Source organism: Manis pentadactyla, chromosome 5 (assembly GCF_030020395.1).
Source record: "Manis pentadactyla isolate mManPen7 chromosome 5, mManPen7.hap1, whole genome shotgun sequence".
In the NCBI taxonomy this organism is placed as follows: domain Eukaryota; kingdom Metazoa; phylum Chordata; class Mammalia; order Pholidota; family Manidae; genus Manis; species Manis pentadactyla.
The window spans coordinates 61,137,440-61,281,618 of record NC_080023.1 but is presented as its reverse complement, the minus strand read 5'-3'; the positions used below and the strand labels follow the sequence as shown (position 1 = coordinate 61,281,618).

Below are 144,179 nucleotides of genomic sequence, written 5' to 3'. Positions count from 1 at the left end.
CCAAAAAACTCAGAACAAAGCTAACGAGAACTGACAGACTTAAGCAACAATGAATTAAATTTATTTCTCTAAAGTCTTCCCCGTCTCCCCTGGTTGCCTTCCTATGTAGGGCATGCCTTGTCTAATGAGAGAAAAACACTCTCTGTCCTGAAAAAGACTATGCAGACTTACCCTAGATCCCTCACAAAATGACAATTGGGAAGATTTCTAGGCTTAACTGGATATTGTACAGAATGGGTGCCGACTTCCCCTGAACTTTGATACCCTTTATGAATTGACTTAGTCCTCAGTAAGAGACTCTCTCCTGTGGGAGCCCAAACATGAGCAGGTCTTCTAGAACCTGAAGAACGTTCTTCAGTAACCTCCTTCCCTTGGGATCTGTGTTAGCTTCCTGGTGCTGCCAGCATGTACCACAGATGAGGTGGCTTAAAACAACAGAAATTTATTGTCTGACAGTTCTGAAGGCTAGAAATCTGAAATCAAGGTGGTAGCAGGGTCATGTTCCCTCTGAAACCTGTAGGGAAGACTCCTTCTTGGCCTCTTCTCAGCGTCTGGCATTTGCCAGCAATCCTTGGCATTCTTTGGCTTGTTGATGCCATGCTTCATCTGCCTCCATCATCACAGAGCTGTCTTTTCATCAGTCATATTGGATTAAGGACCCACTCTACCCCAGTATGATCTCATCTTAACTAACTTTATCTGTAATAATCCTTTTTCAAAATAAGGTCACATTCTGAGGTACAGGGGTTAAAATTTCAAAATATCTTTTGGGGGTGGGATATACCATCTCACCCATAACAATATTCTTAACTACAGACAGATCTTTTTTCTATTTGTGTATAAACAATATCAACACACTCTTGCAGTTTTAACTCAACTTCATGGGAGCCATAAAAATTTTTACTAATTATAAACTCAATTTTGACCTGGTTGTAAAGGCCCTCTTGTCTTAGGGCAATAGCTGCCACTGCAAAATTTGTTGATGCTTCTGCTGAACAAAATTTGTTGAGTCCTAGGTTCCCTGTTTGGTTCCTCATACAATATAAACATTACCAGTGATTGAGAATACACAGTACTTTTCAGCCAGCCAGTTAAACTCTTGTGATTTTGTCATTTTCACCCTCTCACATCACTATTCACTATTGCAACACCCTGACCCCTGCCACTTTGCTGCCTCTATCAGAAGGGGAATCTCAACACTGTTTGACCTGTTAAGGAACTTACCATACCCCCCTCAGATTTATTAGAGACTCCCATTGAGAACCCTGACCTAATGTTGTTTATTGATGGATTCTACCTTAAAATTGAAAATGGAGATTATCAAACAGGAGAGGCTATCATTAATTTAAGCTCTTTTTTAGAATATAGTCTTCTCTTTGAATTAAGATCAGATCAGATGGCAGAACTTACTGTCATTTCTGGAGCTTGTCAACTATCCAGACTAGAGAGTAAACACATATACAAATAGCGGATGAGTTTTTGGAGTAGTTCATGACTTTGGGGTGCTTGGGGAAAAGAAGGGAATTTCCCACTTCTGCCGGAAACATAATAAAAAATAAATGGTGATTAAGGAACTTTAAATGCCCTCTTACTTCCAAGAGAGGTGGCTATTGAGCTCATATTAAAAGAGATAATAGAGAAGCTGAAGGAAATGCTCTAACAGATTATTATGTCACACAAGCAGTCTTAACTAAGGTTGGAATCTTAACTAAACTTCCAAAGGATAAATATTTGGAAGAATTCAAAGAAGCCATTGTAAAATATCAACATTTAGCTCCTGATTCAGAAAAGGAAGAATAGAAAATATACGGCCGTACCTTTCACTCAAATCTTCTCTGGCACTCTCAGATTAGCTACTTGGTAACAGATAATTTTTCAAATGAAGATAAGTTAAATTTCTTCATGAAACTAATTATCATGATACAGACAAATTGGTTACTATTCTTAGATCAACACTGATGTGGGAACTTTAAAAAGATAGCCAAAGGTCATGTGTTACCTATCAATAATGTAATCCTGGGAAAATGTCAAGGTGGGACAGGCCAGAAACTGACCTTTCATGGCCCTTTGAACACTTTGACATGGATGTTATCTAGGTTCTATTCTGTTTAGGATTTGAATGTGTTACAGTTTTTATATGTCTATTTTCAGGATAAGTTGAATCATTGCCTTGCTGAAAAGGTACACCCACTATTGTTGCTAAGCAACTGCTAGATTTTGTGTTTTCAATCTGGGGTATAACAACTTTTTTATCAAGTGACCAATATACACACTTCATAGGAATTATTATAAAATAACTCAGTGAGGCATTACTCCTTACTCGGAAACTACATTGCTTGTATTATCCATAATCTCTGGAAAGATTTAAAGAACAAATGTTGTTTGTAAATTAAAATTAGCAAAGCTTTTGAACTCCCATGGCCAAAGGTACTACTAGCATCCTTTATGTCCGTATGTTCCACTACCTTGGGGACACTCTGGTGATCCCTCTGTGACCTGGTAAACTGAACTGGAAAGCCTATTTAGAAATTTCACCTCTGATCCTACATTCCATCCTGCTGTAAACAGACATGATAAAATGTTATAAGGGACTCAGATATAACACTCTGTCCCCTCACCAACAGGTCAAGGCCACCTCCCACAACTTCTTCCCAAAGAGCCACTTCATGATTTTCAAACAGGAGATGTTTTCTATTGGAACAGACATTAGAGAAAAGCACTCTTGAACCTCACTGGACAGAACTTTCTCAGATATCGTTAACAACAAATGTAGCAGTGAAACCACAGCAAGTCAATCCTTGGGTTCCACATTTCACAACTAAAGAAAGCAGTCAGAATTCCACCATTTAAAAAGACTACTCCAGTAGGACACTTCAATCTGAGGATTCTGAGACCTTCCAGAAGCTGCTAATCTTGAGAAGTAGACTGCTGACTGAAGACCTTTGAAAGCTGATGATCTCCAAGAATGGATAGATTCACCTGAGTGTTGGATCAGAACCCCTAAATAATTCCTGTTTTGCTTTCCACTGCTTCCTTATAATCATTCTCATTTGCTATAGATCCCTGGTTGTCATCCACCCATAATGGCCCCTTTTCTCATTTCTTTCTTTATAATTGTTAGATGAGAACAGAATCATCCTTATGCCATTATTGGATGATCTCAAAAAGTAGCCACTGCCTCCAATCTTACTGACTGATGGACATTCCATCCACTGCTGCATCCCCATGATGAAACCTCTGGTAAATTCTGGTTTCATCCAATGTGATCACAGGGAATTATTATCAATGACATTTCCACTTCCATCTTATATGTGAATGCATGACCTTAAACAGATCATCCTGTGACTTTGCTGTGTCCCTGTCCTCTTGGAAAAGCATGAATTATTATAATCCACTGATAAAAAAACAAAGTTACTCTACATTTGAACTCAGTTATCTTCACTGGGTGGTGGATCAAATATTTGCCACCTGTAAGAGACTAAAATTGAGATCCAAATTACTTGTAATATAACTAATGTAAGATCTTTGTTCTGACCTTCTGCCATGAACCACTCCTTTTATCTGGCACTTCATGTGCTCCTATTAGATACCATTTCTTTGGGTCCAGAATGTCTGGTCCTGTTTGCCTCAGACTAGGAATAGTGGTCTGGGACTTGTCTGTACATAGACAAGATGATTCTATAAATCATCAAGGCTGGAAATTTTGATTCAGACATAAGGTCCAAAACAATGCCACCCTTGATTATTCAGGTATTCTACCTGGGGAATCACTGACTCATAGTTTATGCAGACAATCAGATCAGTGTTCCATCTCTGGGAATCATAAAAATGGAAAAGGCTGCAAGAAACATCACTAATTTTGGCAGAAGTTATCAGTGATACCACCTCTTCTTTAAATGGACTGCAGATCAGGCTCAACTCACTGATGCAAATAGTAATGGACAACTACATAGCCCTAGATTTCTTATTGCTTGTCATGGTAGATCTGTGCCATTGCTAACTCTTGCTGTACTTATATCAGTGGTAGAGCACTGCAGAACATCGTAATGAAAAAGCTGCTTGTCTCTCCAAAGTTGATCCTCCTAGTCTATGAGATTTGTTCCTTCGCCTGGGTTGGGTGATTGGAATTCCTGGTTCCATGGATTTTACAGGAACTATTAATAGTTCTTTTTTTGTCATAATGGTCATTATATTGGTCCATTGCATTCTGTCCAGAATGGCTGCTGTCTCATTAGATGATCACCATGATGATACAACAAAAAGGTCAAGACAATCTTGTTATGCTGCTGATTATGATGGTGGCTGAATAATCCCTGAGCAATGAGTGTTGGATCTCTAGCCTTCCATGAATTGGTTAACCTCTCCAAGTAGGATGGAAGTAAAAGTAAAAAGGGATATGAAGCACTGAATATGCAAACAGACAGTGGTCAGACCATATCATACATGACAATAGACCCACAATCTGCAGCAAATGGCCTGGGAAGCCAAACCATAACCTTTGCCACCACCATTCTTGGAAGGCAAACTACAGTTCTGCCAGCAGTTGTCCCACAGTGGGCAGGGCATGACCAGGTGCTGCCTGCTTCCCTGTTTTATGTCTCTGCTTCTAACTCAGGACCAACAGAGAAAGCCAGGTGTGCTCCCCACACCAATTACATTTACTGCCCTGTTCTTAGTTTTCTCTCCTCCAGCTTCCCAGTCCCAACATCCTTCAATGAAATCTTACCTGAAGCCTTCCTTTTTTTCCCCCACTATCAAGCTTTCTCACTTTCCTGTCGGTCTTTGAGTCTCTGATAAATGGAAGTGATGGTGGCTGACTTCCTCGATACAGTAAACTCTGAATAAATGATCTGTTGTTTGAATTTCAACAGTCTTCATTTATTTCTAGTTTGTTTTACGATATCTCTAACAATAAAGGTAGTAAAATTAGTCAGTCTCAAACATAAAAGGTAATTGCAAACTGAAGGAACAAAACAGCAGCAGACTCACAGACTCCAAGAAGGGACTAGTGGTTACCAAAGGGGAGGGGTCAGGGAGGGCGGGTGGGGAGGAAGGGAGAAGGGGATTGAGGGGTATTATGATTGGCACACATAGTGTTGGTGGGGGGGATCATGGGGAAGACAGTGTAGCACAGAGAAGGCAAATAGTGACTCTTTGCCATCTCACTACACTGATGGGCAGTGACTGTAATGGGGCATGGGGGGATACGATAATATGGGTGAGTGTAATAACCACAATGTTTATTCATGTGAAATCTTCATAAGAGTGTATATCAATAATACCTTAATAAAAAAAAGGTAATTGCGAGGATAGTGAGGGAAAGTTCTTTGTTAAAATGAAGGAAAAATTTCCTAGAGATTGTCTGGACAATACGAAGGGGAAGAAAGTAAGTGATTTATTTGGCTTTGTAAAATGACTTGATGGGTTATATCGAGTCCTTATTTTTTGCAATAAGAAAAGAACAGGAAAACGTGTTCTGTGCTTTGTATCTGAGAGTAATCTTTTTACCCAGGTTCTAACAGCATTTTGCAAAAATCATCTGGTGTCAAGTTTTATACATCCTTTTTCAAAAATGAGAAGTGGGAGCACTGTCGATTTTTTCCAGGAGAACAGAAAAAATATTTTATATGGTCTCATTAAATATTCTAATAATTATTCCAGTACCATATTATTCCATAAACTAGTCTGTATGGCAGGCTTTTATATATTATGTATGTTATGTCAGCAAACTCCTAACAGCAAAAAGTATAAACAGTTTGACTTTTAAATTTGGTGTGTTCCTTCTTATTGTGTTCAGCAAGCTGGCACTGAAGTTACACATTTATATGGAGTGATGTTAGGGCTTAACATAATCCTCACACCTCACATCTGCTCTGGACCACACTTTCTATCATCTTGAATTTACTCTTCTTGCTTTCATTCTATAAAAGAGGCAAGAAAAACCCTGCCTTAATCTTCATTTTTCTGCTTTAGTCTGGAAGAGTACTTTACTATCATAAATGTGTCTTGTAAATCTAATTATTTGAAGTAAAGTTTATTGCTTTAGATTCCGTCAGAATGGTGTGTAAACAGTGATTTAGGGTATGACATGCAAGTTGTTATATATTATTTTTAAACTGCATTTTACTACTAATATAATGATCCTTGATTTTTGAGAATGCCTGCAGTGTTATCTGAAAGTTTCTAGAAGGTTAATGTTAAAAACAATAGCAAGGGTATGCCAGGTGTGTTTCTTTCAGCAGAGAGATGGGTACTGAAATAAAAGACCAACAAGGCTTTATGATTCTAGAAATGTTGGTAGAGAATCTTCTGATTTTTCAAAGTGGTCTTTCCTTTGCAGTCTTGATCTCCTCACTGACAGTGTTAGAATGGGACACTGGGTTTTGGGCACTGCTCCTGGCCTGCTGAATATTATAGATAGGTTTAAGCTGATTTTTTTTTTTTTTTTGCCTCTAGTTTCCTGTCTGTCCCAGGTGTTGCTGTTGTGTGTCTTACCGAGATGATGCAGCATGAATTACTACCTAAGTAACACTGTACCGAAGAGGCTAAGTTTGTCAACCCCATCATTATTTCTTTTCATACTCCTATGTTCTTCTGTAAGGATTTCATTTCCCCTTATTGCAGTGTTACCCTTCCAGTTTTGTTATTCATACTTTTCACGAGTAGACATGGCATGTGAATATATATGAGACTGTTTTCTATTCTAGGTCTTTGAACATGAAATTTAAGATTTGATCTGCTTTTTTGATACTTTTCTCACACCAGTGAAAAACTAACTGATCTTCGTGTCCTAATAAAATAAAACTTTTTCATCCATGTATTTTTATCCATATATTTAACAAATACTTATTGACCATTTACTATATGTCATACACTGTATGTACATAGTCATTTATATACCCCAGATGGCAGCTGAGATCCCCTTTCTTTGGATATTTAAGAAAAACGTTTCAAACACATATTGCACATCCAGGTCACCTTTGCAATATTTTGTTGTGTTAGAGTCTATGGACTTCCATTCTCACAGTCTCCTTACTCCAATTTCCTGATGACTCCAATGACTTGATTTTCCTTGTGTCTAACCTTCCATGGCTGTTCAATTTTCTCTGCCCTGAATAGATCCAGATGTGGAGTTCTGTCCCTTTTCCTTGATACCCTCCAAAACATAGGCATTTGTGTATGTAGTACCATTTATTAAAGATTTGGGTAACACAGTGACAAAGGGCTACAGAGAAAGTAAATGTGAATGTCACCCTGCTCTCTTTTTAGAGTCTCTTAGGTCACCTTCATCCCAGGAGCTGGCCAGTTTCGCCCCACTGGCCCCTGGGTGTGGGGATTGCTTGGCCCTTTGCTCTCTCAATAGTCTCCTTATATTTATCCCATGGTCTGCTTCTAATCCCCCGATTCCTCCTCATTTTAAATGCAAAGCAATTTTATTCCTTCTTAGTTTCACTGGACCTTTCCAAATCACACTCTAGAGGTCAAACTGCGGTAGACTGTGAACCTATCTTGCTAAACAAAAGATTCTGTATGCTTGAGAGAAATTTTGCCACTTCCTTAGAGGCAGAAATGCCTGCAGTCAGTTTTGGGTTTAAAAAGCAATGTAGTTTTCTCTTCTCTTACATGTGTAAACAATTGCAGTGATAGGAATCACTATGGAGATCTAGACCAAGGGTGGTGTAATTGTTCAGAGGACTTACTAGGACAGTCAGGAAAGCTCCATAAAGATAAGATTTGAACTGGTTTTACAGCATGAAAATGAATTTAGCAGTCAGAAAACTGGAAAAGTACAAGATAATCATTTATTCCAGGTTACTCTATAAATATTGGTATAATTAGGGGAACCTATTACTTATACTTAGTGAAAGTATCAGAAATCATTTTTTCTTTCCTCATATTTAAACATACATTGTTATCCTTTCTCAGTTCACCCTTCTACCTTTTCAAACCCTTAGTCTCACTGAATCTAATGTTTGTTATTTCAGCCTCTGCCCCTTTCCTTCTCCTACTCTTGGATCTGTACCTGTCTTGACCTGTCTTCCTGCCCTATGCTCTGCTATTTCAACTGTGTTCTCTTTAAGGGGCTTGGCAATGTCACAATCTTCCCCAGCATCTTGCACAACTTGTCAGTTCCTAACTCTGGATAGTACTGCATTTTTCTCTTACTTGTACTCCTTTCTTGCTATTCCAAGAGAAAAGTATAAATGAGAACTGAAACAAACAATTCCTCTTCCTATGCTAAACAGTACTGGTATTGTTTCCTGTACTGGGTATATTTTCCTGTCTGTACAGCAAATAATTCTGAGAACAAGCATAAAATAACTTTAGCCTTTTGTTCCAGGAAATATTTGCTCCTGAACAGCAAGTCTGACAGGTTGATCATCAAGATTTACGTCAAGATCCTTGCCTCACTGTGCACATCTCCAAAGCTATTATGTCATAAATGCATAATCTCAACCCTTCTAAAAATCACCAGCCCATGTTTTAAGTCCTATAAATATCCTCTTCTGACTCCCCTCTTCTAAGATGCTACTAAGACTCTATCAAGGTGCTCTTCTCTCTTACTACAGTGTAATAAACTAAGCTTTGCTTCATAAAGACATTTTCCTACCTTTAGGGGAGCCAACAAGAATGATTTCCATTTGATGTCCTATAGTTTAATGTTATAATTTCAATGGCATCCTTTTCATTGCCCAGCAGTCCTTTCATTCATCTATTATTCTTTTTATAACTTTTTCCCCTAGATGTCAACAGAAAGACTATATCCCTCAATTTAGGCAAATGACCTGATTTCATCTTTGCTGACCCTGAGAAGATAGGAATGAACAATTAGAACAGTTTCCATATGGTCTTCTTCCTGAAACTATCTTCTCCACTGGTTCCTATGCTTCTATCTTTAACTCACCCCGGCTGCTCTTTATTCTCTTTCTTACTCATCTTTTGCCATTTGTCACTTAATTAAAATGTCCTACAAGTTTATCCTTTCTTTTCATCCTCTCTTTGAGGCCAATCTCATTCAATTTCATAGCTTCAACAATGATCTTTATGCAGAGAGTTTAACTAATCTGCTTTTCTAGCTCTAACTATTTATATGATCTTCAAAAATAAAACTGTCACAAGAATGAACCTCAGTTTCTACACAGCTCATTATCTTTTCCTCACCCACATCTACTTTTTCTCCTGTATTTCCCACCTCAGTAATGACCATCATTGTGACCATTTTCTGAAAAGGAAAACAAATAAGAAACACATTTAAAAAAAGAATATCTAGTTGTGGCCAGATTTTTGGTTAAGTGAAGGTCAATTTATTTTTCCTGACAAACATAAAATGGAGTTACAAATTTTCTTGCTCTTCTATTCAGGTGTGCAAAGAAAATAAAGTTTATTTTCTATTTTGGATCAGATGGAATGACAGCTGACACCTGGATGTATGTGCCTAAACCTCTTTATGAGCCTTAAAAGCTGACTTGCTCCTTTTCACAAAATCATAGATGTCCACGTGTCTTCTTCCTACACATTCCCTTCCTCAGACTTCCCACTGATGAGGTACAGGAAGAGACATGATAGACTAATGTCATGATAACCCTGCCCGGGAAGACTGACTGCCCTATCTTCTGGTGGAGGGATTAAACAAGCAATTGGTTTTACATGGCTTATTAGCCTTCTACTACAAATGGAACTTTGGTGGATAGATAATTTAGGCTGAAGGGATGCCAGGTTAGAAGGCTATTGTGACTGGGTTTTTGGATGAGGAGGTAGGAGGCGGGGAGGAGCTATTCCTCAATTCAACAATGGTTTGAAGGCTGTACTGGCATGATGATGAGTTTTAACTTAGTGCGCTTTGCTGTGTGAGAACCGGACACTGGTGCACCATCCTAGACCCTTTCTGCATGTCTGTAAGTGCTCTGTGCTATCATTTTTACTCTGCTGGGTTGGTATCATGTTAATGTCACTATGGGGCCACATTCCACTTTGGTCTCCTCTGGAATGCTGAGTAGAATATGGTATAAGAATTCTTTAGCCTGCACCGTTCCTAGTCAATGATATACTTCAACTACCAGGGTTTCTGCCTGGGGTGTTGTGGGGCTACCACAAAACATGCAAGGCTGACCCCTGCTTACTTTCTGTACATTCTCCATCCCATACTCGTGCTATGGGGCTGGTTGGGCTTTCTCTTACCTCCCTCCCCATCCCTACACTTAATCTATTCGCTTTCAAAGTGAAATGCTCTTCCCCACCCTTCTCCAAAGATATAATGATACAGTAATTACTAGAAAACAGGCTTTGTGGGGGAAACAAAATCTACATCAGTCTCATACATTCAGAATATTATTCCTGCTACTGTGAAAGTTATTGGTATGGTTAAATTAAAAAAATTCAATGACACTTATTTAAGGTGGTAAGGCAACCTTTATTTAGGACCATTGCAGTAGGTATAGAGACCACTGCAGTGAGATTTTACAGTGGAAGGGAGAGATTGGGCTCAGTTCCAAGTACCACAGGGAAAGTGGGGATTTATAGCCAATGAATAGAGTAGTGGGGAATCAGTGGGTGGAAAATTACTAAGAGGACACATCAGGAGTCAGGGGGCTTCTAGCTAACCTGACTTAGCAGGATCTTGCTGCAAACAAGCTAGAGTGAGCAGACATCACCTGGGGGGTGGTGGAGAATGAAGAAGCTGATCAGATATCAAGGTTGGGGGGTCCTGGTTAAACTGAATTAGCAAAGTTCCTGCTCAAACTAGACTTTACAAGGGAGTGCACAGATGGGCGTAGGAGAAGGTGCAGGAGTCCAATGAAAATTTAGTCAAGCAAAGAATCTTTGTCAATATAGAGAAGTTTTCTGGACAAGGGACTGAAAAATTTGCAAAAGGATCCCAGGGATATTGTGGTAGAAAAAAGGACTGAGACGTAATCCTTCCAGCCTGAATTCAAATTTACAGATATTTGTAAGGATGGAAGGGAAGTTTTTCCCAAGACTTAGTGGCAGAGAAGGGTATTCAGGCCAGCAGTGGGGCAGATGGAGAGAGCAAGAAGCTGGATCTTTAAATGGTATGTGACTGAAGAGAAATATTTCTGGGACTGAGAGGCAGAAGACACTGAAACATCTCATCCCAGGATTCCTAGGGCATACAGGTGCTCATGGAAGTGGTAATGCCTGAAACTGGGGCCCGCTTTGTACAGTGGGAGAAAGGATGACACCATCCTCCCTCACCCCTGGAAGCTTCAGTCAGTCTGAAGGCAAAGGATTTCTTGACTTCCTGGCTACCATCTGGACGCTCCAAGACTGGATTTCCTGGTTCAGAGCCTGAGTAGTCCAATTAAAAATAACTGTGTCTTGGAGTTGTTTGTGATATTTTCCAACTTTGAGGGGACATTTCTGATTTCTGGTTCTGATAGCACCTTGGGAGTAAACAGGATTGGTCCCTGGAAGAAGAGTAAGCCCCTGGGAATTTCTGAGGTTTACCACAAAAAGGATGACCCACAGAAGAAAAGATGGGCCCCTAAAGTGTGAGATGGTGTTTGGGACATTTAATTGCAACATGAATGATGTGTTCCAAGCTGGTAAAATGGGTCGCGTCAGCTGCCCCCTCACTCACTGAGGCCTCTTGCTTTCCCTGATTCAAGGACATTCAAACTTCCTCTTTACTGTTCTTACTGCCCTAGTTTAGGACCGCGCCATTCTCCACCTCTGTTTAGCCATAGCCACTCAACTGGTCTCTGCCTCTGAAGTTTTACCTTTGTGGTCCAATACCCACAGTATCAAAGGCATTATCTTCCCTAGATGTGAGAAGGAGCTTGTGTTCTTTATCCCCGACTATTAACGTACTGAAGTGTAAATTTCTTAGTATTATTCAAAACCTTCCATGATCAGACCCCAGCTTTCTTTGCAGACTCAGCAAACACATTGTATCTCTGCTTGGGTCTCATCTATGTACTATTTCCTTCAAATCTTTGCCTTTCCTCAAATATGCTCCCAAAGGAAGAGCTCTGTCTTTCTCATGCCTCATCAGATTTAATTATTTTTCCTAGTTTTCCCTTATGCCAATAATGCATGAACTGTGTGCTTTTATGACATTCTGCACTTGTCATAGAACATTTTTTGAATTTCACTGTATACTTATTTACATCAGTGACTGCCTCCCCTGAGACCCTAAGTTCTTTGAGGATAGGTTCTGTCGGAGTAATCTTTAGATATCCAGAGTGATCTACATTGTGTCTACTGCACTTAGGTGCTCACACATTTTTAAATGACGTGAATTGAATGGCTAGACATGGTGCATGACTGGCGTAGAGGTAGAGATTTGGAAGGGGAGACAGGCCGGGACAGGCAAAAGTGTCAGGACTCCAGGCAGCCTCTGGAGAGGGTGAGCATTCATGCATTTCACCTGGTGGAGCAGAGCAAGGCAGAGATTGTCAATAAGAAGCTTCCTTCATCCCAGCTACCCAGATTTTCCTCCACTGGCTTCTTTCTCCTGATATTCAAAGAAGTAACTGCACAACTTTGGTCTATGGCTCATCAGTTACTCACAGATGCTTGGTCCAGGAGGGAAGAGGTATTGTGCTCACTCGAAGATGGGAACAGACCCAGGATAAAGGACATAAAAACATTGCTTTGCTATCATTGTTTACCTCACCAGGAAAGAGAGTTTCTTCAGGAGTGTAAATAGCTACAAAATAAAATCTAATCATTTGTTGCTGTCAACATGTAACAAAACTGATTTATTTTGTTTAGGAGACTTTCCAGCCATCAGTCACTGTCACTCCATTCTCTGGCATGAAGAAATCTCTGTAGCCCAGGCAATCTCTGCTGTCCTGCCCTGCCCTGTTCCCTGAGTCTGGTGACACTAGGTTGGTGCTGACATTTGATTTTCCTGAGATGGATACTGCCAAAACTAGTGATGGTGCTTAGGGAATCTGCCAGGCTCGAAAGCCCATTCTGTTGGACAGTGTGGCTATTCACAAGTTTGTCATCTCGTCTGACAACTGGGTGACTGCTACCTGGGATTTTAGAAATGTTGTTGCCCAAATAAGAGCTAAAAGGCTCTGCTACTTCGTCAGGCTGTCAGATTTCATTATAAAAACTGGGTCTATGCAGTCTCTGATGTGGTGGTGGGCATGGAGTGCTAATGAACTGCACAGTTTTTGCTGTATCACTGTATTTCTCCTATGTTAAAGCTCAGTATCAACCAAATAACATATTTTTAGATAGAAAAAAAGAGATTACACTGTTCTCATAGTGTTAAATGTACATATTGATTGCAACGTGTTTCCTAATTTCAAAGCATTTAACTGACAGGAAAAAGCTTCATTTAATAATTGAAGCAATATAAAGACTGCATAGATAAGTAATGGTTATGTTAGTGAAACAGGGCATATGGAATGTGAGGAGAAAATAACTTAATTTACCTTCTGTGCTACATATTCAAGCCTGCTTTAAAGTTTTTTGGGGTAGATCTTTCCCATCCACTTAAATGAAACTTAAACCAAGGAACATGCATCTTCTGCTTACCCTTTGTCCCCAAATGCAGTCTCAGTTCAGGATTTGCTTTATAAAAACCAAGTGAGGACACTGGAGAATTAGGTGGCCTCATTAGCTAGAATTTCATTCCTGAAGTCCATTTGGTCTAAGGGAAGGTGTCTATTTCATTTCATTGCTCTGACTCTTCCCTTTACTGCTAACAACCCCATGGGACCCTTCTAAATTCTTTCTTCTGAGGCCCCTTGGACCTTCACACAGTCCTCTTAGACAAGACCTAAGAAAACTTCACACCAGCTTTCTTATGCAGGATTCGCGTCTAATCTACAGTAAGAATTCATGTTTTTTCACCCTAACAAACTCTGGGAACACAGGCCAGTCCCAATGTGGCCACTACACCTTCACTTTTCTATGAGAGCAGTAACCAGGGGTAGTCTCCTGTCCTTTATATTTCTCAGCTGTGATTCAAAATCTGTCCACAGACCTTGCCCTTTGAGGTTCTTCCTAACTTGAGGTCTGGAGAAGGCAGTCCTTGCATATCTGCTGTGAGATGGGAGTGCACAGAACAGTTACAATATCCCATGTAGCAGTGTTTTCTAATATCTCATACTTTTCTCAGTCTCTTCCACCACTTTTTATGAGCTGGAACTAAAGATCAGCTAAGCATCACAAAACTGGTTTTCAGAATTGTGTTCCTAGCTTTAATGGTGGTGCACTATTGTAGTGGTACATAGTATTTATTGTCTGGGGAACCACAGCTGATATTAAGACTAAACAATTCTTTTTTAAAATGTAAGCCTATATTTCTCAGATCTCACCAGGGTATAAATTGGTATCAAACTACATTTTCCTGGCTAGAGAGGTCAGAGCTCACCAGTTTTTATCACCAGTGTTAGGGATACTATGACATTGTGACTTTTTGGGGGGGGGGTTGTAAACAAAGCATTTATTCAGCATATATTTTGGGTCTGGTACATTTTTGCATTGGTAATTAAAAAAATTTTTTTTATTAAGGTATATGATTGATATACACTCTTCTGAAGGTTTCACATGAAAATCAATGTGGTTACTACATTTACCCATATTATCAAGTCCCCACCTATACCCCAATGCACTCACTGTCCATCAGTGCAGCAAGATGCCACAGATTCACTATTTGCCTTCTCTGTGCTACACTGTTCTCCCTGTGGTCCCCCACACCATGTGTACTAAACATAATACCCCTCAATCTCCTTCTCCCTCCCTCCTCACCCGCCCTCCCACACCCCTCCCCTTTGGTAACCGCTAGTTCATTCTTGGAGTCTCTGAGTCTGCTGCTATTTTGTCCCTTCAGTTTTGCTTCATTGTTACACTCCACAAATGAGGGAAATCGTTTGGCATTTGTCTTTCTCCGCCTGGCTTATTTCATTGAACATAATGTCCTCCAGCTCCATCCATGTTGTTGCAAATGGTAGGATTTGTTTCGTTCTATGGCCGAATAGTATTCCATTGTGTATATGTACCACATCTTCTTTATCCATTCATCTAATGATGGACACTAGGTTGCTTCCATACCTTGGCTATTGTAAAAAGTGCTGCAATAAACATAGGGGTGCATATGTCTTTTTCAATCTGAGAAGTTGTATTCTTTGGGTAAATTCCGGGAAGTGGGATTCCTGGGTCAAATGGTATTTCTATTTTTAGTTTTTTGAGGAACCTCCATATTGCTTTCCACAATGGTCGAACTAGCTTACATTCCCACCAGCAGTGTAAGAGGGTCCCCCTTTCTCCACATCCTTGCCAGCATGTGTTGTTCTTAGTCTTTTCGATGCTGGCCATCCTTACTGGTGTGAGGTGGTATCTCACTGTGGTTTTAATTTGCATTTCCCTGATGATTATTGATGTGGAGCATCTTTTCATGTGTCTGTTGGCTATCTGAATTTCTTCTTTGGAAAACTGTCTCTTCATATCCTCTGCCCATTTGTTAATCGGGTTATTTGCTTTTTGGGTGTTGAGGTGTATAAGTTCTTTGTGTATTTTGGATGTTAACCCCTTGTTGGATATGTCACTTACAAATATATTCTCCCATACTGTAGGATGCCTTTTTGTTCTGTTGATGGTGTCCTTTCCCATACAGAAACTTTTTAGTTTGATGTAGTCCCATGAGTTCATTTTTGCTTTTGTTTCCCTAGTTCGAGGAGAAGGCTTCAGAAAGAAGTTGCTCATGCTTATATTCAGGAAATGTTTGCCTATGTTGTCTTCTAAGAGTTTTATGATTTCATGACTTACATTCATTTCTTTAATCCATTTCAAGATTACTTTTGTGTATGGGGTTAAACAATAATCCAATTTCATTCTCTTGCATGTAGCTGTCCAGTTTTGCCAACACCAGCTGTTGAAGAGGCTGTCATTTACCCACTGTATATCCATGGCTACTTTATCATATATTAATTGACCATATATGGTTGGATTTATATCAGGGCTCTCTAGTCTATTCCATTGGTCTGTGGGTCTGCTCTTGTGCCAGTACCAAACTGTCTTGATTACTGTGGCTTTGTAGTAGAGCTTGAAGTTGGAGAGCATAATGCCCCCAGCTTTATTCTTCCTTCTCAGAATTGCTTTGGCTATTCAAGGTCTTTTGTGGTTCCATATGAATTTTAGAACGATTTTCTCTAGTTTGTTGAAGAACGCTGTTGGTATTTTGATAGGAATTGCATTGAATCTGTATATTGCTTTGGGCAGGATGGCCATTTTGACAATATTAATTCTTCCTATCCATGAGCATGGGATGAGTTTCCATTTATTGGTATCTTTTTAAATTTATCTTAAGAGTGTCTTATAGTTTTCAGGGTATAGGTCTTTCACTTCCTTGGTTAGGTATTCCTAGGTACTTTATTCTTTTTGATGCAACTGTAAATGGAATTGTTTTCCTGATTTCTCTCTCTGCTAGTTCATTGTTAGTGTATAGGAATGCCACAGAGTTTTGTGTATTAATTTTGTATCCTGCAACTTTGCTGAATTCAGATATTAATTCTAGTAGTTTTGGAGTGGATTCTGTAGGGTTTTTTATGTACAATATCATGTCGTCTGCAAACAGGGACAGTTTAACTTCTTCCTTGCCAATCTGCATTCCTTTTATTTCTTCATGTTGTCTGATTGCCAGTACTATGTTGAATAGAAGTGGGGATAGTGGGCATCCTTGTCTTGTTCCTAATCTTAAAGGAAAAGCTCTCAGCTTCTCGTTGTTAAGTATGATGTTGGCTGTGGGTTTGTCATATATGGCCTTTATTCTGTTGAGGTACTTGCCCTCTATACCCATTTTGTTGAGAGTTTTTATCATGAATGGATGTTGAATTTTGTCAAATGCTTTTTTAGCATCTATGGAGATGATCATGTGTTTTTTGTCCTTCTTTTTGTTGACATGGTGGATGATGTTGATGGATTTTCAAATGCTGTACCATCCTTGCATCCCTGGAATAAATCCTAGTTGATCATGATGGATGATCTTTTTGATGTATTTTTGAATTCAATTTGCTAATATTTTGTTGAGTATTTTTGCATGTATGTTCATCAGGGATATTGGTCTGTAGTTCTCTTTTTTTGTAGTGTCTTTGCCTGGTTTTGGTATTAGAGTGATGCTGGCTGGCCTCATAGAATGAGTTTGGAAGTATTCCCTCTTCTTCTACTCTTTGGAAAACTTTAAGGAGGACAGGTATTAGGTCTTCACTAAATGTTTGATAAAATTCAGTGGTGATGCCATCTGGTCCAGGGATTTTGTTCTTTGGTAATTTTTTGATTACCAGTTCAATTTCGTTGCTGGTAATTGGTCTGTTCAGATGTTCTGTTTCTTACTGGGTCAGCCTTGAAAGGTTGTATTTTCCTAGAAAGTTGTCCATCTCTTCTAGGTTATCCAGTTTGTTGGCATATAATTTTTCATAGTATTCTCTCATAATTCTTTATATTTCTGTGGTGTCTTTAGTGATTTTTCCTTTCTCATTTCTGATTCTGTTTATGTGTGTAGACTCTTTTTTTCTTGATAAGTCTGGCTAGGGGTTTATGTATTTTGTTTATTTTCTGGACGAACCAGCTCTTGCTTTGATTCTTTCTATTGTTTATTCTTCTCAATTTTATTTATTTCTGCTCTTATCTTTATTATGTCACTCCTTCTACTGACTTTGGGCCTCATTTGTTCTTCTTTATCTAGTTTCGTTAATTGTGAATTTAGAGTGCTTATATGGGATTGTTCTTCTTTCCTGATGTAGGCCTATATTGCAATATATTTTCCTCTTAGCACAGCCTTGGCTGTGTCCCACAGATTTTGTGGTGTCGAATTATTGTTGTCATTTGTCTCCAAATATTGCTTGATCTCTGTTTTTATTTGGTCATTGATCCATTGGTTATTTAGGAGCATGTTGTGATGCCTCCATGTGTTTGTGGGGTTTTTCATTTTCTTTGTGTAATTTATTTCTAATTTCATACCTTTGTGGTCTGAGAAACTGGTTGGTACAATTTCAGACTTTTTGAATTTACTGAGGCTCTTTTTGTGGCCTTGTATATGATCTATTCTTGAAAATGTTCCATGTGCACTTGAGAAGAATGTGTATTCTGCTGCTTTTGGGTGTAGAGTTCTGTAGATGTCTGTTAGGTCCATCTGTTCTAATGTGTTGTTCAGTGTCTCTGTGTCCTTACTTATTTTCTGTCTGATTGATCTGTCCTTTGGAGTGAGTGGTGTGTTGATGTCTCCTAGAATGAATGAATTGCATTCTATTTCCCCTTTTAATTCAGTTAGTATTTGTTTCACATATGTAGGTGCTCCTGTGTTGAGAGCATAGATATTTCTAATGGTTATATCTTCTTGTTGGATTGACCCCTTTATCTTTATGTAATGTCCTTCTTTGTCTCTTGTGACTTTCTTTGTTTTGAAGTCTATTTTGTCTGATACAAGTACTGCAACACCTGCTTTTTTCTCCCTGTTAGTTGCATGAAATATCTTTTTCCATCCCTTCACTTTTAGTCTGTGTATGTCTTTGGGTTTAAATTGAGTCTCCTGTAGGAAACATATAGATGGGCCTTGTTTTTTATTCATTCAGTGACTCTATGTCTTTTGATTGGTGCATTCAGTCCATTTATGTTTAGGGTGATTATTGGTAGGTATGTACTTATTGCCATTGCAGACTTTAGATTCGTGGTTACCAAAGGTTCAAGGTTACCTTCCTTACTATCTAAGAGTCTAACTTAACTCACTTAATATGCTATTACAAACACATTCTAAGGGTTCTTTTCTTTTTTTCCTCCTTTTTCTTCCCCCTCCATTCTTTATGTATTAGGTATCATATTCTGTACTCTTTGTCTGTCCCTTGATTGACTTTGGGGATAGTTAATTTTGCATTTGCTTAATAATTAGCTGTTCTACTTTTTTATTGTGATTTTATTACCTCTGGTGACAGCTCTTACACCTTAGGAACACTTCCATCTATAGCAGTCCCTCCAAAATAGACTGTAGGGATAGTTTTTGGGAGGTAAATTCTCTCAAATTTTGCTTATCTGGAAATTTTTAAATCCCTTCTTGAAATTTAAATGATAATATTGCCAGATAACATAATCTTGGTTCCAGGCCCTTCTGCTTCATTGCATTAAATACATCATGCCACTCCCTTCTGGCCTGTGAGGTTTCTGCTGAGAAGTCTGATGTTAGCCTGATGGGCTTTCCTTTGTATGTGATCTTATTTCTCTCTCTGGCTGCTTTTAACAGTCTGTCCTCATCCTTGATCTTTGCCATATTAATTACTATATGTCTTGGTGTTGTCTTCCTTGGGTCCCTTGTGTTGGGAGATCTGTGGATCTCCATGGCCTGAGAGACTATCTCCTTCCCCAGATTGGGGAAGTTTTCAGCAACTACCTCCTCAAAGACACTTTCTATCCCTTTCTCTCTCTTCTTCTTCTTCTTCTGGTACCCCTATAATGCGAATATTTTTACATTTAGATTGGTCACACAGTTTTCTCAATATTCTTTCATTCCTAGAGATCCTTTTTTCTCTCTGTACCTCAACTTCTTTGTATTCCTCTTCTCTAGTTTCTATTTCATTGATCGCCTCCTCCACCATATCCAATCTGCTTTTAATACCCTCCATCGTGCTCTTCAATGATTGGATCTCTGACCGGAATTCATTCCTGAGTTCTTGAATGTCTTTCCATACCTCTGTTAGCATGTTAATGATTTTTATTTTGAACTCCCTTTCAGGAAGAGTCATGAGGTCTGTGTCATCTTTCTCAGGGGTTATATTAATTTTACCTGAATTTTAAACTCACTGGCTATACAAAAATTCTTATTTTGCTTTTTTGTAAACATTTCAGTGCCTTTTTTCCCTCATGTTTCTATTCCTCTTTCTGTACCTTTGGCTATTTTACACTTTAAAGTTGTTTTGTCCTATTATCTGGTAAAAGCTTTTGTCCCAGAGCAGCTGGATATGAATCCCTGCTTTCCACAAGTGGCTGAAATCTCAGTCTCTCCCAGAATTCTGCCTGTATTAGTTTTCCAACCCCATAATCACGTGAGCATCATGAAATCACCATGAAATGTAGGTTTGTGATCCCAGAGCAGATCTCCGGAGCTAGGTATTCAGCAGTCCCAGGCTTCCACTCCCTCCCCTCTCACTCTCTCCTCCTCCTTCTGGTGAGCTGGGGTGGGGGAAGGGCTTGGGTCCCGCTGGGCCATAGCTTTGGTACGTTACCTTGTTCTGTGAGGTCTGCTCTTTTCTCTGGGTGTATGCAGTCTGGTGCAGTCCTCTTTCCTATTGCTCTCTCAGGATTAGTTGTATTAATTATATTTTCATATTATCTGCAGTTTTAGGAGGAAGCCTCTGTCTCACCTCTCATGCCACCATCTTTAATCCTCCTATGACATTGTGATTTATGACAAGAAATACATGTTTGGTCTTCCATGTTCCCTAGTGAAGGGAGCCATAAAGGTATCTTTGCTATGTTAATGAGGTGATGCTGGGAGTGCACCTGAGGATGGGGGCTGGTTTCCAGGAGAACTAGCCCTGTGATGAGAGGTTTAGAACTTTCAGTCCCATTGCCCACCACCATCAGAAATGGGAGAGGGGCTGGAGGTTGGCTCAATCACTGGTGGCCAATAAGTTTTATTGGTTGTACCTACATATTGAAGCTTCCGTAGAAACCCTGAAAGAATGGGGTTGGGAGAGCTTACGGGTTGGTAAACATGCAGAGATTTGGGGAGAGTATCCTACTTGGAGAAGGCATGTAAGCTCTGTTCCCTTCTCCCATACCTTGCTCTATGCTTCTCTTCCATCTAGCTGTGCCTGAGTTGTATCCTTTTATAATAAACTGGTCATCTAGTAAGTAAAATGCTTCTCTGAGTTCTGTGAGCATATCTAGCAAATTAATCCAAACTGAAGAGGGTAGTTGGAATCTCCAGTCTATAGCTGGTCCATCAGAGGCCCAGGAACAAACTGGACTTGGGACTGGCATCTGAAGTGGAGGACAATCTAGTGGGACTGAATCCTTAACCGGTGGAATCTGATGTTATCTCCAGGTAGAAAGTGTAAGAATTGAGCTGAATTTTAGGATAACCATCTGGTATCAGAGAACTGCTTGATGGTGTCAGGAAAAACCCCCACATGTTGGAATTGAGTGTTAGAATCTTAGATACAAAAGAGAGAAACTCAACTCACATTGGCTTGCCAAAATATGGAATATATTAACTCCAAGTATGGTATAGTTCAGAAGTAGGAGTTGCAGAATCCAGGTACTGAAATGAAGTAGTCAGGACTTGTTCTCTATTTCCTATTTTTTTTAAAAATTTCATCTCTTGTGTTAAGGTATAATTTTTTTAAAAGTAAAATAATGAGTCTTAGGCAAATACAAGATGAACTCATGTCAAATATTTTATTTAACTCATTAGTTAATGAGAGAAGCATAAAGATATTAAAACTGGTCCAAAGATCATTTGAGATACTAGGCATTTATAGGCAACTTAATAAAGATATGCTAAAATAATATTGCTGGATGGACACCTAAACTGGTTAATATCCAACAGGGTAAGCTGAATGTTTAGGATAATCTGCTGCATTGGACAGCCATTATTTGCATGTCTACCAGACAAACACCCACAAGTTAACATGAGACTTCACTTCTTCTGGATCTTTAGTCAATAGCAAAGAGTGAGACAAACTATGTTCATTTTCTTAGGTTATCCTTGGGAGGATTTCATCCCTGAAAGGACATGTTACCCATCTTTTTGCCTTAGCTCCAAGTTTTTGCATAATTTTTCACAACACTTGGCTCTACTTCTATATTCATTTTTTTCTTGGGCAGATTTTTGCTTTGTATCATCTCTGGCAGCTCTAGTATTCCATTTTCCTTATTATTTGCAATCGCAGTGGAAAAAGAATGTTTCTTTTCAAAAAATTCCATAAAAGTCCCATACTTTCATTTCATGGCCTGCTTTTGGTTATATGCCAGTCCATAATACAAGACAATAGTCAAAAGGATGGAATAGATCAATTAGCCTTTCCTGGGACTCATACCTATCCCTTGGAGATGGGAAATAGATGAATTGCATCCAAGCTACAAAGATTGAGAGTGAAGTAGGGTGGTTTCCTGAAGAAAAATTAGGATTCTGTTACTCGATGAAGGGAAATGCATGTTGTGCAGGCACTCAAAAACAATATTTTGCATGAGGTTTGTGTTTACTCAGGCCCTCCAGTCTCTGTCAGTGTCTTTCAGAGGTTAACAGGACTCCTTAGAAGTATCTCACAATAGCTCATGCCCTGCTCATGCTAGCAACCACCAAGTGTCTGGAGCCCTTTACTGGGTATGGCCTCATTGGGCATCCACTCTCTTGGTGTGCAACTGTGCTTCCACCAAGCACCAGTGCAAAAGTGTTGGAGACCTCTAGGTGCCAGGATTCTGCTTTGGCTATGGCAAATTGAAAATGCTCACTTTCCTTCTGTGAGAAGTTTATTTTAAGGATCCCAAAACACTGTGTTTTGGCCCTATACTTTTTAGGGTTTTTTTTTTTTTTTTAGTGAATCTAGTCTTTCACTTTTTACTAATTAATTAGTTAATTATTTAGTTCTTCATTGAACCTGGACATGGAATTAGTAGACAAATATGAATGATAAACACTGTTATATCTTCAAAATAACCACTTTCCTGCCAACTAAAGCTGAGTTATCTGTCAGGCTTCTGTAGGCTGACTTCTGCCTCCCTAGGGATGAGTTCTCTCAAGAAGCATCTGGGTCTTCCTGCAAAGGCCAGTCAGTGGCTAGTTGCCACAATAGTCTGCTGTTCGTGCACACACATATCCACATATCCTTTGACCTCAAGCTGGGAGCCCAGCTTCCAGTAATAGAGTCATCAGTACCATAACAAAAAAGAAGCTGACATAGTCAGATCTCTATCATTTGGCAGATGCAGCAACCAAAGGTGAGAGAGGTAAAACAATTTGGCCAGGATCATCCAGCTTAATAGTGACAGACCGAAATCAGTCACACCCCAGGCCTTCTGAAATCTTAACAAGCACTCTTTCCACTTCAGAATTCTGCTTGTCCTTACCAGACAGTGACAAACTGAATTATATAGAGAATATTATGTTCAGAAAATTACTTCCTGGTTTAAAATCAAGTAACACTATATACCCCATACATTAAAAAAACTGACAGCAGAATTTTATTCAGAACTATCCTTTGTGTGTGGAATGTCTGCCAGTCCTAGATGGTAATATTGCCAATTGAAAAAATACCATAAGAGAAAAAAGAATTTGCTCTCTTTTTCCCCTTTCTTCTCTCAATTTCAGTTACATTATGGGCTTTCCCAGTAATTCTCCTCAGATCTGAGGTAAAGCTTGGCAGGTTTGAAGCAGTCCTTTCATTGAGTCCATGGGAGTGGAGCCCTTGGTAAATTCTGGGGGATTTTTGAATAAAAGGGACAATTTCTAGCTTTTCAAAAAGTAGCAAAAGAGAATGAATGGTATTCTTAAAGATAAGCTCCCCAAACTCCAATGTGTTAGAGTAGCAATAGCTGAGGGATACGTCCAAGTGGATGATAATGAAGGCGTCCCTCTAGGGTCTTGAGCACCCAAATACGATGTAGGAATGCAGGTTAGAGTCCCTGAGCTCCTAGGGAGGTGCAGAGGTGGCTGACCAGGGAAGATCTCAGTGGTGGAATTAGGAAGACAAAATGAGTGGACCGAGAAGTGGAGGGGATGGTGGGCTGAGGGCCTCATATGCCAAGAGAACAGTGACTGATGCCCAAGACCAGTCAGGATGAACTATGCCTCAGTGCAGGTTGACAAGGCCTGACAAAGGCTATCCTTGACCAGACCTGACCTTGACCTTGGTCCTGACCTGTCTTTGGCCTGCCCAGCCCAGTTTTCATTAAGAATCCTGCTAAGTTATTCCCCACAACTCATGATACCTGACCAAGTTCCTCATCCCCTCACCACCTTTGACATATAAGTCCTTGTTCTACCTTCACCAAGAGACCTGTCAGGACAGTTTAGCAAACATTGCCTTACCCTTGCTACCTCCTCAGTGATTTTTCTATCTACTGACCCCTTACCCTGCTCCTTGGGTATAAATCTCCACTTGTCCTTGCTCTATTTGTAATTGGGCCCCATCCCTCTCCCCTATTGCAAACCCTTATTTCATTTGTCTTGAATAAAGTCTTAGCATTTCAATGAGTGTCAGAATAGATTATTTTCCCCCCCATAGGACAGAGGGGAGGACACACACCCAGTACATCCCACCTACCTACCAGCTGGTGCTGGGATATGCTGTGCCAGCCAGATTCCACTGGGATTTAGGGATGGAGTAAACCCTAAACTGAAGAGAAATGTAAACTACAAGAATTAAACTAGTAAACCACAAGAATTAAGTAACTTGAAATGGTACCATTAAGTATTTCTGTTTGCAAAGAAAGTTGGAGCTGATAAGTCAAATTTAGGTATAGAAAAGTAAAGACAGTTGCATGACTTTGTATATCTTAGCTGCTTTATTTCATTTGAGAGCCACGTATTTCTCAAAAATATCATCTCTAGCATAACTTAATTTTTTTGACCCTAGACAAATAAAATGTACCTTTACAGAGACTAATTACTATTATCAGAGCTCTTTGCATTATGCCACTAACCATCTATACTTTAAGGCAAGTCAAGGGAGCTACTCAAACTTAGTTGTTTCTGGGAGTCCTTCATGGTGAGCGATCCTTGTTTAATAAAAAATGAGGCATTTATAGACTGAGGTGTGCTTTCCTACCACATAATTTGCATGTACTTAATTAGTACCTTATTTTTCATTCCTCAAAAAATACAATCCAGTGAATACTGGTGTTTATGAGCTCTCCAACTAAGAGTCAGAGAGGTCTGTCACACTCGGTATAGCTCTCTGCAAAATTTAGTGAGCTAGTGTTCATCAGGCAGTAAATGTCAGGGTGACAAATTGCCAAATCCTGAGAGACTTTTCCTCCCAGCAATGAGTACTTTTTAGATCATTTTGCTTTTAAGTTTTTTTCCCCTTATTTATAATAGAAGAGGGAGACAGGGGAGAGATAGTCAAATACTTTGTTAACTCAGATTCAGTTATAAGTTGGTAGCTTTCCCCAGTGCAAAGAGAATGTTAGGAATTATGCTTCATCTTGGAAGTGTAGTTTTTTTTCTTTCTTTTTCTCCTGAAAGACAATAGGAGTGTTTCAAAAAATTAAGGAGTGAAATGATGTGTGGTAAACATATATATTCATTGTTATCCTTTGCAAATTGTGGAATGCTAGCTCTCTGATATTCTAATCTATTTTTTGAGACATTTTGATGCAATTTGTCAGTGTATGCAGTTACAAGAGTTCTTTCTCTGGAAAGAGGCCCCTTTGCACTGGAATTTAAAGGGAAAAATGAGAGTTTAAATTGCATGCATTTAAAAATAATCTGCGGAATCAACGTATTTGGAACAATGTGGCATCAGCTGTTAGAGTCAGGATCATCGGACATATAACCAAGGGAAACCCTGAGGCCAGGGATATACCTTCAATTTGGATGAAAACTCAAGGACAAGTACATACCTTTCATGGCTGTAAGATTGAACTACATGCCTATAAATTAAATCTCTTCCAAATTTGAGACTCACTAAGAAAGGTTAAGCTCTTAAATTTTATTTTGCATTAGTTATTTGAATAAATTACCTGGATAATTCATGTGATAACATTGTAAGTTTTATGTATCATCTAAGTCCAAAGTCACTGTTTTACTTGTAGCTTTCTTGAGCCAAATGGACTCTTTCTCATTTTTGTCTACTGTGGAGCCTGGAGGTGGTGTTGGAATTCCAGAAATTATCAAACTATCTTAAGTCCTTCTACACCATTACTTTTCATTCTCCCAGCCAAATCTTTCCCTCTCTTGAGGCTCCTACCTTCAGGTTTTATCACATTCCTTGGTGTCATTCAAGTCTGCTTACTCCTTGTCTTTCTTCGTGGCCTTGGGCTTTTCATGTTATCTCCTCAAATCATCATCATGTGTGACTTCAGGGTCCATGGCTTTTAATAGTCTACCAACCTGGCTACAAAGTTGCCTGATATCTTTAACTTCAATAATTATTATCTAGACTGCAGAAATCTATATCCATGGGCTTCCCCATAATCTTATCTTTTTGTATAACTGTTCTACTTCTGGAATGCTAAACTCTATTTTACTCTAGTCTTGAAATTCATACCATATCTTTGATACTCCTGAGAGTAATCCCAATCCTCCATTTTATTTCACACCAGAAAAATATAAGAAGATAGAGGCAATTGTAAAAAAACTTACCCAGAAAGGCATAAAGCAGCATCTGTGTTTCTAGTCCTGAATTCAGCTCAAAGGAAAAACAGATGGCTGCCTATCTCTGTTGTGAGGAAGGGTGAAGTTTACAAGCACCTCCAAAAAGAGTATATGAACTAGCAACTTTTTATACAATGCATAATGGAAAGCCAGTTGTTTTGAAAGTATTTTTAAATATAGGAGTATCAAATTCAGGTCTGCACTACTGCACCTATATGCTTCAAAACTCTGACAGCCTACTAGAGGCCATTCAGGAAAATCTTGGGAGAGAGGTTGGGGAGATGACACCTGACAAACGTTTTATTCTTATAAAGGTCAAATGTTTAGGAGCCTGTATAAACACACTGGTGGTTCAAATAAATGACAACTAACATGAACATCTAACACCTAAGGATGTTGAAGAAATTACTGAGCTCACTGCTGGCAAATTCCAAAACCTGGGCCAAGGAGAGCACGCTTCTCTTGTGAGCCAGCTGTGGATCCTAGCTCTTTGAGTGAACCACTCAAAGGAGCTGGATTTGGAGTATAAGCAGCCCTTTAATTTATATTCAACTGTAAATATGTCACTGGGGAATAAAATATGAATCTCCCATAAAAAAAAAGTCTTTGACCTCATTGAAAGTCTTGATCCAATCATTTCATCCCAGTAGTTATCTAATGACTTAATTTCCTTCCTTTTTCTAGATCTCTTAGTTAAGGCTGCATTCCACTACAGGAAATAGAAAATTTAACCAGTGTTTTAGTTTAAATAAGTAAATGCTTATTTCTTTTCATTTTACAGCAGGGTTAGAGGCAGGAAGTTAATACAGGGATGGAAGATGCTCTATATGAGTTTTCTAGGAACGCTGTAATAAAGTACCAGAAACTGAGTGATGTAACAGAGATTTATTGTCTCAGTTTTGGAGGCTAGAAGTCCAAGATCAGGGTGTCAGCAGGGATAGTTTCTTCTGAGTTTGAGAGGGAGGTTCTGTTTCACTTCTCTCCCCTAGCTTTTGATGGTTTGCTGGCAATATTTGGTGTTCTTTGGCATGTAGAAGCATGTCCTGGTCTCTGCCTTTGTCTTCATATGGCAATTCTCTTTTTATAAGGGCACCAGTCATATTGGATTAGAGATCATCCTACTGACCTCATTTTAACTTGATTACCTCTGCAAAGCCCCCTATGTCCAAATAAGGTCACTTTGTGAGGTGCTGGAAGTTAGAATTTCCACCTATGAATTCTGAGGCATGCAATTTAACCCAGAGCATGCTCCATAATGCCATCGTGGGCCCTTCCGCCTTCCCTCCCCACCACTTTGAGTTTGTGGGCTTGGATGCTCATGCTCTTGTTCCATGCTTAACAGATGGGACTGCACCTGTAGGACTGTTCCACACTCTAGGCAAGAAGTAGGAGGATGTGGGAACGGGCCACACTGTGCATGACTACCCTCGATTGGGAAAGCAAAACCTGACTTTGTTATTTCTTCTTGCTTATCCTGGGACTCTGCTATATGGATTACTCCCTCTGCCATCCAAGTTTCATACTTTCCCTCTCTACCATCCTCTTCTTTAGTTATAAACATGTCCAAGTCTCTTCCACCAAAAAATAAACAAATATATCAATCCTTTACTCAACACATATACCCTTGGCTACATACCATTCTTCTCTTTCTTTATCTTCACAATAAACTTTTTGGGAGAATAGCTGTTACTTGTCTTCATGTCTCACCTTTTATTCACTTTTAAGCTTACTGTAGTCAGCACCTTGGTAATCTGCTGAAGTAGCTGCAGCAATTTCCAGTGACCTCCAAAGTGCCAAGTCCAACCAGTTCCTTCAGCCACCATCTTATTTTCCTTATTTGAGGCATTTGACATTGAAATTTTCTGATCCCATGGCTTCTGAGATGTATCTTCTTGACTGTCTTCCCTCTCTCTCTGTTTTCTCTTTCATTCACCAGTTTCTTTTCCTTAACATGTACCTCGAATGCTGTACCCCTCTCAGAGCTTCGTTCTTGGCCTTCTTCTCTGTTGGTTCTCTACTTTCTCTGGGCAATATCATCTACTCCCATGTTTTCAAAGTGACTCAAATCTCTACCCACCCCTTGCCTAAATTCTGATTATTATATGGACTACCTACTGGGTACTGATTCCTACTTCTCCACAAGTATCTTAATTTTAACTTGTTCAAAACTGAATTTATCATCTGCGTTTCCTTCATTCTTTTCTATCTTCATGGAAATGAGTTCTGCATCATCCTACTTACTGTTCTTTCTATTCCCACCACTGAATGATCACTGAGTTTTGAGGAGTTCCTATAACTGAATTTCTTTCATTTTATCCACTGTTCCTTTTGTTTGGATTATTATCTTTTGCCTGGTCTGGAGAAGTAAGAGTAACTGATGTACCTCTTCCCTTCTTACACCCCTACAATCCATCCCCCAACCACCCACACCAACATCACAGTGCCTATCAATTCAAATTATACCCATGCTTGAAATAACTCCTGTCAACAGGATGTAGTTTGCAATTTCTGGTTAGCTGTCAAAGCCCTACATAGGCAAGCCCTTGCTTCCTTTTCAAGCCTCAACTCCTGCCCCTCCCTTCTGCACATACACTATACTCTAGCGGTATTAAATTATTTGCCATGTTCAATGAAAAGAACATTCAGTGTTTTCACATATGTGCCTTTGGTAATATATCCTCCTGAGTACCCCCTGGTACCTCAGAATGAGACTGTATTTGGAAATATTTAAAAATATGATTGAGTTAAAATTAAGCTATTAGGGTGAGTCCTGATCTAATCCTCTTGGCCAGAAATATATCCTGCCCTCCTTTGATAATTTTCTGCTCACCTGAAGCACTTCTTTCATGAAGGTGTTCCTCACCCTTCACCATTCTTCAGGTAGAAATGTCAACTCTCTTTTGTGTTCTTTCCATATACTTATGTCATAGATTCTTGACACTTGATTATACTTTTATTTATATGTCTGGGTTTCCCACCTAGACACTAATAAGATTGAGAGCAGGGACTGAACTATTGTGCATCTGTGTGTCCACAGCATTTGCAAAGCCTGGCATGCAGTTGTAGGAGTGTATGAATGAACTCCTATTTAGGGGAATGGAAAAACATGCTGAATTTAAATTTAAAAGATGAGGCTCAAGTGTTGGCTTCACCATTTATCACCTATGTGGCTTTGGGCGAGTCTTAACCTTTCTGACTTGCAGTTTCATATGAATATTTTTGAGCTCTTGTGCTGACATTTAAGCCATAAGAGTTTCCTGTCATGCCCATTTATTGTGAGCCCCCAGAGACGTAATGTATGTGAAAGCACTTTTTAAGCTGTTAAGATTTATTCTCTCAGTTAGTATTATTGCTGTGATCAGTGTTTAGATATGAGCAAACTGGTGAAAATAGAAGCACTAATGAGTAACTTTGGGGCAATAATATGCATTTGCTAGTATTTAGAATAGCCACATGCCTTTATTTTCATTAGCTGAGTAATATTTGTAACTCAAGATTAATAAATAAAAGGACTTGCTTTTTTGTTTATGCCTACGCAAGCAGACATATTTGATTGGTTTTCTTCCCAGAGCACCAATAGTTCAAAGGTGAAAAATAGCCCTGAAACACTAAATTATTTTATTTTAAGTCTACATCCAATTGCATTTAGATTCTTTTTGGAAGTGTGAAAAATTCTTCCTTGTAACTTCTTAACTCATTTAAGCAGACATACTTCATCAAAACCACTTTGATAGCCAAAAGTATGTATTTTTATATTTTATATGAAATTTTGTGTCTTATTTCTCAGATTTATGGTGAAATACCCAAAATTCTGACCTCTGTGAGATAATCCTGTCTTGGTAGGAGAAGGTGCTTCTATATGCATTGTATATGTCCTAATGTGTCATTTGCCCATGAGATTGTAACATTCTTCCTTCAAATCCTTCTCTGCAATTAAAAGCAGAAACAATCCTTCTTGAATAAATTCTTCTTAGCAAACTTGGGAAGAAGTAGGCAAGTATTTACCTGAGGCCTATCAATCTCCATTTCTCCTCCTGTTGGTATTTCTTCTCCTATCTCGCCCCACCCCGTCTTTCTCCTCACCTTGTACTCTGTCTGCACCCTTATTCTCTGCGCTCTAGAGTAAAGCCATTTCCAGCAGAGGAGGCACTACGAGTGAAGGCCCTTGTATGGCCTGAACTGTGTGTCCCTCCCCCTGCCCTGCCAGCTGCCCACCCCTGAATGTTGAAGCCCTGACCTCCAATACCTCAGAATGGGACTGCATTTTGAGATATTTAAAGAGGTGATTGAGTTAAAGTGAGGCCATTAGGGTGGATGCTAATCCAAACTGACTGGGTTCTTTTATAAGAAGAGGAAATGTGGACGTACAGAGACACCAGGGGTGCAAACACACAAAGAAAGGGCCGTGTGAGGACACAGTGAGCAGACAGCCATCTAAAAGCCATGGAGAGAGGCCTCAAGAGAAACCAGTCTTCCTGACACCTTAATCTTCTAGCCTCCAGAACTGTGAGAAAATAAAGTCCTGTTGTTTAAGTCATCCTGTTTGTGGTATTTTGTTATAGCAGCCCTAGCATGCTAATATAGTCGTGAACTATATTAGGAACACCTGGCATCTTGTGTGGCTGGAGTGATAGCTGAGGAGTCTGGAGAAGAATTTAAGAGCTATGTCATGCAAACCTTTGTTAAACATTTCAAATTGTGTACTAAGACAAATGAGGAGCCTCTTGCAGTATAAATAGGGAATGCGCTAGATCATATTTATGCTTTAGTATAGTCACTTACGCTATAGTGGATTGGATATTGGGGGCAAAATTGAATATGGGGAGATCATTTGGGGGCTGGCCATTGCCTCAGTGGTGACTGTGGTTTGATCAGGGGGTTTGTCTATGGAAATAGAGAGAAGTGGATGAATTTGAAATGTGTTAAGCAGGTAGATCATGTATTAGTTGCCTATTGCTTTGTAGCAGATTACCCCCAGAACTCAGTGACTCAAAACAACGTTTATGATTTGATAGTTTTTGCAGGTCAGAAATTCATGAGCAGCTTAGTTGTGTGGGTCTGGTTCAGGATCTCCCATGAGACTGCAGTCAAGATGTTGCCTGGGGCCAGTCACCAGAAACCTTGCCTAGGGCTAGAGGACCCACTTCCAAGTAGACAGTGTGGCCTCTGTCAGGAGGCCTCAGGCCCTTGACAACTATTGGCCAGGGGCTTCAAAACCAGTTCTCTTGGACCAATCCGTAGGATCAGCTTGAGGGTTTCCCGGCGTGGCGACTGACTGCCTCTAGAGCCTGGGATCTAAGAGACATCATTACTAAAGAGTAATGACACTTTAATGACCTGGTCACACACTGTTAATCCCACTGTTTTCTATTCATTAGAAATGAGTCACTAAGTCCAGTCTACATTTGAAGGCAGTGGAGTTAGGATCTGTTTTTTGAAGGGAGAAATGTGAAGAATTTGTGAACACGTTTATAACGTCACAGACAGCAAGCTGTTGCTGTCATCCAAGCGAGTAGCAGTTGGGGGGACCAGATAAGAAACTAGTATTACTGGCACTGGGTGATTATGGATATTGTAAATGAGAAAGATGGAGGTAAATTATGATATATTTGGGTTTTTGGCTTGTTGAGCAGTCAGTTACATTGCTGTGCCCTTTATGGAAACGGTGACTACAAAAAGAAGAGCAGGTCTGACAGTGGAGTGTGAGGAAGGACACCATGCCTTCCTGAAGGGGTGGGTTGAATTTTGTAGAGCTGTGCGACCTCACAGGGTGGGTGTCTGGTAGGCATTTGTTTATACCAGTCTGGCATGGAGATTTGCATTTGGTAAGTAACTGCCAGTCAAAAAGCAGTAACACTTGAGAGCATTTTTGTTTACCCAGGGATTGCCTGGGGAAGAAGCAGAGCCATAGGCGGAAGATGAAACCTAGTGTGACACCAAGTGTTAGGGAATGACCAGCAGAGCAGGAGCCTAGGAAAGAGATCAAGAACAGTTGTCAGAGAACCAGGCAAATGCAAATACCCTGAAAAAGCAAGCTTCAGTGTGGAGAGAGTGGTCCTCTTTTCAGTTACTGAAAGTCAGGCAACTGTTCAGAGGTTAATATCCAACAGTTGTTAAACGCCCAACAGCTATTTAAAGAGGTGCTTTTTGTACACAGGACTTCTACCAGTGTTCCCAGGCAAATTGTGGAGATGGCTTGGTGTCCTCTTTCATTCTTGGCTCTTAAAAAAGGATTCTACTTGACTTGAGCGTGATCCTCCCTTCCGCTGAGAGATGGGTCAATGCTCTTCAGCAGAGCTGTTGGGTCCCCATCCTTGTCCTCACCCTTGAAACTCCATGGATTTAGGCTTTAGTCCTGAGTTAGGAATTCAAGATCTGGTATCTTAACCTAAGCCAGTGAGAGAATAATACTCTCACAAAAGTTTTTGCTTTAAAATTTCACTTAAAAACTTTTCTCTGGGATATGATAGCTTATATGTGCAATTTTTTGGTTGCTTTCTGTGTTTTAAGAATTGTAGAATCTTCTAGTTGAAGGACCTTCAGGGATCAGCTTCCCTGAGGATCTGGTTTTGAAAGTCCTTTTATAATATTCTTGCCAAAATGAGCATTCAGGCTGTTCAAGACTTGCATGAGTTCATTGCATTTCAGGCAGCCCTTCCACTGATGGTCAGATCTCATGGTAATGTTTGAATATGGCCTTGCCTTCGTGGGAATTACAAACAGATGCTCCCAGCAGGAATGTACAAGGCTTGGCAAGCTGGAGGCACCCATTTGAGGAACTGTTATGATGCCCCTTCTGGGCTGTTCATACTGTGGGTGCAGGACTTACTGTACTGTTGGCATCTCTCTGCAAATATAAAAGTGAGTTGAGTGAGACTGTATGGCCCCACTTCATTCATTCAATCAATACCATTTGTTAACGCACAGACTGTAGGCTGTGATTTTGTCTTCAAACCTATCTCCCTGTAACTTTCATGAATTGATTCTGCTTCTGTGAACTTGAGAGGATGGGATAAATTCTGCTGACTTTTTTGTATGACAATCATGCAATATTTGAAGAGAGCTATCACATTGTTACCTAAATCTTCTCCTCAGGGACACTTTAATTCCTTGCTAAAAGGATAAGGTCTGGAGACTCTGATTCTCTTTTCTCTGTAGATAGAGTCTAGTTTGTCATCTCCCTTTTGAACTGAGCAAAACACTCCTCAGGTGTTCTGGCTAGTGAGGTACAAGTTTGTTTAATAGGACACCCATTGTATTTCTATGAATGTAGGCTAAGAGAAGATCCATTAATTTTTTTTTGCCAGCTGCATTACCCAATTATTATCTAAAATTCTCAAACTGAATGCACATCTCATTTCTACAGTTTAATTATTTGAATATAAATTTAGGACTTTTCCTTTATCCCTGTTTTTTTTTTTTTATAACACCTCTTTTGCTTGTATGAAGGGTTTATGTCTCAACAGATGTTAGTATCCTTATCCTCAAATAGTGGGACACTTATTATTTGTGCATATTTTTTGTTTTTTATGATAAAAGTACCAATATTGGTAATAAATCCTTTTAATGTTCTCAGCATGTTTTCAACTAAAACTTCAGTTCATTTTCAAAATGTTGGCACAGTGTGAGGCACCCTAGTGTTTTTTCCTTTTTATGTATCTTTTGCTCAGGTAGCTGCACTAGTACATTGACTAGAATCTCCATCAGGGCATCATTGTGTTAGCCATAGTGAAGGCTTCTGTGTGTACCACACATCTTGAGAACAACTCTACCTCATCTTTGGAAACTCCAAATACCTTAGAGTGTGGAGCATCCTTTCCTCAGACGCAGGAAAAGGAAGCAAGCAAGCATTACTCAAGTCAAGAAATAATGATGACTGTCCAGAGACAGTGTGGAGGAGTATCTTGTAGTGGCCACTCCTCCTTGCTTGGTAACACTGTTACTGCTAATAGAAAAACTAAAGACATCTAATTAAAGCATTTCATTTTATCTCAAGAGACTGTGTCTTCTTGTGAGCTAGTGAACAAGCACATGCATTGGCATGAAATGTTTGGCTGCTTCCAAGGAAACCAATACCTGCTTCTGAAAAGTTCCAGCTGTTAGACCAGTGTGTGAAGAGGATTTTAGGGAAATACCAAGCAAACCAGATTAATGGCCCTTAACCTGAGATCGATTGCAAGACATCTGGTCCTCCAGTGTCCTTGTGCTTGATCTAACTGATGATATTCTTTTTGTTTTTTTGGTAAGTCCCCATCTACCTAATAAACTAAGGAAAACACAGGGTAGCCAGGAGCGGATTCTCCTGCCTGTCGAGGTCTTGTTCAGTTTGCTCTGTTTTAGACTGACATCTGGTGGTCATGAGAAATCAACCAATTAATTGCCCTTGAAGAGAATTCTACCAAATGCAAAGGTGTGGCCATTTGTGTTCAGCTGTAGCCAGTAAATGCTCCACAGGATTATTTATTTTCATTTTCTTTGTACATTAATCAAGTGGTTGTCTGAATTTGACCTCATTTACCAAAGTCTTTAAAAATTCTTAAAGTATTTTGTCCTAGCACTACTATTAAAAAAAATGTATCTCAGGAAAATGAATGCAGACAGATTTATGTATAAGCATTTTCCTCAAAGTGTAAGTTATAATGATAAATCTGGAACTAGCCCAAATGTTCAAAAATAAGGATTATTAAAATTAGTGTATTCCATTACGTTGTGCACTCATTGTTAGAAGAGTATTTCATGACACGGGAAAATGTTTATGATATATTATCAAGTGAACAAACCCAGTTAAAAACAAGTAAAATTTCATGATTCTGGTTTTGGTTTTCCATATATTTCCTTCATTCAAAGACATGAATGAGTAATATTTTTGGAGGGAGAAAGAAAAACACAGAAAAACACAGCAATATAAATATTTTATATTTGGTTACCTACACAGTAGAGTATCAATACCAGCTTTTTTCAGAGTAACAAGTCTTTTGAGTACGTCTCCTACACCTTTATCAAGTAAACATGCTCCTGCAGAATATTGGTGCAAAAGGTTGTGAAGAATTACTTCACTGTTTTGGGGACCAGGACTAATTCAGGAAGCTCAAGCATGCAGCTACCACTTCAAGTTTGCTAATGGATCTTGTGGCTGAGACAAAAAGCATGTTATTTCTTGCATGACCCTAAAGACTCATTAATTTGTTCTAGGGCTTATATTTTATTTCCAAGAGGGTTGTTGCAGGGGGATGTGGAAGAAAATGCAATTCAAATCACTATGTGGTATGTGCAATAATGAGAGCTCTATTTTGTAATTGGACACAGTCCATTTCTTAAAGCATTTTTCAGATGTAGCTTTGAGACTTTTCTTTGCACCATGAACAGGTGTAAACAGATTGCTTTGCTTGCTTCACTGGGTGGTTAGCCCAGAAAGAGAAGATTGAAAAGGATCTCATAGTTTTTCTTAAACGGAGGTCTTAGGAGCAGCTGTGCGGCCCACCACACCTAACTAGGTGTTCCTCCCATGGGGTTTCACATAACACATTTGTTCACTTAATAAATTTGTACATGATTTCCACCTGTATGGTTAACATGTCACTTTTGTCTACTCTAAGAGCACCAGGTGGTAACTCCAAGAAGAGGAAAATCATTTTCAGAGCTCTTTCAGTTCTCCTAATGAGACAGTTAACCTCTCTTTTCATTTGCATTTGGACAACAGAACTTTGATGGCTATTACAGGAGTAGTTTTTGATTTTCACACTCACAGGTATTAACACCATTGCTGTTAGATTGACAAACAGGAATGCAGTTAGTCCTCTAGCTCTTGCAGGAAATATATCTCATTATGGATCTTTCACTGCATTAATTCTGCTAAATTTCTGGCTGGGGCACAGCCAATGTTGCTGTTTAGTCGTTTTCAAAGAAATAGAAATGAAACCTGACCAGTGTACATTAACCTGTGTGTTCTTAAATAAATGTGCAAAGATAAATTGACTTACTCATTAATCTGACTGTTACTTTACCAGACTTTTAAAATGCATGTGCACAGCAGACTATGGTTAAGTGAATATTAAACATTTTTACTTATTGAGTGGTTCCTATTCTAGTGCTGGTCATGTTTTAGGAATTTAATAAATACTCATTGGCTATTTTATATATTGGTGCTATTTTATTTTACCTAAGTAAAACATTCTCAAAATAACTTTCAGTGGGAGATATGATTCAATGCACAGATACTCACTTTACACATAGCCTTTTGAGAATATAACACAAGGTCATGTTCTGTTGTTGTAAAGATCTGTAAGTTGAGGGTGGTAAAGTACATCAGTGCCAGAGTTACAGAAAAACCAAGGATTTGCTTTTCAAAGTCAGGCCTTTCTTAAGTATCATGTGTTCTGACTTCAAATAAAATTTTAATCGCTAAGAAACTGGTCCCATTATCCTGCCTGCTTAATGCACTTGGCTACTTTCCGAGGTTTATCATTCATCAACATTTTAGGGAAAAACTTCCCTTCTTTTTCTGATCAAGGAAAATATGCAGAAAAAAAATGATCTTTTACTTAAGTGCGTTGAGCCTAAATTGTTGGCCTAGAATTTCAGGTACTAGATGTCTATGATTTAGAAGTAAAAAACAAAATAAATGGAAATATGTCTATTCCGAGCTTTATGAATTGAGGAATAAAATGAGAAAAAAAGAATAGACTCCTAAGATATGTTAATATGATAATAGCTCCAATTTGTTGAGTCTCTACTATAGTTTTGTTTTCTCATTGCATTTATTTATACATTTTCATACCATCTTAAGTAGGCCCTTGCTCCAGCTTCTCCTTATTACTCTAGTGAGCAGTGCTATCCAACAGAACCTCCTGTGATGATGGAGAAGTTCTGTATCTGAGTAGCCACTGGCCACCTACTGCTAGGGAGGACTTGAAATGTGACCACAACAACTGAGGAGCTGAATGTTTAGTTTTATTTAATTTTAATCAATTTCGACTCAGTGGTGCTTATATCCGGTAGCACAGTTCTAGGCCATTAACAGGTTTTATTATTCTCCTTGTACTTCACACAAACTGCAATTATACTTTTTCATTTATTTGTTTCCTTGTTAAATTATCTGTCTTCCCTTCCCTAGATAGTTGTGTAAGCTCCCTGAGAATCCTGGTTGATCTTTTTCTCAGGTATATCTTTATTTCCTAGAACAAAGCTTGGTGTATAGTAGTTACTCAAATTATTTATTAAAAATATACAAGGGTGTAATTATTGTGCATGCTCTACAGATGATCAGGAACAAAGAGGGAACATATCATGTGGGAGGTGGCCTAGATTTGACCCTGGACTCTTGACTTAAGCTCAGAATCCTTTCTCTCCACCAACTGACCATACATGCATTATGGCTTTGTGTCAGACTCATGATAGCCCTAAGGATGGAAACTGTTCTGACTGGGTTAACATCAAAGCTGAGGAGTTCCTGATTTTCTGTGGTTGTTGGCATTCTGACCAGGAACCTTTTAGGCCTTTGGGTTCAGGCACTGTCCCAGAAGTTTGAATGCACATATATTAAAGGATACTATTTTAACCTGGAGTTTCCCAGATTATTTATATCACTAAGAATTCTGGTGTTATTTGAGATGTTACGAATTACTTTACTGGGGAGTGGGGAGGAGGATGGTCTGGAAATGGGTTTTTCCTAAAAGGTACTCATATTCATAAGATCTAAATACATATTTTTGACTATTATTTTTTGAGAAAATTTGCTTAAGAAAAAAGTGAGGCAAGAGTCCTAAGAAGCTGCCTGTAGGAACCCGTGAGGTTGGCCGGCTTATTGGAGAACACTGAAGACTTACAAAGGAGTGTTCATAGTAACCGTGATGTAATGGGTTCTAAGAAAATACATATTTGGTCATCCAGGTGGCCAAACACATTTCCCAGATATATCTGGTCTTCATCCACAGTCCCTGAAAACACTGCAGAGTCTTAAAAGTGAAATGGGTGTCTTGTCATGTTAATGAGAGACTTTTGGACCCTGCCCAATGAAGCTCTCCAAAAACCCCTGAGAAGAGCGTATCGTTCCCCTGCATCCAGTGTCCTATCAGAGAGCTTCCATGCCTGGGGGACCAGAACGTATCCGTGTTCCATGGAGCCAGGCCCCAAGTTCCACGAGGATAGAAGCTCTAGTATTTGGGACCTTGCCCTACGAATTTCTTCATCCAGCTGTTAACTTGTATCCTTCATGGTATCCATTATTAAACTGATAAATGTGAAGTGTTTTCCTGAGTTCTGTGAGCTGCTCTGGCAAACTAATCGAACCTAAGCGGGAGGTCTGAGGAACCTCCAATGTGTAGCCAGTTGGTCAGAGGCACAGGTATTTGCCTGGGACTTGAGACTGGCGTCTGGAGTTGGGGGTGGAGGGCAGTCTTGTAGGATGAAGCCCTTAACCTGGGGAATCCCGTGCTGTCTCTGGTCAGGTAGCATCAGAATTGGGTGCTTGAACACCCTGATCTTGTGCAAGAATTGCTTGGTGTTAAGTTTTTTGGAAGACACCCCCTGGCCCCCCATGCCCACATACACACTGGAATTGGGTCAGGGAACCCGAAAGGAGTTGTACTATTAGTTTTGTACACTATTGTGTGAGATAAAAGCACAGTAGACCACTGATTTACAATTGTTTGTGCTGTCTAATGTGGTAAACTTATAACAACACGTTTGTGATATTATCTTATTAATTTTTTGTAAAACACCATACTACATAAATGTATTTCTTAGGTATTTTGTGGCTGAAAGACAAAAGCTTTAAATAAACAGCATTCAAACTGATTTAAATAAACAAGTCAAACCTTTCACAGAGAAAGGAAACAGTGGTAGCCTCTGCTTTATTAAAAATTGAGAAGTGTGCTTTACAGATGAAATAAAGACTTCTTCAGTGGCTGAAAGGAAGCCTACCTGAGCGTGGGGAAGCCTCATTTTCATGCTGTTATCCTGGCTACAACACACCTGTGCAAAACAAGATCTTCATAGGATGTTGCAATGGAAACAAAACGGAGGAATAGAGTTAAGGCTAGGTCTGATTCATGCTCAGACAAGGCAATAGCATTTCCAATATTAAGCAATATGTAACTGACACAAAACACTATTTGCATTAAAAAAAAGAAAGTATAAAATTAAGGATGTTTTAACTTGATATAGATTGTCTTTTTTGTTAAAAGTATCAATATCCCTTAACATATTTTGTGTACTTAATGTAAATTAATAGAAATTTAAGTTAAATAACTTATTTAACTTAATATATTTAATAGCTGTTTTTTTTTGTTCTGTTACAAAGTATAAAGAAAGGTACATGAACTAATTCTACTCATTTCTTGGGGTTTCAAATAATGAATGTCTTACCATTTTTCCATCCTTTTAAATCTTAGCATGCATTTATGTATATCTCACAAGCTCCTTTTCATGTTTCGGCAGTACACTAACACTTTTAAGGTGTTTTATAGGAAATTTTGCATTAGCCTGGTAATGCCCAGTAATTCAGCAACCCACATTAGTATTTTGGCTAGCTTTCTCTTGTTAGGGAGCATGACTCTGCAAACCAGAATGAGTCTGTTTGGATGGAGAGCCAGAGGAAATTAACTAGCAACTACTGATTAGAGGGGACAGGCCTTGGTGAAACTTTCTAATGGAGGCCTAGGATGCTAAGGGAGCAGCATGTGGACACCTGTGGGAGAGTGACAGAGAGAAGTTTGGCCTGGCCTGTGTCCTCATACCCCTTATGAAGGACCAGATTCAGGTGGGGTCCTTGGGTGTTCAAGTGGAGTGTATTACACAGGGTCATCAGGAGTATCTTTACTGCTGGAGGCTGTCAAAGTTCACAGACTGTGCGATGGGACAAGTGAGAAAAAACAGCTTTGATAAGGTCAAAGATAAGAACTTCAGTTGGAGATAGCTGCAACCCAATGAGAGTAAGAATAGAAATAAAGAAGCTTGAAGGTATCTGGGTAAGTGCATGGACTTGGGGTGTTTTATTTTAACTTGGAATAAAGATGTAAAAGGTGGCAGGATTGGGATTTGGACCAACCCCAGGATCTAAATTCTTTCTTCTTCTCTCACTATAGGGTTGAAATCCTTTCTCTTTTTTTCACTAAAGGAACCTTGTTGAGGCTTACTTTCCTTTCATATGTAGGGTTGATATTAGTACTCTCTCATGGGACACCTGTGAGGACTAAATGGTTATAAAGCCATAAATCATTTAGACCACATTTCTTACAGGCCTGCTGCTCTGTAACTATGGGCTGTTATTATTAAGGCAAAGGAGGTCCTGGGCTGTGGTCATGAACAGAGCTCGGGGAAGGTAGTGGCGACGCAGTGTTTTGCAATCAGGCTGGTTTGGGAAAAGTTAGTCAACCCGTCTCTCCATTACTCAAACAGAGATAATAACTCATTGGTTTGCTGTGAAAGTGAAGTGAAGTCATGTTTGCAAAGTGCTTAGCACCTTGCTGCCTATTGGGAGGTTAAGGCTCCATAAACGGAAGGCCTGTGGCCTGCTTTCATTAACTATCAGCCATGGGGTGGATGGGCTTAAATGTAAAGGATTTAGATCAACAGTTCGTACTTTGGCAAAGGCCAATACTTGTGTTGATCTGTGACTTAGAAACATGATTTTCAGCGTGCCTCATGCCAGTGTGCCTGTGCCATACAAATGTATCAGCTACTTATGACTAAGGATACAATAACCTCTCATTACTAGACCGGTATTTCCTACTGCCCCACCTTAATGCATTCCTCGTATTAATTTGGGAGGCCTAAAAACAGCAGCAATACTATATTATCAGGGTCACAACTTAGGGGGGCCTTCCAGAAGTGCCAATTTTTAAGTTTCACAAAAAGGCTGACTTTTATACAAAATGGTTGGTGGAGACATATGGTCCCTCCTTTTGATGAGTGCCATTTTTCATTTCCATTTATTTTAGGAAGTTCAGGCATGAAAGAGCAGAATTAGTTGGAAAGGAATCATATAAAAATGTGATGAGCAGTTTACTAGAGACAAAAGTCTTCATGGTGAATTAAAGGAAAAGAGATGTTACATCAGATATTAAACTCAGAATTCTGCCTCTGTGGAAAATGCACAGAACTCTACATTTGAGCATGTAAAAACATAGAAAATAATAAAGGGCATGCCATTAGTATACCAACCGCTTGGCTGAGGAAATTCACTTGATCTTTCAGATGGTTTCAAATATCCAGCTTGGACATGCCTTCTGTCTTTTTATTGTTTTATCTAAATCATTAGCTTGCCTATCATCAGTGTCATTACAGTCTTAAACATAAATTTTTTATTTCTTTTTCACATGAAAGTTTAAAGGTCTAGAATTGATTTCTTTTAAAAACTTAAAAAAATAGATTTTAATAAAATACCTTCTTCCAAAAGAAACCCTTAAATAAAATAAATTAAAGTCTTTCTGGTGCTTAGTAATGTGTCAACTTAACTAGGCTGAACTTTGTTTCCCAGCATTTGTTTTCCTTTATGTTTCTGTTTAGGGTTCTGTGTGGAGAGATTCCTCTGTGGGATGAGGAAGGCACAGGAAAGCACCAGCCATCTTCAGCTCACGTGGTGTTGCTGATCTACGGTGTCACATCCTTGATGGGGGCAATAGCTGGGCGTGTAACTGCTCCAACATCCCCCACAAACTTTGATGACTTCTCAGACTTCTGAGCTAAGTATCTGTCTACATTTGTGACAAAGGGCTCTGGTTTCTGTAGAACACCTTTGCACAAAGGTCAGAAGCAAAGGCTTTCAGTGTGTCCAGCTTGTGTATGTGGATTCCAACCTGTTCTTGCTCTTCCCCACCTTACATCGATCTTCTGATGGCCAGGTTAAATTCCTGTAACAAATCCATATGTGTGGTGTATATATATATATATATATATATCATTTTTATATATGCAAAATATATATACCTATATGTGTATGTATAAAACTATGTATATAGAGAATATATATATATGTGTATTTTTTTTCTAGTAGTCTGCTTCTCTGCCTGATTCAGTCCTTCTTGATCCACTCTAAGTCTTTCTCCAGAGATATGCACTGTTAATAATGTGTCATGATCTAGATTTTTTTTGTGTGCATATGCCTAAACATCACAGAGCATACCCAACATGTTTCTCACTGTGCCAAGTGCTTACATGTGATTTAGAAAAAGAAAGGAGGCTTAGAGTGCTTATGCCATCTCTTTAGAAGTGTCCTTTCATTGATGTCAGGCTCCTCTACTTATATTTCTCAGTTTTCTTTGCTGAGCTGACAGTGATGTTTCCCTTTTTGTTAGCAGTTAGTCTAATGAAGGTTTTCTGTTAGTAACTTAAAGTTTCTCCTTCATTGCTTGAGGATTGTTTGTTTAGTTACTTTTGCAACTACCGAATACCGTAGGTCATCTGGATTCAGAACAAGCATCCAAAAAACTCATGCATCTCTCTGTAAGCTTCTCTTTTTGCTTAGTGATTTATAATACTCCTGTTCACCTTCAAGTTTTGCATTCCCCATTTCACTTTTCAGGCCAAGGGTGAACATTCCTAATTTTAGACCGGGGGAAAACATTCATTCATCTGTTTCTTGCTTTCTTTGATTTATATTGTTTCCAGTTTTTTCAGCCTCCTGGAAGTCCATGGTTTGAGTGCAAAGTAAATTAAATTATTGAAAATCTAAATGATGTAAGGCATAGTAAGTATTGCAAGAAAATGTAAGAAATTATAAGAAGTATTCTTGCTTTTATAACCTAGTTAGGAAGATAGGCATAAATATGTAAAAACCCTAAGTCATAATAAAAGACTTAAATTACAGCTCAAAAAATATCAGTGAAATGTCACAAAATAGTGTGTAATACTTGCCACATCATAGCAGAGGCTGTAGGGAAGTTGTCTTCAGCTGGGGTTTGGAAGGGGGCTGGAAAAGGGTGGGTGAGAAAGGGTTATCTGAGAAGCATCTTTCAAACTCAGCTTCCAGACCTCTGCCCACACCTAACTGAGAAGCACTGGTCCATAGAAAAGCACATCAGATCTTTTTTTTTTGTCTTTCAGCAAACCAAATTTCTCCTTTTGAATTATGTTTCATCACTGCTCCCTCTCTCCAGAGCCTCCTCCTGACTTCTGGGTCTTCCCCAATTATCCAAAACCCAAAGAGAACAAGTTTCAAAACCACTTTTACTTACATTTAGCAGTAGAATATCAATCTTCTTGTTTTATTCAAATGGCATTTTCTTCTTCATGATTATTTTTAAACTTGCTATTCATGCTTAAAATATGTGTATGGCCCCAGTTTGGATTTAATTTTTTCTGGAGTGTGGCCATGACAATACTTTTACAGGTTCCTGGGTGATTTTTATGTGCAGCCAGGGTTGAGAAGCTCTATACTAAGCCGGCTTTGAAAAAAGTTGATCTGACTATAATTGGTGCTTGCGTACCTTTTATCCTTATTCCTCGAATTAGATTGTAAGCTTGTCAAGGGTGGGATCCAAGTCTTGCTCATCTTTGTGATTCATGTATGTACTTCAAGTAAGGGAGCTACTTGATTAATCTAGGTCTGTAATCAATCACCCACGATCCCCAAATCTCAAAGCTCAGAAAATGGAAAATTTTTTCTTAACTCATTTGATAACAAAATCTGACCACATTAAGATAAGGCTATTTAGGGTCTATTTATCCCACTTAGTGTGGATGTTTGTTTCTCTGACTAAAAACTGTTAATGTGTTTGATTATGAGGTGCTGCCCCAGACTCTTCTGGGAGTGTTACATATTTTACACACACACACACACACACACACACACACACACACACACACACACACACACACACTATAAAAAAAAATCTGAATTCTGAAACTCATCTGACCCCAGGGCTCCAGAGATGGTATTGTAGAGAAGTATTTATTTCATCTGGGGATTTAGAAAACTGAAGTCTTAGTGGATAGGGTAAAATTTTAAATTTAGGACAGTCATTCTCAAAACTGATAGAATCAACTGTGGAAATTGAAAACCTAGCAGTGCTCTGGTACCACCTCCAGAGATTCGAATTCAGTTGATCTGGGGTTGGGCCTGGACATTAGATTTTTTTGTAAACTTTCCAGGTTACCTTATTGTGTAGCCAGAGTTGAGAACTAATGACAGACTAAGGATTCTCAGTTGGGAGCTTGTGTACCCCTTCCCTTAATCTAAAGGAACTTTTCCAGGTGGCATACAGTTCTTTGGAGACATGCCTCTTATCTCTTCACACTGCTGACATGAGCCATCATCATCCCCGAGGAGCACGCTGATGCCCTTGGTTGTATCAGCATGGAAAAAGATTGAGACCCTCTGAGCTATCAGGACAGAGGAAGGGAGTTCTAGGTACTGAGGCTATCTGGAGTAAAGGGATAAAGGCTCGAAATCACAAGGGACATTAGGAGAAGAGAAAGTAGTTAGGGCTGACTAAAGGGTAAGGCTGGAGCTGCATTTAGGCCTCCATCATTAGGAACTTTTATGCTTATTTTATTGTCATTAGAATACTTTTGTTTGTTTCTTTAGACACTTTAAACTGACCTTTTCTATAGTCATTGTTTAAAACAAATCTTTTCATTTGTCTGCTTTCTGGCAGTAAACAAACTCCAATTTTCAAAATTCATTTAGCAATGCTTTCTGTTTCCATGATGGTCTCCCTGTCAGCATCTCTGGTACCAGGTGCGCAATCTTGATGAAATACTATGAAAATTCACAACAGATGAGAGTGAATTACCCACTGGAGAGGGCGGGGGAGATGCTGTAAAATAAATTTGCCACAGGCCAAGAAACACAAGAGGTTATCGTACATAAGGTTTTACATGTCACACTGGCCGCCGTCCACCTTTGAGGGTTTGTGCTTTATGGGTGGAACGTCATTCCTGTGAGCTACAGTGGACACCCACCCTGTTTTAATTTATTGTGGCATTTCAGAGCCATAAATTCTAAGCTTTAAAAACCAGCCTCAGTAATGACAAATGAATTGGGTCATGTAATGTGCATTATTAACATGTTTAGGCTGTATATGTCTCCTGATGGTGTGCAAAAAAAAAAAACCTACAGAGAAGATTTTACCTCCCTTTCTAGAATCTTGAAACAATAAACAAAGGCTTATAAAAGCTCACAAAAGCATTTAGCTCAGAGAAATTGTTCAAAATGCTAACTGTGGTTACTGCTCCTGGTATGGCTGTTGCCGTTTACCAAGGTTGGGGAGACTAGTGGCCTGGGCTCTAGCCCTTCATTCCTTGGAAACAACAAAGTGCACTTCTCATATGGGACAACTCCTCCCCACAGCTGTCACATTTCTTTGCTCCAGTTTGCTGTGTCATCCCCAGTAATCTTTTAATTGGGACCAGCTATATGACCAGGACTTGCTTAGGCCAGGATGCTTGAGTATTTAGACTCAAGTAGTTTAGTGTTGGTTGTTTAGGAAAAATGAATCTGCAAGAGGCATTTTGGTATGAGGAAAAGGTGCAGGATCAGGAGTTAAGAGAACCGGGTTCTTGTTTGGGTTCTGCTACAGTCTAGAGCTAAGGCACATGCAGGCTGCTTCACACCCTGGAGTCATTTCCTGCAGATGGATCGAAAAGCAAACTAGATGGCTGTGGTTATCCTGCCATCTCTCAAGGTATTTGATTATGAGTTTAAAGCAGATTGCAATTAAACTTAAAGGGTAGACTTTGAAGGTTTGCTGTCTGAAAGTCTGCACCAGGGGTTGGCCAGCTGTGACCTAAAGAGCAAAACCAGATTGTCAGCTAAGAAAGGTTTTTTTATTTCATTTTGTTTTCTTAAATGGCTTTGAATGATTGTATTTTAAGAGGTTATATAAGTATCTATGGAATATCTTCGATTTTGTCTCTTGGTTGCACAGCCTAAAATATTAACTATCTCTCCCATTCCAGCAAAAGTTTGTCAACCCCTGTATTATTCACATCCTGCTCTGGAAATGAAAATAGAAACCCTTGTGATGATCTTTAGTTACTTAAGGGAGGTTCTGCTCCACTCTTCTCTTCAAGATGGATGGTAACCTTATATTTTTCCAAAAATTAAATTAATTGTTCCCTTTGCCTTTTCATTAGTGCTTTAGGAAGCATTACTTGTTATTTTAGCAGAAGAATGACAGTCATTTTTACAGATAGTTACCAAAAATTCTAAGTCATACAATTTCTGTTGGATTCTTTAGATTGGGAATGGTATCAGTCTTTTCTATTCCTTTTTGGCCATCTAAGGACAATATGTTTATTTCCTTTTTTCATGATTTATACAGCACAGCTTTTTTTTTTTTAATCTGGGAAAAGCCCACCACAGTCAGGTCTGCCCTGGGATTTTCTGTGTTGGAGATGGGCAACATGCCTCTTTCTTTTCTGACTATGAAGATACGAGAATGTAAATGCTGGTGCTCTCAGTGGCCCTGTCCACAGCCCTGTGGGGAGGCCATTCTACAGGTGTAGAAAATAAAGCTGACATAGAGATAAATCAGGATGAATGAGTAACAAAGCCAGAAAAACAAGCTGGCAGTACTGGTCCCCCCACTCACACGACTGCCCTTTCTGCTTTTGTCTTCCTTTTTTGTCCAGGTTAGCTTGAGTTGAGTTTCTGTCATTTGCTGCCAAAATTATCCTTGACTAGAAGACCATTCATTTTCTTCAGAATATGAACCCTAGGGCCTGAGAATGGTTTATTTGGAAATAGGTTCTTTGCAAATGTGATTAGCTAAGGATCTGGAGGTGGGCCCTAAATGCAATGACTGCTGTCCTTATAAGATGTCTTCTCCTTAGAGGACACAGAGTGACACACATAGAGAAGAAGGCCCTGTGAACTGGAGGCAGAGACTGACAGCATGCTGCCACAAACCAAGGGGCTCTGGTGGCTATTCGAAGCTGGAAGAAGCAAGGAAGGATCTGTAGTTAGAGCCTTGGGAAGCTCTGCAGGCACCTTGATTTCAGAATTCTGGCCTCAACTGTGAGAGAATAAACTTCTAAGTCACCCACATTTGTAGTGATGTTATATAGTAATTTCCTTAGAAATGAATGCATTCTTCTAGTACCTGGTCAAAGAGAAGAAAAGCCTCCCATGGTTTTCTGAGTCCCTAGTGAAGCTCACGACACTCCCTCTGTACTTCAGCAGCCATCACACTGAGTGGAAATGACAAGCTTATATCTTCCTCTTTCATACTAGAGTGTGTCTCCCAAAGGGTAAAGAGCCTGGGTAGTCCTTCAGATCCACCTCCTCTACTAGCACAGTGCCCGGTCCCTTGTTGGTGTCCCTTAAACCTGTATTGCATGAGTGTATGAGTGAATGAATGAATGAAGGTGTCCAATACTGTGTGAAGCCCTGAGGGAGCATCATAAGAATATGAGAGTTCTCTGGGAGTTTCAAAGCCAGGATAGAGGAAAGACAAATCCAAAACAAATACCTGCAGCAGCGCTAATGAACACCAGTCTAAGCTCAACTGAAAGAGAGGCTGAGATTGTATGTAATTCATAAAGCTCTGTGCACCTGCTCCCTCCCTCTGGCCTGTAGAGCACAGGATCTGCTCTGGAGTCAGGTTGGTGGCTCCATCAGTCTGACTCTGCACTTGGGAAGCTATGTGACTCTCCCAGCCAGAGTTTCCTCACTGGGACCTGGTTCTTAGGGGTTATAGGTTGGTCAAATAACATAATACATGTCAAGTGCTTGGATAGTGGTGAGCAACTAGCAAGTGCTCAGGAAATGTTAGCTGGTGATTATTATTCCAGTCCTTTCTCTACAGGCACTGCTGCTCATTTCTGAAGAATACTCTGCTGTCACCTTGAACATGACACTTCTAAAACTGAGCCTAACCTCTCCCTCTCTTCCCCCCAGAGTGTATCTTTCCCCAGCCATCCTGAAAAACTTAAAGCCATGCTTAACTTCTTGCTCAGAGGAACGCATCAGCAAATTCCATGCTAAGTCTTTTCCACTTGTCCTTTCCTTTTAATTCCCGCTACTGACATCCTAATTTAAATGAGCAAGTCATCAGCAACTCTTGTTGCTGGACTCAATGTGTCTATACTCCTTAAGATAGCTATAAATCATGGTTAAAATCACATTTGTGTGTGTGTGTGCATATACAAAATACATAAATCTATATATACTGTATATATGAACAATGCTATTTCCTATGTAACATGTTCCTTGAAATCTTCAATATTTAAGATTTCAATTTTCTTTTGTCCTAAAAGCAAAACTATTTTCATTTAAAATCTTTATGTTGTTTCATAAGGTTTCAAGATATGAGAACCATGTCTTATGGTTCTCTTGTCTCCCATACAACAAGTGGCATGCTGGGAATATTCTAGGGAGTCAGTTATTCTAGGGCCCAAACTCTAGGGAATCAACCTCCATGTCTTCTGACCTATAACCCACCTCCAACACATCACAAATCTCAGCAACTCAACCTTCAAACATGCTTCAGGTGGAATCACTTCGCACCCTCTTCATGGCTACTCTCTGGGTCCGATCACCATCTCTTGCTTAGACTACTCAAAACATCCCTTAGTGGTAGCTCTCCCCACTCTTGTCTCCTTTAGTTTTGTTCTTCTCTCAGCACAAACAGGATCTTTTAAAAGCACAAACTTTAAGGTCCTCCCTGTTCCACTTAGAAGGCATCTCAAACCTGAGCTCCTTGAGTGACCCATGAGGCCACATCGTCCCATAGTCCTTCTTCTCTGACCTGGTGCTCAAGTGTTCCTCCTGCCATGCATTTTGCTCTAGCCACTCCAGCCTTTCTGATTCCACATTCAGGCTGTTTCCATTTTATTAGTCAAGTTTCTGCTGCAGTAGTTCTGTATAGTCTTCCCACCTCCCCAGATCTTAGTGGCTAAAATGAAAACTCTGTCCTTGCTCATGGCCCTGTGGCTGGTTGGGCAGCTCTGCTATAGGCTGTGACTCAGGTCCGAATGTGTCTTTGTGTCCTTTGTCCTGAGAGCAGCAGCCACCAGGGCACGTTCTTCTGATAACAGGAGGCAGGAACACCAGAGACCAAGGCTGAACCACACAAGGACACTCACAGCTTCTGGGCAGACATGATTTCATCACATCCACTCCCACACCCATGGACCAAAAGTAAAACTCACACCCTACCCTACAGTCGGTGAAGGGAGTAACTACCCAGCGTGAAGCCGCAGGTGAGAGCAAAGAAGAATTGTAACCAACAATCCTCTCTACCTGCTGGCCGCAATAACTTTCCTCTGCTATGAGTACTGTTTGGGCTGCTTTTCCACCAGATTTAATTTCTTCGTTTCATCCAGGTCTTTGTTCACATGTTACCTCATCAGAGTGAATGTTACCTTAACCTCCTCTGAGATGGACTCCCAGAAAACTAGTTATTCTCTAATACTTACCCTGCTCTATTTTCCTTCCTCACACTTATCTCCCTGAAACAATACACTGCATTTGGCATCTACTCTTTCTTTGTTGTACCTGCCATTCTCTGAGGGAAGGGACCTTGTCAGTCTCCATCTCTCTATCTCCTGCATGTGGAATAGTGCAAGACCCCACTTCAGTGCTTAATAAATATTGGCTAGATTAAGCAAATTAAACTATATTAACAGTTGCTTTTCTTTTCTTGGAAGGGAGATTGATTGAATGGGTACAATTACAATCAGAACTTATCAGGCCAGGAAGATTATGTGATTTTTTTCTTTACATTCAAAGCTGTGTGTGTGTGTGTTCTACGTTTATGGAAAGGTTACTTCAGTGCATTCCAAAGCCCCATACAAACTTAGAGGCCTTAGTTTTGGATTTGCCTAATTAACTCTGTAATCTACAACACTGTAAGTTCTAAAGGTATTTTACAATCTTTTGTCCTCAAATTCAGCCTTTTCTCCTGATTTCCCCATTTTCCTTGAGTGAGACTTATGTTCTTCTAGACTAAGAACTCTAGAATTACATTTGACATTTAATTTTCTCTTTCCCTCCTCATTTAATTTATGTCTGAACATGTAGACTTGCTGTCCCCACATGTCTCACACACTGTATGTTTCTATCTCTGAATTTCAGGCCTCTCCCTCACGGAACAAGAAGATACCAGTGGTTTGCTGATCTTAATCTGTTGTATACATTGTGTGCTATCACTCACATATTACAGTGAACTTCTGATTATACAACTATATTCAAAAACATCCAGTTCCTCCTAGATGCAGGCTATATTAAGAAAAAAAATCTATATAGAAAATGTAGGCTTGCTGCAGCCTTAAAACATTTCATTCCTCTTTCCCCAAAACAACTGGAGAGAATTATTGACTTTGGACTGAAACAAAATTCAGTGATCAAGCCTTTAAAGAAGCCAAAATTTTTTTATTGCTTAACTGAAATTCAAATGCAACTGTGTGTCCTGTATTTTATTTGTCACATCTGACAACTCCACCTTCAAGGCAAGGGCAGGAAACCCTTCAAGAAGTCTTGAAAACAAAAGAAAAAGCAAACACACAAGAACTTGCACAAATTTATCACAAAATTCTAACCCGAAGGGCTCATGATTATTTGATTTCCGAATTATCCATAGTGGCCTCAATATGCATCCCACTGAATGACACGCACAGCAGGTTTTCATGAAGGTACATCAGCGTGGCACACCGGAGAAATGGTGGTGTTTGCCTTGTCTGTGAGGCCTTCTGAATTATACCATCAGTTCAGATTTAGTAATGTGTTCTGGGAATTCAAAGTTGTTCCTAGGGTAGGTAAAATACAATAAGTAAAATAAGTACAAGTGTCCCTGTGTCATCTCAGTGCCTTTCATATCAAATCCTTCCAGAACCTTCTGAATGGAACATTCACATAAATTATTCCTATTTTATCCGTGGCAGAGGGCCCAAGAGTCAGAAGGGAGCATTGATGTCTTCCTTAATCCCCTGTCAGAGGCTTCCAAGCACATTGCTCCACAGGCTGTCTGAGCAAAGGGTGCTCGTGTAAGTGCAGAGCATGTGCTCCAAAGGGAGAAGGCAAAGTGACTGTTTGTCAAGTCATGGCAAAGCCTCACACTTGCATGTTGCTGACAAACATGATCTCATTTGATCCTCATAAAATGCTTATGAGGTAGGTATTACTTACAGAAGAGGGAATTGAATTCATAATGGTAAAAATATAGTTAAAAAGTCACTGGAATAAAGGCCTGTCTTATTTTGTAAGGCAAAGCAATTAAATGACGAACACTAATTTCCTTGAAGCTGATGTAACCTTTCCCCTGTATAAGGCTAGTGACACAGCTTCCGGGCCTAGATGGAAGATGTCCAGCCTTTTGATTTGCCAATAAGGAATAACTAAGAAAATCATACTGACCTAATTTTTAGGAGTATGCACATTCAAATACAACTAACTTTCGGGGATACTCTTATTACTTGTCTAATAATAGTACTAGTATCCATTCCTCAGCACTTCTGTGTGCCGACAGTGCCAGGTGCATTCTAAAAAAATATCAAAGTCTCAAAGGTAGCTAGTATTCATCACTAGTCCATTAAATACTTACTTCTTTGGCCGGTATGGTCTGTGTCATCACCTTCATAGAAATGGGCCAAAATCTTTTATTCTCCAAATTAATCACTGTAACACCCGGGTATCAGGAAGCTCACTTTTGGTCCTTTGACACTCCTCCATGATCCTGTTCCCCATTCCCACCATCCTTTATTTGGTTTAAAGAAGGCCAGTCCAATTCTCATAAGCCAAACAGAGATTATTGTCAAGACTTGTCAGCCCCTAAACACTACCATTTCTGTTCTAATTCCATTGTGCCGGGGTTGTTGAGCATGGATCCCAAATGGCACCATGTGCAGGGAGCATCCATTCTGTGGCCAAGCTCTTGTTCACCCAGGTGTATTGAGGTCTTGCCCATGCCTGGTTTACATGGCTCTGCTCATTTTCACATAATTGGCCAGTGTTCCTTATGTTATAGTACCATGTCTGGATGGCTAGATGGCTGATTTGGAGAGGTTTCCAGACCCAGCCAGACACTGTGCTGGAATCGGCTCTCGCACAAAGCCTTAGGGCCTTATGTTGATCTTGAATCACTAGCCTGGACTCACCTATTCCTCCTGGGGTGTTCTCCTTACCTCTCACCAAGGTCTTCACCTGCCAGTAGACCTTGGTCAAGGCCACCCTGTGCTAACAGGTTTTCCTAACTTGAATTCTTGGGCAGTGGGGTTCATTCATTCATGCATTCATTCATCTATGCAACAATGTTTATTGTGCCCTTACTATGTGCCAGGCACTGTTCTTATCAGTGAACAAAATGGAGTCTCTGTATCAACTTATATTTTGAGGAAAGGTGAAAAATAAAAAATTGATTACAAAGAATGTCAGATTACCATGCATGCTATGGAGAATAATAAAGCAGGTATTGGAGGAAGAGATGGGGGTGCTGGTGGTAGTTGCTATTTTAAATAGAGTGGTCAATACAGGCCTCATTGAGAAGGAGATATTTTATGAAATACTTGAATGGGTGAAGGAAGTTAGTAATTAATACAACTACTTGGGGGAAGGGCATTCCAGGCAGAGGAAACAGAGAACAAACAAGTCCCAATGGTGTCTATGTGCTTTGTGTGCTCTGGGAAGAGCAAGGAGGCCAGATGTCTGGAGTGGAGTGAGAGGTAGGTGAGATGTAGGAGATAAAATTAAATAGGTAGAGGGGGGTAGTAGAGAGCCAGATTGCAGGAGTGTGTAAGTGTTATAAGGATTTCAGATTTTATTCAGAGTGAATTGGGAAGCCAATGGAGGAATCTGAGCACAAAAAGGATATAGTTTGACTTAAGTTTCAACGTGGTCACACTGGATTCTGGTAGAAAATAGACTGTAAGAGGATATAAACAGTAAATTTAAAAAAAGGGTGGATTTCTCATTAACCCAGTAGATTAAATATGTGCTTTTATCTCATATCTCTCCTGCAATTCCACTTAAATGACAGCATATAAGTAAAACAATTATAAACTCATAAGGAGAGAGAGACAAACACAGAGGAACAGAAGGAGAAAGAGAGATAGACTATTTCAGCAGATATATATATATATATACATACATACATATAAATATATCTCAGAAAGAGCACTGCTACCAGGCACCATTCTTTGCAGTGAAAAAGACAGCATTTCTGCCTTCATCAGCTTATATTTTGAGGGAAGGGGAAGATACAATTTTTAAAGAAGTAAATACATATCAGATCTTGCAACTTAGCATCTTGCTGAGGAGAATAAAGACCAGGAAGTGAGTTCATTCCAGAGAACCCCAGGTGGGCTGATGAGTTGGAGGTACCAACTACCTCAGGCTATGGGGAGGGAGAAGGCTGAAAAGAGGAGGCATTGACTGAAAGACTATTGGAGCAGATGGGTGGATTTCTGGCAAAGGAAAATATGGATTCAAATTATACCTGAGCGATGGGGGACACAGGCCCATGAGAAATCAGGAGCAAAAACTGGAAATGAAACGAGTATCAGCATGCTGCAGGGTGAGTTCCACAACCTTCTTTCCCCTTTTCCCAAAAGCTGCAGCCAGAGGTATACACCCAGCTAGAAATGTGAAGGATCATGTGTCTGGAAGAATCTTCCCTGTTGGAGGAAAAGGCCGATGGGTGTTGGCATTCGGGGACTCCGGCAATCGAGCTGGCTCACCATCCGTCCTGGAGGGGAGTTGAGCAGTCACGAAGCCCTGCCCATGTACGACCAGCTTCCTCCACTGGGTGTGTATTTAGTGGCCTTGCTGTACAGGAAAGAACAAAGAGGACCAGCCGTCAGGGATGGCTTCATGCAGAGGTTCATCCTTGCACTGGATGAGGGAGGAGAAGTAGGTTCTCGACAGACAATAACAGGGTTGTGCTTCAGGGGAAGGGAGCTATAGAAATGAAAGGTGTGCATTTAGGACAGAGAGGAAACCGTAACTAGTCAAGCGATGAAGGCTGCATCCCACAGGAAGATTTCGGGGAGGATAACTTTGGATGGATTTAGGTGCACAAATAATAGACAGCCCAATAGATGACCTGAGGAATTTATACTGATATAATTTAGAGTCCAGAAAAACACTCATTGAGCAGCTAGAGTTCTTGTATAGATGTTGGGAAGAAAAAAAACATGTGTCAGTCATGTTCCCTGCCCTCAGCTCAAAATCTAGTGAGGGAGAAAGGCACCTAAAAGCTGAGGAAGGTTCCCTATAGTGGAAGCTTGGTGAGAGGTGCGAGGTATCACGGGGACTTGGAGCGGGGCCTCACTGAGGCTGGGGAGTCAGAGAAGGTATCCCAGGGATGGGAGGCAGAGCTTGTGCTAAGGCGTGAAGGCTGTCACTGTGGGAGGTGGGGGACAGAATATTGCTGGCAGAGATGAACAAAGGTGGGCAAACACAAAGGGGTTTGAAAACCTTTTGCAATATTCAGTGTCCATGTTTTGCCTAGTATGTGGGCAGTGAGGTCCGAGATGAGGCTCCAGGGGCTGGGGGAGTCACATCGCGGAGAGGCAGGCATGCCATTGCAGGAGTGAGCAGAAAGCCCTGGCAGGGTTTTCAGAAGAATGACATGGTCAGATTTTAGGAAGATGGTTCTAGTTTAGGCAATTCCTGGGAAATGGGTTTCAACAGACCAAGAGAAGGAACAGAGGTGGATTGGAAGAAGTTGCAATTCTCTAGATGAGAACCCGATCAAGAGCAGAGGTCACAGCCCCAGGAGAACTTGCTGAGTGGCCATGAACAGCAGTGTTACAGGCAGTGTAGTGTGGACCTGCATTCAACCTGGCTCTGTCCCTTACTTAACTACCTGTGTTATGTGAACTTAGGCAAGTAACTAAAACTCTGTACCCCTAAGTGGCTGCTCTCTTCCTTGTTCACTTTCTTGATCCTTTCCCACCTCAGCCTGCCTTCCAGACACAGCTAATTCAAGTTCTCACTGCTGTTCCATTTTCGCCCTAGATCCTGAGCACCTCTCACACCTCTTCTCTCTGTAATTCCAGGCTCACTGAAATGCAGTTAGGATCACACTGGTCTCTTATCAAGCCTTCTTCCCCTTCTTTCTTCAAAAGGACACTTCAAAAGGATAGTTAAATCCTTGAAACTCCATTTTTTAGCATTTCCTTTTCGATGCTACACTTCAGAATATCTACTCTCTGTTCTTAAGTGTTTTTGACCTCATCAGTATATGCTTTTTAAAGCCCCAGCAGCCTACAGTCCTGGCAGCATGCACACACACCCACTGTCTGGATGACTCACAGATCCCTGGACACTTGGGTGACACACACTGGACACTAGCAGCTTGCACACTTCCTCTTCACCACAAGTGAGATGACTGGAGCAGGTTGGATGGTGTGAGTAGGGAATGGACTCTGAGAGCAGTGGGCAAGAGGAGTAAGAGATGTGACTTGGGGAACACCCAGCATGGGCTCATGATGGGACACAGCTGTGAACATATGTGTGTACTAATGTACATGTATGTTATCCCAAGTATGTGCATGACCTTATATGCCACTGTGGGTTTATGTAGAGGGGAGTCTTGCCTGCTATTCTAGGACTTGGCTGAAAGGCTGAATCTCTACACTGGTTCCTGTGCTCTCAAATGTTGGTATGTGTGCATGATGTGAATGGTGCCCTGTTAGACATCGCACACTTGCACAGTGTACAACCTGAACATATGTGCTGGAAGTGGTGGCTGGTTTTTCAACACATCCAAATAAGGGTCTTAACAAGTAAGACTTTGGGTATACTAGGTTTCACTCTTAGAAGATCATACCTTAGAAATGAAAACTTACCTAATATCTGCATCTTCAGTGATGGCTGATTAGATCTGGCAGCCCGTGAAAAGAATATGTGTGGATCTTTTTCTCCTACTTGAATATCTTTGTAATGTGTTTTCCCAATTGTGTTTAGACATTTTTGAAATTGGACAATTTTATAGGCATTTGCCCAGATACCCGAGGAATAGCCTACATGTCTTAATTTTAAGTTGCAGCAATCAGGAAAGGCCTATCACCCCTGACAAAAGTGTGGTTAGTGACCTGGCACCATGAAGCTTTGCCCAGCTTCCTTGGCTGAGGTAGCTCAGCCTTGGACATCCTTGCTGAGTGCCTTTTCCTCTGGGCCTCTTGGAGGGGCCACACCTCTCAGGTGCAGTTGACTGCCTTCTGAAATGACTGTCAGCCTAGAACCATTAAGTAGTTAATGACATACTGCTATCCTGTATGCTACTCAACTCAGCGTGACATTATTTCTCCTGGGATCAGAGATTCTCAGAAATATTGGAATAAGACTGTGACGTAATATGCAGCCAGACAGGGTGTGATGGATCCCCAGTAGGGCTTAGCAGCTGTGGCCCATCCACATTGAAGCAGTGATGTACACAGATGTTGCTATGGTGACCTCCATAACTCAGAGGGTGTGGGAATTTAGGGATTCCCAGGGGAACACTCAGTTCCTTTCACCAGGCCCCTGTAACCTGGCATTTACAGGCTTTCAAGTATAAGTTGTACCAATTAAGATACCTAAAAATCTGGTTCCCTGGTATTCCTATGCAACAATTACATGAACTTTAATGGAGTAACTTTTGTGCATGAGCACACACATGTGTATGTGTGTGTAACATGGAAATGTGATGGGAATTTTATAGTATTTATATTAGTGTATCACAACACATAACATGACCCATGTATCCCATCTCATCTATGTTTCCTTGAATCACAACAGTTTCCTTGGTATCCAATTAATTACCAGTTCAACATTTTTTTTCTCTTGACAATCTGCTGTTACTTTCTTGCAATAATCTGACTTTAGTGTCTACATTTTAATAGTAATTTAATTATTTATTTAACAGAAGTTATTGAATACCTACTGTGTGTATAGAATTATGCTTTATGGTTAGACATCATTTATGAAAAATGGTATGGAAGGAGAAGAATTAATTTTAACCAAGGCTGATACCTAGTGTTGCCTTATGCAGTTTCATCATTTGAAATCTCTACCTTGAAAACCCAAGGGGGTCTGCTTCATTAATGTGGATATTCAGAAACAATGTAAGTCCATTTATGAATTCTGAAAATGAAGAAAATTATTTACTTGGTTGACAGTACATTACCCTCATACTTGGATAATCAATTAATTAAAAAAACTCAGTCACACATTCAATACATATTTTTGAATACTCTGGGCAGGGTACAGTTCACTTCGCACAATTAGAGTCACCATCTTCATGAGCTTCCAGTCTAGTGGAGGAGGGAGACAGCAAATGCATAAACTAGCATGAATATATATTTGCAACTTGCAAAATGTATGCAAGAATTAAACAAAACAATATGGCAAAGGAGAGATGGAAAGTTACTTAAATGTACATGAAAAATTGAATACAATTGCATCTATGATTAAGAATATAACACACACAAGGACTTTGTTCTGGGGTGGAGGAGAGTTTTGTGCTTATATACTAGTGACACACTCCTGGCTGAGATCATGTTCAGCTGTATTCAGGGTCTGAGGACTTAGTATTTGAATGAAACAGGAAGATAAAGAAGGGAAAATATCAGTCTCTGGCTTCTTCTAAGACCAAAAGGCATTTTATTTTCTTGTCTCAAGAGTGAGAGAAGACTGGGGTAGGGGTGGGGATATTAAGATGAGCACAGCTTTATCAAAATGCAGGAGAATGGCAAAGTTAGTGTTTTTCTGGGACTGATTCCCAGGAGAAAACTTAAGGAAAGAGAAAGGAAGCTGACATTTATCAAACACCTACCATGTGCCAGGCATTTTTCACATTTCATTTTTGCAAAGGTATTCTTTCTATTCAGGAGATTAGGAAAGCGAGGCACAGACAATAAGTAATCTGCTCAAATTCCTACAGCCAGTGAGTAAAGAATCTGGAATTCTACTCCTGGTCTGCCTGACTCCATAACTTCCCAGTTTACACTGTTTTTCACAACTTCTATGCTCTCTAAGCCACAAAGAGGCACAATCCCATCCCATTTATAATATACAAAGGGCAATTTATGTTTGTATCTTTCCCATGAAGCATTTTATTTACACTTGCATATTTCTCTGAGATATGACAATGGGTACTATAACCATTTAACATAACCATTTAAAAATTTCCTCAGAAAACTTAGGAAATAAAATGTAGAGAAAGACCATGTTCATGGATTAGGCAATCTCTATTATAAATATATCAATCTGCCCAAAATTTATCTATAAATTCAATGTCATTCCAACTATAATATTAGTAGGATCTATTTTGGAGAACATTGACTAGTTCTAAAACTTATGTAGGTGAATAAAGGTCTACAAATAACCAAGAAAATTTAAAGAGCAGAGACTTACCTTTTAGTTCTATTTTGTAACTAATGTGGTGCTAGTGCAGGAACAGAGTCCAGAAACAGTTTTATGCTTACACGGATATGTATTATGTATCCGCAATGGTATCACAAATCAGGTCAAATTGGCTAACTATATGGAAAGAAATAAAGTTGGATTCCTCACACAGCATTAAAAAAGTGGATTTAAGATTTAATTATGAGACATAAAGCTGCAACTCTCATGGTAATTTAACTGTCCTTAACTAAGACCTCAGAAGTTCAAAAACTAAAGGCAAAAGAAAAAAACCCCAAAAACAAAACCAAAAAAAAGCCAGCCGGTTTGACTAAATAAAAGCAAAACTAAATATTTTTGTACAATGAGGACCCCCATAGACAATTAACATCTGGGTAACAGATTGGAAGGGAATATTTCCAATACTAAAGAGAGATTAGTATTTAGCATATGTAAGAAACTTATGCAAATTGACAAAAAGGAAGAAAATTTAAAAGAAAAATGGCAGAGAATATGAAGAAGCAATTCATAAGGTAGGAATAAATTAAAGGTAAATAAATAAGTACAGTAAGATAGAATAAATTCTGATATAGTCATATAATGGAATATTGTACAGCAGTAAGGTAAATAAACAACAGCTCCAGGCGATGGTAAGGATCGATCTCACAAACATTGTGTTGAGGAAAAAAAGCAAGAATCATAAGAGTATCTATGATGTGATTTTGACTTATAAAGAGCTAAAAGCAGGCAAAATGAAAGTGTTAAAACCCAGGATATCTTGCTTGGAGATAGTGGTGTCTAGAAGGAAGCACAGGCAGGGCTCCTAAGAGGTGTTCGCAATGTTCTGTTTCTTGGTCTGGATGACAGACGTGGGTGTGCTCATTTTGGAAAATTTTTGAAATCACACCTATGGCTTGAATTTTTTAGTATGTATAGTGAACAAAACAACATTATGTAATTTTCAATTATATTTACCAGTCTAGGTAACCAGTGCATAGTTAGAGCATTAGTTAGAAAATACTGGTAATTTCCAGTGATGTCAAGTGGCATTTCATATACAAAATACACTAATGTTGATGTAGGTGGTGAGAGAAATGTGAGTGGGAGTAAAAAAAATGTGGGTGGGAAAGACGAGTGGATAAACTAGAGAAAGACCTGGCATAGGCCAGTATTGATTGTATACCATGAACTGAGGATACAAAGATGGGCCAATTTTGTGCATCTGAGTCTAAAAGAAGAAAACTGTATTTACCAAAACCCCAGTAGTGTCAGGTCCTGGAATATGGCAGAAAACAAGGAAAATACAGCCCTTAGAGATTCAATAATCTTGCAGAGAGATAGACATTTAATAAATAAGTGCCCAACTAATAATGAATTAAAATTCTGGTAAACACTACAGCAAAAAGAAACAGGGTGCAAATGAATAATCATGAGGAGAGAAACTGTAAAATGAGGTCCCCTTCTTTGGTAGACCTGGAAGAGATAGGTGTGCAGGACGGAAAAGTAACGTGACTGGGAAATGTTGGGATGAGCCAAGGAGTTAGTAGTAGACAAAGCAGAGGAAGTTAAATGATCACAGGATATCAAAACTTGAGACATCCTTGGCCAAATGGGATTTCTGTGCACCTTATTTCATACAATATTTAGGTGTCTGCATGTTGGTTTAGCCAGTATGAAAAATTATCTGATTTTTTATTTGAGACTGGGAGTGAGAGTAGAAATACCATCTCATTTTAATGAAGATTATTTCTCCCTTATTTGGCCACTGAGTCTGATAAACATAGTGAGTTGTTTACAAATTGTTAAGAGGTCAGTCATCATAAATTATCAGTATTTTCTAACATTCATAAAACTATGAAATATGATAAATATAGGATGATAGCCATCTGATAAAAGCAACTCTGAAACTTAGAATTTTCTAGGAAATATTAAACATAAGGAACAATTCAAAAATTAATTATTTTCTCTTCTGTATATGCCTTAGACTTTGGCTGTAAAATATGCATGATCCCTGGCTAAGATCTCAAAGTAGAGTCACCATACAAGACACCAACATTTTACCTAAGAGTACAGAATTTTCTACTAAGTTTTCAAAATAGAAGCCTGTGAAAGCTAGGAAACCCTTAAGAGAGGAACCTTGGAAGAAATTTATCTTGGCATCTATGGATCTGTTTCAGCTACAACAACATTAATGGACTGAAAATTTGAAGCCATTAAAAATGCCTGGTTTAAAGCAAGTGTGATATGTGTGAGCCATACTTAAAGGCTGTTTCTGGAAAGATCTCATGGGTTGTTAAGCATTGATAATGATGAACAGCATCCAAATCAGGTACTCAGCATTTCATGTTTAGGAACAGATTTTCTACCTAGTTATGCAGGGGTGATTGGTCTAATGTGTACTGATGCTCCTTAACAAGAGTGAGTGGGTAGCATGGACCTGGGTTCTATTTAGTTCCACCGTTCTGTGATTGCAGGCGAGTGAGTTCACCTTGCCGTGGACTGGCCCCACTTGTAAAATCAGGAGGTGGACCAATAGCAATGCTGCTCTAATGGTCTGTTTCTTTACTTTGACAGGTAACCTTTCCTAGTTGGCTGTTATACTTTGGGTTGGCTTCCTTGATCCTCTCTTTTCCAGCATTGGGGTATCTACTAAACCAAATGACCCATCTGAATGCTGCTTAATGGACATGAACGCAGGACTAAGGAAGGGAATGTACTTGGAGGCAGTTCACCTTGGTGGCCACAGACCTAAGGAAGACTCCCACTCCTTACTAGCACGCACCTTCTGAGCGAGCCATGAAGACAGACCCCTTGGATCTCTCTTTAGGAAAGAATTTGCCTTCCAGATGCAGGGAGGGCAGTTGGCTGACAGCCTCCAACTTCAGCTCCTTCAGGATCTGCCAAGCCTTGGAGCTGAAGCCACACTCTTTCTGGGCAACTCCCAGCCAATGAGTGACCAGGGTGGGTTCCTCGGAAATTGCCATTTCTGCTCAGTGGGTTCAGAATGACCCATTGGGTTGGTAGAGATCTGTCAGAGCTTTCCCTGTCCAATCCTGTTTCCTCCTTTCTTTCCTTTTACAGGTGGCAGGTCAATCTTGAGGTTGAAAGATTTTCTGCCCAACCCTGCTTCTTTTTCCCTCTTTGTCTTTTGTGGTGGTTAATTGGAAAGGTAGGGGAAGGGGAGCCCTTGCTTTCACCCTGGCTCCGTCTCTGTGAGAAATAAATGTCTGTTGTTTCTTAGCCAGCCAGTTTGTGATATTTTTGTTAATGCAGCCTGAATAGACTAAGACATCTTTCAAGGGCATTCTCGCCAACACCCCGCTCCTCCCAAATTTTCCAATAAACCTCTTGCATTTCTAAATCTGTCTCAGTTCCTGTTGCCTAGAGACCTAAAGCTGGCATTGCCTTTTGGTGACTAAACAGTATGTCTACTGGATTTCACATCTTTCTCCATGGGACAGTGTTGCATCAGCACCACCATGAAAAATGAAACAAAACAAAACATACAAAACAAATAAAAAACAAACTCAAATGCATTTCTTATTAGGTTCCATTTTATCACCTTAGTTTTGTGATTGTCTTGACAACATTATCCATCTTCACTTTAAAATAACCTCAGAACAAATGACAGTTATCAAAATTGTAAGTTTCTTACTTATGATCTCAGACTGGTTGGTTCTGGTTGACCTCACTCTAATGCTAGCATCCATGACTTGTTGGCAGTCACCCTGGGAAGGAGTGGAGTGAGTGATGCTGTGGGGGGTGGTCTGCCGTCTTGAGGTCTGATATCAGCTCTGTCCCCTACCACTGGCAGTCTTGGAAGAGTTACTTTATGTCGTTGAGCCTCAGTTATCATTTCCTGTGCAATGATATAATACAGTTTATAATATTGGGAGGATTAAAAAGCAATGTATGTGTGTATAAAATATATGTATATACTGGATGAAAGCAATAAATAGGCATGTAAAAATAGATTTATGTGTGTTGAGACAGAAAGGAAGGGGTTTTCAGACAGATCAACCTACTCCTATTTCTATTTCTGTATAATGCTGATATCATCTGATGAACTGCTTTTGGTGACATTCACTATAGCCTTTGCTTGAGTCTAACTTGTACTGGAATTTTTGGGATTTTACCTATTTCATTTCTTGCTCTAAACCCTATTTTATTTTTGGACCTGTAACCAAATAGCTTCATATAATGCAAGAAAATGAAAAAGCCTTGATTTGGTTCTTTGTGCTATGTTGTTATGCTCATTTATTTTTCCAACCTGAACCTGCACAGGAAGAGTCACTAAGTGGAGATTTTCTTGGTAAATATTAAACACTCAGCTGCCCAAATGTAAGGATTTAGCTAAAAGTCAGTGAAAAATAAATAAATGTCCCATAGAGGGATAGACACCAGCCCTTAGACACATATTTTCAATAATTAAATCCTATTATGCAAGAGCTGTTCCAGAGTGAGGAGAAGAAACACTTCCCTGACATGAGGAGCAGACTCATAGTTACAGCTGGGTTTTGGTGTTTTCCTGTTGAGTAATTACACATAATTTCGCAGAACACTAGCATCTGAGAAGGCTATTCTGTGCCACTGATGGATCGAAACAAGACCATTGCACTTGAACACTGACAACATCATGAACCACACAATGACCCCAACCCCCTATCCTGCCTCAAACAAGTAGCTGCTGTCTATTTACCAAGTAGAGCATTAACCTCACTCTAGTTTTTTCTCTCTCTAGATAAGATTAAGAGGCTCATCATAGATTTCCACCCGCTTACTGACAGCACCCAAACTAGAGCAAAACCCCATTTCCTTAAGCCCTCCCGGAAAGCCTTTTCACATAAAGCGTAAACCCTGTAAGTTCTTGATGCTCCACTGAGATGCCTCCCTGTTTCCCATGATGCACATTCTTCTTGGCTGTGGGGATCATAAACCCAACTTATTTAAGTACAGGTGTGTTCTAGGTGGGCTTTAAGCTAGAAGACATTGATAATAGTATTGCAGCAGATTACTGATTAATTCAACGAGATGACTGTGTTCCTTGTACCCATTCATTGTTCATTCATTCATTTATTCATTCTACAAACAATTTTTGAGCATCTTATGCTGGAGCCTCTGATGGATACAGGGATTTGAAATGGACTGTATACTGCTGGGCACGAAAGCATGCTCAGCAAGGTGAGCACCACCATGCACTGTGTACCAGCTGTATGCCAGACACTGTAACAGTGACTTTACATGGGTTATCTCTGGTTCTTACCTTGCCCTCCAAGGTAGCAATTATTTCAGTCCTACATGCAAGAGAAAACTCAGGCTCAGAGAGGTTAAATAAACATTGTTAGAAAGTAGCAAGAAGCAGGATTTGAATAGCTCCAGGGCCCATGTGCTGTTTCTTTTTGGAAGGCTGCAGAGCAGAGTAAACCTGGTGCGATAGGAATAAAGTTGCCACTTGGGTCCGTTAGTTTGAGAGAGGAATTCCCAGAAGAAAATATTTTGAACAGTACTTTATTGTATTTTTAAATGATAAAATCAGTATAATGATCTTCTCAAAAGGTCACCTATATATCCTAACACAAATCACCTAATTTACTTTCGTAAATTAACTTCTAGCATACTTTAAATGCATAATTATTATGTATAGCTCTGATCAGATACATAGGCTTGTGTCTTCTCAACCAAACTTTGAAGAAAGAATAGTCGCCAAGCCAGTTGTGTGGGTGACTGTGGTAGTGGTGGAGGGACAGAAAGGAAGGGGTTTTCAGACAGAGGGAACACATACAGAGACATGCACGTATTACAAAAATAAGAAAATAATCACCTTGAGCCTAATCAATGACAATGTATATTCCTCAAATACAATATATTATGAAAATCTGTTGACTTTAAAGAGCTGTTATAAGTGCACAGAGAAGGGACTTGGACAGTATTAGAGATCAGAACCAGAAATGAAGGTGTTGGTATTAATTCTGCATCGCACAGGCAGGAACACTTTCCCTGGGTGAGCTGCATACCAGGATGGAAGTGGGTAACTCCTTGCATCATGCTTCTCTCACGGCTTGGATCAAAGATCCCTCGGGATCGCTCCATCCCCTTGCACTGGTCCCAGCTCAGTAAGTAACTGCCTACTCTATTCCTCTGATCCTAAGGAAGCTGAGGGACGGTTATGCATTTCTAGGATATTGGATCTGCCACCCTGTGTAGGTTAAAGGAAGCCTCTCATCCATCCTCTGTGATACCAGTTTGTCCAACAAGAATACTAGTGTCCACCTTGCCTACCTCATGAGCCCTGTGGGAATCAGGTGAGAAACCTGAAACAATTTTTTCACTGTCCAGGTTATCCCTCTGAATACATTACAAGTTTTTTTCATTCCTTTAGATTGACTCCATTGAAGAATGTATTTTCCAGAAGTCCTTTAAAGAGTGACTCTAAGGGAGGGAATCTTAGCCACCATGGCAGAGCCAAAGGGAAGCTGGACCTCCCAGGAGACACCCCAGGCACGTGACTCCAAAGGTGGCTCACCACACATGGAATGTAACAGAATAATGCCCCAAATTTTTCATAAAAAACTGTGTTTTTTATTGAGAGATTTATGTGTGTTCAGGACTAAGAAGTCTTGCTGCATATCCCCTTTCTGTTTAGTTAACCATAGTGACTTCATAATGTATTAGTCATTTTGGGCTGCCATATATAACAAAATACCACAGACTGGGTGGTTTAAACCACAGACATTTATTTTCTCACAGTTCTAGAGGCTGAAAAGTCCAAGATCAGGCTCCAGCTCATTTGATCCTGGTAAGTGCCCTCTTCCTGGTTATGTCCTTACATGGCAGAGAGAGATAAGAGAGAGAGAGGAAGAGAGAGCAGGTGCTCTTATGTCTCTTCTTATGAAGGCATTCATCCCATTAGGAGGCCCCACCCTTGATCTCATTAACCAGAATTATCTCCCAAAGGCCCCATCTCTAAAAAAACATCATGTGGGGCTCAGGACTTCAACATATGAATTTTGGGGAGTCACAAACATTCAGTCCATAACACACAGTCTCATCGCTGATGAAGCATCTGAGATTGTAGATGTGTTTGCACATGGCTCTCCAAGTTCACAGGGACATTAAGGAGAAGCCTGCCAAAGAGAATATACTCTGGTCTTTCTTGTTTCTTCTTAAATCCAAAACAACTGGACAGATGCACAATGGCACAACCTTGGAGCTGCACCCAGCTTAGTGGGGCCTCTCATAAATATTCCATGAGTGGTAGGTAGTGCTGCCATGGCTGCTAAGACTGCTGGGCAGGAGGTGTTGGAATCACCCTCTAACTCATTCCAGTTGTGCTCATGGACTCAGGGCAGGCCTAGCAGATCAACAGAAGGCAAAAGGTGAAGGAAAGGCAGAGAGCCGGGTCTCTCAAATATGTCCTATAAATAATTACTATTATGGCCAAACAACATTCTCTTTAAACTCTGTAGCTCCTAGTTACCAAAGTTTCAAATTAAACTAAGGTTAGATTTTCTTTTATTTTACCTTTAAAATTAAATGTTATCCATAAGAATATTTATGCAATTGTCAATGGAATTGTTTTCCTGATTTCTCTTTCTGCTAGTTCATCATTAGTGTACAGGAAAGCAACAGATTTCTGTGTATTAATTTTGTATCCTGCAACTTTGCTGAATTCAGATATTAGTTCTAGTAGTTTTGGAGTGAAGTCTTTAGGGTTTTTTATGTACAATATCATGTCATCTGCAAATAGTGACAGTTTGACTTCTTCTTTACCAATCTGGATGCCTTGTATTTCTTTGTTTTGTCTAATTGCCGTGGCTAGGATCTCCAGTACTATGTTGAATAACAGTGGGGAGAGTGGGCATCCCTGTCTTGTTCCTGATTGCAGAGGAAAAGCTTTCAGCTTCTTGCTGTTAAGTATGATGTTGTCTGTGGGTTTGTCATATATGGCCTTTATTATGTTGAGGTACTTGCCCTTTATACCCATTTTGTTGAGAATTTTTATCATGAATGGATGTTGAATTTTGTCGAATGCTTTTTCAGCGTCTGTGGAGATGATCACGTGGTTTTTGTCCTTCTTTTTGTTGATGTGGTGGATGATGTTGATGGATTTTCAAATGTTGTACCATCCTTGCATCCCTGAGATGAATCCCACTTGATCATGGTGTATGATCTTCTTGATGTATTTTTGAATTTGGTTTGCTAATATTTTGTTGAGTATTTTTGCATCTATGTTCATCAGGGATATTGTTCTGCAATTTTCTTTTTATGTGGGGTCTTTGCCTGGTTTTGGCATTAGAGTGATGCTGGCTTCATAGAATCAGTTTGGAAGTATTCCCTCCTCTTCTATTTTTTTGAAAACTTTAAGGAGAATGGGTATGATGTTTTCTCTATATGTCTGATAAAATTCAGCGGTGAATCCATCTGGTCCAGGGGTTTGTTCTTGGGTAGTTTTTGATTACCAATTCAATTTCTTTGCTGGTAATTGGTCTGTTTAGATTTTCTGTTTCTTCCTTGGTCAGCCTTGGAAGATTGTATTTTTTCTAGGAAGTTGCCCATTTCTTCTAGGTTTTCCAGCTTGTTAGCATATAGATTTTCATAGTAATCTCTAATAATTTTTTGTATTTCTTTGGGGTCCATTGTGATTTTTCCTTTTTCATTTCTGATTCTGTTGATGTGTGTACTTTCTCTTTTTCTCTTAATAAGTCTGGCTAGGGGCTTATCTATTTTGTTTATTTTCTCAAAGAACCAGCTCTTGGTTTCATTGATTTTTTCTATTGTTTTATTCATAATACAATATTTATAACATGCATGAGAAATAAGAAGTAATAATAAAATGGACACCCTTGTACCTGGCTCCACTTTGAGAAATGGAATATTAATAGCATTTTGATGCCACATTTGAGCCTTTTCTGATCCTATCCTGTCCGTTCTTTCCCTGGTAACCACTGGCTGAATTGTGTGAGTATGTGTTTGTGTTTTATCCCCTCTTTTCTTTATAGATTTTATCACTTATGGATATATCCTAAAGTCATATATTTTTAGTTGTGCACATTTTTGAACTATATATAAATGCAAAGCAAGAGTTTCTTTAGCAATTTAATAAGAGTACATGTCTCATTTCAAAATGTTGCCACAAGTATAATTTTAAAAAATACTTCAATTACATCTCATTCAGAGAGATGGCAGTGGGAGGGTGAGGTGTAAATGAAGGAAAGACCTTCTCATTGGCTTTGTGATTGTTGAGCTGAAAAAGAACTGGCCAGTCAGAACATTCCATCCCCTGGGGCCACAGTGATACATTCATGGTAAACATGTGACAAAGTCAGCTCAGTAAGAGTCAAACCCTGGACTTTTTACAATTTTGCTCTACTTTTCAAACCTTTAGGTCATCACTGTCAGTAGAATCCATATTATGTGGCTTTTTTAATTGAAATGTATTTGGCATATAACATTGTGTAATAAATTTAAAGTGTACAATGTATTAATTTGGTACATTTATATTTTGTAAAATGATTGGCATTGTAGCAATAATTAGTACCTTTATCATATTACATAATTATATTTTCTTTCAAGTGGTTGAAATAATTAAAGTTAAATTAAAGTCCAACTTTGATGATTATAATACAACATTGTTGTCTTTATTCACTATACTTTGCATATTAGGTCTCTAGAGCTTAGTTCCTACTCATTCTAAGTTTGTACTCTTAAACAACATCTGTCCTGTCTCCCCATCCCCTATTTCCTGGCAGCCCAATTTTTCTCTATGTTTTTATGAGTTTGGCTTTTTTAGATTCCACATAAAAGTGATATCATACAGTACTTGTCTTTTTGTGTCTGACTTTTCTCACTTAGCAAAATGTTTTCAAGTTTCGTCCATGTTGTTGCAAATGGCAGGATGCTATCCTTTCTCATGGCTGAGAAATATTCCATAGCCACTACTGATGGACATTTAGGTCACTGTTTCTGTATCTTGGCTATTGTGAATAATGCTGCAGTAAGCATGAGAGTGCATATATCTCCTCAAAATCCTATTTTCAGTTCCTTTGGGAATCCCAGAAATGAAATTGCTGGATCATATGGTAGATTTACTTTAAATTTTTTGAGGAACCTCCACATTGTTTTGCATTAAATCATGTGGATAATTTTGATTAAACAATGTAATTAATGATTTTGCTGAAATGAAGGCAAACAAGGAAAAAAATCTTATAGAGCATTAGCCATTTATAAATTATGTCTGTCTTTATTACTCATCCACATATCACTAGGCCACTATATTGGGCCACTATCACAGAACACCCAGACTTGTGTGATAACAATTAAGTTCAGTTATCTTTGGTCAGATACAAAGCATGACTTCAAACAAATTTTTATTTTGTTGTTATGAATTTATATTTATTAAGATGGGAAGATAGAACAATTTTATTGAACAGTTTGTGTTGTATTTTCACAACATTTAGTCATATGATATGTGGACCTCTATTTTCACTTTTGCCCTGGGCCTGGCAATTATTTGGAGCAGCCTACCTAGACCCTAGAGGACTTATAGAACCCCTAGGTCCAATCCTTAATTTTTCTCCAAATATGCATCAGTCTTCCCTTTCCACTTCCTTCTATTCCTATTAGCTCCTCCGGAGTTTTCCACCAGCAGGAAGCCATTCGAGCAAGTCACGCACTGGGCCTACTCCAGCCGCCCCCACACTCTTCTGACAGGTGATGCTGGCTCTCGGCCCACCGCTCCTGCTGCAGAGTTGCAAGGCTTCATCTTGGAAGGCGAGGCAGAAGGAGATTGTGTTGGGGCTACTTTGTGTGTGTGTATGGGGATGGGCATGGGAAAAAGGTGGGAATAAGATGTACAAGTATACAAAATGATAACGGATATTTGTCTTAAAAGTTCAAAAAGGAAAAAAGTTTGCTGAAATAGTCCCAGTATCGCAGTCTTCTGTATAAGCAGAAATAGGGAGAAATGACATGAAATAAGATGAAAATGCTGATAGGGTTCTGAGGGTACTGAAAAATGTGGCTGTGAAAACCATTTCCATCAAAAGTCATGGGAAGCTCACTTTGAGAACTGCAGATATTCAGAGTCAGAATTTCTGTAACTTATGTAAACCAATTAACTTGAATGAACAAACCAGAATTTTACTTAACTGTTAGCCCATGTCTAGACAGATTCATGAAGAGGGTATGACACTACTCTGTGAAACTCTGGTCCTACTTGGCTCTCTCCCTTGTCTTCAGGCTAAGCTTCCCAGTGAGTGAAACCCTCTCAGTCAATTGGCCAAGCTACCTATGACCTTATGAGTCCCATTGTCCTTCAATAATAAAAACAGGGAGTTCTGGGCAATGGCTCAGGTCTTCAGAAATGTATCAACAGGAATTCAAGGTGGTTAGAGATGAAAGGAAGTCCATACACTCTCTCCTACTTGGTGTAGTCCCAGTATCAGCAGTCTTCTGTTTAAGAAGAAATAGGGAGACATGACATGAAATAAGATGAAAAAAAAAAAAAATAAGGCCAGGGGAACAAGAGAATCAAGAGACAAGATACAAAGCTTCATTATGTTGTTGTCTTAGTGGCTATGAATACAGTGAGGGGCCAGTGAGAATGCCAGGGGACACCACTTTGGGAACTGGAGAAAATGCAATAGGATGATTTTGCTGAAAACCATAATCAAATCATAATTTTCAGTTCCTGCCTAAGAAGGGAGAAGATATGAGCGTATATTGAGATCTTCTCTCGTAGTGTGATCTGAGACTCAGATCCAACTCAGAATCACCTGGGTGCTTGTCATATGGTTGATTCCTGGGCCTCACCTGAGACTCACTGAAGCAGAAGTTCTGAGATCAGGGCCTGGAAGTTTGCATTTAAACAAACTCCACAGAAAGTTCATATGCACAATAAAGTTTGAGCATTTCTGGCAGAGAAGATGACTAAGGACATAGATTTCTTTTGTCTACTGTCCTAACTTGTGTTGTGACTGGTGAGAAACGAAGTAACTCTGAAGGATTCCAGAGTAAACTCAGAAAATCTCTGTAAACAGAATCTTGCTTTCTTAGGGTGTCCCTGAATAAGCCAACTGCCAGTGTAGAGAGCTGGTTGAACATTCTCATCAACATGCCCTTGCCTACTTTGGAATTCAAAGAATTACAAGTTACACAAATTTATTAAGCTCATGAGTATAGAAGAGTAATGAATGTAATTAGGATATGATGAAGTATTAGTTAAAATGACAATATGAGCTCTGAATCTGTAATGTTTGGATAAGCTTACTACAGTCATTCTTATCTATCCATGAAGCTGGACTGCGCTAAGCAATGGTTGCATAAGAGGATATTAAAATCAGTTATGAGAGTGAACACTGGTTTGAATTTGAAAAATGAAGGTGGCCAAAAATTGGTTGTCTTACAGCAAGAGAAAAGAGGACTTGGGGAAGAAGAGGACCATTTGGTGAGAGCTGTTTATGTGCTGTGAATCCTGCCTTTCTCTAAAGGGGAAGGCTGGATGGGGCTTCCCCTTCTTCCCAACTCAAAAGGCAGGTGCTTTAAAATCATTGAGAGTGTACTCACAAGATAATTGTGAGTTGCCAGAAGTCTGAGAAGTTCACAGTGACTGTGCGGGAATCCTGCATAAAGATAAAAGGCCAACGTGTAGCTGCTGATGGATGAGCTGATGGATCAGTGTTCTGGGATTGGCCTGCACCCCCAATTTTGCTGTAAAAAGATGCCTGCATGTTTCCTTTTCACCAGATGTAGACTGTACATTGTGTTTTCTGCACACAGGGACTGGAGTTTCTTAGTTACAGAAGACTCTGTGCATTGACAAACAGCTCTCAACAAAGAAAAGTTGAGATACAGTCACATTCCTAGGACCTAGGCAACAAGGTGGAATAGAGAAGCACTCAAAAGAATCGAGGGAATTTAGAGAGACCACCTTAGTGATAGAAGGTTCCTGAACAATCAGTGAAAAACCACAAAAGAAAAACCAGCTCTAATAATCTCCAGGCTCTGAAAATTCTATGCCAGTTTATGACTGTGCCAGTCAAATAAGAACTTTCCTGCTTCCCTTCCTTTTCCTCCCTCTCATTCCCCAGAAGCATCAGAGACAGCAGCTGACTGACTATGGAAAGGAAGGTCTGAGAAGCCAACTACGCTCCTCTTCCCAGCTGCAGTCTTGCTCCTGACAGCAGGACCTGGCTGGAGAGGAGGGGAGAAGTCTTACCTTTGAATGAGAATAAGATGCCCCGATTTTGAGTTGAGACTGTGCAGCTTTAAGTATTCAGATTTCAAGATATTTAAAGCCATTGAAAGGTATAAAAAAACAAGTTTCTGAGTTTTCATCTAGGCACAAGGAATGAACAACAAAATAAGGAATGTAGGAGACAAAACTAAAGTTGCTTTGTAATTGCATCCTATGAGATGTTCTTGATTAATGTCCCAGTTATTTTCGGTCAGTGTTGCTTCCAGAAGTTGTGTGCCTTGGGGATAAGTTGAGCAACTTTTTCAGTTTGTCAATGTTATCCTTTTTGCTTGACCAAAAACCTGAAACTAAGGGGGATTTAGGCTTTTGGAGGTCCTCTTTAAGAAAAGGATTACACAAGTATGACATTTGTAGGGCCTCTCCCAAATTCTTGAAAAGTGTCCTCTTAGGTGAGTGGCCTTGCAACTTGAGCTTTCTTAGCTTCATGGTGTATCTACCTCTCTCTAGATGTCAGCCTTTCTCTCTCCCACTACATCGTCCAGATTGTTAGCAAGTCCTGTCCACTCTGCTTTCAAAATCTATCCCAAATCCAGTACATCACAATGTTTTACTAATCCTAGGCCATCCCACCAGCATTTCTCACTGGACTCTGCTGTTTCTTTTAACTTGTCTCTGGGAGCCCACCTTTGCTCCTTTTGCACATTCAATAGTCAAAGTGATCTTCGATGATTAGATTCTCGTATCATTTCCCTTCTTCCTTGGATTTCTGTCAAAGTTTAAAGGAGACCCAAAGTTCTTACCATGTCTTAAGAGACACTGTGTGATCTAGTCCACAGCTATTTTCTGGCCTCATCTGCTGTCCTTCTTGGGCTTTAGTATTTGCTATTTCCTCTGCCTAAAATATCATTCTCTTAGATTGTTTCATAGTTTGCATTCCAAGTTTTACCTCCTCAAGAGGCCTCCTCTGAGCCCTTTACCTTAAAATGGCCCAAACACACACACACACATACTCACACTACAACATGATTTCAGTCTTTATTCCCTAAAGCTGCTTTATTCCTTCACAGCACTTAACATGGTGCAAGACTGTATTAGGTGCTTCAAGTTCATTGTAGATTTTCCTTATGCCTTGTGCGTGAAGGACTCATCTCTCTTAATTCTGTATCCACACTTGACTAAAATGATGTTTGGCACATAGAGAATGCTCAGACATCTATGGGAAATTAATGAATTCTTAAATATATTCTGAGATGGAAACTTTACGTTACTGCAGAAAACTTCTTTACCAGCAATCTATACTAGGGAGAGATTTCACTAAACAAAACTCTCCTCTAATTCTTTCTTCTTCAATTAGAGGCATCCAAGGTTTAGTGTGGAGAGAGCATGGAACTTGGGTGTTCCATCAACAAGGATTCAAAAATGAGTGAACCTCATCCTCTTTCCTCAGAGTTTATATTCTGTTTGGGCATAGATTCTTCTTGCTAAAGAATCTGAGCCCTTTTTGGCCATCTCAGGCCCATGAAAGCATCCAAATCTTCTAGTGGGCTAGAATTTGTTTGGGCCTCTGGCTACAGTATGATTCAGTGGGCCTTCCGAGCTGGAGAGACCACCCTAGACAGAAGACAGCCTACATCTACCTGAACCTGCCTTACAACCCCTGGCAGTCTCTGATGCTGCCGGAGAGGCACACAACTGAAGAAGAAGGGTGGGCCTCCTGCCTGCAGCTGCCAGGTGTGGGTGTGGCAAAGGGGAAGAATATTAGTTATGTGATTTCTTCCTGTGGGAATTCACCATGCTCACGTGGAGACATGCTCATATCCTAGCATCAAAATTCTTGATGTATTGCTGAGGTCATACACATGCCAGGGGAATAAAGGAGAAAGGTCATCAGAAAAAGATTGTGCTGGGTTCTCCAAAGGGACAGAACCAACAACATTTAGCATAGGAAACTGGTTCATATAATTCCAAGAAGTCCCACTGTCTGATGTTTGCAAGCCAGGGACAGGAGAACCTGTGGTATAGTTCCACCCAAATGTGGAAGACTGATGCCCCAGGTCAGAAACAGTCAGTCAGAGAGAAAAAATTCTCCCTTACTCCGCCTTTTATTTTTGTCAGGCCTCTGAAGGGTAGGATGAGGCCCACACCAGGGAGGGCAATCTGCTTTTCTCAGTCTACTGATTCAAATGTTAGTTTTATCCAGAAACACTCATAGATGTATGTATACCCTAAAAAATGTTTAACCAGATATCTGGTACCCTGTAGTCCAGTCAAATTATCACATGAAATTAACCATCACAAAAATTAAGGAGACTTCCTGAAGAAAATTTTGGGGGTGTTTTGAAAGAGAGACTTGTCTAGAGAAAAGTGATTGGGATTGCCTCTGCCCTGAATGTCTTTCAAGAAGCCTTTCCCACTTCTGCGTGTGCAGTCTCCTCCCATGAGAAGTCTTCCTTAATCCTTGCTGTGGATAACATACCCACCTCCTGCCTTCTTCTTCATTTTATTTATACCTTCTCTTTATATTGCTAAGTGCACCATTTTAGTGCAGTATGTTTACATGGCTCTGTGCTCCACTGAAACAGTTAATGTTTTGGCAGGCTCTTTGTATATCCAGCACAGTGTATGGCCCATAGCAGGTACTCAGTATATGCCACAGAAGTGGTTGCCAACAAGTTAGGACAGAGGTTACTGGTATGTATGTGTATCTAGGGTGGGGTTAAGGGTGGAGTTCTGGGCTACTCAGTCTACTAGAAGTATCTCAGGGTACGTGTCTGGGTTCAGATGAGGGTTTGACCCTTAATCTTTCTGGGCTTCACTTTTTTTTTACCTGCAAAATAGAGAATAATAGTAGTGTCTGCCTATATAGGCACATACTGTTGTTTGATTTAATACATGATTGAGTTAAATACATGAGTTAAGACATGAAAAGTAATGTGTGGCTGGCACATGGTACAAATTTAATATATTTCAGCAACTATTATTATTCTTATTGCTGCAATTGTTCTATTTATTGTACTTTACAAAACTTTTGATTTATTTTTCTGTTCTTTAATTATGCTATATGTTCTGAGAACAGTCTTATTTGATATGACATGCCCAGACCCTGTCAATGTACCTGGCACATAGTGAGTGATTTTTCCCTGACTCTTGAATGAATTAATCGACTGGATATGGATGTGAAGGAAGCCCCAGGGAAAGGGAACAGAGGATTCTCCTCGTCTATTTATGCTGCAAATGTGTATTTTGCTGGAAAGGTTGGGGTGGGGGAAACAGCTGTGCCCAGTGTGGGTTATAATAAGCTCAGCAAGATAAACTGAGGGTTCAGACCACATTTTGGAGAGAAGTTTCAGCAGTGACACTGTGGGCTTTTCTTCTTCCTTGTCTCTTGGCCTACAATTTGAAGTTTAACTGACCTTCACACATAAAAATCTTAGTAATGAATTCAACTCATCTTTGAACAGAAGGTGATAAAAGTAACACTGCGCATCGGGAAAGTAGAGGAATTAATGAAGTAATTAACCTTAGTCAGCATGATGTGTGACCCTGGCCCAAGGAACAGATAACAAAACAAGGAAAAATGCCTGAACCGGGAAGAGGGTTCATGATCAATGGGCTAAGGGGAGGGTATTTGAAAGTGCTGTTAAAAGGGCAGCAATAGAAAATCGTTTATAGGACTCATACTCAGGGAGTGTCCCCTTAGAAAGGATACGGATTGAAATCTGGCTAATGACATCCAGGGCAGTGATTGGGCAGTTTAGGTGGAAAATAAAAGCAGCAGTTCTTTTCTTCTTTTTCTCTTACTTTTTTTTTTCTGTCTGGCGTCTCTCCCTGTTCCTACCTAAACATTTTCTTTAGCTTCCATTACTAGAAACTCCTTGAAGTAATTCTCTCATATGTGACTGTCCTGTGCTTGGCCCCCACCCCTCAAGAGAGCGTCCCTGGAGTTAACGTAATTCAGGAGAGACCCAGAGGTCCCTGTGGTCCAGAGGGACCCTCCCTGGACTTCCGTGCCTCCATCCACAGGCGTGAAGACAGCACCCCATGCCTCTGTGTGCCCCTGGTTGGCCTCTGGCCCTCATCCAAGTTCAGTATTCTGCCTCACCTCTGTTGTGTCCCTTGAAAGATCAGCAGTAGTCTCCAGTTCCTTTGAAGCACATAAGCAGAATTGTTGGCCTGGGGGCACTTTATTTTCTAATTTGTCCTCTGCTATTAGACGGTATTGGAACTAGCAGAATTCAATGGATATCTTTCACTGATTCCTATGAATGTACAAGAATATATACTGAGTATATTGACCCATATGACCTGATTTGCACTGTGCAAGATTTTGGGTCTGTAAGCAGGTTCTCTGCCCTCATGCTGCCTATAATGCGGTCAGGGAAGACAGTCACAGAAACCAGGGAAACCATTAGAGTGACTTTGCTGCTGAGCCAGAACTCTTTGGGCTAAGCAGTCTACACTGACCTCTGGCAGCAGGGGAATATAAAAGGGTATTCAGCAGGGTAGCAACACGCTTATTCATTTATTTTCTCAGTGTTTCTTAGGATATGTTATATGGCAGACACTCTTCAGGTATTAGGGTCACATCAACAAATGAACAATTAAAAATCTCTGCCCTTGTGGTTTATTTTCTACTGGTAGGAAAAAATATATATATATCAACGATAAGTAAGTTCTATAGCATGGCACAAAACCGTGCTATGGAAAAATACAGAGCAGGTTCAGGGGACCAGAAGTGCTAGGGAGGAGGAACAGCTGCAGTTCAAAATACAGAGCAGGGTGGTCCCAGGTTTGGACGAACCAAAAGAGTACATGGTGGAGACTGTAGTGGAGAAGGGAGACAGTGTCACAGGCAGAAGGGGCTCTGAGGTGGGAGCAGGCCTGCTGCTGTGATGAATCCTGAAGAGGCCTGAGGGGCTGCAGTTTAAGTCAAGTAGGACGAGTGTAGGTGGAGAGGAGGTCAGGGTAGGGTAGTAACAAAGGGGGTCGTGGACTGTGCAGGGCCTTTTAACTGTTTTAAGGATTTGGGTTTATATTTGTGGTGAGATGAGCAGACATTAGGGAGAGAGAGACAGAAAGAGAGAGTGCAAGAGTGAGCAGAGAAGTGACATGATCCTGTTTAAAATTCAAAGGGATTATTCAGTTGCTGAGTGAAGCACAGACCACCATAGGGTCCAGAGCAGAAGTAGAAGAGCCAGGAAAGAAGCTGTTACAATCAGGTAGGCAAGTAGTGGATCAGAATGGTAGCAACGGAGGAGATGGGAAGTGGTAGATTCTGGATATATCCAGATTTTCACCGTAGATAAAATTTTGCAGTGGGGATAAAATTTAACACAGGGTTAACATTTACTAAGTGTTTTTTATGTGCCAGATACCAGTCAAAATACTTTCTATATGTGCACTCATTTATTTCCCACAAGAATCCAGTGAAAGAGGAGTCATTATTATTCTCTGCTTTACATATGAGAGAACTGAAGCAGAGAAATAATATTGGAGTTGGGAGAATCAGAAGACTATTCCAGGCATGAGGTGATAAGGGCCCAAGTTAATGCAATAGCATTGGAAATGAAGCGGGAAATCAAGTTGTGAAGTGATGGGGGAGAGAAGGTAATATTTGCCATCTCTAGTTATTTTATTTCCTTCTTTCTGAGCAAGGCATTGCATAAGTGGCCATTAAGATGGTGCAGATAGCTTAAGTCTCTTCTCTGGACAAAAGGGCTTTTGGAAACATTTTCTCTGTAAAGCCATGAGATACATTTATTGTTTGAAGAGCTATCATTTTGATTCATGGGGAAAAGTACTTCAGATAATAATAAAGGAAAGAGTTGAAAATAACTGCAGTGTAAATACATACTTAAACTGAGAGAGATGGTGGAAATACAAAAATTGAGAGGGTTGAGGGAAGGTTTTTATAATAAATATTTTAATTTCTTTACCATACTATCATCTTCTGCTCAGTAAATTTCTAAAAGAGGGGCATAATTTCTTTCTTATCCCTCAGATGACAAGCAAGGACAGTTTGCAAGTCTGTATTGACTCAAAATGGATTGTATTAATGGATTGTCAGCACTGAGGTGGCAGAAGGATATAGTGTGCTAGGCTGTGTATTGACTTCAGTAGTAAAAGGACTTGATTCTGGTTCTAATGTCAAGACTTATGTTATAAAACTTCTTTATGACTTATTTATAAAACAAAGACCAAAAGAGATAGTAATGGGAATGGACGCTCCCAAGGCTTTTTGGAAGAGGATGCTAAATAAATGAAAGGTACGTACCATAATGAACAACTAAGACCTCGAATTATGAACATTTGAAGGGAGAGTGTTACAGTTATTTATGCACTCTGGGGACTTTTCTATTTAATTTACCATTTTGACAGTTTTCCTCAAGAAAGGGATATGGGCAGTTAGAAGTTATTAAGATCTACAAATGCCATTTGTTGTCATGGCTGGAAGTCTTATAACAGCTTTTCAGTCTAGACTGTATTTCAAGTCTTACCCTTTATCTTCTAGGGTACTGACCATAGTTAAAAAGAATCCTTCCTTTAACTTTCTTTGTTCATGGGAATGTTTACCCAGTTTAAATGTCTGTTATGTTCATACCACTATGTTCAATCTCCATTTTGTGCCCTTAGGCATACAGTTAAAAATATATTCCAGATAGCTTAAAGACAGTGATTTGGGACTGTATCAAAATTTAGCCTATGTGACTCACATTTAAATGATTTGATAATTGCATAAGCTTGTAGTTGCTGATAGGGTAAGAACACAGAAATTGTTAAATTGTGTCACTTATGAGGCCAATAGACCATGATTTGTAATACATACATTTTTTAGTATTAATTTTTTATTTCAATGGGAGCAGGTGAGCATATCAATACTATGGACCGTAAACCAAAAGTGCTAGTTTTAAATTAAATTTTAAATTAAGTTGCAATTTGAAGATTGTCTAAAATATGGGAAATTCTTGGCCATTTGTATGTTAATTTGCTTCTTAAATCATTTTTAAATGTCTAGTTTCATGGCAGATTTAAGCAGAAATGGTTTCTTAGAAACCATCTTGTCATTTAAAAACTGTTGAAGGAAGAAATTTTGACATGTCATATTCGCATTTTATGGCTGAAAAGGTCATCTAATCTTGGATCTCAGAGTCTCCAGGTTAGGAGTGAGACAAAATTATTTGAATTTCTGTTACAATATACAACATGAGCATTTCCAGGCCACGGAACTCATTACTTCTTAAGAGAACCTATTCTCTCATTAGCATTTTAGACAGATCTTTATATTGAGTGCAGATTTATCTGCCTGTAACCCTTAGGTCCTTGCTGCAACCACAAGGACTGAGCAATATGGTTATAATATACTTTCTATGTGACAACTCTTCAAATATTTGAAGAAATCTATTGTGCAAGCTATTTTTCCCACCTCCCTCTGTGTCTCTGTCCTCTCTGCTTAAGACTAACCACACAGAACTGTTATTTATGAAACAGAGGCAAGAACCCTCACCAGTCTGGCTAAGTTTGGCAACCTTTCATTTAGGGGATATATACACTCTTCTCTTTTGGGATCGCTATAAATATTTGTCCTTATCTTCAGTATTTTGGAACTGGTTTTGCATAGATTACTTAGTTCCTCTGCTGCCTTAAACCCTATTTACAGTACCTTGGAATATAATTCATATGAATCAAAATACTTAAATTCATCAAAGGATTTGGGAACACTCTCCAAATATCTATAGCCATCTTGGTATTTTTTTTTTGAATTTTATTTTATTGTGGTAAGAACATATGAGATCTACCCCCTCTTAAAAAAATTTCAATGTATTATTGAACAATATATTATTGTCTTGCCAATGCGTTTCAGCTCCGGGCAAGTTCGCTATGGATTCAGTGTGACCAAAGAAAATGAAAGCAAAACGTTCTTGGGGTGAAAGGGTTACACCCAACTTTATTTCCAGGTGGTAGGTCAGTCACTAAAATCCCTTTCACTCAGAGTGAGTCTGCATGTAGCAAGCCCGTCTCTGCCTCTGGGCCCCTCTGTCCACACAGCCATCCTCTGGGCCCCTTTGTTCGCATAGCCGTCCTGCACAGCCATTCTCCAGGTCTCTCTGCCTACACAGACATCCCACACAGCCATCCTCCCGGCCTCTCTGCACAGTCATCCTGCACAGGCGTTCTCTGGGCCTCTGTCCTCAGCGCTGCCACCACTCCAGCCTCTGCTCTGCTCTCCTGAAGCCTTGCAGCCTGGCCACAGTGTTGCACCCAGAGCACTGGGCGGAGCTCTTTATACAGAGTCAACAGCCATGTATTGCCCACAGGTGTGCAGTGAGCTAGTCAACAAGGGCCAGGTGAGAATCCTGGCCACAGGGACTCTCATTTTATCCACAATTATGTACAATATATTATTTTTGACTCTAAGTACAATGTTGTGCAGCAGACCTCTAGAGCTCATTCATTTTGTTTAACTGAAACTTTTGATTAGTAACTCATTTCTCCCTCTTCCAAGCCCCTGACAATGACCACTCCACTCTTTGAGTCTATAAACTCGATTATTTTAGATCCCTCCCATACATGGAACCATGCAGTATTTGTCTTTCTGGGACTGGCTTATTTCCCTTAGCATCATGCCCTTAGGTTCATCCATGTGGTTGCATACTGCAGAAACTCACACCTGTCAGGATGCCTGTTCCCAAAAGGACACAACACAACCATTGTTAGTGAGGATGTCGAGAAATTGGAACCTTTGTGCACTGTTGGTGGGACTCTACTATGGAAAACAGTACAGAAGTTCCTCAAAAAAATTAAAATTAGAACTACCCTATGATCCAGCAATCCCACTTCTAGATATTTATCCAAAAAAATCGAAACCAGGATTTTGAAGAGCTATTAGCACTGCTGTGTTCACAGCAGTGCTTTTCACAAAAGCCAAGAATTGGAAACAACCTGCATGACCACTGACAGATGAAGGAGAAAGAAAATGTGGTACATACTTACAATGGAATATTATTCAGCCTTGAAAAAGAAGGGCATTCTGCACTCACCTTGGATTTTGATACCTTTTGGATACTCTTTCACCCCCTTTTGTTCTCCATGGCAGAAAAAATTAAATCACATTAAAAATAAAAACTAACAATGTGTGTATGTGTGAAACTCATGTTTGTTGCACCATTGGCACAAGTGATTGGTCATGCCTCTGTTAGATATTTTCCTTACAAACTCATTTAGGGCAACCCTTCCATGGTCCCAAGTCATTTTCATACACCTCAGCCTCTTCAGATGCCGCTCTCACGAGTCTGACAGTCACTCTTATCTACATTTGACTGTGTGACTCCCCCCCACCCAGTGTTCATGTAATCCATGTAATCCTTAACTGAAACTGTTAGTAAGTACATAATTGGAATCACTTGAGAGCTTTTAACTCTCTTGAAACATTCACCTTTTTAGTTTCTCAAGCCCTCTCAACATGCTTGTTTCTCTCTGATAGGTCATTCAAAGCCGGTCTTTCAGTTGAGGCTACATGGCTCACTCTAATCTTACCTTATGTAGCTATAACTAATAACTATGGGCTAGGGTCACATAGTCATTTTTCTCTTATGTTTTATTTTGCTTTTAACTTTACAACCAATTTCACCTTATGAGTTAGAATTACATCTAAAGCAGCAATTCCCCCATCTCTTCCTCTATATTTTGAAGAGACAATTTTTCAGGAAGTCAACTGAAGAACTCATTAGGTACTGTTGTTCACAAGTGAGACTTCCAGCAGCTGGCTAGAATATTGACCTCACCTGCCACTATTTGGTTCTGCTTAAATTCATAGTCAATGATTTACTACTAGGTCATAGGATTTGACAAGTGTGCTCCTGATTTAGAACTTGAGCATATAATAGCACAGTCCTGCCACAGATCAGCTATGTGGCTTTGGGCAATTTACTTAACTTCTGTTTTAATTGTGTTATCTGTGAAATAAGCATAACAATAATACTTAATTCACAATATATTTGGTGAGCATTTAAAAAGTTAGTGTATAAAAACTGCTTATTAGAATAGTGCCTTGTACACAATAAGTCAAAAGTGTTCTTTGTTACTGTTTTAACAGAGAAATAAAGCACTCATGATACCTGTAACTGAAAAAATTCCTCCCTAATCTGTGAAGGGGATCTATGGAGTAGACAGCATTGGCCAGAACATTCACCTTGTCCAGAATAAGTGTCCACATTGGGTTAAAAGATACTACAGGCAGAGCACTCTCATATCTGATGTGTTCATTTAAATAATCCCAGCACTTCCTAACATAAAGTCTGGTACAGGTTAAGCATTTAGTATCTATTTGATGAACTGGAATATGGGGACAAGAGCAGAAAAAAATTATTTGGGCAAGTTTGCCAATATGCGGGTTAGGAAAATATTCTTTATCTGGCCAATTATTTGCAAGATATTCCCATAATAATGTTACTTCTATTTCTTTGTCTCCCCTTTTTTTCTACCCCTAATACTTTCTACCATGTTTCATAGGATCTGATTGCAGGACCTGAGATTCCAACAGGGGTGTACATCTCTACCTCCTCTTCTAACAAATCTGCTTCTTTCTATTACCTTGTTCCAATGATTGCTACAATATTTGGATAACTTTGAAGCTACCTTGTCATCATAATAGTTAATATTTAGTACTTACACCAGCCACTATGCTACATGCCTTATATGAAATCTTCTACTTAAACCTACTAAGAACTCTATGAGTAGGTTCTGCTATAATTTTTCAATTTAGAAATGTGAAAAGTTGGGCTTAGGAAAGTTAAGTTACTAGCCCAAAGTCACATAGCTGAAAAAGTACAGTACTAAGATTTGAATTAAGGTTGAATCCTTCCTTAATATTTAAATTTCAAGACTGCAGTATACAGTCCCCCTCACTTTTTTTTGACTTACTTTTCATATTTATAACATTAGCACATATAAGACAGTGTTTTCTAAAAACTCTTCCAAGTTATTTTTCTCATGGAATTTGTTATAATTCTCATGAATGGATTGTTGGTCACTTATATTAATCTCTGGGGGATGCTCTATACATTCCTCTGTATTTCATTCCAAAGGAGGAGTGTTAATGTGAGTCAGGGACAAAATGCAGTCCTCAGAGCTTCACAACTGGGCCACTGCAATAAGAGGTGAAACTGTAGATGGAGGAGCAAGGAGTCAGTGGAGCTGTTCTCCTCATGGTACTGTGTACCTGTGTGGAGAGGGCTTTAAGGCATTGCATGACCAGGATATGGTACAGGTAAAGGAGGTAGACAGGCCAGGCCCTGTATCAAGGGAAAACGATTCTCTTAACCCTGGGCTTGTTCTCCTTGCTGCTTCTTGAAATCCATCTGATAAAATTCAAAGGACAAGGTCAGGATGTGACCTAGGGGAAAGGTACTAAGGAGGTGGGTGTATCATCCTTTAGTTTCATTATGCTTGGCTCATTGTAAGTTCTTCAGGAAAATTTGCTAATAGAGTAATGGTTACTAATAACTGTAACTAATTACTGCAACAGTTCAGTTGACCAGGAATTTGTCTAGAAACTGGAAGGTGTACCAAGCCTCCTAGACTTTTCTTACAGGTTTTTTGGAAATTTTGCTTTTTAATGGAGGAAGAATTAATCATTGTGATTATTCTTGAAAGGTCCTCTGGATTTTTGTTATCCAGATTTAGAACATCTCAAACCCATAATCATCCAGCTTTGCAGAGTCTTACCCTTTTGCTGTAGTCCATAAAGTTGGTGTAAGATTTCTAAGGAGGTTTAATACCTTATTTTTGTGGTTGCAATGGCAGGATGTCATAACACCAATGTAGACCTCCCACATTCAGGCTCAGGTGAGGAAGGAAAATGTATCAAGGGCCTGGAGGATTCCATTGTCAGGATATATAGCACTACCCTCTAGAATGCATGTATGTAATTACCGGTATTATGTTTCCTGCAATCTTATTTTACCCACACAGCATGACAACCCAGAAGAGAGGCCTGATATTATGCTAGAAAAGTCTAGAGTTCTAAATCATAGGCTCTAAGAGTAACATCTAGTTTTACCAGGTACTCTCTATGTATCCTTAAGCAAATGATTTAACTTAACTTTAGCCTTAGTTTTTTCATCTTTATGTTAAGGGAAATAATACCTCACAGGGTTATGATGAATATTAAATGAAAAGTTATGCAAATAGATTCTTTGTATATTATTTCCATAGAGGGGGCTTTATAAAATTAATAGCAGATATTAGCACCATCACAAGGCTTGTTTTAATCAGATTTTACCTGTGTGAATATGAGGCAGAGAAGAAAGGCTGGCTCGCCGCAGGTTCAGCTCTACCCCAGATAGAGTGTTGCATCACCTAGGTTTGCATTCCAATGAAATTCTACAGATCTTTCTGGAAGAGTGGAGAACAGGAAGGAAGTTGATCCTGAAGGTCAAAGTGGGCCATAAACACAATGGAGGTAAATGAAGATTGCCTTGGCTCTTCCCATCTTGTCTTTTCCTGGGATCCTTCTCCCTTCTCTTATTCTTTTGTCATAACAAGCCAACCTAGCTTAGAGCTTGACATCTCAGCCAGTCGTCTTTAACGACGCTTTATGTAGCAATCAGAAATTACTTACCAGATCTTACCAAGGGACTGCCTAGCTTTTACACTAAGTTAGTTTATCTACATTAAGATGGTAAAGGGTACTAATGTCTTAATGCATTAGCTCTTTCAGGTAACAACTTCAAATTTTTTGTAAGCATCCCTGTGATCTTTAGTCACAGGAAAAAAATAGTTTTAGTGAATGAGAATTTCAGCAAACCATAGAAAGGCATTTGAGCATTTTGTTGGGGGCCTCTGAAATTACACAACTGAGTCACCAGCCTGCTTTGCTGAAACAATGCTGACCCCAGACTAGGGGTTATTGAGGAGTTTATAATTTTGAATCCAAAGTGCCATGTTTTATCCAATATAGAGTGCCATTTATATATGTTTACAAGATATTTTGTAAGTAAGGATAAATTCTTTTTGATTAAAAAAGATTAAACTATGACCAACTTAATTAGAATTTAAATTTTATACTAGTTGAATGAGATATTTTAGACTTATTAGGCATAGATCCTTATTCTATATAAATAACAGTATTATGTTTGCATAAAAAAAGAATAAATAATAAGTGAAATAAATTGGCTAGTATATTTCAAAGACTTTCCATTCCAAGTTCTACTTTTCCTAACCACTTTCAACTTTGAATCATTGGTATTTTTGTTTCTTACACAATATTTTCCTTTATGCCTTTACAAGTGTTGGTGACAGCATTGCTTAAAAGGGTGTTCTACTTTGGTCTACAGGACTTTCTTCTAAGCTTTTGAAACTGTTCACAAGCAATGACAACTTCATTATAAGTGCTTCTAATACCAGCAAAGGTGCATCCTGATGTCAAAGATGTTAAAGTATCAAAAATATATATGTCTTAGAATTGATATATTATGAAGTAATTATGATTATTAGAGATAAATATTGTATTTTCAATATGTGAAGCTAAAATGAGAAATGATTGTAACATTTCACACTTGTGTATAACTTTATAGTCGCCAAAACACATTTTCATGCACATTATTTGATTAAAACTTCATCCTTGAACCAAGATTAGAAAGAGCGTCATTTTCTCTGGTGGAAGATAATTTTTTAAAAATCAGTAGATCAGTGTTATTATCCTGAAAAAGAATATATTCACACATATATTCTTTTTCATTTCATTTGCTAGCTGTGGCAGAGACTCTATGTCCCCCAAAATTCATTCTCCTCATCTCCTAGGCACAGAGTCTAAACACAACAAATTTAAAGAGATATTGGCTTTGTTTTCTATGGTTTGGACTTCTTTGCATTTATGGATTACAATTCTTTGAATATCAAAAATAACTATTTATATGAGCCATTATTAGTGGTAATGCTGAAGACAAATTGTTAAAGACCTCTCAAAGTCATTAGTAGGGACAACAAAAACTTGGAGTATACTGGGAAAACATAAGAAAAGAATAGCAGAATACTCTGCAGGCATTATATCATATTTTCTGCTAAGTCATTTGTGAGCATTTCATATCAGTTTTGGTGCTTTTAAGATACTGTATCTATAGACAGGTGGCAGGTATATGTTACTGGACTATAGAAAGTTTTCAGAAAAAAATAACAGTGAGAAATACGAAAGTAATTTGAAGGTATCATTAAAGGAACACACATGGTTATCTCTAAAAAAGCTTAAATTCTATGGATTGTTAGGTTAAGATATAACTGAATTGCCTGGGGGAATCATAAGAGTCACTATTATATTGAGAGTACTAACGAATGTGTTGATATTTTCAATGTCTTGATATATTCCCTTAAAACAAGGGGAGGGTGAGAAATGATAATGGTCCAGAGATAGGTATCACCTTCTTTACCACTCCTCTCATTTAAAATACCGTTCTGCTTCCATGGAAGATCTTTAAAAGAATGATCTCAAGCTCAAGACTCCTGTCCTTCCCTAGTTGGCTGCTCCCTGCTTCTTACTCCTTTCACCATTTCTCTTTCCTGAGAAAATGGAGGAAAATGGAATGCATGTAAAGCCTGGGGGGTTATATGTTACTTACTTTGCTGTAAGCTCATTGAACATTAATTTCTTTGACTTAAAAGATTGTTTTATTTCTTTGGACTTTGGAAAGCTGTATAGCTCATCTATTTAGGCCTTCAAAGCATGGTACTTTCTGTGTACTGTTTAATAAATTATTATATCCTGGGTTATATGCTGCCTTGGTCTCTAAAGAGATGTGCGGAGGGAGGAGGAATGAAAGGAGGGAAAATAAGGTCAGGGGGATCTAGGGGAATATGAAGAGGACCGATAGTGCCTGAATCTGTGGAATTCTAGGCTCAGAGCTTTGCTGGATGCTGTTTCCTTCCCTCCAGCGTGACTGTTAGTAAGAGAGGGTTAGTAAAGGCAGCCTAGAAATAGACTTTAATAATAATAATATAATAACTATAATATGCCAGATAATTTCTAATATAGAAGATTTTTGCCTTAGAAATATATATCATTGTGAATCATAAAAGCTGTGCACACCTATTACCGTCACATTATTATAGATGAGGACAGACACAGAGAGGTGAGTAATTTGTGATCAGTAGTTTCAAATAGAATATTTGGAAATCTCTACATATATTATACTGCTAGTTTTTAATAATCTACAATGCATAATGTTTATCATTACCATAAAAACATAATTTCTTAACAAAGTCTTTCCCCGTTCATATTTCTTTTCAATTCAATCACCCACTCCTATTGAATTAAATAATGTTAATGACTACTACAGAATCTTCTGATACTCCTAAACACCTTTAAGTGATAAGCTGGAGAATACAGGCTGTCCTAGAATGAATACATTCCAGAATTATCTTTTCTACCATCACACGTGTGTCTGTCTGCCTGTTGTACTGCACAAATATTCAGCTTATCCTGTGTGACGGGAGGAGGCAGAGTGTCCCTGCAGAGGCTGCTGTGTGGGGAGAGAAAGGACCGGTGTGGTAAGGCCCTCTAAAGGCATCCATCCGCTTAAGCCTCTGACCAAATTTGGTAAGCTGGTTTTACCTGCTTACCGCAGGCACATGAAAGACACCATTTAAACAATCCCTGGGTGGGTACAGTGGATACAAGTCCTACATTGTGACTCCCATGTAGCTTTGAGCTATTCTCTTAGTAACAGCTCAGCTTACCCTCTGAAGTATTGAGACACACCCCAGTTACAAGAATGAGGCCCCAGAAAGGTCAATTCTTACGCTCCACTCTTCCAAAGTCTGCAGATGGATCCCAGATTTACCTTCCCCCGTGAGTGAATGACTTGAAGAAAGGGGGAGAAGGAGGAGGAAGAGAAGGATGAAGAGGTAGGGAGGAGGAGGAGGAAGGGAGGAAGGAAGAAAGGAGGAGGAAATCCACTTGACCTTGAAGAGACTGGACCTCCAGTGCCAGGATATTGGGAAGACATATATTCCGGAGTGCTTATTTTATTTCTGGTAGTAAATAAAGCTCTTAAGAAAGGTTATTAATTTATCTGGCCTATTTACTATATTAAATTACACTATTTCATACTCTAGTGGCCTGAAAAAGTTAATTTGCCATTTGAATGGCATGAATGATGAACACTTACTGAAGAAGGAAAGTCCTGGCACTTTACAATACTTGACAGATATTGAGCATTTTTAGCTTTGGTGTGCTTTAGTTTTTATTAATATCTATGGAAAAGGAAAATATGAAAAGCAACATTCTGCTGGGGACAGCAGGTAACTGCTGACTACTTCATTTCAGAGTGAAATTTCAGAGTGCCATTTCAGAGTGAAAGATACCTTAACAGAGGGTCTGATCCTGAGGCAAGGAGAGAATATTGGAAAAGAAAAGGGAGGGAGGAAAATGATGCCACTCCCTTAGCTTCCTGGGTTCTTGTCCTTTTAATGGGGGTGCAGTAACTTTTTATCCCACAATCTTGGACTTCTTAAATTCCCATCCCTGATTTCTCTCAGTGCTTTATGAGCTGTTATATGGAGGCTTGAATGGGATTCTGAAAATTAACATCTGATTCTGATTCCTCTGGATATATTGATTGCCTGGGGCACTAAAATAATGCGAACTGGTTTTGAAATGAAAAGTCATTTGTGGCAGAAAAGCGCATAATAATTTGTTTAGTTTAAACAATGGGGAGGAAGGGACATGCATCTGAACTTCATTTCTGTGTAAATGAATGCTTATTGGACTATTGGAAGCTGTAGAAATACAACTTCTGTACTTGAGGGGGCATGATTACACACATTGATCTTGCAGGAGGAATATAGATCAGCATGGAAACAGCTGTACCTTTAGTTATTTGGGAGGCAAACGGTATTAATCACGTAAGATAACATGGGATGCTGCTTTCTTTCTTTGGAAGCTGAGGATGCCTTTGTGTTCCAGAAAATGCTTGGTGCAGAACCATCATATTCCACCTCTCCATAAAGGGGAGGTATGATAAAGGAGAGAGAGAGTTTGGCAAGCCAAGGCAAAAAGCATTCTTGTTATTTCTACAGATCCAATAGAGTCAATGAATTAAATTAAATAAATAAATGTAAGTATAATGAACAACTGAGTAAATAGATAAATAAAATACAAACGAAATTTCTAGCATAGCTCTTGGTGAGCCAAAACTCCCAGATATTCGAAAAATTATGTAAAACAAAGGCTGTAAATTGTCAAACGCCTGAAGTTAACCGCAGAGAATGCTGGCTCTGGACCCTCCAAGACACTAGTCCTTGACTGAAAGGAGGGAAGTTAGGATTCCAGAGCACGCCTTGGGTCTCCGCTTGCTCCTCAGTGGGTTCCAGGAGTTTAGCGCAGGCTGCGGCCCCAAGACAGGCGTGACCCCTGCACGTGCATTCTCTCTGCTCCCTGCCTACCTTGTTTACTCTCCAATGGGGAGGCAAAGGAAGAGTCAGGTGAGACCCAGCAGGGGGAGTGGGTGAGCTGACCCGAGGGCAGCCAGAATGTGTCCTTGAGTGTGGGTGTGCGTGTAGGGTAATTTGGGTGGGAACAACGTGGAAGCTACCACCACGAAGTCCTGCGCCTTGCTGGTGGGGTGTGTGCAGAAATTCCTGGGATAAATAGGAGGCTCCCTCCTCCCAGCGACACTCACGGAGCCGGCTACCCGCCCTGGGTGTTTGTCTGCCCCTGGCCAGGGTGCCAGCTTGAGGAGTAGTTTCGTTTCCTGCTGGCTCGGGGATTGGTTTCCAGGCACTCCCTGGGGCGCCAGTGGCCCGGGCAGGGGGCGCAGGAGTTGGCGGGAGACTCGTCGGGGGTCTGCCCGGCCCCGCGGCGCGGGGTTCATGGACCGGGCCGCCCCGGGCAGCGGTGCCAGCTCCCTGCCACTGCTCCTGGCCCTCGCCCTGGGTAAGTGGCCGCGCCGGTCCCGGAGACCCAGGAGGAAAGTCTCGCGGAGGGAGTCGCCGGGAGGGAGAACCCTGATCCGCTCTGACATCTGGACCCGAGGGCGCACTGGGGCTGTTAGGGGCGGGTCTCAGAACTTGAACGACAAGGAGCCGGCAAGGTTAAGAATCTGGCAGTGGGCACTGGGGCTGCACCTGTTGGGGCTGTCCCTGGGCGCGTCGGGCAGCCCGCGGGCGGAAGGGATCCCGCGAGCCCCGCTGGGGGTGCTGCCAACGTGGGCACGGAGAGGGGCCCTAGACTGGGGCACAGGGCGCGCGTGCCCGTGGGGCGGTGGGGGCGTCGTGTCCGCGCGTGGGGCGGGGGGTGAGAGGGAAATCCTCCAAACGGGGAGCCTGGGAGGCGGATGAGAAAGAGAACTCCTTGGCTTAAGATGCAGGCCGGGCCTGAAGTGTACAGCAAGGTGGAGGGCAATTTGCCAGGTGTGCGTATGTCCTGGGCGTGTGCGAGAGGTAGGAGGGGGCGACCCCTGGAGAGACGAGATGGCTATGTCTGGGAATGAATTATGCTTGCTTCTTGCTGGGCCATCTGGGAGGAGATGCCGATGCAAAGAAGCACTTCTGAGACCTGAATCTCTTTTTGCTGATAGGGAAGTGAAGGAAAGGGAAAGGACATCTTTTACAGAGGGCTAGTAGAGAAGTACATAGATGCTTTTCTTGGAATACAGTTTTTCCTGTTTTAAGGGGAAATTGCTGAAGGGAAAACTTCCTTTCACTTAGAAAGGTTAAAGTTGGGTTACAAGCTTAAGGACCAGTGGGTGTGGTCACCGGAGGGAAAGAAGAGTGACCAGTGAGAGGAGGAGCAGGATGCCTGGACTGCTAGAGGCTCTCCTCACCTCTCTGGGAGTCAGTGCTGGCAGAGGGGGTACTGGCACTGCAGGTGCTCAGAAATTTTGTGCAGCTGGAAGCAAGGCACCCTTTCCCCACCAGGGTGGGAAGGTAGCAGGAAGGCTTTAGGTGGGAAAATCCAACTACACCAAGGCATCCTCTCAGTGTCAGGTCATTTTGAGGTGGGTGAAGGGTAGGAGTAGCAATATTTTGTGGTCTTAGTCTGGGGTGAGGGGTAGAACTCCTCCTGGGCTTTGGGCATTAGTGTGTCTTAAGTGTCTACATGCCATCGCTCCTGCCTCCAAGCTCAGGAAGTGCTGGGATTTCTTTTATGAAAGGAATAGAGGTGGAATCTAAATGGAAACGTTCATTTGGCTGTGTCTTCAGAGTAAGTGGTTTGGCTAAAAAGGTGTTGGAATCTTGGTCGGAAGTGGATCAGACTTAGGACCATAGTTGGAAAGAAAGGAGTGGGTTAACAAAACCAGCAGAGGAAGCGGTCAGTAACAACTTAGCAGTGCACTGATGTGGGGCCCGAAGAGGAGCAATGGGCCTGAGAGTTAGACCCAGAAACAATTCTTTCATCGCTTTTGCCTGCATCACTTGGATGAAGCAGGCATTCTCTTCCTCCACCTTGTCTGGATTGCCCAACAAGGTATTTACTCAGAATCTGCTACAGTCAGCAAGATGATAGAGTATATGGGAATGGAGGTGGAAAGAGGACTCATAAGATTCCTAAGATGTGATTCCTACCCTAAAAGTTGTTCTGTTGAATTTGGGAACACATACCAGGTGTAAAAAAATAAAAGAAAAATGCATGAAACCAGAGAAGAAAGAGTTCAAGAGTGAGGGACGGAGTAGTAGGGAACAGCTTCATGGAGGACAGGAGTGACTTGAAGCTTGGGTAGGATTTGGAATAGTAGGGAAGAGTAGCCAATGATAGACAAGGGGAAAAGCATTTAATAAAGAGTTGGAATGGGAATAAGATTGTTTTACTGGAAAGATAGGCAGTCAGCCTGCAGAAAGTAGAATTTATGACAGGCTGATAGATTATGAAAAGCCTCAAATGCCAGATTAAAATATTTGGACATGAATCAATAAATAGTTAAACCCACACTATTTAGGTCTTGCATATGAGAGAGATGTAATGCAAACAATGACTTAAGGAGATAAATCTGGCAGTAAGGTGCAGTGTGGGAGGAGAAGGGAGGCAGTGGACCCGAGTTCCTTGGCTGTCTTGTAGGTATAATCCAGGCATGAGCTAATTAGGGCCAAGTAGAGTGACTGGCCAGAAGAAATGTTTATTCCAGGTTGATGGGCATTCTTCTTCCTTTATTATTACACAGTGCTTTATTTTTTCCTCAAAACTTGTTAAAAGGCAGAAATGAAAAAACAAAACAAAACAAAACTCTAATCCAGTGCTATTGTATACTCAGGGTAACCTAAATGAACAACTGCCCTGTTGAATATTTAGCTTAGGGAATTAGGGAATTAAATGCAGTCTCTGGATCTCCTAAGAGCTCTATTCCTTCCAGGATGGAATTTGTTGGCATCGTGTTTTATAAAGTGGTCTTATTTCTCTCATACACACAACTTTTAAGTCTCATTCCTAATTTAAGTCACCTGTTATTTTGTTTACTTTTGGAAAAGAATATGAGCAATTAGCTGTGTGATGGACCAGCATGTGTGTGTGTGGATATGTATGTGTGTGTGACAGTGAAGTGCCTTGAGAACTGGCCCTGAGCAGACATTGTGACTCTGAGATGTCTATAAATGACAACTTTCTGGGCATTGTTTTTTGCATTTGTCAAATGAAGGGGTTGCTTTAGATGAGACTAAGGTCCTTATCAACTTGACATTGAAATGATCTTCAACCAACATTATTTTGGAAAGTTCAAGAGAAGATCTTTTTACAACAGTATTTAGCTTCATTTATTTTCCAATGGGATCTTTTTTTCATGCAAACTCTCACAGATAGAATCATGGGTGCTTGTTTCTTTGAGAAATATGGTGAAGGGGCAGTAACTTTGTTTAAAGTATTTTTTTTAATCTTGAAGAAATTGGATTCCCTTTGAGTTCTGTTTTTTCAGTTTCTCCCCTTCATCCAATTGCTATATAAAACTAAAGCTGAAATCATAACCAGTGGATAAGATAAAAATGTTACCTTTTTAACAATGGGTGAGTTTTAAGATTAAAAACATACTTCTTTCCTTTTTAAAATCTAATACATTAATATTTATAAGTTGGCCTTGAGTTCTCTTTGAGGATATGAATGTATTCCGGATGTAAATTCTAGCTTTCCAGTTATAAAGCAGGTAAGTGGAAGCAAGTAAAATTCCCAGTGTACAGATGAAATACCGGAAGCTGCCAACAATGAAAGGCTTTAGGATTTGCCTCTTTTGTTGTAATTTTGGCTTAGAAGAGCATTTGGAATTTCTTTTTTTTTCCTCTTCAAAATCCTGGATTTCACAGGCCACACTTGCACAGTAACAACTATTACAAATCAATTTTTGCTATTGTTCCATTCATTCTTAGTTGTGTGGAAATTCCCCCAAATTCTGGAAGACCCCAGTACTGCCAACATGCTTTGCTGTGTCCACTGAAGGTGCCCCTGCTGATGCTTGGCTTGCTGAGTTCTCTGCTCGAGTTGAAGGTACAGAGGTTGCAGAGTATCTGTCTGTCCCAGAGGCTGTTGCCCCTGGCCCCGGTGCTGTCTCAGCTGGCACTGCTCAGCCAGCACTCCTGTGCTCCTCACATCTGCAGAAAGCCCAGTAGGAAAACCTCATCTTGCCTTTTTCTCTCCCTTTTCTTGTAGCCAGCTCATGCCAGGACATAGACGCGAGTGTCACTGGGAAGCTGGGTCAGGAATCAGGCAGAGGGATAGGCACCGAGCTGTAACCCAGTCACCCCTCTGATCCATTAATTATGCTTAAAAGCTTCTCCATTAAGATCAGCACCTTCCCAGGAGGGTCCAGACAAGCCTGAATCCAGGCTGCATGCAGTTTAGGCCTAAGCCATGATCCTGATGCACTTCCAAAACTGCTGTAACAGACCCTTGGATCCACAAAGAAGCCACATCCCAGCTGGCCAGGAGGCTCCAAAGTAAAACGTAAAAGGAAAGCAGTATGATTAAAATGGGTGTGCTCTTTACTGCTAATGATGGCTAGGTTTCTCAGGCATATTTGTATCTTAAAATAGGAATCTTGGGAGCTTGAATCTCTAATTGCTAGAGCTTAAAGAAATGAGAGATTTTTTTTAGGTGGTTGGAGAGAGATGCGGTATTTAATCTTAGTTCTCATCAATTAGGCAATAAACCTACTTTGATTATAAGCAAGGCCAAGGCAAATAGCCATGATGTATTTTTATTCATTCTTTACATTTTTTTGAGGATATATAGTGTGTTATTTACCTGACTATAGATTAGAGGCACTGATTCCAAAATAGTGATGACCATTATAACCATGTTTGTGTTCAGCCTTCTCGTATCAGTGCCTGAGCTGGTTGTTTAACAGGATGAGTTACTAATATAACATTTCCCTCTTAGCAAAATCAGGGATTTATTCATCCATTTAGTCTTATTTACTTTTGAGGTGATGCAGAGAGTGCCTGGCACATAGTAGGAGCTCAAAGCATATTAGTTAACTGAATGAATGAATGCAATGGCTCTTGGTCACAGTGCCATCATTAGAAAAACAACAGTTCAGTGAAGGAAACAGTTCTATTTCTTGTTAGCGAAATATGTCCACAACTCAGAAACGTTGTAGGAGAACATGTTTGTCTTTTTTCACTTGGGACTTGTTTCCAGCAAGTGCTAGAGAGCCTTTCACAAAAAGACTTTTGTTCTGCAAATAGTAAGTTTACTTCTGTTTCTTATGCTCTGTACTGGGAATTCAGAACTGTCTCTCACATGTTTGGTTCAAGAGCAGATCTCATCAGTCAAAATATGGGCTTTTACAATAAATGTTTAAAGTAGGGAAAGAAGGGCATTGGACTCAGGGCATTCTCTAGTGGCTCATTACAAATGCACTTTGAATTCTGTGAAGTGTGAGGTGATTTGTTCTCTTCTATGATTAGAATTTTCCCTAACACTCACGTTTCATTAGCTGGGGGTAACCCAGTTGTTAAATTCATGGTTTTTGTTTAGTACTAAATAGAATTAAAACTTTTGATGGATCCTATAGAAGTTGAGATAGATTTGCTGTGGAGGCTGACTGCAGTCTGACTTGTTAGTGTTGAGGCATTCCTAACTAAGTTAACGTTATATATAAATATCTCATAACCACCAGTTCTCTGGATTTTCTGATGGTTAGATTTAAGCACGTGATACACAGACCCATGTTCTCCATGCTTTGGGAGTGAGTCACACAGTCTAAGCCTTTCAAGAGCAGCAGAGGACAGCTTGCCTCTGCCTCCTAGTCTGGAAAGCCGTGTAGCAAGATAGGAAATTGTCCTCAGAGCTCAATGAGGCACTTTCAGGAGATCTAGACTTGACTGTTTCATGATCACCTTTCCACTGAGATGTCATTCTGGGTTTCTAACCCTTGACTGGTTCTATCTCCTAGGGTGACTGACATAAGATATTGCTATGTATTCAGATATCTGCCCAATCTTCCCTATAGAATCTCAACAAAATAACTCTTTACACTTTGGGGACCTTTGCAATTGAAAATGCATTATCATACCATTATCTCATTTGAACTTCATACCAAAAAAAATATCAGAGCAGTTATTACCTAGAATAGCATATTAGGCACTGTTCTAAGAACGTAGTAACTCACTTGACACATATAACGCTATCCATCTAACACACAAGCTAGGCATCATTATCATTCCAATTTAGAGAAGGAGATCTGAAGCACAAAGGCATTTGGTAACTTGTCTAGAGTTCTGGCTTTATGAACATGAACTACGAGGGTGGGGTGACAGTGCCTAGATCAAGTAAATAAATATTTGTTGCTGAATGAAGTAGACGGGGAGATAGGCACCAAGTGCAGTGCAATGACGCATCATTACATTTAAGAGGGACCTAGTTCTTCTGACTTACTTAAAAAACAGTTAGCTTGATCTTTGCTGTTTCCTAACACCTTTGTTTTCCTTTTGCCTCCACATATCTGTGGCATTCCTGGCTCTGTCTATGCCTCAGATTCTTGAACTGCTGGCTCTTCATCCCAGCTGGGAAAGCTGCCTGCTCTTATCCCAGGCCCAGCCCATCCCAGCTGATAGCGAACAGCTGGAATTGGTCAGATCTGGTGTTTTAATTTGGTGCGTGCCTAACATCACTTTGGTCATCCTAGCCTGACCTAAATAAATCCTTAAATGAACCTGAACCTGTGAGGTGACTACTGCACTTCCCTGGACCGTTTGCAGCACTGTAGCATTACGGGGACACTCATTAGGGCAGGTGGAGGGGATGACTTGCTTTCTCTTCCCCAATTGGACTCACAGGCCCTCTACTGAGAATGGGTAAGAACGTATCCTGAGGCAGTGTGATATTGTGGTCAGGAGTGTAGACTGAACCAGACCACCTAGGCATGACCCCCCTGAAGCTGGGGCTTACCAACTCCTTAATCTTGGGCAAGTCTTTTTAACGCTCTTGGCCTCAGTTTCCTCATCTATAAAAGCCAATAGTGATAGATCCAAGGCTATTATGTGGATTAAATGAGTTACTGCACAAAGCACTTAAAATGTTCCCAGAACATAGTAATTTCTAGAGAAACATGAGCTATTACAATGATAACAGTAAAGCACAGAAAAAATCATTAATTGGTATCAGTATCTTTTAAATTTGTGGGTCTTTGGTACTGGGTACTTCCTAAATATGATAAGTGTATACCAACTGATGAAATACTTTCTCTTGCCTTTACTTATTAAATTCCTGCTCCTATTAATTGTGCAGTGGACAAAAGATAAAAATTCTCAAAAGAATTCTATTTTGACTGGCTTTGTTAGAAAGGAACAAATGTAAAAAATAACACTGCAAGAGCAAAATGTGTATCTGCATTCTAAAAATATCTTGATAGATTCTTCTTCATCCCCTGATTTTGGTCCTAGTTTTATGCAATGAAAAGCTTTACAACACTTGCTTGGCCCTGATGCCAAACCCCACATCTTAGGGTGAATCATATACAAAAGTCAGCCTGCACTAGCAGAGAGAAATGAAATTTTAGAAGATAACTTAAAAATTTTAGGTAATCCCATCAAAGTAGGGTTATCTAATTTATTTATAATTAGGCTATACAAATAATTACCTTAATTAAAAAGAAGCAAAATTGCCATTGTGGAAGAATCAATGATAACATGTCAAAATTCCTTTCTAAATATTAGAAAAATGGAAAAACTTATTTTAGAAATGTTTTTTGATAAAATAATTTTTTCAGGTTTTTAAGAGCAGATAGCCATGCATAAACTTTAAGTTGTTCTATAGTAATTGCCTGTACTATTGAAAAATTACTTACCTGCCCTGTACCTCATTTTCTTATTTATAGAATGAAAGTAGTAATAATAGTACCTGTCATCGAGGTTATTTTGAGGATCAAATAAGATAATGAAGGAAAAAATTTGAGCAGAATAATGGCAAATAAATGTTTAATATATTATTAATATTCTCAATTTTGTGAAGATTTAGATAACTTTTGATATCATAGGTATTGTCTAAAAAGGAGAAATAGAATCATTGTGTTCATTAAGCCAATTGGAGTTAATTAAGCCACTTAGTGTTTGTATTTTGATTAAAGGAAATTGTGGTAATATTCACCACTGAAAGCAAGCAAAAGGAAAAAAGCAAGAATCTGTCCCATAAATACCAAGTTTTCAACAGTGCTCTGAACAGTTTCATTAGAATGTAGACTCATGATGGCAGGGATTTTTATCTGTTTTGTTCACAGCTGTATTCTCTGTGCCTAGAACAGTGCCTGTACATAGTCTGCACCCAATACATATTTGTTGAATAAATGCATCTGAGTGCACCAGTCCAGCAAGTCCTCCTAGACCAGTAACTTCTTACTTGCATCACAAAGATCTTGATATGAATTTTGCAGTTTAGCATGCACACACACACTTTCCTGGCTTCCATAATCAAAACCTAAGAAGACTTGCTCTTCTCCAACAACTCTTTGTTTTCCATCTTTAATGTCTTCAGATTTGCTAACAATGACTTATTTTAGGCAGTTCCTTGCTGAGATGGTAGCTAAATCTGATTTTGCTGAGTAGGTTGATCTGACAGAATAAGATTTGCTCATGAAACTTAAGTTTTGACTACCACCATCAGCAAAACATGAACTTACCCAAATGCACAGCTCTCTTGCCCATGGAATCATGTTGGGTGGGTTGTTAGAATGTACTAAGCTTTTATGAAAGTATTATGTGTTTATCTCTAAAACACATAATAATGAATAACACATTTATTTTAAAGTGTATCTAAAACTGTTATAAAGTGTGCCTCATACTGGGTTTAACATTAAGGAGAATTATCTAAGTATAACTTCACTGTTTCCAAGAGTTTATGTTATATAGGGTAAAATTGTTTAGCACTAATGAAACATTGTATAATAGTTCAATACTTATAAAGTTTAAATTACATAAATATAGACTAAATATGGTCTCAGAGAAGGAGAATTTATTGTGGGCTGAAGTGATTGGGAAACCTTCACTAAGGACGTAGGGACTTGAGTTAGTTGTTCCATGATGGTGGTGGTGGAAAACTGGGAGAAAACTAAAAGGTGGGCAAATTAACGAGTACTTTGTGTGTGTGTGTGTGTGTGTGCAGCAGAGAGTGAGGAGATCAAATGTCTAGAACAAAGAGCTAATTTTGCATTATTGAGTGGATAAGGACCTGGTTTCTAGAATAAGGATATCAGTCAGGATCTTGAATTCCTGGTACAGTGCCACTTTTGCAGGATATCCTAGGAATTGGAAATAGGAGGTTTTGTAATTTAGATACATTCATGCTTTTAATTAAAAATTAAATGTTAAGTCTTGACTTAAAAATATTATATGTTTCCTACCTGGGGAAATTGACTGAATACAGTAGAACTATCTGGGTTCCATTTTTTTTTAATGTTCTAGACATTTTATTTTTTATTTTTATTTATTGTTTAATTTTTTATTAAGGTATGATTAATATACACTCTTATGAAAGTTTCACATATAAAACAATGTGGTTACTACATTTACCCATATTATCAAGTCCCCACCCATACCCCAATGCAGTCACTGTCCATCAGTGCAGCAAGTTGCCAGAGATCCACTGTGTGCCTTCTCTGTGATACAGTGTTCTCCTCGTGATTCCCCACACCGTGTGTACTAAACATAATACCCCTCAGTCCCCTTCTCCCTTCTCCCCAACCTGCCCTCCCACACCCCTCCCTTTTGGTAACCACTAGTTCATTCTTGGAGTCTCTGAGTCTGCTTCCATTTTGTTCCTTCAGTTTTGCTTCATTGTTATAATCCACAAATGAGGGAAATCATTTGGCATTTGTCTTTCTCCACCTGGCTTATTTCACTGAGCATAATGTCCTCCAGCTCCATCCATGTTGTTGCAAATGGTAGGATTTGTTTCTTTCTTATGACCTAATAGTATTCCATTGTATATATGTACCACATCTTCTTTATCCATTCATTTACAGATGGATGCTTAGGTTGCTTCCATATCTTGGCTATTGTAAAAAGTGCTGTGATGAACATAGGGGTGCATCTGTCTTTTTGAATCTGAGAAGTTGTATTCTTTGGGTATATCCCAAGAAGTGGGATTCCGGGGTCAAATGGTATTTCTATTTTTAGTATTTTGAGGAACCTCCATATTGCTTTCCACAATGGTTGAACTAGCTTACATTCCCACCAGGAGTGTAGGAGGGTTCCGCTTTCTCCACATCCTCACCAACATTGTTGTTCTTAGTCTTTTCGATGCTGGCCATCCTTACTGGTGTAAGGTGATATCTCATTGTGGTTTTAATTTGTATTTCCCTGATGATTAGTGATGAGGAGCATCTTTTCATGCACCTGTTGGCCATCTAAATTTCTTCTTTGGAGAACTGTCTCTTCATATCCTCTGCCCATTTGTTAATCGGGTTATTTGCTTTTTGGGTGTTGAGGTGTGTAAGTTCTTTATATATTTTGGATGTTAACCCCTTGTCAGATATGTCATTAACAATTATACTCTCCCATACTGTAGGATGCCTTTTTGTTCTGTTGATCATGTCTTTTGCCATACAAAACCTTTTCAGTTTGATGTAGTCCCATGAATTCATTTTTGCTTTTGTTTCCCTTTCTCAAAGAGATGGGTTCAGGAAGAAGTTGCTCATGCTTATATTCAGGAGATGTTTGCCTATGTTGTCTTCTAAGAGTTTTATGGTTTCATGACTTACATTCAAGTCTTTAATCCATTTCAAGTTTACTTTTGTGTATGGGGTTAAATAATAATCCCATTTCATTCTCTTGCATGTATCTGTCCAGTTTTATCAACACCAGCTGTTGAAGAGGCTGTCATTTCCCCATTGTTTGTCCATGGCTCCTTTATCATATATTAATTGACCATATATGGTTGGGTTTATATCAGGGCTCTCTATTCTGTTCCACTGGTCTGTGGCTCTGTTCTTGTGCCAGTACCAAATTGTCTTGATTACTGTGGCTTTGTAGTAGAGCTTGAAATTGGGGAGCATAATGCCCCAGCTTTATTCTTCCTTCTCAGAATTGCTTTGGCTATTCAGGATCTTTTGTGGTTCCATATGAATTTTAGGATGATTTTCTCTAGTTCGTTGAAGAATGCTGTTGGTATTTTGATAGGGATTGCACTGAATCTATAGATTGCTTTAGGCAGGATGGCCATTTTGACAATATTAATTCTTCCTATCCGTGAGCATGGGATGTGTTTCCATTTATTGGTATCTTCTTTAATTTCTCTCATGAGTGTCTTGCAGTTTTCAGGGTATTGGTCTTTCACTTCCTTGGTTAGGTTTATTCCTAGGTATTTTATTCTTTTTGATGAAATTGTGAATGGAATTGTTTTCCTGATTTCTCTCTCTGCTAGTTCATTATTAGTGTATAGCAATGACACAGATTTCTGGGAATTAATTTTGTATCCAGCAACTCTGCTGAATTCAGATATTAGATCTAGTAGTTTTGGAGTGGATTCTTTAGGGTTTTTTATGTACAATATCATGTCATCTGCAAAGAGGGAGAGTTTAACTTCTTCCTTGCCAATCTGGATGCCTTTTATTTCTTTGTGTTGTCTGATTGCTATAGCTAGGACCTCCAGTACTGTGTTGAATAGAAGTTGGGAGAGTGGGCATCCTTGTATTGTTCCCGATCTTAAAGGAAAAGCTTTCAGCTTCTCGCTGTTAAGTATAATGTTGGCTGTGGGTTTGTCATATATGGCCTTTATTATGTTGAAGTACTTTCCCTCTATACCCATTTTGTTGAGAGTTTTTATAATGAATGGATGTTGAATTTTGTCAAATGCTTTTTCAGCATCTATGGAGATGATTCTGTGGTTTTTGTACTTCTTTTTGTTGATGTGGTGGATCATGTTGATGGATTTTTGAATGTTGTACCATCCTTGAATTATCTGGGTTCCATTTTACTGTGTATCCTATAGCTTGGTGAAGAGCTGACCTCACCCTTGCTTAAGTCCAGACTAGAGGCCGCCTGGAGTGATTTGCTTCAGGATTCTATTTTCTGGGCCCGTAACCATGTACTTCTAGTCTTTCTAAGGTTTGAGGTGGCTTATAATCAGGAGGTAGCCACTGGCCTATCTTGAGTAGCAATAACACCCGGAGAGAGGCTAAACCAAGAGGAGAAACTCAAGAGAACTGACTCATGACAACACATGGAGAAAACCAAGAGTGAACTTTATTCTTCTTACTAAAAACTCCACTTTATTCTATGGCAGCATCTTTGTCTAACCTTAAGGATGTCATTTTTTCCCATAACTCAGTCAGAAGGTCTCCTTCTGGGAATGGAATAATAATGGCTCATGGGTAGCTCTTGTGGTGTTTAAAGAGGGGAATAATATAGGGAATCCAGTGGTTTTAAGATTGGTTTCAGTGTAAAGAATGTATCAGATGAAGAGAGACTAAGAGGCAAGTAAAGAGGAAGTGGAAGAGGTAACCCACGAAGTCAGGACCAAGGCAATGGAGATAAAGGAATAAATTAAATATTTCTAAGCAATGGCTTAGCGAATGTAATGACAGGTCATGTGTAGGTAAGAAGGGAGAAAGAGTTAAAGCTGTCTCAAGACTGCAAGCCTGAGAGAAAAAAAGAATTTATAGTACCGTGTGAAAGAGAGCTACTGTTTTTGTGTTGGGGGTGGGATATGAACTGTTTTTGAGACATTCAGATGCCCTATAAATATTTGGCAATATTGGAGTTGACTTCAAATCAGAGCAGTGGATCCAAATCTGATTATTCTCCCAAGGAATGTAAAAAGTACAATTGTCAGCCTCTCCCCAGACCTACTCAAGTCAAATTGATAAGTCTTTATGAATTAAAATTTTTAAAGACTCCAGGAGAAGAAACAAATTTCCTTTACAGAATAATTGCAAATAGTGTATGTAGGCACCCTGACTCCCCTTAAAGGAGGCTGAGTTTAATTCCTTGCTCCCTTTGAGTGTAAGTTGGACTTAGTGACTTGCTTCCAAAGAGTATGAAAAGGAAAAAAAAAAACAGTGACTTTACAGTGCAAACAACTGGCAGACACTACTTAGCCATGTGGTTAAGGCTAACATCACTGATGATGTCATTAGATATTATCTACCCCTCATATAATGTGATGAGAGGAACACTTCACCTCTAGTGATCATTCTAAAAACCTATAGCTCTGGTCTAATTATAATAAAAGCATTAGACACACCCCAAATTGAAGGACACTCTACCAAATATCTGATTAATATTCATCACACTTGTCAATAAAGTCATAAAAAACAAGAAAAGACTGAGAACCTGTCACAGTCCAGAAGAGACTAAGAATCCTGACACAGAAAACGGTCATTAATGGAAAGCTGATTAAATCATAATAAAGTCTTGAGGTTAGTCAATAGTAACATACCAACCTTTGTTCTTAGTTTTGATAAATGTACAGTAATGTAAGATGGTAACAGAGGAAATGGGAATAGGTAAGGGGTCTGAGGGAATATTCTGTACTTTGCAACATTGTTAAGATTATTACAAAACAAAAAGTAATTACAAAAAAGGCTCTACAGGAAATTCTAATGGCTAGCCAATTTGGATGGAAATCTAACTATCAGCTGGTTAGAAAATAGGGCTGATAATAGAAATGAATCATTTAGCTGATTATAATTTCAGAATCTAGTGGTGTCTAGCACACAATAAATCCTCAGTAAATTTGTTCAAATACCGAGTCTATGGGAATTCTGATTGAATGGCATTATTAAAAAGGAGGTGAAGGGAAAAACCATAGAGACAGGAAGTAGAATGGTGGTTGCCAGGGGCTGGGGTAGGAGGGATTGGGGAGTTATTGTCAAGAGGGTATAGAGTTTCAGTTTTGCAGAATGAGGAGTTCTAGAGATGGATACAACAATCTGAATGTACTTAACACCACTAAACTGTACATTTAAAGATGATGAAGGTAGTACATTTTTTATTGTGCATTTTGCCACAATAAAAGTAAATTGAAATAAAAAGTACTGAGACTAGAGTATTAGTGGCATCCCTGTATATGGTGTGGGAGTCAAAAAAGGGCTGGCAGAGTTGAGTGAAAAGAAGAGGATAAGTCAAGAGTGGGAGCAGATTTTAGATGGAAGATTTGGGAAGGTCAACCATACCAAATATTGTGGAGATGGAAGAGGTGAGGCTTAAGAAGAGGCCACTGGAGAGTGAGCTATGAGAAAATCGTTGGTGCACTTAAAAGATCAGAGACAGGACATCAGTGGTAATGAGAAGCCACACACATACACACACACACACACACACACACACACACACACACACACACACACACACACACGACTGAGATGACAGAAGGTGGAGGGGTGGGTAGAAAAGAGAAAGTCTTGATAGGTGAAAGTTGTCTCAACACAGGTTTCCTTTGTGTCATTCACAGAACACAACTTGGATTAGAGAACTAAAATTCCAGAAAGACAGCTCTCACCTTAATTGTCTCCCAAGAAGAGCTTTGAAACAATGGATTCAGCTGCTTTGGGATGTGGGGAGCTTCTCATGTCTGTGGTGTGGGTGGCACTTATGGCAGCTGCGCAGGGGTAATTCCTGGGTGCAGTCGGAGGTGGGCCGGATGACCACCAAGGATACTTGTGTCTCTATGCATACAGGGTGCTGTCGCTGTGCTTGGGAACGCTTTGGATGTGGAGGACAGTGTCTTCAATCTAACACTGTCAGCAGCCTTTGGGAAAAGAAGAGGCAGGACACTTGGAGACCTCATGAATGAATGCTGAAGAACTTAGAAAAATAAAATTATTTGAGTTTTTCCTCTAAACTGTATTCAGTGACCATGTTTTCTTATGAATGGAGATACCAAGATTAAGTCACCAGTGATGTCATGCAGATACCATGTGCTCCTCATATGATGTGATGAGAGAATATCTTGGGATATATTAGCAATCCTGTGCCACAGGCTCGATTTTTACCTTAAAGACTCTGCACTCTATATATTACCATCTATCAGGGTAATAATTATCAACTGGGATCCTATTGTGAAGGAAAAAACCCCAGCACAATCGTAACTGATACATTTTATATTGAAGAAAATTTCAAGTATTATTTCAGGAGACACAGTTCTAACGCTGCCATCATGATGGCAAACTGTGGGAAAATTCTTTTCTTATATTTAGATAAATGACAGTTATCCTAAATGGAGGGTAAGAAGAATGATTGGAAGTGTGATTTACAAGCAGGATGAAACTACACATGAGAACAATAAGCTACCCTCCCATTTGCCTTTCCAGAAGCATAACAGAGGAAATGTACCCCTTTCTTCCTACTGATTGTTGCCCAGCTTCACTCACCACCAGATGAGTCGGATTCTTTACTGGGAATCTGTCTTGCAGGATGTGGCAAACAGACATTACAAAGCTTCAACTGGAAGTATGTGGTGTGATTATTTCTTAATGAGTCTTATTTTCATAGATCACACAAGAAAATCAATTGAATTATTTCACAGTCACACTACAAACATCAAGAAGGGCCTTGTTTCTTAATACTTCTTTGTATAATTCTTCACTCAGGCTGGACAGCTTTACTCACTGTCTTGCGAAGACACGAAGCTCATTTCTATGGCATTGCCTATGTTCTAGTTTAGTTTCCAATTTTTTTCTGTAAAACATTTCCCTCCAGTTTCTTTAGATTAACACATTGCCTCTTTTTGAAATTCCAATAGAATTCATTTTATAGATAGCTGATACTTAAAATATACTGCCTGGCATTTGTTTTTCTTTATAATTCTGGTCTCTGAAAATAATTTTATTGATTAATAAATTTTAGAGATTAATAATGGATTAATGTGAAGTTGGGCTTGCTTCCCTTAATTCATTTTAAGGGCCTAATTCTGGGGCTTTTTCAGGTTGGTGAAGCATCTTCTCTGAAAACCTAGTTCTTTTCTTTACCATTATTAAAGTCTGATGACTGTTTCCTCATGGGTCACAGGCTGTGTCATCACGGATCCAGAGGCCAACTCCACTATGCCTCCTCACTTTGCAATCGGATAATCCTCCCTGATAACAAATTGCTCTTTTTCCTTGGTTCCTTTGCCATTTCTCTTTGAACTATTACGGAAATTTGGTGAGCCCAGAGCTTTTCATTTAAAGTATAATATCTGACTGTCTGGTCTGGTCTTATTTTAAAGGAATGAAAATCAGAAAGTCAAGTTTTGACAACTGTTGATTGCTAGGAAACTAGCTCTAGATTATGATAGGGTTCTCATTCAATTTACTCATTGTTGCCACAGACTTAATAATGGTTATGGGAAAAAAAAGAGGTTGATTTACTGGCAAAGGCTTTATTGCGGTGTTGACAGTTTTCAGATATATGAGCTAGTACATGTGTGACAGGTCATTAAATTACTTCTCTCTTTGGGCTTTAAAAACAGGATTGAGTTAAGAAAAGTGTTATCCATTATTCTTAGCCTTTTTGAAACACCAAGATACCATCTCTATGGTTTCGAATAGAGTTTTTACATTGGCAAAAGAAGTAGTTATTTTACCTTCCTAGTTTTGAATGGACATAAATTATTTGTGAAGGAAGACCCTCTAATTTTTTCGCTGCTCTGTCTCTGCTCCCCTTCCCAGCCCTGAAAATCCAGAAGCCTGTCCTTCGATTTTATAGAATAGGCAGTTCTCCAGATGGTGTCATTTGAAAGACCTTGGAGAAATCCCCCTTGTCCTGGAACATGGCTCTCCTTGATGCCCTGATGCCCAAAGCCCTCACTGTGCTGGGACACAAACTTGGTACAGTCTTCAAAGCTCTTCAGCTACCCCCACTGTCTCTTGTTCAGCTCCTCTGCCATTCCAGGTTGCTCCTCTTTTTGGACTTTGGTACAACACAATGTCCCAGGGCATGAGTTCTGTCCTCTCACTCATCAAGGGGCCAGAAATTGAGGGAGGTAGCACTCAATGGGGGGAGTTTTGTCCCAAGAAAGGGCTGATGAAAGTGATTGGGACACATAAAGTCCTCCTTCACTCTTTCTTCCATGGACTACTTCAAACCACAGTTCCTTTTGGGGCCCATTACATAGCCCATGTATGAGTGAACATGTCGTCAAATGTCAGTGTGTCCTTGTGGTGCTCTTTGATGCTGTGCCCGGTGATGGGTCCACAGAGTGCATTGCTTTGCCTTCTTTGCTTCATTTCCTTTTTTCCTATTTTCACAGTTCAGAGCTTGTACCTCCCAAGTAAAGTGTGAACCCCTTAGTCTGCATCTCAGGCTCTGCTTTCTAGAAGACCCAGGTTGAGGCACTTGATTCTAGAGTATTTCTTTAGAGTTAAGCAATTTCTTTCCTTGAAAGTCTGCTTTGAAAGCAAATACATTTAGAAAGGGAAATATATTAAAGAATCATGTTCTATTTGGGGGAATGTTAAGACAGTATGACTATGCTGGCTTATAGGAGGGCAAAAAACAACAGCAAAAAGGATGGAAAAGGAGTTAACAAAAAAATATGGAGACCACCAGTGTCTAACTTCGTCTATTTCACAGTTTTTGTCTCAGCCAACCGTAAGCCCACAATGATGATGAACATCATTTCCACCCTCTGATATTTTTTCATCTCCATGGTAGATGTGATTTCTTTTTGGACTTGGAAAAAGCTCTGTGTGTGACTACTGAAGATTCTGTTTTTCTTTATGACAATAAAGATACAATGGAAAAATTTCCCAGCTGCTTATAGTTTTTACTCTGAATGTTGATTTAAACTTTAAAAACTTTATTAACATAATTTTTCCAAAGTTAGAGGTAGGATTTATAGTCCACTTGGTTGTTAGACAGTATCATCTAAGATCTGACATTATCTGCTATATTTGTATCACTGAAACACTTACCCAACCAGCTGAATCAGTAATCCTGTCTGACATGAACAGTACGCTGAGTCACTGGCAGAAGTGTATGGAGAATAAAAAGAACCGTACATGTAGCAGATACCATATTCCTTTAATCAGCTGAGGCACATCCACTTCAAATGAAATAAATATGTTTAAAACACACTGTAAAGAAATAGCATGTAGAAAGACCAACACATAGTTTTGTCTAAAGTGTGCTTACACATATGCACATAAGCACACTGTTGAAATGTATTAAGTATATGTATGTGTCTTTATCTTCTGTAATTAATTTCAAAAACATGTTTTACACACAAATCACACCATAAATGTAGAAATTTGTCAATATCCATTTATGACATTGAGAATTTGCTGTTTTACCAGAGTCAGTAGAATTTTTTTTTAACCTCAGGTCTTTTATAGCTGCTATTTTGTTGAGTTCCTACCCTGTGCTAGGCATTGCCAAGGTTTATAGTTCAGATTTTATTTTGTTCCTTTCTGTAAGCACATAGCTAGATCTTCACCACATAAGTTACATATTACGAACCTCAGTTTATAGATGGGGACCCTGAGGTTCAATACTGGGTAACTGATTCATAATCACAAAGCCAGTGATTACAAAAAGAGGCACACTCAGGATTCAAATCCACTTCTGTTTGACTCCAAACCTATCCTTTTTCCATTAATCTGTACTGCTTCCCTCTACTATAAATGAAATTTCAGGGATTTGACTGTGTAATAATAGTCTTCCAATTTCTGCTTATGTTCGTAGATTGTAATGTCTCCTTTGATTTATGCTTGGATTTTCTAATGGGACATGGAGTGTGGTTCAAATCCTAAAATATGATTGATATGATATCATAGGAAAGCATTTCGGATTTCATAGGCACAGTTAAAGTTAGGATACCTAAGAAGATGTCCTAAATCATCAGGATATAGATGAATGGGCATTTTGTGATAATGTTAGATTTATTTTTAAAATGTAAAATGTACTTGGCTCAAAAAATGGAAAATTCAGCTCAGAAATGAGGCAAATTCAACATACATGACCATTTAGGTTGGTTGCATTTGATCTTTTTAAATAGTTGACCCAGCTGGTGTACAGCTTGCCTCAGCACTAGCAGTAACGTTGTGGCAGCAGGTCATACTCCTTGTCAGGCTGTGTCTCTCTGAGTTGCTTGTATTGGTCTCAGTGACTTCATTCTCCATGCTGGCTGACAGGGAGTATACTTTTAATACATTCTGTAATTTTTAGTTTGAGCATCTCAAACTGCATAAAAGTGAATGGAGTTTTGACTCACTGAAGTAGAATTGGGTTTCTTTTCCTTTTTGTCTTTAACTTTTAGTAGAGTTGCTATGTAAAAACTAACCTAAGAAATAGGTACTCAGTTTCCAGTCACTTAGCAAATACAGCCAATCTAACATTATTTTTTTATTATTTTAATGCACCTGAGAAATTTTGCAGGTCATGTGAAGCAGGGAGGTATGGATAATAGGTTGAATGAAACAATAAGAAAAAAAATATTGTGAAATATTTGAATGATAGGTGAAATCCAACACAATAACATTGAAAAGAGACAAATGTAAAATCATTTTTTTAGATGAAAAATAAAAATGAAACAAAAAGAATGATGAAAGAAAACACAAACCCACCAATATACTGCTTTCCAGCAGTACAAGAGATTTAGGGGCTCCATTTTAAGCAGAATAAAACTCCAGTATTTAATGGGACAGCCCAAATGGGCTGATATGCTATGGGGTTGCATTACCAGAAATAGAATATTATCACAAAATTCCCATTTATCTGTATCCTGATGATTTAGGACATCTTCTTAGACATCCTAACTTACTAACATGTGCCTGTTAAATGTGTGCCCCACTTAATTCTGTCTTTGCCAGACCACCTGAAATGGCACTTCATTTTAACCTTGGATTTTGGGAATGATGACAAGGTTTATGAAGGTCTTGATGATGTCAGGTGCAATGTGGTTGAAGGAACCAAGATGATTAGCCTGAAGAGAGAAATCCTTGCAGGAAGACTTATGAGAGTGTGTCATGGAAAACAGAATAGACTTGTTCTAGATGAATCCAATGAGTGGAGTAAAATTCCAGGAAGGCAAAAACAGCTTAACATAAAGAAGCATTTGTAGAGCTTGGAAATAGGTGATTAATACTTTTTTTGCATGAATGAATTATTGTGATTGAAAGAATGGATTAATGGTCTCATTGAAATGAGATGCCTTGGAGGAAAGGGAAGGCTGTGTACTGGAATTTTGAAGATGGGCTTGATGAACTCTCCCAGCAGATGATTTTAGGGGAGCTGAGAGTTGTTTGGTAGGAGATTTTAGTATTGCTAAGGTTCTTTTTAATTCTGAACTTTAATGTAATCTGTGGCTCTTTTGAATGAAAATCTTACTATGTTTTCCAAATCTCAGTACATTATTTTCTTTGATTTTCTCTAAAATACAATCCATATTTTCTCTGATAAAGATAATGATTATTTTAATAATGTATGTTCCTTTACAAATCATTTACTATATTATTCCATTTGATTTTCATGAGCTAGGTTATGGGATGGGCAGGGAACCTATGATTCTAATTTTTCTTGAGGAAAAGGTCTGGATGATTTGTGAATTAGCTCAAGGTCACATAGTGAATTAATGACTGAGTCTGATGATCTTCCCTCAAGATAATAATACATTCCCTAAAAAATTTTTTAAGAAGTAAAAATTTGAGCTTTTGAGGCTGTGCAGTTGATTTATATTAAAGCACTAGATTCAAAAATGAAAACTGTATTTTGGATAAAAAATATTAAAACAGGTCGGAGAGAATTGCAGTGGTTTTCAGCCAGGGCAGTTTTCTTCCTGGGGACATTTGGCCATGTCTGGAGACATTTTTGATTGTGAGAAACCCATTGGATGTTTCACATTCATTTTTTTGAAAAACCTTTATAATTTATTATTATTATTTCTATGGTATTTTTTTTTCCTTCCTCCACACCTACCCTCCTCACCCCCTTTCCCTTTGGTAACTGCTAGTCCCTTCTTGGATTCTATGTTTTACATTCATTTTAAACTAGAACTTGCATTTCCTTGAATAATGAGGTGAGGTGTGTAGAACATAAAATACCTTTAAGCTCTTATTTTCTAAGGACTTTCATCCATTCAAAATAAACTTGCATTTGTCAGAATTGCTAACTTTGCAACGAATTATACATTGCAGAAGAGGCCTTGCCTTTTGGGCTAAACTTCCAACGTTTTCTGCCTTTATTGGGAATCCACCTTTTGCCTCTCCTCTGCATTTGGCTTCTTCCTGTCCATTTTCTCTCACATCAAAAACAAAACCAAATACAGTTCTCTTTTTTTCTGTGCATTTTAACTAATTTTATCCCTCCCTTTCTCAGTACAATGTCTTTGAAGAGTAATATGCAATTATTTGCTTTCTCTTCATATCACTAATATTTCTCTAGCCAGATATTACTAATGCTTTTTGGTTGCAAATCCAGTGCATATGTTTCAATTCTTATCTTTGATTTCCCATCAATCTTTTTATATTCTTGATTAAATTGTAACAGAAAAACTCTCTTTCCTTGCGTCTGTGGCTGTTCTTCGCAGTCTCTTGAGCACCTTTCTCTTTCTGTCCCTCTGTCATGTTGGTATTCTTCAGGGTTCTGTTCTTAATGAGCTTTCTCTTTTCTCATGGCTTTCTTTTTTTGGGGAGACTCACCTTCATGGCATGAAATATCAGTTTATTTTCCATGACTCCCAAATATAGAATCTGTAGCTTTGACTTCCCTCTAGAGTTCCAGGTCTTATATCCATTTACTATCTCCTAGATAGTAATGTCACCTTACTCTTCCTTCTCACACCTCACTTACCTCCACTGTCACCTCAAATTCAGAGTGTCCAAAGCTGAATTTCTTTTTCTACACCTGTCTTAGTCACTTTGGGTTACTATATCAAAATATCACAGACTTGTGGCTTGTAAACAACAAACATTAATTTCTTACAGTTCTGGAGTTTGGTAATTCCACAATGATGGTGTCAGCAGACTCAGTGTCTGATGAAGCCTGCATCCTCGTTCATAGAGAGCTATCTTTTCTCTGCATGCTCACAGGGCAGAAGAGACAAAGAGGTTCTTGGGACCTGGGTGGGGTTGGGCTCGGTGTCTCTTATAAGGGCACTGATTCTATACATAGGGCTCCTCCTACATGACCTAAGCACCTCCCAAAGGCCCCACCTCCTATCACCACCACACTAGGGATTCGATTTCAATGAAAAATTCAGTCTATAGCAATCCTCAACCTGTTTTGTCTTCTTGTATTCCTTACATCTGTGATTGGTACTGCAATCCCATCAGTCACTAAAGCTACAAACTCTGGAGTCTTCCTAGATTCCTTTTTCCTCACTTCCCACCCTACCTTACCAGTCACCAAGTCTTTTCTACTTTACTTTGTGAGTATCTCCCATACTCATTTCTTCTCCATACCCAGTGCCACACCTTGGTTTAAGTGTGTCTGCATCAGCTGTACTGGTATTAAAGTAACCTTTTCAAACTGAAAAGAAAGATGATTGTGTTGTTTCTCACTTAAAACTTTTCAGTGGCCCCATTTTAGCCACATAACAGAATCCAAATAACATGGCTTTCAGGCCATCTGTTACCTGCTTGCCCTCACAACCTGCACCCATCCTCCAGACAAGCCACGCAAGGGCTAGTCATGCCATGTCTTCTTACAAGTTGTCTCTTTTGTTCAACATGCCCTGGTTAATTACAAGTATATTTATCCTTTTCTTAAAAATTAATTTTATTTTAATAATGTAATAAATGTACATAGATTTTTTAAAAACAGATACTACTAAAAGGTTTATAACAACAAATAGCAGATCTTTGCACCATGCCCTCCTGCCTCTCTATCTCCCAAGATGGAACCACATTTGACTCTTAGGTGTATCTTCTGTATTCATCTCCATCTTGCGAAATAATTTGCTTGTAATACTATTTCTTGACTTATTGAGTTTAGACTTTACATTGAGTTTCTTTCATTATTCCAGTATAGTTACTGTAGGGGTCATACTCAAGACACTTAACAACTGGCACCTATAGGTACTGATTCAACCACAGCCAGTTTCCCCAAATGGTATATGTGAGCTAATTACTGGCTCTGATTTTATGCCAATTTTAAAAAAATTATCAGTACTTATATTATTGTTACCATATAAATATTGTCCAACAGTGAAACAAATAATATACTATGATTATGTTAGCCTTCTTACACAATTTTTTTTTCTAGAAGTTATTAATTGGTACTTTAAAAATCATTTATTCCTCATTAAAAACTCACCATAATCCTCACCTTCCCTATGAAGTCTTGCTGCTAGGTGGCATCCTGTGTTACTCTTGTGTTACCACCATTGCTGTGCTCACTACACTATACCTTAAAGATTTGTGGGTCCATCTTCCTTGACAGAACCTGAGCTCCTTTAGGTTAGTGATAACATCTGTTACCTTGGAACCTTCAGCTTTTTGCACACTGCCAAGCACACAGTGCTTAATCAATATTTGTTGAATTATGGATAGAATAGGGGTGTACTTACTCCGTGAAGCAGCTTTTAGTATTGAATAGATACTTTTGTGGGTATTTCTCTGATTTCTGAGTCACTTCATACAGATCACAAGCTCAAGTGCCTGTCAGGGTCTAGGCAGTTAAAACGAATGAGGATCCCAAGCATGATGGGGTCTGTGGCATTTAAAGGGGTTGCCTGCTACTTAGCTAGTTGTTGCCATGAAGGTGCTTTAGACCTATGTTGTCAGAGCTTTTATGTTTTCAATGGAAGCAGAAAAATCTAGGTTTAATGTGAACTGTCTTGTTCACATTTGAAAACTATGCAGATTCAGATTTGAAAACTATGCAGACCAAGAAAACAGTTCTTCAGGCTGGATTTGGTTCATGGCCACCAGCTTATCCTGAAGATTGTGGGTGGGCAGTAGAGGGGCAATGCACCGTGTGTTTGGTTTCTGGTTTACGTGAAGATGCCTCCACCTAGGGTCCTCTCCAGGGGCATCTCTTGGCCAGCTGATCCCGGCATGTGGAGTGAGCCTTAGCAGAAGAGATTCTGGGCACAGGCCCCCAACCTGCCAGAATGTTTGGAGGCTTGGGGAGGGTTTCAGTGGAAAGAGGACTTCCTCTGTTGGGAAGCAGTGGAGAATGGTGGGTTAGATTACAAGTGGCAGTGAGAAGGAGGGCGAGTAACTTAAAATCGTGTACTATACGCCAAACCATCTGCCTTTTCTTAAATTGTTTAATTTTTACAACAACCTTGAAAAGGAGCTATTCTCATCCTCACTGTACATATGTTTAATCACTGTGAGATTTAGTGTTTATTTTTTAATTCCCATCATTAGAACAGGTTAATTCCAGAATTAAGGGCTACTGATTCTGCCCATGAGGAAAGCCCATGGATTGAAATGGTTTTATAATAATAAAGAAACTGATTGAAATCTTCCACTAGCAATTGATATTGGGATTTTTTAATTTAAAGGTTGTTTTGTTTGTTTATAGATCTATTTATTTATTCTTTCAACGTATGTTGGCTATCCATTGTGTTCTGTACGAGGATTATAAAGACTAGTCATATACAATTCTTGTGCTTCAGAAGCCCTAAATGACTGTTTGTTTCTGGTTTATTCTAGGTCTAAAAGGTTGGGGCCAGGTATTGGGATGAAAGATCTGAAAAAGTCTAGAAATTTGGTGGACAAATTGCACTGGTTTTTTATTTTTTTTAATTTTTATTTGAGAGTTGCTCCTTTTTTCTTGTTGCAACAAAGAAAATATCTAGTACAAAAATTAAAAAGTGCAAATAAGGAAGATTATGGAAAAAAATCTTCTAACCATTGTGAGCAACTCTGCTTACCCCCCTTTCTGACTCTCTATCCATGTGGATATTTTTTACACTTGTCACACACATACGTGCAGACACACAGATCATCACATTACATCACTTGTCTATAGCTCACTTCTCTTATTTAGAATATATTGAAATGCTCTGTTAATGTTTGAAAATTATTTTTCATGGCTAAATAGCATTTTATTGCACAAAAATGGTTCCACATATTTAATCGGTTCTCCATTATTAGATATTTAGGCAGTTTCTAATATTTTATACCCCATGTCATGCAGACTTTTTGTAGCTAAATCATCTTATATATATTGAATTTTTTCCTTAACAAAAATTACTAGAAATGAAATCCTAGGGATTTAAAGATTTATGGATTTAAACACTTGTACATTTTTTTTTTCCTTTTTCCCTTTTAGTGCATATAGTACTAAATTGTCCTTCAGTAAAGCAGTACAGATCTATCCATCACGAGTGGATTTCAGCTTCTATTTCTCTTGCAATGCTAGATACCACCTCTTTTTTCTTCTTTAAAAGAATCTTTTCCAGTTTGGTAGAAAAGAGTCTCTTTTTTGAAAGGGTCTTTGTGAAAACTCTTCTGGCCTTTGAACTTGCTACATACTATTGTTCTCTGATACAATACTGTTGCTTTGTGTTATGGTTAATTGGTTGACTGGTTACCTGCCTTAGAAGCTTTGGAGCAGTTTGAGGGTGGAGCATGTCTATCCACTTCTGGATGCTCATGGATGTTTATTGAACTAAATTGAATTAGAGAATTTGTGTAGGTTAGAAACTATTGGCTAGATGTTTAAATTTCAATACAATCAGTGGGCAAGTTATTCTATTTCTGCCAGTTACATAATGCTGAGTAGTTTAATTGAGCATTGGTTACATGCCAGGATTGTGCTAAGTGCTTTGCATACATACCTGGTTGAATCCACACAACAATGCTTTGCAGAAGAGATAATCATTTCCACTTTGCCAATGAGGAAACTGAGAAGCTTGCCAAGGTGCATGACTGCAAAGTTAAAGAACAGGTCATGAATGCAAGACCAGCTAACTACCAAGCCATTTTCTCTCTTCCTAAATGTCCTCCGCTGAGCTCCCCTCCCCTTCTCCAACTTCTTACAGGCATTTCAAATATATATAAAAGCAGCAAGAACAGCATATTGAACCTTGGTATAACCCCCTGCATGCTTCAACAATTACAATATGTGGCCAATCTTGTTTCATCTATGCCTTTGCCTCACGACCTTGCACCCCTCTTCCCTTCTTGGATTATTATTATTATTATTTGGTATCATTAATATACAGTCACATGAGCAACACTGTGGTTACTAGACTCCCCTCATTATCAAGTCCCCACCACATACCCCATTACAGTCACTGTCCATCAGTGTAGTAAGATGCTATAGAGTCACTAATTGCTCTGTGCTATACTGCCTTCCCCGTGCCCCCCTGCTACATTATGTGTGCTAATCATAATGCCCCTTGTTCCCCTTCTCCCTCCCTTCCCACCCACCCTCTTCAGTCCCTTTTCCTTTGGCAACTGTTACTCCATTCTTGGGTTCTGTGAGTCTGCTGCTGTTTTGTTCCTTCAGTTTTTCTTTGTTCTTATACTCCACAGATGAGTGAAATCATTTGCGACTTGTCTTTCTCTACCTGGCTTATTCCACTGAGCATAATACCCTCTAGCTCCATCCATGTTGTTGCAAATGGTAGGATTTGTTTTCTTCTTATGGCTGAATAATATTCCATGGTGTATATGTACCACATCTTCTTTATCCATTCATCTACTGATGGACACTTAGGTTGCTTCCATTTCTTGGCTATTGTAAATAGTGCTGTGATAAACATAGGGGTGCATATGTCTTTTTGAATCTGGGCTCCTGCATTCTTAGTGTAAATTCCTAGGAGTGGAATTCCTGGGTCAAATGCTATTTCTATTTTTAGTATTTTGAGGAACCTTCATACTGCTTTCCACAATGGTTGAACTATTTTACATTCCCACCAGCAGTGTAGGAGGGTTCCCCTTTCTCTGCATCCTCTCCAGCATTTGTTGTTCCTATTCTTTTCTATGTTGGCCTTCCTAACTGGTGTGAGGTGATATCTCATTGTGGTTTTAATTTGCATTTCCCTGATAATTAGCAATGTGCAGCATCTTTTCATGTGCCTGTTGGCCATCTGAATTTCTTCTTTGGAGAAGTGTCTGTTCATATCCTCCGCCCATTTATTAATTGGCTTATTTGCTTTTCTGGGTGTTGAGGCATGTGAGTTCTTAATATATTTTGGATGTTAACCCCTTGTCTGATATGTTACTTACAAATATATTCTCCCATACTGTAGGATGCCTTTTTGTTCTGTTGATGGTGTCCTTTGCTGTACAGAAGCTTTTTAGCATGATGTAGTCCCATTTGTTCATTTTTGCTTTTGTTTCCCTTGCCCAAGGAGATGCATTCAGGAAAATGTTGCTCATGTTTATATTTAAGAGGTTTTTGCCTATGTTTTCTTCTAAGGGTTTTATGGTTTGATGACTTACATTCAGGTCTTGGAACCATTTTGAGTTTACTTTTGTGTATGGGGTTAGACAATAATCCAGTTTCATTCTCTTGCATGTAGCTGTCCAGTTTTGCCAACACCAATTGTTGAAGAGGCTGTCATTTCCCCATTGTATGTCCATGGCTCCTTTATTGTATATTAATTGACCATATATGCTTGGGTTTATATCTGGGTTCTCTCATCTGTTCCATTGGTCTATGGGTCTATTCTTGTGCCAGTACCAAATTGTCTTGATTACTGTGGATTTGTAGTAGAGCTTGAAGTTGGGGAGCATAATTCCCCCCCACTTTATTCTTCCTTCTCAGGATTGCTTTGTCAATTTCAGGTCTTTTGTGGTTCCATATGAATTTTGGAACTATTTGCTCTAGTTCATTGAAGAATGCTGTTGGTATTTTGATAGGGATTGCATTGAATCTGTAGATTGCTTTAGGCAGGATGGCCATTTTGACAATGTTAATTCTTCCTATCCATGAGCACGGGATGTCTTTCCCTTCCTGGATTATTTTAAAGTAAATCTTAGATATGTTAATTTATTAATAAGTATTTAAATTTGTATCTCTAAGATACAGGAATTCCGTTTTTTTAACATAAACCACAGTATCATTTTTACAGTTTCATCAGTTATAACAATTTCTTACTATTGCTGTAGGTCTGGTCAGTGTCAAATTGCTCAATTAGCTCATTAATGATTTTTTACACTGGTTTGTTTGAATCAGGTCTATACAAGGATTACATGTTGTATTCTAAACTTCAAAGCACAACACAACTAGGGTCCTCCCTCTCCCATACATTTCAATGAGGCCTGCCCTTCTAAGACTGAGATTCTTAGCTGTAGAAATATGAAATTTTAAAATAATTTCCATGAATTAAATATCTAGTTTACGTTTCCCCCGAAGGAAGCCCACTGAGGAACACTGGGTCTGTGTGGAGTGGAGAGAGCGTGTTGCCACAAGGGGTCATCACCCATTCTCCCTGGACACTTATCCAGGATCTGAGAACTCTCTCTGTTTTTCTGCTTCTATGATGTCTCTATCACAGGCTATGGTCGAGTATCCCCACTTAAGATGCATAGTTAGATCTAAGTGATGCTGGATTGAAAACTATGTATTTAGTGCTGAGCTTAAAAAATGAGATTTGCTGGCCTGTGAACTACCCCCTTGCCTCCTCCCACCTGCCCCAACCTTGCTGTGGGAGAATGTCTTGGAAATGGAAGCCATGAGCTTGTTATTTTCACAAATAGGTCATGACCTTTATAGTGTTTTTCACATTGAAGAAAGTTGCAATTTTTCATGTTTGTTTTGGTTCTGTTTTGAACTTGAAGGTCTAGTGATCCTCCACTGTGTTGTGGCAGATGAGAATTCAACCAGAAGTCCAGAAAATGAGGACCTTCTCTGTGGAGATCCTGGAGCAAATTGCGCAGGTAATGTTTAACAAGCGACACGTCTGTGTTTTATCAGCTTCATATTCAATCTTGGAAGATTGATCTTCCTAAGTTTAATTTTTGAAAGTATAATAATATAAAACTAGGTAGTCTTTTGAGCACATACTAATGTACCAGGCACTGTGCTAAGTCCTTTACATATAGGAATTCATTCACTCCTTGCAAGATTTCAATAAGTTGGATAATATTTTTTACTGTATTTCAAGGTGAAGCCTAAAAAAGATTAAGTAATTTGCCAGAGGTTACACAGCTAGGAAATAGTAAATGTGGGATTCACACTCAGGTATTTCTGATTTTAGTGCTTCTCTTAATCATACTATTTTAGGTTGTTGCAGATATATGCTCCAGATTTCAGAGTGTGATATCATGGATTAGGTTCGTAGAAAGTTGGCAAATTCTATTAAAATGAAATTCTTTTTCTATTCCATAAATTAAAATAGGTGAAGAAGGCAATGACTTTTACATATTTTACCTTGAGGATATTTGAATTAGTATTCTCAAAGTTATTAGTCTAAGGCAGAGGTCAGCCTTAGTAAAGGATCAAGTAATGAGTATTTTAGGTTTTATGGGCCATGCCCTCTTTGTTGCAATATTCAACTCTGCCATTGTACTGTGAAAGCAGCCATAGACATTATGCAAATGAGTGGCTGTGGATACATTCCAGTAAACCCTTATTTAGAGAAACAGGGGGTGGGCCAGATTTGGCCTTTGGGCCATAGTTTGCTGACCCCTGGTCTTAGGTTCTGTCTATCCTTTATAGATTGTATGGTCTGGTATACTACAGGGATTGTTTCTGATTTTTAAAACAAAACAGAACAAGACTCAGGCCAATTCTAAAAGTAGGGTGGGATGGAGAAGAGCCTCCTGTATTCCCTGGAAACTTTTCCAAGCTGGGGGTGTAGGGACTTGCTAAGTGCTCCTTTCCTAGCACCCTAGGGAAGTTGTAACTGAGCCAGGAACATGCTGAGCAAGTCATCCTGCTGTGAGTCATCAGTTCCAGCCCAGTGTTCCTCTTTCTTTCCTCACCCTAATGGGTGGTCTAGAGATTGCTGTGGAATCCAATGGTGTCTTAGGTCATGCTTGTGTGGGTCTTGTCACCCATGTAGGGAGAAGAACAAGGCCAACTTTATGTGTTTCTGTGTTTTTCTGCAGTTGAATTTCAAATGTATTTAATGATGGCATTTTCACATTTCCTTTGGAGATTATTCCATGATTCAATGATTGGCAGTATTCAGAATCTGTCTCATCATCATCATCCTAAATGTGTTTTCTAATGTTTTTTATTGTTGTAAGAAAATTTATCATGAGATCTACCCTTACGACAAATTTTTAAGTGTATAGTACAGTATTGTTAACTACAAGCGTGGTGTTGTACAGCAGGTCTCTAGAAAGTTTTCATCTCACAGAACTGAAACTTTATACGTCTTGAACAAAAACTTCTCATTTCCCCCTGCCCCAAGTCTCCTGGCATCATGATTCTACTCTCTTCTTCTATGGATTTGGTTGTTTAGATACTTTATATAAGTAGAATCATGTAATATTTGTCCTTCTGTGACTGGCTTTTTCACTTAGCATAGTGTCCTTAAGGTCCACCCATGTTGTTACATATTACTGGATTTCCTTTTGTAAGGCTAAATAATATTATATTGTTTTTATATACCACATTTTCTTTATCCATTCATTGCTGATGGAAATTTAGGTTGTTATTACATCTTGGCCATTGTGAATAATGCATCAGTAAACATGGCAGTGCAACTATCTCTTTGAGATCTTGATTTCAGTTCTTTTGGATAAATATCCAGAAGTGGGATTGCTGAGTCATATTGTAATTCTATTTTTAATTTTTTGAGGAAAATCCGTACTATTTTCCATAGCAGCTATAGATTGCCTTTTCAGTTGATTGTTTCTTTCCTCTGCAGCAGAGTTTTAGTTTGTTTAAGGTCACACAGTAAGCCGCGTAGCCTGACATGAATTTGGAGAGACTGGCTCTAAAATGTGTGTTGTTAATCACCATGCTAAACTGTTAGAACCATGTGGGAAGATCCAAATGCTGAATATATGAGGGAGATTCTGGAGAGTAATTGCTTGAAAGTAAAGTCCAAATAAGGACAAAATATTCTTGAAAAAGAAATTACTGTGAAACAGGGGCAGATTGTTTCTGTTGACTGGCAAGTCACTTAAGCTTACTGTTGTGACCTTGGGCAAGTCACTTAAGCTTTCAAAGACTCCATTTATAACCTGTAAAATGAAGAAGTGAATTAGATAATCTTTTGGAGTCATTCCTGTTTCTGATTTTATGATTTTATTTTCAAATAGCCCCAATATCTAAACATTCCATTTTTAGTTTGCCATTTTCTAACTTGAGTGAGGCATTTATTCATTCCAGTACTAAAGAGCACCTTCTATTCAGCAGGCCCTGTTCTAGGTACCAAAGATACAGCAATGAACAAGATGGTCTAAGATGAGCTCAGAAAGGTACTGGGGAAAGAGCGGTAATAGGTAGTGTCACAAAGAGGCTTGCTAAGGATTATATGACTGTCAGTTTTTATTCTGAGTGAGTTTTAATAGCATCACTCTGGTTTCTATGTGTAGGCTAGACAGTTGGGAAGGAGGGCTTAGGCAGAGCAGGGAGATGAGTTAGAGGTTGTTGCCATGGAGACTAATTCTAGCCTGGAGATGATGGGTTTAGACCAGTGTGGTGGGGATGGAAGGATGATTCTGCATATATTTTGAATACAAGCAATAGGATTTTCTGGTGAACTGGATATAGAATAAAACAAAAAAGTCAAGATGACTCCAAGATTTTTGGCCTGAATAACAGAAAGAATGTAAATACCACTTACTGAGATGAGGAAAGACCAGATTTGAAGGGGACAGTCAGATGTTCCATTTTGGAAGTGTTAAGTTGAAATGCCAGTTAGATACCCAAGTGGAGATGTTAGCTGGACACTTGGCATTGAGGGAAGAGATCTAGGATGGAAACATAAATTTGGGAATTGTTACCATAAAGGTGTTTAAAGCCAGGAAACACCCATGGAGGAAGTGTGGAGAGAAGAGACGAAAAAGCAGGGAATCCCAATGCATTGAAATTTAGAGGTTGGGGATAGTGAGGAACAACCAGCAAAGGAAGTGAAGGAGGCATTATCCCCATAGAATTCCATAGCATACGCTCTTAAAAACCAAAGAAAACGCAAGTTTTCTCCTGTCCATTGTTCTTCGTTTGCCTGCCCCCAGCTAGGAATAATTTTAATATAGGCAGATAAACTCACACTTCAACACTGGATTCTTTTTCTTCTTTTAAAGAGGTAGGATGGAAAAGGCAGCTCTCAGGGGAGGCCCACTCTTGTAAGCTTTCAGTGGTTGGTGTAGCCCTCCTGGCTAAAAGACTTGCGGAGCTGGTCTGATTAGCCCCCTGTATGAGCATATTCTAGCAGCCCAGGAGGGTTACGACTACATCTGTGAGACCTGCTTTTCTTTTCCTGGAGTAGTGACCCTTTCACATTTCTGTAGGAAATGGCATTGGATGTAAGACAAATGGGAATCCTCCTATACAATAAATTTCCCAAGTTTACACTTCTTCAAGGGCACTGTGAATTTACATTCCCCTGTCTGGGAGAGATAGCTGGCAAGATAAGAAAGAAAATTAACTTAAAAAATATAAACCTTTCTTCCTCTCCTCTTGGCTTAAGGAGGTTGTAAAACAAGGAAACCCCTCTTGGGAAGATGCCCGGAAGCCAAGGCCTAGGATATTATAGCCTCAGGCTCTGCTCTGTAGGCTGCACTCGCGTCTCCCTTGTTTTAGGTCAGCTGTCGATCCATGTGAGAAGGTGGATTTGTAGGTATTTGTTTGCCTTGCTCTCTCTCCTTGTTAACACTGTGGGAATTTTATCTCAAAATTTAACACCCCCTTTTTAGATTTTTTAGAGAGAGATTTAGTTATGTATCTAACTAAGGGGTTAGGGTTATTATGCAGTTATAAACATTGTAATAAGCATTACAAAAGAGCATTGTAATAATAACCATATGTTACCTTTAGAATTGATTTCAGAAGAGCTGCTAATATTATCATTTACAAAATCATTAAATAGATTTGTAAAGAGCACTATTGGAATACATCAGTGAAGGCGTTATGAAAAATAGACCTAAGGTATCTGTTCTGAAGAGCTGTAAACACAAAGGCCTCCCAAAGCCTGTTTTGGCTTGTCCTTGAGAATAAGAATCATATACAAGAAAGACTAGGGAACTATGCTCTTTTATCAAAGCATCCATCAAATTAGGGAAAATTCGATATTTAAACTGAGTTATTTGAATGTCTGTGGTATTCTTCCACTTTGTTTGGAACATGCGAATCTATCACATCTCATTATCCATATGGCCCAAGGAAGACAACTACTTCTTGTCTATCTGCCCACATGATCAAAGAAAGAGTTCTTACTTCTGATCCCTTCTGCTAACTCTTAGAATCAGATTTTGTCATGCACTGATCTGCAGTGACCCTTGTGGTTTCTTACTTAATTGACTTACTTAATTTGGACTATGCATGCCATGAAGAGATTGAGATATATTACCTGCGGTGCCCATCCACTTATGAGATGGTGTTGCAACGTGGCCCACAAACGGATATGGTTTTCCAGGGCAGTTCTGTGGGACAGGCTCATTCCCAGAGGAAGGCTTTGGCTTTAGGCATGTGGATTGGAAAAGAGTAAGGTGGGAGGAAAAAAGATCAATTAAGTTCCACTACTCCCAGTATCAGGAGACTCTTCATGGCTGTTACATTTTCAAGACCATATGGTTCACTTCTCAGCAGAGATACACAATACTTGGGACTAATTCTTTGGTCACAGGATTAATTTTTCCTTCCTGATAAACATCTCTGGAATGGGAGATTAGATTTTGCTCTCCCCTGCCCTCTGTCATCAGGTCTCATGATACGCAGGAAATGTTAGATGTCAGTTGTTCAATGTTCAGGTAATGTGATTTTGATGAATATTAGATAAAAGCAGCCGGCATTTTAGGTGCACTTTGAAAGGGGGTATGTTGGTAAGGCTTTTCATTTCTATTAGAGAAGAGAGAGTCCCATCTGGATTTGGGGGGCAGTATGTGTGATTTAATTTCTTCCTTCCAGGCTTTAAAGTTCCATAAAGAAATCACTGGTCATTTTTTGCTTGCTGGCATGGAAGGGTTTTTAAATCCAAATAATGCTGGGAATATTTAAGAGCATGCTCATTTGGCAAAGGAGAAAGCTTTGTGAGCCATCAAAACAGGGCCTGGCAACCATTTCCCCAGCATGGATTTGTGCTGCTTGGTTGAACCTAGGCTGACCAAATCGGTGTATCCAGCAGCCGCTGGGTACAGCACTTTCTGGTATCAGGCTCTGAGGTGTGGTGTTTATTAAAAGGCCAGCTACATTTAAAGGAGTGCAACAACTTAGAGGAATTCGTAAAGTTCAAGACACTGAGCCAAATGGCTTACATTTAAAGTCAGGTGTGCTTTGCAAAGTAGGAAAGATCTTTCTGGATCACAGTGGATCTGTCACTAAGTCTTATTGTTTCTTAAATTCATCTCCTTGACCTGCATTCCTCTGCCTCCAGCCCACATCACCTATGTCTACTTAGCCCAGCTATACATTGGTTTTCTCCTTGCCCCTGGCATCTTCCTGCTCTAATCCAGGCTTCACTCTCTTGTCGGATGCATAGAGAAAATGCTTCACAGTTGAGTTTTTACATATACCATTTAATTTAATCTATCAGAAACTTCTTCAGCTCTCTCTCTCTCTTGCCTTGAATTTCAAGTGTAAACACTTCTGCCTACTGACATTTGTTGCCCCTGACTTTCATTCACTGCAGTCCTTGGCTGCTCCCCTTCACGTCTCTTCTGATTCAATTAAATCTGCCGCCCTCCCCCTTAATTAGGCATGCATATTCCTGACCCTGAGCTTTTGCTCCTGACATTCTCTTTAACTCAATTGCTTGCTCACTCCTCTTAAAAAAAATCTGCATTTTCCAGAAAATGTTCTCTAGTTAGATAAGCACTCTTTGTAGTAATATAAGATTTCTCTTAGAATTGTCAAAATTTTTCAGATTCTAGAATCAGCTCATTTTCTGAGGACTTTGTTGTCCTAGGCATTTTACTAGGAACTTCTACATGCATTCTTTATTTGAGCCTCTCAACAGCTCTTTAAGGTAGATGTTATCATTTTCACAAATGAGGAAACTGAGGCCCAAGCAGCTTAATTAGTTTGCCTGGACCCCTATGGCTAAAAAAAGGCAGAGCTGAAAACGAAGCACTAAATTCCTTCCTCCTAATCCACGGTCCCTCCCGCTGTTTCCTGTGTACTGCCCCTGTGTGTATGGTTGCCATGGTTTTTGCTGCTGGTTGGTTGCTTATTACTGTCCCTAATTTGTTCTGTTGTACTGATTTAGATAGTTAGATAGGCTATCCTTTATTCCTTTGGTGTTTCCCATTGGAAATAGGAAGTACTCAATGAATGGAAGCTAACCAATTTATTTACCAAAATACACAGACCTCTGCCTTTGAGACACTTTGCAGTTATTCCTGAGAGAAATTTCATTGAGAGTACCATTGATTGGCACACATGGGAGCAAATGTCTGGCACATACAAGCAGTCAGCATGCATGGTAATCAAGTCACCCACCAAAACTAGGTCAGCCTGTTCTTGAGAAACATTCTGCCACCCGCTGAAACTCTGTGACCATCACAGGCTTGCTGTATATAGATCATCCAGAGTTCTTTGCGATTCCTTTTTCTGTTAGCCCTTGGCAATTTTATGCACTCATTTCATAATATTAATTCAGAAGTTTAGTAGTCATTGCTCTCGATAAAAGGATTGTTTAATGCCATTGGGATGCCAGGTACCATACCAAAGCTAGTGTGGAAGGCCCTTCTGAAGTGAATATCCTGGTCCACCTGGATCCACAGGTGTCTCGGTCCTGTGAGCTGTTCCATGCCAGGATGTGGGAAGTCCAGCCCTGGGCTGGAGCTGGCTAGTTAGCTGTTTTCTCTGGGTGTGGGCACATGTCCATTGTGAGTCAACACATGAGACAGCTGGTTAGCATTTCTGTGCTGTTTCTTTTGTCGATCCTTATTTATTAAAACTTATTACATGTAAGCCATGGATAAATTGTTGCATATTACTGTCCCCAGTTGAAAAGTTTGGCAACCAAGACTCCAAAAGGTGAGACAAAGGAGTCTGTGCTAGATTGAAATCCTAGATCTGAAGCTTCCAGTACTTTCCACCTTCTTCAGGGCAAGAGAAATCTTCCAGGGGTCAAGTGAGAGGGAGCCTCTCCCATTCAGGCAAGCATGACTTCTGGGTGCATCTGGCTGAGAACAGATGACGACAGCTACCTGCTGAGCAGCTGCTTGGAGATGCTTCCCAGCAGAATGGTTGGGAGCATGGATTTTGGGGCAAGAGCTCCTGGGTTTGAGTCCCGGTTCTGCCACTTCCTAGCTGTGTGGTCTTGGAGGGGAACTTAGCTAGTTGTTGTGCTTTGCTCATCCATAAATGGGAGATTAGAATGGGGCTTACCGCACAAAGCTGTTATGAGCATTACCTGAGTTAATATATATAAAGCATAATGACCAGTATACTTTAAGAAAAAATTTAAAGAAAATTTAAGAAAAATGCAAGAAAAAAAAAAACAAGGAAAGGAAAGGAAAAAAGAGCCCTTCTCTCTTTTCAGTGCCATCAGCCCCATGGCTCTGATAACCTTCACAGAAAGAATGTAGGCTTCTCTCTTACCACAACTACGCCTTAGCCTTTAAACCACACCAGTGTTTCTGAAGAGGTAGGATGGACACAAATCTTAATTCAAATAGGAAACATTCCCACCACGTTCCCCACCACCCAAACTCTAGAGCTGTTTGGGGCCACGGCTGTCTGACTTTCATCCCTGTGTGGAGAGGAGAAATGAGAGATTGCAGTATATTCTACAGGAAAACTGGCAGCAATGATAGAAATATGATTCTACTTACAAATATGTATTTACAGTGAGTTGATTTATTGACCTTTCTCTCGTTTTTCAGCCACCACCACACAATCAAAACGGAGAGGCCACTTCTCTCGGTGCCCCAAGCAATACAAGCATTACTGCATCAAAGGGAGATGCCGCTTCGTGGTGGCCGAACAGACACCCTCCTGCGTGTAAGTGAAGCGCCCTGAGCCAGAAGGAAAGGGGTGCAGGATGGTGCTGGCCCGGGGCTTGATAGGACTGGAAAGTCTGAGCTAACCAAGCCATCTGTCAGAACTCAGTTCTGCCTGCTGCTGCTCCTGGCCACTTGTTTAGGGGCCTGTTCGGCAGCTCCTTATGGAGAAACTGACGCACACTTTCCTCCTGAAGTACGACCGTGCCAGAGTCCAGATCCACTTGCAGGCGGGGTTGTGTCCTCTGCTGCCTTATGCGAGGAAAACTGTTTCTGTCCAGTGTCAAGGATGATTTTCAGCTCAATCTCCCAGGTGGTTTGAATGGAAAGGAATTCTGGCATGTGCTAGGTGGTTTGCAGTTAATGTAAACATAAAGGAATTTCTGCCAAATGAAAAGCTACTTTTGCAGGTGTCGATTAAGTGCCAGGAAATAAGCCCTGTTTATAAAAAGAGTTTGGCAAAGCCTGTTCAGTGCAGCAGGGAATTGGGAGAAAAGTGCTCTTTCAACTCTTAGTAGATTAAGAGTTCAAGTTTAATTTTACTCAAGCACAATAACTTTTTTGCATTTTTAATCATTTTCTTCTGAAGAGATGTCCCTCTAAATGTGGCCAGAGACCTTGCCACTAGAGAAGTCAGGTGATAATTTTTAAGTTTAATTTTGACCTGGAAGCTCATGGAATGTTTGTTTTTCTGTATATTTTGCCCAGTATGCTTTTTTCCATAAGTATCTCAGAACAGTGATTCCAAACCCTGTCTTAGAGGAACATATAAAGGTCATGGACTTCCTAAAATTTAATCAAAGTTAAATTTAATTAAAAATTAAATATACATGGATATTACTTAGAGTGGGATAAGATTTGCTAATGTGAGGAAATAAGGAAAATTGTGTGTGTGCTGGGAAAGATAGAGCTGATTAAAAGTGAAATTTCCTTTAATTACTCACTGGCTTGGGAGAACATACTGGGTTTTAAAAATATTAATGCCCTTTAACCCAGTACACTTTTCTAACTGGTCCGTCCTTATGTCTGCAGATTTGTTGTTCTTTAATATTGCTGCCTCCCAAATTGAAGACCACAGTATGTAATCTGCCTGCCTCAGATCAGTTTGCAACTTGTCCCCCTCAAGTCTGAGAATAAACTCCATGTCCATCCTTAGCCTCCATAGTTCCTCTGATCCTAGCTTAACCTTCCAGCCGTATCTGTCACCATATTCCCCAACGTTCCTCTAAAAGCTGACATCCCTTTTCATGATTTGTCACACAAGCTCTTTTCATAGTCCAGAAAGCATATTCTCACTGATATTTTATGACACAACTCAAGCATCAGCTCCTCTTGGGCCCCTGCAGGGTCTTCCTCTTCTCAAGCACACTCAGGTGTAGTTAGATGTCCTTCCTCTCAACCTCATCACGTGTCCATGGAAATGCTTTTCCTCTGAGACATAACGTTGGTTTCTTTGAATGTCCCTTATGTGATTGAGCACCTCGAGGGCAGGGCTCATGGCTACTTCATTTTTATGTCTCTGTGCCAAGCACAGTGTCTAGAGTTTACTAGGTGCTCAATAAATGGCTGGTGAATAAGTGGATAAGTCGCTTTCTCATGGTCCATCTAATGCTATCTAAATGTCAAAACCAAGACCTTAATCTGAGCCATGAACACCTTCTTAGTGGCAAAATGATATGGATCAATGGAAGACAGAAGAGCATAGGCATTAGAAGACAGATTTTGGAATCAGATACACCTAAGATTTTTTTTTTCCAATTATGAAGTGTTAACAATGGATCAGTTATCTGCTCCAGTTTTATCATCAAAAAAGGGGATATTATTATTATTATTATTATAGCATTATAATAGTTAGAAAGCAAAATAATGCATTAAGCAAAAATACTTATCATGGTACCCAGCAAAGGGTAAATGTTCTATGAACTGCACCATTGAGATGAATGGGAGATACTCAGCCTAGGTCTGACCTTTTAGGTGACTTGGTGTAGCAAAATTGGCTTGCTGTTGGTGACTATGCTATGTTAGGAAGACAGAAATGCCTTTTTTTGCTTGGGGTTATAGTAGTTTGTGGACTCCTGTTTTTACGTAAAAAACAAAGTGTGTTTCAAACAACTGAAATCAGCTATTAGTCTTCTCAGTACATTCTTGCAGTAAGGGTGATTTGTTTTCAGTTACATGACTTTTGTTTATGCAGCACAGTTCATTTAAGAAGTGTTACATGTGGTTGGGGCATGAACTTGGGAGCCAGATTTCCTGCATTTGAATCCCAGCCCCACCCACTTAACTTCTCTATGCCTCAGTTTCTCCATCTGTAAAATGGGCTAATAATAGCACCTATCTCAACGGTTGTTAAAAGGCTCCATTCAGTTAATATTACAAATCTCTTTTTACAATATCTGGTGATTATTTCAGAACAGTGTTCCCAATTCTGTTTTACAGAGTCCTCTAGGGTCATGGGCATCTTTAAAAATCATGTAAAATTGTATTTTTTAAGATGTTTATTAAATAAAGATTCATTTATTCAGTTATTCAGCATTTAATGAACATCTATTCAGTTCTTGCACCCTTTGCCTCTTCCTCTCCCATTGAAATGACCGTCAACCAGTACATTATTGGTTTGATGGGAAGTAAAATGACATGGGAGCAGCCATCACTGGCATAAAAAGGTGTGACCCTCCAGCATGGTTTTACTGGGTTATAAATTGCAGGAAGTACTGCTTATTGAGGAATGTAAGTAAATCATGGTTAAGCCACTGAACCCAGAGCTTGTAATTAGAAAAACATCCTGAAAGAGCAGCAAATTAATTGCTGTGTATTCTATGGGCAATATTATCACTTAAAAGTGCCATATTTAGTAAATTTCTTAGAGAACAGTTAAAAGCTAATTGAAAGAGACTCTATTTGTAATATTTAAATTATGATCTCAATAAAACACTCTTTAAAAGTCTGTCTTTTGGAATCAGATACACCTAAAATTTTTTAAAAAAAAACCTTTCAGTGTCAATAAAAATTCATTTTAATATAATTCAATAAAAATGTCTCTCTCCCACACATGCAGTTATAAGTGATTTTTTCCCCCTAGTTCCAGTTCTATGCACAAGAGATTTTTTTTTTATATCTCAGGATATTTTTAAGGTCTCTTTCTGCTATGCTGACCTTGCAATGAAAATATCTAGCTATCCTGCAGGAAGCAATTTTCCCTCATATTTCCTGGGGTCCTTTTGCAATAGATGGCATTAGATATTTTTTCTCCTTTGCTTGTATTTAGCATCACCTTTCAACTGATAGCTGTGACTGAGCTATTTTTTTGTTGTTTGTTTTTTGAAGTATTGCATTGGCTACAACATTGGCATTAAGGGATTTTCTTACTTGACAAATACAGGCTTCGTGGGAATTAACTGCCTTGGCTCTTGTCAAACATAAACTATAGAATGGTCTAGCAACAGACTCTCTTTTTAAAAACAACAAACAAACAAAACAAGGTTACACAGAACTCTTTCAAAGAAGCAGAATTTCATCTTTCATTTCATTCTCATGTGTATGACCAGTATCTGTGTTTTGAATGAGCCTGAGGAGAAAAAAGGAAGAATATTTGTTCATGTGAAGGAACTGATGTTACAACATATAATTTTGGTTTTGAAATGTCCTCAGACAAACTTCTTACATACTTGTAAGCATTTGACACACTTCAGAGGATAATATGGATAGTGCCCAAGTCACTCAGCCTTTAGCTTGTTGAGTGTTGCTCAATTTTCGGCTTGGCCAAACATAGCCTGTAACTGTCACCTCAGACTTGGGGAATCTGCTGCGTTGAGGTGACCCTAAGACTGTGTTGATACAGAGTTGAGGAAATGAGGAAAGTGATAGTCCCACTTGGAGACTAGTAATTCCTGGTCACTGCACTTTATGAAGACCATGGAGAAAGGGAGCCATTTAGAGGAGAGCAGAGGGAATGGTGTACACGTCTGAAAACGTGGCCTCCAGGAGTCAGGTAAAGGAATGAAGAGGACAAGACCATGTGTTTCGGGGGGAACGTAGCCAGGGAGGTGGTTCCTGGAAGAGCATTACCTCATCTGTGACCCCCACCATAGAGCTGATGGGTAGGAGTTACACAGAGGAAGAGGAATCCTGTTGAATAACATGTATGGAGTTTAATATGTGTTAGGTGCTGTTCTATGAACTGTCATACACATTGCTGTTTGATCACAGAAAACAGTATGACTTTTAAATAATTTATGCTAAAAGAACTTGGGTACACTGAAACTGTTCGTATTGCCTTAAAATGAAATGGGAAATCCTAGGGATTTTGAATTCCTTATCATGGAGGGTCATTAAGTGCTTGGGAATGCTGGCATTTGTCATCCTCTCTATCCAACTCAGAATCTTAAATTTCAGTAAATTGTCATTATGTTAGACATATTAATAGTCCTCAGTGGATGACAGGCTTTCAGCAAAGAATGTGAAATTATTTGTGGACCCAATAGTGTACAGCTTAAATTTTTTTAAAGGAATTGTGTCCTTTGTTATTCCATGTAATGAAATAATGTTAGTTTCTTCAAAAAAATATATTAGAGATTCCTAAAAGTCTTGCACTTTTTACCTCTGTTTTTTTTATTTTTATTTTTATAGCTGTGATGAAGGCTATACGGGGGCAAGGTGTGAGAGAGTTGACCTCTTTTACCTAAGAGGAGACAGAGGGCAAATTCTGGTGATTTGTCTAATAGCAGTTATGGTCATTTTTATCATTCTGGTGATCAGTGTCTGCACATGCTGTCAGTAAGTATTTTTAAATTTAATATTAAGTACATCTGAGCAATTGTGTCTTGCTCACTGTTTTCTTCCTTTCTTCCTTCCCTCCTTCCTACCTTTTCTCTTTCCTTTTTCACTTTGATTGAAATAAATCACTTTTTGAAGTTTGCCATCATTTATATTGAAATATTTATTTATGATAAAACATGAGACGTAATTTTTGTCATTTTACTGAGCATAATTATTATAATTTAAAAACAAATTTTATTAATCTCCTAATTGAAAAGAAGTGATGGGAAAAATGGGTGAAGGTGGTTAAAAGTTATAACTAAGTCCTGGGGATGGAATGTACATCATGGCAGCTATAGTTAATAATACTGTAGTGTACATTTTAAAGTGACTAAGAGAGTAAATCTTAAAAGTTCTCATCACAAGGAAGAAAAATTTTGTAACTATATGTGGTGATGGATATTAACTTGATGAATTGTGATCATTTTCCCAATAGGCACGTATATCAAGTCATTATGTTGTACACTTGAAACTATTACAATGTTAAAATTACAATGTTATTTGTCAATTATATCAAAAAAACATGCCAACTAGTTAGTCCTAAAGTCAGTTATATTTTATGTGGGTTTTTTAGTTTTTAGGTGCTGTTCTATGAACTGTCTAAATAGTTCATAGAACTATTTAGTTCTATGTAGTAGACTAAATAAGTAGGCTAAATAAGACTTTTATTTTCTTAAACTGTACCATGACATAATAACTTTGAAAGATAGAAACAAATAAACAATTTTTCTCTTGGGCACATTAAAATAATGACTTTATTTAAAAAAGATGATTACACTGTTTTCCTGTCTTTACTTTTTATCAGAGCAGGACTCCAATATAGTATACTAAAAAGGCATTTTTTTACAGGTGCTATCTTCTTGTCTTGAGAAGCTAGCGTAGCTTCCTAAACATCTACATTTACTTTTGGGCAATAGTACATACCAGAACAGGGTTTCATGATTCTTCACAATGTTTTTAGAAAAATGTTAACATGACTACCAGGAATCTAGAGTTTTTTTTTTTTGTCCCAGCTCTGTCATTAAATATCTTTGAGACCTTGGGCAAATTTCTTAATATCTTTTAACTTTAATTTTCTGTACAATGAGAAGAATCAAGTCAGATGACCTATAGGATTCCTTCCAGCTCTAAAATTGAGAGGTATATTTAAAAAATTCTCTTCTTTAGGGCAAAAATGAATTTTTATAATGCCTGGTTTGGGCCAGAGCTGGGAAATGCCTATTTTATTACATTAATTTTGAATTATACTTTAAGAAAACTGGACTGCAGTCCAGACTATCAAACACATTTCTTAATTAATGTATCTAGAAGCTTAGTAACATATCCAGAGGCTACCTTCAGTCTCTTGGTTTTCATTGCCTGTTTCCAATCTGTACTATTTCTTACTTATGCACCAAGTAATGCTTATCAGTCTATTCTGTAAAATGACTTGACCTTAGTAAGTTTTCTTGTGCTAGCCAAGCTCCATCCATAATCAGGTACCATGTCCTTTCTATTTGATAACTACTCTTCCCACACTGCTACCCGTTGCTATCTAAGCCAGGAAAAAGAGTAAGAGAGGACCCAAAATATTTAAGAAAAAAAAGAACTTAGGCATTTTATACATCTAGAAATAAGGTCATAAGCCCTCTTGATGATTAATTTTGTGTTCACATGAACTAGCAGGCCCACACTAACTTCTAACTTGCTATTTTCCTAGTCCTCTTCGGAAACGTCACAAAAAAAGGAAGAAGGAAGAAGAAATGGAAACTCTGGGTAAAGACATAACTCCAGTAAATGAAGATATTCAAGAGACTAGTATTGCTTAATGGTAAGGGTGATACTTGGTAGATGAGGAACTATTCAGATGACATTTACCTGGTGAAATGGGTATTAACTGAATCTAGTAAATCATTGATTGGAATTTGATTATGCTTAGCATCTTCTAAAAATAGATGTGTGTTTTTCATAGAATCTGAAGCCAAATGAAAGATTTTTCTCACATCTTTCTATTGCATGTCACCACCCTGATAAGCATGTGGGAGAGAGGACTTTTATATACTTTTTCTAATGTACTGAGGTCAATCTGCTTTCTAATTCCTCACTTTTGGGCACACGAAGAGGTATTTTAGTTTAGACATCTTACATTAAAAGGAAATAATAAGAACAATGTAACAACAACCGCATTTATTGAGCATTTGTCATATGCCAAGCACTGTTCTAAGCTCTTTGAATGTTGTATCTGTTAGGATCCCAGCAGGATCCCATGAAGAGATTTTGGCAAAGGGACTGGGAGGGCACAGCTGAGGACCCCACAGGAATGTGGAGGCTCCTGGAGCTTGGCAATGACAGGAGGCTGCTGCTTCTCTTCTATGCCTAGAAGGGCTGGGGAGGGATTACCTTGGCACTGAAGGGCCGGCTGTTGGAGGTTCCCACCAGGTAGGAGCTGTAGCTGTGGTCAGAAATAAGAGCCACTCCTGGAACCAAAATGAGGCAGAGGCAGAGGGAGGAAATGCAGAAAGAATGCCCCAAACTTTCTCTCCTCCAGCCTTCAGATCTGCAGCAGGTGCCCAATGGCCAAGCACAACCAGAACCCAGAGGGCCAGAGAGCCATTGTGTTGCAGTCCATACTGTCAGCCCCTGAAACCCAGAGCCGGGTAGAGTGCAACTGCGGCTGGGGAAAGGGAGCATGGCTAGCTCAGTCAGCCAAGGTAGTTGGCCGAAACAGTATCAAAGCCAAGGAAACTCATTTAAAATGAAGGAAATGTGTTAGTTTACATGAACTGGTGTTCCAGAGGGAAGGTTGTCTGCACACTTGGTTGAGCCAGAGGCTCCCACACTGGGAAACTTATTTCTCTCTTTCTGCACTGTTTGAAGAGTTGGTTTCATTGGAGACTAGTTCCTTTAAGCCATAACAGGCCAGTAGCAATCAAGACCGTGTACTTCCTTGTTCACATCCAGCAAGAGAGAGCAATTACTTTCCATAGCTCTCCCAGCAGTACAAAGAATCTCTTTTTCCAGAAACTCACAGCAGAGTAATGGGATATAGTAAATGCTTATTGAGAAATTATAATGTTCTCCTAACTTATTACCAGGATGACACTAATGAACTGAAAACAAAAATGCTGGCTCAAGATTTTTAAAAATTGCATAGTGCATTTCTTTTAAATGGTTTGCTCCTTTTTTCCTTATTCCTCCAGGCTATGAAGGTACCTCCAGGCTAGTGGCAAGCTACAAAATGCCTTGCTCATTTGAAAATGGACAGAATGTGTCTCAGGAAAAGAGCTTTCAGAAATGAATTTTAAATAATGTATTTACTTTTTGTTTGTAATGTTAGTTTGTGTTTTTTTACTATTGTTTTTATAATAATAATTAAGTAATTTTATTATTGTTTGGTAATTGGAGAAAAGCACCCAGCTAAAAAGGGAAATTTTAATAAACTTTCACTTAAGTTTTATTACCAGGATTATTAGTCAAATGAGAAATCTTAGGAATTGAAATTGACTTAACAATAAACCTACCATTTATCAACACTTACCATGAGTTAGGAGTTTGAAATATATTATTTCCTTTAATACTTTCAATAACCTATAAGATATGTGGTATAATCTTCATTTCCCATGTATGGAAACAGGCCCTCAGAAATTAAATAATCTAACCTAGGTTTACAGAGTTAGGAATTGGTGGGGCTGGAATTAGAACCAAGTTCAACGTTTGATCCCTTGAAGCATCATTTCTGTCAATTGGAGTTTGTTAAATCTCACTAAACTATAAATAATAGCACTGGAAAAGACTGCTTTTCACAGAGTAGTGATCAGTGACGGCACAGAAGAGCCCAAGCAGAGACTGGTTGTGACCATATCCTCATTTTTGTTCTAAGGAACAGTGCTTCTGATTGCTTTCAGGTGAGTATTGTTGTAGTGAAATCATGAGCATAAACATTAATTACTTTGGACCATCTTGCCAAATGCTCCCTTAAACTCCATAGGATATTTTTAAAAGACTCTTTTAAAACTGAAAAAATGAAATCTACAGATAGCCAATATTCCCAGAGAAGATGGAACTTTCTACATTGACTAAGTGGATCACTTACAAAAACCCATGGAAGATGCCCTCAGATTGCTGCACTTTGGTCATTATGCCTGTCAGCCAAGCAGCTTCTCTTCCAGAATCTTTGTAAATTTTCTTTTGCAGTGTAGACTCCATATACAACATGAAGCAGAGAACTCAGACACGATGTGAAGTTGTAAATCACCTATCACATGTAGTGTTTTGAGTGAGACTAAGGTTGTCTTGTATATAACACAGAAATAACTCAAGTATCAATACCAGATAAGTCAAATAACTTTTCATTTTCTAAATCTAGTTTTTCTCCTGACTTAATAGCTATTCTTGAAACAGAATTATATCCAATGATTTATGTTATATGTGCTTTATTTTCAAAAGTGTCTTTCAGGACTCATTCATGCCCTTTATCTTTCCCAGTTTTCTTTGATACTAAGAGTGCTTGAAATGAACATTTTTCAGAGTACTTAAAACAAAAAAACATGCCATAAATGTTTCTTCTTTCTTGAACTGATGTTGGCTGACCAGTGGAATCTCTCAAGCCAATTCAGGCTTGAGAATTTGTTTTGATCCTAAAATGTTAATGGTGTCTCTTGAAATTTGATAGGTCTGATGTCAAGAAAAGACTTTAAGGATTTTGATATCTTTTCAAAATGTGTTTTATAACTGTTTTGCCTATATTAAATGACCTTGTCAATATTATTGTATAATAAATTTATTTTTAAAATAGAGAAAACATATATTGACTTCAGAATTTATATTGGTGCCATGAATTATTATTAGAAATAAACTTGAACATTATTGCTCTAAAAACTCTGTGTTTTGTAGAAACTACCATTAATACACTTGAAACAGTCCATTCTGACCATGTGTTTCTTTAGAAGCTAAACAATTTGGAAATGTGGTGGGCATCTGTGGGACTGTGCCCAACAACCTGGCTATAGTTTTGAATCCCACCCCCAGCTGCATTTCGTTCATTTAAGGTAAATATTTAATGAAGTTGGGCCAACTGGATTCATTCCCAGGGGTATTGGTGTTGAACTGAAGCTAGTCTTCTTTGGGTATTAGGGGTATAAAAATGGGCATTTTGAAGCTATTGGCAGTCATGTTTTGCTCCATGTAGACTAGAAAAGCAAAGAAGGCTGGTCAGAGGACAGAAATGAGACATGAGTTTCATGTGAGTTTGAATTTCCTGTTACATGTATTCTCACAGTTTAGCCTTATTCCATTCCATAATTCCATAATGGAATTCCAGACTCACAGAGTCTGTGGGCTGTAAGAGACATGTCATTATCTTTACAATAAATTCCTCATTTGGCTTAAGCTAGTTCTATTTGGGTTTCTATAACCTAGAACCAAGACCCTGACCAACTCTTGTGCATCATGAGATTGTGGACAACAGTTTTATTAAAGCAGAGATGACATCCTTTCTGAAACAGAATATCAAATGATGGTTTTCAAATAGTGCCGCCAGTTGTATTAGAGGAACAAATATTACAAATATTGAATTTGTAATAACAGTATTCCAAGAGGATGAGTGCCTGAGAGCATGGAGAAGGAGCAGAGCTCAGCAAGCATTGGTTGGGCACCTGCTGTATTCTAGGCACTGTGCCACCACTATGATGAATGCTGAGGAGGAATAATACACTGTCCCTTAGGAAGTTTACAGTTTAGTGGGAGAAGCAGCTACTCACTGAATGTTTCAATACAATTTGGTGCTCAGAGAGAGGTTCAAGGTATTATGGGACTAGAGAGGAGGATGACTTAGACAAGAAACTGGGGAAGGCTTCTGAAGGAAATTACATCTGAATTGGTGACTGGCACTGAGAAATAAAGTTCTTTGTTCCAAATCCTGGGTAAGACTAGATAAATCTTGGATCCTTGTCAAATTCTATAGAATTTATTGGAAAACTCTATCAGTGGGTAGACCAGTGGGTTTTGGTACAAAGGAATAAGAGAAGAGAAGGAATCATGGCTTCACGCCCCAGGCATGACAGGAGAACGTATATGGTATGTAGGCTGTGAGGTGAGATGTTCCTGGTTCCAACAATGTTATTTATTAAGGGATGGGCTGAGATAGGGGAGAACTGTTGGCCTCCTGCCTGAAGTGGATTATTTGGGCCTTGCACACTTTCTACTTGGTGTAGGCAAGTTACACAGAGAGTGGAGTAAAAAGTCCTGAGTCACATAACTTGCTATTTGGATGAGGCCCTGGTATGTGCAAAATTTTATGAAGGAAGTCCAAGGTATAGTTCAGTGCCCATGGCTTTGAGACCAAGCTATTGCCTTAATGAGACCTTCATATTAATATGTTCTGCATATATTTTGTTACGAGAGCCTAAATATATTGGGGCATTGTTATTATTCATTCAACAATATTTATCAAGTACCTACTTACATGCTGAGGCTATACCAGTAGACAAAATGGTAAAAAAAAAAGTGACCATGTGGAGTTTATATTCTGGTGGACATAATCTTTAATAGTATGGAATTTAAGACAAGGCTTACCCAAGAAATTCTATCTGAAGGACATTTTAAGGTATACCACTGTCATGGAGCATGAAACTTAAGAAGAGCACTTACGGAAGAACTCAGTATATGGTGGGATTAGCAGGTTTATCTGAACCCCCAAATAATTTATCTTTTAATAATGACTACCAAGAGCAAAACAAAAGTATAACTATGTTTCTTTGGTATAAAAATCTTGGCTTATACTTTTTTTTTTCTTGCTATTGTTGATGAGTATGAGTGCTACATGTGGGCATCTGTTCTTCTTCAAAGAATCTCCTATGCTTGAAAGCATTTTTCTGCAGAGGAACCTGTTCCCATGTGATCATCTTTGGCAGCCGAGCATTAATGTTGGAGCATAACATGCAAAAGTCTATTCTTGCCTGTTTGTGAATGTTACCAGATCCTAGGAATGTGTCTTATAATAACATCTAGTCAGCACTTCTACAAACTCATTCTTCCCCAAGACCTGTCAGCTCTTGGTGTTTGAAGTAGTCTGAAATTCTATATTAGGAAACTAAATAAACTATATAATTCCAAAAACCATAGGAGCAATTATTTTCAAGAGATAAATTATTAGGAATGTTTCTGCTATTGAAAAATGTCAAACTTGGATATCTAAGTATATTTAATTAACAATTACAGTACTTATATTATAAAAGAAATCTTAACAAAACACATGGTTTTAAAGACTTTTTTCTCCCCCTTTTAGTTTTCTTTCTGAAGTTTCCATCTTTTTTTTTTCGTATCGTTAATGTACAATTACTTGAACAACATTATGGTTACTAGACTCCCCCTATTATCAGGTCTCCCCAACATACCCCATTACATTCACTGTCCATCAGTGTAGTAAGATGCTATAGAATCATTACTTGTCTTCTCTGTATATACTTCCTTCCCTGTGCCCCCCACCCCACATTATGTGTACTAATCATAATGCCCCTTTTTCCCCCCTATCCCTCCCTTCCCACCCATCCTCCCCAGTCCCTTTTCCTTTGGTAGCTGTTAGTCCATTCTTGGGTTCTGTGAGTCTGCTGCTGTTTTGTTCTTTCAGTTTTTTTCTTTGTTTCCTACTGAAGTTTAAGTTACCAAAAAAATAAAAATAAAATGTGCAACAGAGGTACTTTAAGAAGTGTTTTCTTTTTCCTCCCTCAGTTTATTTAAAAGAAGTCAAACAATTCTTCACAAACACAGAACTGCTTAATATTGCTTGCTGTGGCAAGTGTAATTACTCTTGAAAGATGTGTGCAAAATAAAAAATGTTTGAAATTCTGTAATCCAAGTTGATGACAATTTTTCAAATGCTGGATTTTAGTAAGTAGTAAGAGAGAAACTTTATCTGACTTGGTCTGTAAAACACTTTAAAAAAATACTGCAATATGTAAACTAATTTTAATAAACCTATTTTTTTTTTAACACCCTGGGAACATTTGTTCACTCAGTAAGTCAGAACTAAGAATTCTAAAAAGTCATTTACACAGTGTTTTTTGTCTGTTGATTGTTGTTTCTTTTACTCCTGAAGTTAATCTATGTAGCGTTGGGTACTGTACCACCACCCCTCTGCCTCCTAACTCCAACTGCAGGTCAAAGTATCTGAACTCTTAACCAAACCGGTGTTACTGATCATTCTATAAGTGGGATGGGGGAAGCTTGCTTCTGAACTATTGTAATGCAGAAACTGTAAGGCACAGGCTCTTTATTTAGACAGATCTGGGCTTTCATCTCAGGTCTGTCGCTGTGCTGTGCTGTGCGGCTCTGGGCAAGTTAATCTTGTCCTCATCAGCAAGATGAAAAAAAATAAACAGGGTGAGCTGAGAGGATTAGATAAAGCCAGCAAAAGGCTAACCCTAGCATCTGAGGTATGGGTTAAGCACTCTCTAGGTAAGGGTTCAATTAATGTTGGTTATTATTTGTAAGACCAGTAATAATAGTGATGATGCTCTGTAATCGTTTTATGGAAAATAAGGGATTCTTCTTCTGGACTTAAATCACCATACTGATAAAATGAAAATTCTCTGTATTTTTAAGGATCATGATTCCTATGGAAAGGAATGTCTTGCTACTCTAGTCTGACCGAGCCATGTTTAGGTGAAGAATTCCAGCTCTGGCTGGTCCTGTGAAATTGCCTCATCTCTCCTCCTATATTCTTCCTCTGTCCCTTCCTGATGGGGGAAAAATTAAGGAAAAATTATTTCAATAATATTGAAAATGATAAGGGCCGAGTGATTTTTAAATTAGGCTGAGGTAATTTAGCTATTTTTGGAGGTAGAGTTGAACTTTACTACTTGCACACTCCACATCATTGGAGGTGTTGAAAATAGCTCGAGCCAGGGACTGGGAATAATCTGTCTTTTTTGTTTGCGCAGTGTTCTTGCACAGGAAGCATCATTATACCCACTTACATGATGATAAAACCTAAGGCTCAGGAAGCTGAAGTACCCTGCCAGATCATATTTCTAGTAAATTATTGTTACCTGCCTCTTCACCTCGGTATCTCAGACTTTGAAATAAAAGTACACGAAAATTATCTACCTTTCAAATGGAAACAAACAGAAATGTGTTGTTCTGCACTCTGCCAATTGGCTAAATAAATGATTACTAATGAATTGTTATCAAGAAATGACTGAATAGATGACTATAACAACTATGTATTTGACAGATCTTCAAGACATTTGAAAAAGCACAAAATTCAACAGCAATATAACAAGGAATCTGGATGAACAGCTGATTAGTTTTTTGTTTGTTTTTATAATTCAAGCTTTCAACCAACTTTAACAAGCTTAGCTATTTTTTCTTAAGTTACAATATCTGAAAACGAGAGAAAAGGACTTGAGGAAAACATGTAAATTGAACGATATGGCATGCTCACTAAGTTACAAGCATATCATGGTTTACTGCAGAGTATTGAATTTGGTGGACCCATAATAATTTTTTGAACCTAAGAGGATATGAAATAAGTAGCCTGGAAATTATCTGCCTCTTCCTGAAGCTTTTACAAATAGCCAAGTTCGTTACAAATCGATATAATTTTAAACATGTTTTTCTGATAACCAAAATTAACTCCACATTGCTTGAGTCTCTTGAATACAATGGTACATCATTAATTTAAATCTCACCAACCCAGAATTTATCATCATTCACACATGAACTAAGCAGATGTTTCTCTTCAGAAGGAAATCGTGTTTTTTAAAAATCACAGGGGAGATGTTATAAACCTTCCCAACATACTTAATAATTACACTTCAGTGGCAGCATCTCTTTTTTTAAATGGTAGTATCTTCACCTCATGTGATATCAGTTACATGTTTAATATCAAACTCATCATTTTTGTAAACTACCTTCAGATTCTAATTGAACTGATTAAATACCATATTATCAGAAGCTGACAATGGGCACACAAATGCGTCGTAAATCCAGCGAGGGTAGATTAAAGAACAAGAGGCAGTGTCTTTTTCAAGCAGGAGAAAGGACATATGCACACATAGCTATAATAAAAATCCAAATAAGCTCATTCATTCATCCAGTGAATATTCAGCACTTACTTTAAGCACAGCATAATGCTCAGTGGGCAGGATAAAAGGGTGAACTAGACTTAGTCCATCCCCAAGAATTTGGTTCTCTAGTAGAAGAGATGAGAGTTTTACATATACAGATAATACCTTGCTAGTGTGGGCTAGGGATTGACTGGATTAGGGAAGACTTCTCAGAAGAGGTGGCATTTATGTCAGCCTGGAAGAATGAGTGGGAAATGATACGCAAGCATAGACAAGAAGATATTCCTCCAGGGAAGTTCAAGCTGAGATCAAATGAACACTTTTCCTGCTGGGTCACTGTCTGTGTGAGAGGCTCCAGTAACAATGGAAGCAGTGGCTGGTCAGCCTATGACAGGAGGCAGAGATCTCTGTCTTCCTGCCCCAGATGCTGCCTCACCCACTTTTGCTTAAAGTGAATCTGTTCTAGACATCTCTACAGTGCACCCACTTCAGCTCTGAAGAACTTTCCGTGATTGTTCTCAAACTGCTCAAGTTGAGAACAGGTGAGGAAGAATCTGGACCCAACCAGGGTCACCCCAGGCTTTGGGGGCTGCCCCGGCCCCTGGCTCACTCTCTACTCCCCTCACACCATTTCCCCTCAGGCAGCCTCTCCTCTTCCTGCTCCTTGGGGTCTAGTTTCTCTTTCTTCACCAAGTTTCAATCACTGCAGGTCCTTTTGTCCAAGCTTAGCAGCATTGGACATCAAATGCCTGTAACTTTTTACAGAAAGGGATGGGCTTCATCTTCGAGTCTGTGAGCTCCTTTCCTACCCCCTCCTTCAGCAAATTGGAGAAAGAGGTAGGCCTTCTGCTATTCCCCTATTAAGCATGTAATCAAGCAAATCTTGTCACTAGAAGGATTCATTCTCCACCATGACCCTCCAAAAGAAATCTGTGTCCCTTTCAGTAGTGAATTTTTTACTCTATTTCTTGAAAACTAAAACCTTTGCATTATTGTGCCAGGCAAGCCTTTCTGCCTTCCACCCCCACTTCCTGAGTGAAGAGCACCCTGGGAAAGGGGAGGGGGAGATCTTGAGTTCACCTCACTAGATTGGAGCTTTAGATAAGGTCCATGTCCCAGGAAGGAAGAGGAGCTGGATCTTTTTTATTGGCATAAGACATATCGGGTGGGACAGGAAATCAAGAAGTAAGAAAGTAGGATGAAGAATCCTACTTGAAGATAAAACCATTACAAATAAGATCACATGGGTTTGTAAATGTGGGGCACATCTGGAGAAGACTGTATGAATAATTTTGGGACACAAGACAAAGACACCCAGTCAAATTTGAATTTCAGATAAACAAAAGCCCACATTTTTTGTATAAATTTATTCCAAATATGGCTGTTGAACTGGGCATTCCATATTTTCATTTGTTAAATCTGACAACCATAGTATAGAAGAACAGGGCATAGGGTGTTGAGGGGAATATTCTTGAAGACGAGGTATCAGGTAGGGATGGGACAAGATAATAGTGTGCCTACTGTGTATACTAAACATTCTTGGACTTTGCTGGATGGGAAATACAAAATGTGTTGAGCAGGTGACATGATAATCATATCATTTGGGAAGATAATTCTGTAGGCATTGTGAAGGGTAAATTGGGAAGCTGAGAGATGAAAGAAGGAGAAATGACAGGAGCTGGAATTGGGAAGCACACATATAAAGGCTGTGGCAAGAGGATCAACATGCTTTTGTGAGCTGTTGAACTTGGGGATGTGAGAGAGCAACCAGGTAGAGAAGAGCGACAGCTCCAAGCTGATGATTGGCAGTGCTTGGTGATGAACTGAGACATTGATTGGAGGAGGAAGAGCAGCTTGGTGGTGGAGACCTGGGTGAGGCAATAGAGAAAATGACTGGTTTAAAAAAATGGGACTTGAGGGTTCTGGAAACATCTTTATAGACATTCCAACAAGTAATTGGGACTGTCAACCTGGAGTTCAAGAAAATTTCAGGTCAAAAAAAGATGAGCTTTGAGCAGGGGAGAGACATAATGAAATAACAGCTTCAAGATGAGTCATCCAAGGGTGCCGTAGATGGACAAAAGGGCACAGATGCTGAAGTCATGGGGAGGAGTTTGCACCGTGAAATGCAGTACCTTGATGTGCAATAATAATGTAAAAGTAGGAATGGAGAGATAAGGCATAAAAACAAGGCCCACTTCAAAAGAAAAAATAAATAGCAGGATTTGACATTAGATACAATTGGGAATAAATGAAAAAGGGAGGAGATAGAGGTACCTTTGATTCTGGGAGCAAGAGTCTCTCACTGGGACATAGAAATGCTGTGTTGATGACACAACCAGCAAGGTGAGATGGGAGCTGACTTTAGGGAGGGAAGGTAATTTCCCCTGCACATTCTTGAGTTTCAGGTTGCCTATAGTACAGCTAAGCTGTAGCCAGAGGATGTCTTGCTAGTGGTTGCAATATATGAAATATATACAAGGGTTGAAAATACAGATTTTGCAAAGAGGTAAACATAACAAATGAATGGTTATCTGAAGGTATGAATATAGGACAGGAGTTATAGCCCTAATGGGTACTGTGAACTCCTTGAAAAGGGAGACAAGTATGTGTGTGTGTGTGTTACATTTAAAAAATGCAACTCACACTCTAAATTGCTTGTGCAGAAAGAAATCTAATAAATTAATTTAGTCCATTACTAATTATTTTTCTCCTGAATGCTTGTATGTAAGTGGATAAGCAAACTAATTAAATGTCCAATCTGATTTAAACTTAGTCCAACTGAGTAAAAAACTCCTTCCAGAAATTGCCTGATCCCTTGGAATACAAAGGACGGGCTCTCAGAGAGTCTCTGTCTCCCCCCATTTCTCTCACGTACTAAGGCAATAGGTAGGGGATGAGGAAAGGGGCTTGGACCTCATGTGAGTCCTTAGATTGTTCTGGCAGACACCCACTGTTATCCAGGGGCATGTCTTCTGGCCCAGCTGTGTGTTCTGATGGCCTTGGGTGCTAAATTCCAAGGCAAGTGACCTCATGGGCTCTCTTGTGGCCCAGGCATGATCCCTGGAACAGAAATCATCCTGTCTTTGCTGATTTGACTTTTTGTATCTTACTGGCTTCTTTCCCCTCACCCTCCATCTGGCCTCTGACCCAGTGGTCCATCACAGCCACCACAGTGCTGTCTCACTCTGTTATGGTAGGTCACTGGCAAGGC

General features: G+C 39.3%; 1 protein-coding gene and 1 pseudogene across 1 annotated transcript; both read left to right on the top strand.

Annotated features, from left to right (window-relative positions):
* The first annotated feature begins 26,186 nt into the window (after positions 1-26,186).
* On the top strand, positions 26,187-26,816 carry LOC118933360 (NADH dehydrogenase [ubiquinone] flavoprotein 2, mitochondrial-like; annotated as a pseudogene).
* Positions 26,817-53,858: 27,042 nt separating this feature from the next.
* Positions 53,859-136,443, top strand: BTC (betacellulin). Its single transcript, XM_057503246.1, has 9 exons — positions 53,859-54,074; positions 73,323-73,479; positions 89,484-89,674; positions 93,088-93,205; positions 117,819-117,917; positions 125,985-126,102; positions 130,731-130,877; positions 132,619-132,729; positions 134,099-136,443. Exons 1-8 carry the CDS (start codon positions 53,859-53,861, stop codon positions 132,725-132,727), a joined length of 1,155 nt encoding a protein of 384 aa, XP_057359229.1. The 3' UTR covers positions 132,728-132,729; positions 134,099-136,443.
* The last annotated feature ends 7,736 nt before the right edge of the window (positions 136,444-144,179 follow it).

Coding starts and splice junctions, on each gene's coding strand:
- BTC (XM_057503246.1), top strand. CDS start 53,859: ATGGGTGTTGGCATTCGGGGACTCCGGCAATCGAGCTGGCTCACCATC. Junction 93,206..117,818: donor GTTCTCTGCTCGAGTTGAAG/GTACAGAGGTTG, acceptor TTGAACTTGAAG/GTCTAGTGATCCTCCACTGT. Junction 126,103..130,730: donor GAACAGACACCCTCCTGCGT/GTAAGTGAAGCG, acceptor TTATTTTTATAG/CTGTGATGAAGGCTATACGG.